This window comes from Dendropsophus ebraccatus, chromosome 1, assembly GCF_027789765.1.
Source record: "Dendropsophus ebraccatus isolate aDenEbr1 chromosome 1, aDenEbr1.pat, whole genome shotgun sequence".
NCBI lineage: Eukaryota > Metazoa > Chordata > Amphibia > Anura > Hylidae > Dendropsophus > Dendropsophus ebraccatus.
This window is the reverse complement of record NC_091454.1, coordinates 2918407-3062585: the sequence shown is the minus strand read 5'-3', so window position 1 is coordinate 3062585 and position 144179 is coordinate 2918407. Positions and strand designations below refer to the sequence as shown.

At 51.4% G+C, this 144179-nt stretch overlaps 1 protein-coding gene across 12 annotated transcripts; it reads left to right on the top strand.

The window, feature by feature from the left end:
- The first annotated feature begins 29929 nt into the window (after positions 1 to 29929).
- On the top strand, positions 29930 to 129058 carry C2CD5 (C2 calcium dependent domain containing 5). 12 transcript variants are annotated; one of them, XM_069963826.1, is made up of 28 exons: positions 29930 to 29948; positions 45603 to 45714; positions 48301 to 48387; positions 48479 to 48650; positions 51538 to 51633; positions 51723 to 51878; positions 51993 to 52191; positions 56910 to 57061; positions 60513 to 60680; positions 64967 to 65052; positions 66496 to 66604; positions 82274 to 82388; positions 82985 to 83185; positions 88744 to 88932; positions 90698 to 90884; positions 91072 to 91236; positions 106505 to 106645; positions 106828 to 106891; positions 108385 to 108446; positions 109525 to 109623; positions 115361 to 115450; positions 115979 to 116069; positions 119888 to 119974; positions 120413 to 120457; positions 120547 to 120648; positions 125313 to 125503; positions 127734 to 127880; positions 128517 to 129058. In XM_069963826.1, the coding sequence occupies exons 2-28, from the start codon at positions 45625 to 45627 to the stop codon at positions 128637 to 128639; spliced, it is 3414 nt and encodes a 1137-aa protein (XP_069819927.1). In that variant the 5' UTR covers positions 29930 to 29948; positions 45603 to 45624; the 3' UTR covers positions 128640 to 129058. The 12 variants fall into 12 exon arrangements, with proteins under 12 accessions (XP_069819927.1, XP_069819912.1, XP_069819944.1 ...); XM_069963811.1 differs by lacking the exon at positions 29930 to 29948 and adding an exon at positions 33778 to 33934; XM_069963843.1 differs by lacking the exon at positions 29930 to 29948 and adding an exon at positions 33778 to 33938 and having other exon boundaries at positions 82985 to 83125.
- The last annotated feature ends 15121 nt before the right edge of the window (positions 129059 to 144179 follow it).

Genomic DNA, 144179 nt, shown 5'->3' with positions numbered 1-144179 from the left:
CCCTACGCTGCACCCACCAGATCCCTACACCGCACTCACCAGATGCCTATGCAGCACTCACCAGATTCCTGCGCAGCACCCACCAGATCCCTACGCTGCACCCACCAGATTCCTGCGCAGCACCCACCAGATGCCTAAGCTGCACCCACCAGATCCCTACGCTGCAAAAAAGTAACAAACAATGGAAGAGAACCACTGGGACCACAAAGCATGGGTTCTGTTCCCAGCACCCCCCTCTCTCCCGGTGACTGCAGGTTCCCAGCACCCCCCTCTCTCCCGGTGACTGCAGGTTCCCAGCACCCCCCTCTCTCCCGGTGACTGCAGGTTCCCAGCACCCCCTCTCTCCCGGCGGCTGCAGGTTCCCAGCACCCCCCTCTCTCCCGGCGGCTGCAGGTTCCCAGCACCCCCCTCTCTCCCGGTGACTGCAGGTTCCCAGCACCCCCCTCTCTCCCGGTGACTGCAGGTTCCCAGCACCCCCCTCTCTCCCGGCGACTGCAGGTTCCCAGCACCCCCCTCTCTCCCGGTGACTGCAGGTTCCCAGCACCCCCCTCTCTCCCGGTGACTGCAGGTTCCCAGCACCCCCTCTCTCCCGGTGACTGCAGGTTCCCAGCACCCCCCTCTCTCCCGGTGACTGCAGGTTCCCAGCACCCCCCTCTCTCCCAGCGGCTGCAGGTTCCCAGCACCCACCTCTCTCCCGGTGACTGCAGGTTCCCAGCACCCCCCTCTCTCCCGGTGACTGCAGGTTCCCAGCACCCCCCTCTCTCCCGGCGACTGCAGGTTCCCAGCACCCCCCTCTCTCCCGGTGACTGCAGGTTCCCAGCACCCCCCTCTCTCCCGGTGACTGCAGGTTCCCAGCACCCCCCTCTCTCCCGGTGACTGCAGGTTCCCAGCACCCCCTCTCTCCCAGCGGCTGCAGGGTCCCAGCACCCCCCTCTCTCCCGGTGACTGCAGGTTCCCAGCACCCCCTCTCTCCCAGCGGCTGCAGGTTCCCAGCACCCCCCTCTCTCCCGGTGACTGCAGGTTCCCAGCACCCCCCTCTCTCCCGGTGACTGCAGGTTCCCAGCACCCCCCTCTCTCCCGGTGACTGCAGGTTCCCAGCACCCCCTCTCTCCCGGTGACTGCAGGTTCCCAGCACCCCCCTCTCTCCCGGCGGCTGCAGGTTCCCAGCACCCCCTCTCTCCCAGCGGCTGCAGGTTCCCAGCACCCCCCTCTCTCCCGGCGGCTGCAGGTTCCCAGCACCCCCCTCTCTCCCGGTGACTGCAGGTTCCCAGCACCCCCCCTCTCCCGGTGACTGCAGGTTCCCAGCACCCCCCTCTCTCCCAGCGGCTGCAGGTTCCCAGCACCCCCCTCTCTCCCGGTGACTGCAGGTTCCCAGCACCCCCTCTCTCCCGGTGACTGCAGGTTCCCAGCACCCCCTCTCTCCCGGCGGCTGCAGGTTCCCAGGACCCCCCTCCTTCCTGGTGGCTGCGGCCTGGGCCCCCTCTCCATGTCACCGCCACTGGGCTGCAGCTTCTCCAGTTACTTATCCTGCAAAAAGCTCCAGATTGGTTGGATGCAATTCTGTGCAGGAAGTGATGAAAAGTGGCAGAATTTCCCCCAAAAGTTGTGACATCTGAGCGGGACCTGAGTGCCTAATCCTGACCTGACCTTAACCTGACCCAACACTGGGTTAGGAGTGTGATCCCTCCGCACTGAAGAGCTTGGATACAGTTGGATACAGATCTTACAACTTTTTAGAGCAATCAATCACTTTTCATCCAATGACTGATCCAACCAAATCTGATCAGAAGAAAATTTCTTGAACCCGCTCTGGTGCCTCCATAACCTGCAGACCGTACTGATGGCCGCGCCCGCACAGAGTCCGTACTGATGGCTGCAGCCCACACAGAGTCCGTACTGATGGCTGCAGCTGTGCAGAGTCCGTACTGATGGCCGCGCCCGCACAGAGTCCGTACTGATGGCCGCAGCTGTGCAGAGTCCGTACTGATGGCCGCGCCCGCACAGAGTCCGTACTGATGGCCGCGCCCGCACAGAGTCCGTACTGATGGCCGCGCCCGCACAGAGTCCGTACTGATGGCTGCAGCTGTGCAGAGTCCGTACTGATGGCCGCGCCCGCACAGAGTCCGTACTGATGGCCGCGCCCGCACAGAGTCCGTACTGATGGCCGTGCCCGCACAGAGTCCGTACTGATGGCTGCAGCCCACACAGAGTCCGTACTGATGGCCGCGCCCGCACAGAGTCCGTACTGATGGCCGCGCCCGCACAGAGTCCGTACTGATGGCTGCAGCCCACACAGAGTCCGTACTGATGGCTGCAGCTGTGCAGAGTCCGTACTGATGGCCGCGCCCGCACAGAGTCCGTACTGATGGGTGCGGCTGTGCAGAGTCCCTACTGATCGCTGTGCAGAGTCCACACTGATGGCTGCGGTTGCGCAGAGTCCACACTGATGGCTGCGGCTGTGCAGAGTCCACAATAATGGCTGCGGCTGTGCAGAGTCCACACTGATGGCTGCGGCTGTGCAGAGTCCACACTGATGGCTGCGGCTGTGCAGAGTCCACACTGATGGCTGTGCAGAGTCCACACTGATGGCTGCGGCTGTGCAGAGTCCACACTGATGGCTGCGGCTGTGCAGAGTCCACACTGATGGCTGCGGCTGTGCAGAGTCCACACTGATGGCTGCGGCTGTGCAGAGTCCACACTGATGGCTGCGGCTGTGCAGAGTCCACACTGATGGCTGCGGCTGTGCAGAGTCCACACTGATGGCTGCGGCTGTGCAGAGTCCACACTGATGGCTGTGCAGAATCCACACTGATGGCTGCGGCTGTGCAGAGTCCACACTGATGGCTGCGGCTGTACAGAATCCACACTGATGGCTGCGGCTGTACAGAGTCCACACTGATGGCTGCGGCTGTACAGAGTCCACACTGATGGCTGCGTCTGTACAGAATCCACACTGATGGCTGCGGCTGTACAGAATCCACACTGATGGCTGCGGCTGTGCAGAGTCCACACTGATGGCTGCGGCTGTGCAGAGTCCACACTGATGGCTGCGGCTGTGCAGAGTCCACACTGATGGCTGCGGCTGTGCAGAGTCCACACTGATGGCTGTGCAGAGTCCACACTGATGGCTGCGGCTGTGCAGAGTCCACACTGATGGCTGCGGCTGTGCAGAGTCCACACTGATGGCTGCGGCTGTGCAGAGTCCACACTGATGGCAGTGCAGAGTCCACACTGATGGCTGGGGCTGCGCAGAGTCCACACTGATGGCTGCGGCTGTGCAGAGTCCACACTGATGGCTGCGTCTGTACAGAATCCACACTGATGGCTGCGGCTGTACAGAATCCACACTGATGGCTGCGGCTGTACAGAATCCACACTGATGGCTGCGGCTGTGCAGAGTCCACACTGATCACTGTGCCCGCACAGAGTCCGGACTGATCCTTGCGGCTATAGACGCCAGCCTTCAGGCTCCTGGGAGCGTGCCAATAACAGTGAAGGCCTGTAACCTGGGAGGGCACTGGCCGCCATTGGCGCTGCCCTTCTGAGACACACAGCAGTCCGGCCACACGTTCCGCTATGTTCCGTATGGCCAAGGCTGCGCCCCCCCATCCCCCGGAGATTACACAGCAGAATCCCTCCAATGCTGAATTATATGACGGACAAAGCCTCAAGTGCTGTAATCACAGGAGTAACGTCCAAAGTCCCTGCTGGCAGATCTCAGGATCACATTACATCGCTAGCCGGTGAGCGGGTGACATCTGACCCCATCACAAGGATTATCCCCTCCTCATCCTCCACGGAATTTAATTAAACTTTCTCAGGTCAGATGAGACATTAAGTCATTGTACAAGGGGAAAAACAACGGTGGCGGCTTCAGCCCTGAGAACCCGACCCCAAACTTCTCACAGCACAGAGGCTGGTGCAATGTATCAACGCTGGACAATCCCCTGTGAGCTAAGCACAGTCTCTATCCTGTCCTGGGAGTGTACTGGACAATCCCCTGTGAGCTAAGCACAGTCTCTATCCTGTCCTGGGAGTGTACTGGACAATCCCCTGTGAGCTAAGCACAGTCTCTATCCTGTCCTGGGAGTGTACTGGACAATCCCCTGTGAGCTAAGCACAGTCTCTATCATGTCCTGGGAGTGTACTGGACAATCCCCTGTGAGCTAAGCACAGTCTCTATCCTGTCCTGGGAGTGTACTGGACAATCCCCTGTGAGCTGAGCACAGTCTCTAGCCTGTCCTGGGAGTGTACTGGACAATCCCCTGTGAGCTGAGCACAGTCTCTATCCTGTCCTGGGAGTGTACTGGACAATCCCCTGTGAGCTGAGCACAGTCTCTATCCTGTCCTGGGAGTGTACTGGACAATCCCCTGTGAGCTGAGCACAGTCTCTATCCTGTCCTGGGAGTGTACTGGACAATCCCCTGTGAGCTGAGCACAGTCTCTATCCTGTCCTGGGAGTGTACTGGACAATCCCCTGTGAGCTGAGCACAGTCTCTATCCTGTCCTGGGAGTGTACTGGACAATCCCCTGTGAGCTGAGCACAGTCTCTATCCTGTCCTGGGAGTGTACTGGACAATCCCCTGTGAGCTGAGCACAGTCTCTATCCTGTCCTGGGAGTGTACTGGACAATCCCCAGTGAGCTGAGCATAGTCTCTATCCTGTCCTGGGAGTGTACTACTGCATATCCAGTCTGGACAATCCCCTGTGGATGACCCCATATATACAGTATATACCCCTGCATCCACTTGTCCTCAAACTGGCTGCTTTCAGATGGAGAACAGCCTGCAGCCGGAGCTGCCCTTTAACTGCGTAGCAACACAAACACCAACATAAACACCAACACCAACACCAACACCAACACCAACACTAACACTAACACCAACACAAACACTAACACTAACACCAACACTAACACCAACACTAACACTAACACCAACACCAACACTAACACTAACACTAACACTAACACCAACACAAACACAAACACTAACACCAACACTAACACTAACACCAACACTAACACCAACACTAACACTAACACTAACACTAACACTAACACCAACACAAACACAAACACTAACACCAACACTAACACTAACACCAACACTAACACTAACACTAACACTAACACCAACACAAACACTAACACCAACACTAACACTAACACCAACACTAACACCAACACTAACACTAACACCAACACCAACACTAACACTAACACTAACACTAACACCAACACTAACACTAACACTAACACTAACACTAACACTAACACTAACACTAACACCAACACTAACACTAACACTAACACTAACACCAACACTAACACTAACACTAACACAAACACCAACACAAACACTAACACTAACACCAACACTAACACTAACACCAACACTAACACTAACACCAACACAAACACTAACACTAACACCAACACTAACACCAACACTAACACTAACACCAACACCAACACTAACACTAACACTAACACCAACACAAACACTAACACCAACACTAACACTAACACCAACACTAACACCAACACTAACACTAACACCAACACCAACACTAACACTAACACTAACACTAACACCAACACTAACACTAACACTAACACTAACACCAACACTAACACTAACACTAACACTAACACCAACACTAACACTAACACTAACACAAACACCAACACAAACACTAACACTAACACCAACACTAACACTAACACCAACACTAACACTAACACCAACACAAACACTAACACTAACACCAACACTAACACTAACACCAACACCAACACTAACACCAACACAAACACTAACACTAACACCAACACTAACACCAACACAAACACTAACACTAACACCAACACTAACACTAACACCAACACAAACACTAACACTAACACCAACACTAACACTAACACCAACACAAACACTAACACTAACACCAACACTAACACCAACACAAACACTAACACTAACACCAACACTAACACTAACACCAACACAAACACTAACACTAACACCAACACTAACACCAACACAAACACTAACACTAACACCAACACTAACACCAACACAAACACTAACACTAACACCAACACTAACACCAACACAAACACCAACACAAACACCAACACCAACACCAACACAAACACTAACACTAACACCAACACTAACACCAACACAAACACCAACACAAACACCAACACCAACACCAACACAAACACCAACATAAACACCAACACCAACACCAACACCAACACAAACACCAACACAAACACCAACATAAACACCAACACCAACACTAACACCAACATAAACACCAACACCAACACTAACACCAACACCAACATAAACACCAACACCAACATAAACACCAACACCAACATAAACACCAACACCAACATAAACACCAACACCAACACAAACACCAACACAAACACAAACACCAACACCAACACTAACACTAACACTAACACTAACACTAACACTAACACTAACACCAACATAAACACCAACACCAACACCAACATAAACACCAACACAAACACCAACATAAACACCAACACAAACACCAACATAAACACCAACATAAACACCAACATAAACACCAACACAAACACCAACATAAACACCAACACCAACACCAACACCAACACCACCAAAGAATCAGGAAGAGATTAGTTATCCGGAGCATTACAGCCTCAACCTCCTCGGCACCTGTTATACAGGGACCTATACGCCTCTTATACGGGGACCTATACGCCTCTTATACAGGGACCTATACGCCTCTTATACAGGGACCTATACGCCTCTTATACAGGGACCTATACGCCTCTTATACAGGAGCCTATACGCCTCTTATACGGGGACCTATACGCCTCTTATACGGGGACCTATACGCCTCTTATACGGGGACCTATACGCCTCTTATACGGGGACCTGTACGCCTCTTATACGGGGACCTGTACGCCTCTTATACGGGGACCTATACGCCTCTTATACGGGGACCTGTACGCCTCTTATACGGGGACCTATACGCCTCTTATACGGGGACCTATACGCCTCTTATACGGGGACCTATACGCCTCTTATACGGGGACCTATACGCCTCTTATACGGGGACCTATACGCCTCTTATACGGGGACCTATACGCCTCTTATACGGGGACCTATACGCCTCTTATACGGGGACCTATACGCCTCTTATACGGGGGCCTATACGCCTCTTATACGGGGGCCTATACGCATCTTATACGGGGACCTATACGCCTCTTATACGGGGACCTATACGCCTCTTATACGGGGACCTATACGCCTCTTATACGGGGACCTATACGCCTCTTATACAGGGACCTATACGCCTCTTATACAGGGACCTATACGCCTCTTATACAGGGACCTATACGCCTCTTATACAGGGACCTGTACGCCTCTTATACAGGGACCTGTACGCCTCTTATACAGGGACCTGTACGCCTCTTATACAGGGACCTATACGCCTCTTATACGGGGGCCTATACGCCTCTTATACGGGGACCTATACGCCTCTTATACGGGGACCTATACGCCTCTTATACGGGACCTATACGCCTCTTATACGGGGACCTATACGCCTCTTATACGGGGACCTATACGCCTCTTATACGGGGACCTATACGCCTCTTATACGGGGACCTATACGCCTCTTATACGGGGACCTATACGCCTCTTATACGGGGGCCTATACGCCTCTTATACGGGGACCTATACGCCTCTTATACGGGGACCTATACGCCTCTTATACGGGGACCTATACGCCTCTTATACGGGGACCTATACGCCTCTTATACGGGGACCTGTACGCCTCTTATACGGGGACCTATACGCCTCTTATACGGGGACCTATACGCCTCTTATACGGGGACCTATACGCCTCTTATACGGGGACCTATACGCCTCTTATACAGGGACCTATACGCCTCTTATACAGGGACCTATACGCCTCTTATACGGGGACCTATACGCCTCTTATACGGGGACCTATACGCCTCTTATACGGGGACCTATACGCCTCTTATACAGGAGCCTATACACCTCTTATACGGGGACCTATACGCCTCTTATACTGGGACCTATACGCCTCTTATACGGGGACCTATACGCCTCTTATACGGGGGCCTATACGCCTCTTATACAGGGACCTATACGCCTCTTACACGGGGACCTATACGCCTCTTACACGGGGACCTATACGCCTCTTATACGGGGACCTATACGCCTCTTATACAGAGACCTATACGCCTCTTATACGGGGACGACCTATACGCCTCTTATACAGGGACCTATACGCCTCTTATACGGGGACCTATACGCCTCTTATACGGGGACCTATACGCCTCTTATACGGGGACCTATACGCCTCTTATACGGGGACCTATACGCCTCTTATACGGGGACCTATACGCCTCTTATACGGGGACCTATACGCCTCTTATACGGGGACCTATACGCCTCTTATACAGGAGCCTATACACCTCTTATACGGGGACCTATACGCCTCTTATACGGGGACCTATACGCCTCTTATACGGGGACCTATACGCCTCTTATACGGGGGCCTATACGCCTCTTATACAGGGACCTATACGCCTCTTACACGGGGACCTATACGCCTCTTATACGGGGACCTATACGCCTCTTATACGGGGACCTATACGCCTCTTATACAGAGACCTATACGCCTCTTATACGGGGACGACCTATACGCCTCTTATACAGGGACCTATACGCCTCTTATACGGGGACCTATACGCCTCTTATACGGGGACCTATACGCCTCTTATACGGGGACCTATACGCCTCTTATACGGGGGCCTATACGCCTCTTATACGGGGACCTATACGCCTCTTATACGGGGACCTATACGCCTCTTATACGGGGACCTATACGCCTCTTATACGGGGGCCTATACGCCTCTTATACGGGGGCCTATACGCCTCTTATACAGGGGCCTATACGCCTCTTATACAGGGACCTATACGCCTCTTATACAGGGACCTATACGCCTCTTATACAGGGACCTATACGCCTCTTATACAGGGGCCTATACGCCTCTTATACAGGGACATATACGCCTCTTATACAGGGACCTATACGCCTCTTATACAGGGACCTATACGCCTCTTATACAGGAGCCTATACGCCTCTTATACAGGGACCTATACGCCTCTTATACAGGGACCTATACGCCTCTTATACGGGGACCTGTACGCCTCTTATACGGGGGCCTATACGCCTCTTATACAGGGACCTATACGCCTCTTATACAGGAGCCTATACGCCTCTTATACGGGGACCTGTACGCCTCTTATACGGGGACCTATACGCCTCTTATACGGGGACCTATACGCCTCTTATACGGGGACCTATACGCCTCTTATACGGGGGCCTATACGCCTCTTATACAGGGACCTATACGCCTCTTATACAGGGACTTGTACGCCTCTTATACAGGGACCTGTACGCCTCTTATACAGGGACCTATACACCTCTTATACAGGGGCCTGTACGCCTCTTATACAGGGGCCTGTACGCCTCTTATACAGGGACATATACGCCTCTTATACAGGGACCTATACGCCTCTTATACAGGGACCTATACGCCTCTTATACAGGAGCCTATACGCCTCTTATACAGGGACCTATACGCCTCTTATACAGGGACCTATACGCCTCTTATACGGGGACCTGTACGCCTCTTATACGGGGGCCTATACGCCTCTTATACAGGGACCTATACGCCTCTTATACAGGAGCCTATACGCCTCTTATACGGGGACCTGTACGCCTCTTATACGGGGACCTATACGCCTCTTATACGGGGACCTATACGCCTCTTATACGGGGACCTATACGCCTCTTATACGGGGGCCTATACGCCTCTTATACAGGGACCTATACGCCTCTTATACAGGGACTTGTACGCCTCTTATACAGGGACCTGTACGCCTCTTATACAGGGACCTATACACCTCTTATACAGGGGCCTGTACGCCTCTTATACAGGGGCCTGTACGCCTCTTATACAGGGGCCTATACGCCTCTTATACAGGGGCCTATACGCCTCTTATACAGGGACCTATACACCTCTTATACGGGGACCTATACGCCTCTTATACAGGGGCCTGTACGCCTCTTATACAGGGGCCTATACGCCTCTTATACGGGGACCTATACGCCTCTTATACAGGGGCCTATACGCCTCTTATACAGGGGCCTATACGCCTCTTATACAGGGACCTATACACCTCTTATACGGGGACCTATACGCCTCTTATACAGGGACTTATACGCCTCTTATACAGGGGCCTATACGCCTTTTATACAGGGACCTATACACCTCTTATACGGGGACCTATACGCCTCTTATACAGGGGCCTGTACGCCTCTTATACAGGGGCCTATACGCCTCTTATACGGGGACCTATACGCCTCTTATACAGGGGCCTATACGCCTCTTATACAGGGGCCTATACGCCTCTTATACAGGGACCTATACGCCTCTTATACAGGGACATATACGCCTCTTATACAGGGGCCTGTACGCCTCTTATACAGGGACCTATACGCCTCTTATACAGGGACCTATACGCCTCTTATACAGGGACCTATACGCCTCTTATACAGGGACCTATACGCCTCCTATACAGGGACCTATACGCCTCTTATACAGAGACCTATACGCCTCTTATACAGGAGCCTATACACCTCTTATACAGGGACCTGTACGCCTCTTATACAGGAGCCTATACACCTCTTATACAGGGACCTATACGCCTCTTATACAGGGACCTATACGCCTCCTATACAGGGACCTATACGCATCTTATACAGAGACCTATACGCCTCTTATACAGGGGCCTATACGCCTCTTATACAGGGACCTATACACCTCTTATACAGGGACCTATACGCCTCTTATACAGGGGCCTATACACCTCTTATATAGGGGCCTGTACGCCTCTTCCACCTCAGCGAGGCTGCCGGGCAGGGAGGACCCGTCCTGGGGGAAGATTCCGCAGATAAAAAAGTTCATAAAAACAATAAATCAAGGACAGAACATAAAAGAAATAACTAGAAGCTTCTACAGTCCCTGCAGGGGCCGACGTCATGCCATGAGAGGACTGTCACCGGGGGCGCTATACCAAACCTGTTATACCCACTGGACCTGATACTGCAGGGGAAGAACAGGAAAAGTAACTTGTGTACACACCAACATAGTGAGCGCAGCTCCGGAGTATAATACAGGGACATAAGGAGCGCAGCTCCAGAGTATAATACAGGGACATAAGGAGCGCAGCTCCAGAGTATAATACAGGGACATAAGGAGCGCAGCTCCAGAGTATAATACAGGGACATAAGGAGTGCAGCTCCGGAGTATAATACAGTGACATAGTGAGTGCAGCTCCGGAGTATAATACAGTGACATAGTGAGTGCAGCTCCGGAGTATAATACAGGAGAAGTAATGTGTGTACAAAGGGACAGAGTGAGCGCAGCTCTGGAGTATAATACAGCAACATAGTGAGCGCAGCTCCGGAGTATAATACAGCGACATAGGGAGCGCAGCTCCAGAGTATAATACAGGGGCATAGAGAGTGCAGCTCTGGAGTATAATACTGGGACAGAATGAGTGCAGCTCGGGATTATAATACAGGGACCTAGTGAGCGCAGCTCCGAAGCATTATACAGGAGAAGTAATGTGTGTACACAGGGGCATAGTGAGCGCAGCTCTGGAGTATAATACAGGAGAAGTAATGTGTGTACAAAGGGACAGAGTGAGCGCAGCTCTGGAGTATAATACAGCAACATAGTGAGCGCAGCTCCGAAGTATAATACAGCGACATAGGGAGCGCAGCTCCAGAGTATAATACAGGGGCATAGTGAGCGCAGCTCTGGAGTATAATACAGGGGAAGTAATGCACTTCTCAATGCGGACAGGAAGCTTTTGACCATAATGGTGTATAATCGACTAGTGCAGTTTGGTCCCCGGCTGCTTCAAGGGGCCCGGCGTCGCTCTCTTCCAGGGACCCGGCGTCGCTCTCTTCCAGGGGCCCGGCGTCGCTCTCTTCCAGGGGCCCGGCGTCGCTCTCTTCCAGGGGCCCGGCGTCGCTCTCTTCCAGGGGCCCGGCGCCGCTCTCTTCCAGGGGCCCGGCGTCGCTCTCTTCCATGCTCAGTGTCCAGGAGGCTGGAGTAGGGTAGAGCAGGTCACTGGAAGGGGTACTTGCTGTCCTTGGATCAGGCCTCAGTGTTTGATGATGGGGTTAGCCACAAGCACCTCTGGTCTGACCTCTGCTGGGGGGGGGGGGGGGGGCACCTTGTATACAGGGGCAGAAAGTTCCCTGCTGGTGAGTGGTTGGATTAGCCGCACTTCTGAGGCTGCATCGAATTCGGTCAAGGAGATTACCCCAAACTATCCTGGGAAAGCAGGCTTAAGATGGCCGCTCAGAAGGTGGATCAGTGGGAGGGTTGGTCTGTGACCCTCAGGGAAAGGGTGACCCTGCTCAGCACCCTCTGAGGAAATTCCTTGACAGTGAGGCCCTGTCGTCCCATTTCTAAAAACCGCTGGCGCTCAAGGATTGCCCAAGCCGGGATCTGGAGGTTGGTTTGGGCCTATTGAATTCTATCAGGATCCCCTTGAAGATTTGGGACTTGGCTTGGCGCTGCTTCCATGGGAAACTGTATGTGAGGATGGGGGATGTCCCCGGGAGGAGCGTGCAGGAGCTGTGAGGATGGGGGATGTCCCCGGGAGGAGCGTGCAGGAGCTGTGAGGATGGGGGATGTCCCCGGGAGGAGTGTGCAGGAGCTGTGAGGATGGGGGATGTCCCCGGGAGGAGCGTGCAGGAGCTGTGAGGATGAGGGATGTCCCCGGGAGGAGCGTGCAGGAGCTGTGAGGATGGGGGATGTCCCCGGGAGGAGCGTGCAGGAGCTGTGAGGATGGGGGATGTCCCCGGGAGGAGCGTGCAGGAGCTGTGGGGATGGGGGATGTCCCCGGGAGGAGCGTGCAGGAGCTGTGAGGATGGGGGATGTCCCCGGGAGGAGATGTCCCCGGGAGGAGTGTGCAGGAGCTGTGAGGATGGGGATGTCCCCGGGAGGAGCGTGCGGGAGCTGTGAGGATGGGGGATGTCCCCGGGAGGAGCGTGCAGGAGCTGTGAGGATGGGGGATGTCCCCGGGAGGAGTGTGCAGGAGCTGTGAGGATTGGGGGGGGGGGGGGATGTCCCCGGGAGGAGCCTGCAGGAGCTGTGAGGATAGAGGATGTCCCCGGGAGGAGTGTGCGGGAGCTGTGAGGATGGGGGATGTCCCCGGGAGGAGCGTGCAGGAGCTGTGAGGATGGGGGATGTCCCCGGGGGGAGTGTGCAGGAGCTGTGAGGATGGGGGATGTCCCCGGGGGGAGTGTGCAGGAGCTGTGAGGATGGGGGATGTCCCCGGGGGGAGTGTGCAGGAGCTCTGAGGATGGGGGATGTCCCCGGGAGGAGTGTGCAGGAGCTGTGAGGATGGGGGATGTCCCCGGGAGGAGTGTGCAGGAGCTGTGAGGATTGGGGGGGGGGGATGTCCCCGGGAGGAGTGTGCAGGAGCTGTGAGGATGGGGGATGTCCCCGGGAGGAGCGTGCAGGAGCTGTGAGGATGGGGGATGTCCCCGGGAGGAGTGTGCAGGAGCTGTGAGGATGGGGGATGTCCCCGGGAGGAGTGTGCAGGAGCTGTGAGGATCGGGGATGTCCCCGGGAGGAGTGTGCAGGAGCTGTGAGGATGGGGGATGTCCCCGGGAGGAGTGTGCGGGAGCTGTGAGGATGAGGGATGTCCCCGGGAGGAGTGTGCGGGAGCTGTGAGGATGAGGGATGTCCCCGGGAGAAGCGTGCAGGAGCTGTGAGGATGGGGGACGTCCCCGGGAGGAGTGTGCGGGAGCTGTGAGGATGAGGGATGTCCCCGGGAGGAGTGTGCGGGAGCTGTGAGGATGAGGGATGTCCCCGGGAGAAGCGTGCAGGAGCTGTGAGGATGGGGGATGTCCACGGGAGAAGCGTGCAGGAGCTGTGAGGATGGGGGATGTCCCCGGGAGGAGTGTGCAGGAGCTGTGAGGATGGGGGATGTCCCCGGGAGGAGTGTGCAGGAGCTGTGAGGATGGGGGATGTCCCCGGGAGGAGTGTGCAGGAGCTGTGAGGATCGGGGATGTCGCCGGAGGAGTGTGCAGGAGCTGTGAGGATGGGGGATGTCCCCGGGAGGAGTGTGCAGGAGCTCTGAGGATCGGGGATGTCGCCGGAGGAGTGTGGAGGCATGCTGGAAAGCAGGAAGCATTTTCTGCTTCATTGTCCCTTTAATACAGAGGTTTACGTCAGGGTGGGCGCTTCCATCGGGTGGCCCAGCGTCTCTCCTATGCGGAATGGGCCTATGGAGCATTCAGAAACCTTGGTGGCTGGGACCAGAGCACTTTATTCCTAGTCAGCATAGTGGTCAGGTACCACATGTGGAGAGCTGGATGAGGTGGTTAGGGGCACAGCGCCCCCTGTGGATGAGGTGGTTAGGGGCACAGCGCCCCCTGTGGATGAGGTGGTTAGGGGCACAGCGCCCCCTGTGGATGAGGTGGTTAGGGGCACAGCGCCCCCTGTGGATGAGGTGGTTAGGGGCACAGCGCCCCCTGTGGATGAGGTGGTTAGGGGCACAGCGCCCCCTGTGGATGAGGTGGTTAGGGGCACAGCGCCCCCTGTGGATGAGGTGGTTAGGGGCACAGCACCCCCTGTGGATGAGGTGGGGGTGCGAGAGGCTGGGGGCTGGTAGGGCCTCTTGTCTTTGGAGGGGCTCTGCCTATAAGCTGCCTTATCCTGCGTCTCCTCTCCTGGTGCCGGCTGATGCTAACACATTAGGCTTTTGATTTGTGCTGTAGATATGCTGGTATTAGGGATGGTATGAACCCGAACCCTCGGTAGTGATTCCCGCTGTCTGCCCATTCCATGCAGCGGGCGGATCCAGCGGGAGGACCGCCTAGAAAACTGGGATACAGCCATAGCCATAGGTTGAATGCCAGTTTTCCAGGCGTTCCTCCCGCTGTATCCGCCCGCTCCACGGAGCGGGCAGACAGCGGGGATCTGCTGCCGAGCGTTCGGGTTCATACGAACCCGAACCTCGGCAGGTTCGGACCATCCCTAGCTGGTATATAGGGCTTGCAGGCGCCGAGCTTGGCCTTTCGGGGCCGGGTGTGCGGCCGAGCTTGGCCTTTCGGGGCCGGGTGTGCGGCCGAGCTTGGCCTTTCGGGGCCGGGTGTGCGGCCGAGCTTGGCCTTTCGGGGCCGGGTGTGCGGCCGAGCTTGGCCTTTCGGGGCCGGGTGTGCGGCCGAGCTTGGCCTTTCGGGGCCGGGGTGTGCGGCCGAGCTTGGCCTTTCGGGGCCGGGTGTGCGGCCGAGCTTGGCCTTTCGGGGCCGGGTGTGCGGCCGAGCTTGGCCTTTCGGGGCCGGGTGTGCGGCCGAGCTTGGCCTCTCGGGGCCGGGTGTGCGGCCGAGCTTGGCCTTTCGGGGCCGGGTGTGCGGCCGAGCTTGGCCTTTCGGGGCCGGGTGTGCGGCCGAGCTTGGCCTTTCGGGGCCGGGTGTGCGGCCGAGCTTGGCCTTTCGGGGCCGGGTGTGCGGCCGAGCTTGGCCTTTCGGGGCCGGGTGTGCGGCCGAGCTTGGCCTTTCGGGGCCGGGTGTGCGGCCGAGCTTGGCCTTTCGGGGCCGGGTGTGCGGCCGAGCTTGGCCTTTCGGGGCCGGGTGTGCGGCCGAGCTTGGCCTTTCGGGGCCGGGTGTGCGGCCGAGCTTGGCCTTTCGGGGCCGGGTGTGCGGCCGAGCTTGGCCTTTCGGGGCCGGGTGTGCGGCCGAGCTTGGCCTTTCGGGGCCGGGTGTGCGGCCGAGCTTGGCCTTTCGGGGCCGGGTGTGCGGCCGAGCTTGGCCTTTCGGGTCGGGTGTGCGGCCGAGTTTGCATTTCGGGGCCAGGTGTGCGGCTGAGCTTGGCCTTTCGGGTCGGGTGTGCGGCCGAGTTTGCATTTCGGGGCCAGGTGTGCGGCTGAGCTTGGCCTTTTGGGGCCGGGTGTGCGGCCGAGCTTGGCCTTTCGGGGCCGGGTGTGCGGCCGAGCTTGGCCTTTCGGGTCGGGTGTGCGGCCGAGCTTGGCCTTTCGGGGCCGGGTGTGCGGCCGAGCTTGGCCTTTCGGGGCCGGGTGTGCGGCCGAGCTTGGCCTTTCGGGGCCGGGTGTGCGGCCGAGCTTGGCCTTTCGGGTCGGGTGTGCGGCCGAGTTTGCATTTCGGGGCCAGGTGTGCGGCTGAGCTTGGCCTTTCGGGCTGTGTGTGGGGATAGGAATCCTCACCATAGTTTACCGTGTAGGTTTGTTACGTCTGCTTTGTTTTGTATATACTATAAGAGTGATCATTTGGATAGTTAGTGCCTATTTGCTTTGTATACACTGGTGTTATTTTTAGTGTTTGTCCTAACACCCGGGGACGGGATGAGTGTTAGGTTGGGTGGAGGGTTATACGGGGGGGGCTGGGCGGAGTGTTAGGTTGGGTGGTTGGTTATACCAGGGGGGAGTGATAGGGTGAGAGGTGGGTTATACGGGGGGGCGGGGGGCTGGGTGGAGTGTTAGGTTGGGTAGTGGGTTATACGAGGGGGAGTGTTAGGTTGGGTGGTGGGTTATATGGGGGGGCTGGGCGGAGTGTTAGGTTGGGTAGTGGGTTATACGAGGGGGAGTGTTAGGTTGGGTGGTGGGTTATATGGGGGGGCTGGGTGGAGTGTTAGGTTGGGTGGTGGGTTATACGAGGGGGAGTGTTAGGTTGGGTGGTGGGTTATAGTTGGGTGTCGGGTTATACGGGTGGGGGGGGGGCTGGGCGGAGTGTTAGCTTGGGTGTTGGGTTATACGGGGGGCTGGGCGGAGTGTTAGGTTGGGTGTTGGGTTATACGGGGGGCTGGGCGGAGTGTTAGCTTGGGTGTTGGGTTATACGGGGGTCTGGGTGGAGTGTTATGTTGGGTGGTTGGTTACACGGGGGGGGGGGGGGGGGCTTCTGTGGAACTTTTATATATTCATGTACTGGGGGCTCAGGATGTGAGAGCGGCTCGGGCGGTATAGTTCTGGTATTCGGTTTGAGCAGTTGATTGATTTGTGTGTTTTGTAGGTGAAAAATGCAACTTGACCAGAAAACCAGATGAGCGAGAACAGGAACAGAGAACACTGACTGTATAATACCCCCCCAAACACTGTATAATACCTCCCACACACTGTATAATACACTGACTGTATAATACCCCCCATGAACTGTATAATACCGCCCCATAATCCAACTGTATAATACCCCCCAAACACTGTATGATACCTCCCACACACTGTATAATACACTGACTGTATAATACCCCCCATGCACTGTATAATACCCCCCATACACTGTATATGCCCCCCCCCATACACCTACTGTATAATACCCCCCAAACACTGTATAATACCTCCCACACACTGTATAATACACTGACTGTATAATACCCCCCATGCACTGTATAATACCCCCCATACACTGTATATGCCCCCCCCATACACCTACTGTATAACACCCCCCAAACACTGTATAATACCTCCCACACACTGTATAATACACTGACTGTATAATACCCCCCATGCACTGTATAATACCCCCCATACACTGTATATGCCCCCCCCATACACCTACTGTATAATACCCCCCACTGTATAATACCTCCCACACACTGTATAATACACTGACTGTATAATACCCCCCATACACTGTATATGCCCCCCCCCATACACCTACTGTATAATACCCCCCAAACACTGTATAATACCTCCCACACACTGTATAATACACTGACTGTATAATACCCCCCATGCACTGTATAATACCCCCCATACACTGTATATGCCCCCCATACACCTACTGTATAATACCCCCCAAACACTGTATAATACCTCCCACACACTGTATAATACACTGATTGTATAATACCCCCCATGAACTGTATAATAACGCCCCATAATACCCCCCATACACTGTATAAAACCTCCTATACACTGACTGTATAATACCCCGTACACTGTATAAAACCTCCTATACACTGACTGTATAATACCCCGTACACTGTATAATAACCCACCATACACCGACTGTATAATACCCACCATACACTGTATAATACCCCCCATACACCGACTGTATAATAACCCCCCCATACACTGTATAATACCCCCTTTACACTGACTTTATAATAGCCCCCCATACACCGACTGTATAATAACCTTCCATACACCGACTGTATAATAACCCCCCATACACTGTATAATACCCTCCTATACAATGACTGTATAATACCCCCTATACACAGTATAATACCCCCCTTTACACCGACTTTATAATAACCCCCATACACTGTATAATACCCCCCATACACTGTATAAAACCTCCTATACACTGACTGTATAATACCCCGTACACTGTATAATAACCCACCATACACCGACTGTATAATACCCCCCATACATTGTATAATAACCCCCATACACCGACTGTATAATACCCCCTATACACTGTATAATACCCCCCCATACACTGTATAATACCCCCCATACACTTTATAATACCCCCTTTACACTGACTTTATAATAGCCCCCCATACACCGACTGTATAATAACCTTCCATACACCGACTGTATAATAACCCCCCATACACTGTATAATACCCTCCTATACAATGACTGTATAATACCCCCTATACACAGTATAATACCCCCCTTTACACCGACTTTATAATAACCCCCATACACTGTATAATACCCCCCATACACTGTATAAAACCTCCTATACACTGACTGTATAATACCCCGTACACTGTATAATAACCCACCATACACCGACTGTATAATACCCCCCATACATTGTATAATAACCCCCATACACCGACTGTATAATACCCCCTATACACTGTATAATACCCCCCATACACTGTATAATACCTCCTATACACTGACTGTATAATACCCCGTACACTGTATAACCCACCATACACCGACTGTATAATACCCCCCATACATTGTATAATAACCCCCATACACCGACTGTATAATAACCCCCATACACTGTATAATACCCCCCATACACTGTATAATACCCCCCATACACTGTATAAAACCTCCTATACACTGACTGTATAATACCCCGTACACTGTATAATAACCCACCATACACCGACTGTATAATACCCCGTACACTGTATAATAACCCCCATACACCGACTGTATAATACCCCCTATACACTGTATAATACCCACCATACACAGAATAATACCCCCATGCAACGACTGCATAATACCCCCCTTTACAATAACCCGCATTCACTGTATAATACCCACCTATACACCGACTGTATAATACCCCCATACACTGTATAATAACCCACCATACATCGACTCTATAATAATAAAGTAATATAATAATTGCCACATATACTGAGTAAGGCTACAAACCCACTTGGCGGGTCTGCAGCGAGTCCCCTCACTGCGTATTTGCAGCGAGACTCCCTGCAGATCCCGGCCCTATACTTTTAATGGCAGACAAACACGCAGCAGGGATGTACATCCCTGCTGCGTGTTTGTCTGCAGCCCGCCCCATTAACCCCTGCCGGAGATGATACTTCACCTGATCCCGGCTCCGGCGGTTCCTGATGTCTTCAGCAAACCAGAGCGGGGACCAGGTGAAGTATATGCTCCAGCCAGCCGCCCGCAGCCCAGGCCACCCGATCGCCCCCCCGCAGCACTGATCGCTCGCACGCCCACCTAATCGCCCCCCCCTGCAGCCCCGGCCGCTCGATTGCCCCGCGGCAGCACCAATCGCCCCATTGCAGCCCCCATCGGGGGAGGGGGGGGGGCGATCGGGCGGCCTGGGCTGCGGGAGGTGTTAAAGGGGCTACGGGCGGCTGGCTGGAGCATACACTTCACCTGGTCCCCGCTCCGGCTTGCTCAAGACATCGGGAACCGCCGGAGCCGGGATCAGGTGAAGTATCATCTCCGGCGACCGGGGGGGGGGTTAATGGGGCGGGCTGCAGACAAACTCCCAGCAGGGATGTACATCCCTGCTGTGTGTTTGTCTGCCATTAAAAGTATAGGGCTGGGATCTGCAGCAAGTCTCGCTGCAAATACGCAGCGAGGGGACTCGCTGCAGACCCGCCAAGTGAGTTTGTAGCCTAATAGGACAATATAACAATAGGTTATTATACTGTATATAATAATGAGGCGCAGTGATTATACAGAGATGAATTACACCAGCACCGACCTCCATACAAGAGTATCTATATATATATATATATATCCCTCCATACAGGAGTATCTATATATCCCTTCATACAGGAGTATCTATATATCCCTCCAGTACAGCAGTAAATATATATCCCTCCAGTACAGCAGTAAATATATATCCCTCCATACAGGAGTATCTATATATCTCTCCATACAGGAGTACATATATATATATATATATATATATATATATATATATATATATATATATACAGCATGCTGTCCCCATCAGCACTAAGACTTGATCACAATCCTGCCAATATGGGCAACTGGTTAAAAACGACCGTTTTTTTCCAAGTGTGCTGCCCCAAGATGCCCAATGTGCTTTTTTACGGAAAAAAGTTCTTTTTTTGTTTCTTATACCACAGGTAGTACTTTTTAAAATTAAAAGTTTTATCAATTGTGCCAGCACATACATAGTGTATCTGGCTGAATATTCATCCTGCCAGGTACAATATGTGGGGTCAACCATGAGGAAACTCAAGGTTGGTTTTGCTGAACACTTGCGTGATATCCGCTCTGCAATCTCCTTCCCTGGAAATAAATCCATGTCTGGCTTGTCCACACATTTCCATCAATGCCATGAGGGTGACACGAGCACCCTCAAAATACGAGCCATTGAAAAAGTTAACAAACCCTAAAAGGGGAGGGGATTGGGTTAAACTTCTCAGAAAGAGGGAAGCTTATTGGATATTACATCTTGCCACACGTGTTCCACAAGGCATGAATCTTAAGACAGATTTATTCTACATCTTTTGATGACTATATAATTTATGTACTCATTTTTCTCTTCTGACGTCATATTTTTCTGATATCACATAGGGTTAATTTTGTACTTACATTGTATCCACCTGTTATGTGGTTCATGTGGTCCCTTGTTTTTTCTCCAGACCCTTAGCGGGAGGGGCGAGTGGGAGGAGGTACATCTCACAAGAAATAAAATGGTCCACTGTTCAATATACTCTTTGCCATGATTAAGGAGAGTTGCCTCCACAACGCGTCGGCGCGGTTTTCGAAGTTTTTATTATTCTGCATGTACCTAATAAAGTTTTTGATACTACTACAAGGAGCTGTGGAACCTTTCATCGTTTTGAATTGCCCATACGGGTGACGGCCCGCATCAATATCCACTTGCTCCGTTTTTCTGGGAACTGTTTCATACACCTACTACTACTTTCTGAGGGGTGAGCTGATTTCTTCTTCTTCTGCAACATTGACATATATATATATATATATATATATATATATCTCCCTCCATACAGGAGTATCTATCTATCTATCAATCCTTCCATACAGGAGTATCTATATATCCCCTCCATACAGGAGTATCTATATATCCCCCTCCATACAGGAGTATCTATATATCCCCCTCCATACAAGAGTGTATACGTATGTATGTATGTGTATATATTTATATCCCCCTCCATACAGGAGTGTATACGTATGTATGTATATATATATATATATATATATATATATATATATATATATATCCCCCTCCATACAGGAGTATCTATATAAACACGCAGTACATCACGCAGCTCCGCACCACACATTCTTGGTCGGTGGAGCGTAGAATGTATCCTCTCCTCTGAGGCTCTCACTGTAGGGGATACATTCTAGCATGTTTAGTATTGAAATGGCTAGAATATATACCCTCTCAGAGGAGAGGATACATTCTGGGTAGGGATGGTCCGAACCGAGTTCGGTTCGGGTTTGTACAAACCCGAACCCTCGGCAATGATTCCCGCTGTCTGCCTGCTCCATGGAGCAGGCGGATCCAGCGGGAGGACCGCCTGGAAAACTGGGATACAGCCATAGGCTGTATCCCAGTTTTCAGGGCGTTACTCCCGCTGGATCCGCCTGCTCCACAGAGCGGGCAGACAGCGGGAATCTGCTGTCCAGCGTTCAGGTTCATACGAACCCGAACCTCGGCAGGTTCGGACCATCCCTAATTCTAGGCATTTCAGTACTGAACATGCTAGAATCTATCCCCTGCAGTGAGAAACTCAGAGGAGAGGATACACTCAGAGGAGAGGATACACTCAGAGGAGAGGATACACTCAGAGGAGAGGATACACTCAGAGGAGAGGATACACTCAGAGGAGAGGATACATTTTAGCATGTTCAGTACTGAAGTGTTAGGTCAGTGCTCGCTTCCCTCTTTCTCCCCGCTCGCTGTCTGTGTTATTACCTGCACAGACAGGGAGCGAGGGAACCCTGGGCAGCTGTGGTAGGGGCAGCCCGGACAATCCTTAGATCGTTCAGTTGCCCATTGTAGACAGCAGCACTATCGTGATCTGGATTTCTCAACCAGTTTGCAGACCATAATGAGCTGATATCATGAATTATTACACCAAATGATTCTGGAAATAGAAGAAAACAGCGCCCGCTGCACATAGTGTATTACCGTAGCATATTGTGTCCAATTAATTCAGATATGGTGTTGCTCACCTTTGGCGGTCGCGCTGCGAGCCCGACACCGCCTGAAACTTTAGCTGTACCAACTTGATGCCCGCTGCCCATCCGAGGGTCTGTAAATTCGGTGAGAAGATCCAAGAAAGTTTCACTCATCTGAGGTACGATGCGAGGAGTCACGAGACGCCAGGCTTCCAGGGACTCCTCGCATCGTACCTCCGATGAGTAATACTTTCTTACACCAAATGATTACACTGGTCAACAGCCAAAAAGGTTCCGACATGAAAACAGTTGAACTTAACTAATTTTGGGGGCTGAGTTTGAAAGTGATGTTCAAATTTTGAAATTGGCTGTAATTTTCAAGTTATAGAAGTACTTACTATACTTCTCACAGCCTGTGATACAATACTAGGAAAAGTTTGCATCATCAGTAAACTGGTATATTGCATCTTAGAATGACCAATAGTCATGGTATAAGGCTAGGTTCACACTGCATTTTTGCCATCCGTGTTTTTCATCCATTTTTTGCAAAGAACGGATGAAAAAAACAGATGCATTTGTGTGCATCCGTTTTGATTTGCTTTTCCATTGACTTCCATTATATATAAAAAAAAAAGGATCCTTTTTTTTAATGGACACAAAAGTAGTGTCAACACTACTTTTGTGTCCATTAAAAAAACATTTTTCGATCCGTTTTTTTAAATAATGGAAGTCAATGGAAAAACGGGTCAAAACGGATGCACACAAATGCATCTGTTTTTAATCCGTTTTTTGCAAAAAAAAAAAAAAAAAAAAAGGATTGCAAAAACCCAGTGTGAACCTAGCCTAAGGTATCAGGGTAAATGGAAGCCATCAATGCTTGCAGATTACTGTTGGACAGTTATCAGAGGCAATCCCATGTATAAAAGACAGGTGTAAATGCACAGAGAAGCCATTGAACAAGGAGGGACATCCCAGAGTTCAATAAACATAATTAACTTGTAAAAATTCTTAGATCTGCCTGTAAATTGTACTTGATTTCAGATAGAACTAAAAGTTTCCTATGAATATATTTCAAAAGTTTACAAACAGTAACCGAGCTTCCTTATGATGCAGAAGAAATACACATGTCGGCTATTATACTGTATTCTATACAATTCACAGAACAGGAACATGAGAACTCTCCCATATCAGAGAAACTAGAGACAATTCACATTTCTCCTGGTGATATTTGAATTCAGCACAGAAAAATCATTAAGAAATGGATCATTTTATTTCTGAACCAAACAATTTTTAAAAATTTGTTGAGCAGACAGAACGGCCAGGAATCATCAGCGTACGGCCAATAGGACCCTTAGCTACACTGGTGTGTGGGGTCTGTATACAGGGAGAGAGGACTGGTGTGTGTGGTCTGTATACAGGGGAGAGGACTGGTGTGTGGTGTATACAGGGGAAAGGACTGGTGTGTGGGGTCTGTATACAGGGGGAGAGGACTGGTGTGTGGGGTCTGTATACAGGGGGAGAGGACTGGTGTGTGTGGGGTCTGTATACAGGGGGAGAGGACTGGTGTGTGGGGTCTGTATACAGGGGGAGAGGACTGGTGTGTGGGGTCTGTATACAGGGGGAGGGGACTAGTGTGTGTGTGGGGGTCTGTATACAGGGAGAGAGGACTGGTGTGTGGGGTCTGTATACAGGGGGAGAGGACTGGTGTGTGGGGTCTGTATACAGGGGAGAGGACTGGTGTGTGTAGTCTGTATACAGGGGGAGAGGACTGGTGTGTGGGGGTCTGTATACAGGGGGAGGACTGGTGTGTGTGGGGGGGTCTGTATACAGGGGAGAGGACTGGTGTGTGGGGTCTGTATACAGGGAGAGGACTGGTGTGTGTGGGGTCTGTATACAGGGGGAGAGGACTGGTGTGTGTGGGGTCTGTATACAGGGGAGAGGACTGGTGTGTGGGGTCTGTATACAGGGGGAGAGGACTGGTGTGTGGGGTCTGTATACAGGGGGAGAGGACTGGTGTGTGTGGGGTCTGTATACAGGGGAAGAGGACTGGTGTGTGGGGGGTCTGTATACAGGGGAGAGGACTGGTGTGTGGGGTCTGTATACAGGGGGAGAGGACTGGTGTGTGGGGTCTGTATACAGGGGGAGAGGACTGGTGTGTGTGGTGTATACAGGGGAGAGGACTGGTGTGTGTGGTCTGTATACAGGGGGAGAGGACTGGTGTGTGGGGTCTGTATACAGGGGGAGAGGACTGGTGTGTGGGGTCTGTATACAGGGGAGAGGACTGGTGTGTGTGGTGTATACAGGGGAAAGGACTGGTGTGTGGGGGGTCTGTATACAGGGGGAGAGGACTGGTGTGTGGGGGGTCTGTATACAGGGGAGAGGACTGGTGTGTGGGGTCTGTATACAGGGGGAGAGGACTGGTGTGTGTGTGGTCTGTATACAGGGGGAGAGGACTGGTGTGTGTGGGCCTGTATACAGGGGGAGAGGACTGGTGTGTGGGGTCTGTATACAGGGGAGAGGACTGGTGTGTGTGGTCTGTATACAGGGGAGAGGACTGGTGTGTGGGGTCTGTATACAGAGGGAGAGGACTGGTGTGTGTGGGGTCTGTATACAGGGGAGAGGACTGGGGTGTGGGGGGGTCTGTATACAGGGGGGAGAGGACTGGTGTGTGGGGTCTGTATACAGGGGGAGAGGACTGGTGTGTGGGGTCTGTATACAGGGGGGAGAGGACTGGTGTGTGGGGTCTGTATACAGGGGGAGAGGACTGGTGTGTGGGGTCTGTATACAGGGGAGAGGACTGGTGTGTGGGGTCTGTATACAGGGGGAGAGGACTGGTGTGTGGGGTCTGTATACAGGGGGAGAGGACTGGTGTGTGGGGTCTGTATACAGGGGGAGAGGACTGGTGTGTGGGGTCTGTATACAGGGGGAGAGGACTGGTGTGTGTGGGGTCTGTATACAGGGGAGAGGACTGGTGTGTGGGGTCTGTATACAGGGGGAGAGGACTGGTGTGTGTGTGGGGTCTGTATACAGGGGGAGAGGACTGGTGTGTGTGGGGTCTGTATACAGGGGGAGAGGACTGGTGTGTGTGTGGTCTGTATACAGGGGGAGAGGACTGGTGTGTGTGGGCCTGTATACAGGGGGAGAGGACTGGTGTGTGGGGTCTGTATACAGGGGAGAGGACTGGTGTGTGTGGTCTGTATACAGGGGAGAGGACTGGTGTGTGGGGTCTATATACAGAGGGAGAGGACTGGTGTGTGTGGGGTCTGTATACAGGGGAGAGGACTGGGGTGTGGGGTCTGTATACAGGGGGGAGAGGACTGGTGTGTGTGGGGTCTGTATACAGGGGGAGAGGACTGGTGTGTGGGGTCTGTATACAGGGGGAGAGGACTGGTGTGTGGGGTCTGTATACAGGGGAAAGGACTGGTGTGTGTGGTCTGTATACAGGGGGAGAGGACTGGTGTGGGGGGTCTGTATACAGGGGGAGAGGACTGGTGTGTGGGGTCTGTATACAGGGGGAGAGGACTGGTGTGTGGGGTCTGTATACAGGGGGAGAGGACTGGTGTGTGCAGGGTCTGTATACAGGGGAGATGACTGGTGTGTGTGGTGTATACAGGGGGAGAGGACTGGTGTGTGGGGGTCTGTATACAGGGGAAAGGACTGGTGTGTGGGGTCTGTATACAGGGGAGAGGACTGGTGTGTGTGGTCTGTATACAGGGGAGAGGACTGGTGTGTGTGGTTTGTATACAGGGGAGAGGACTGGTGTGTGGGGTCTGTATACAGGGGGAAAGGACTGGTGTGGGGTCTGTATACAGGGGAGAGGACTGGTGTGTGGGGTCTGTATACAGGGGAGAGGACTGGTGTGTGGGGTCTGTATACAGGGGGAGAGGACTGGTGTGTGGGGTCTGTATACAGGGGGAGAGGACTGGTGTGTGGGGTCTGTATACAGGGGGAGAGGACTGGTGTGGGGGGTCTGTATACAGGGGGAGAGGACTGGTGTGTGGGGTCTGTATACAGAGGGAGAGGACTGGTGTGTGGGGTCTGTATACAGGGGAGAGGACTGGTGTGTGGGGTCTGTATACAGGGGGAGAGGACTGGTGTGTGTGTGGGGTCTGTATACAGGGGGAGAGGACTGGTGTGTGTGGGGTCTGTATACAGGGGAGAGGACTGGTGTGTGGGGGGTCTGTATACAGGGGGAGAGGACTGGTGTGTGGGGGGTCTGTATACAGGGGAGAGGACTGGTGTGCGGGGTCTGTATACAGGGGAGAGGACTGGTGTGTGGGGTCTGTATACAGGGGAGAGGACTGGTGTGTGGGGTCTGTATACAGGGGGAGAGGACTGGTGTGTGGGGTCTGTATACAGGGGGAGAGGACTGGTGTGTGGGGGGTCTGTATACAGGGGGAGAGGACTGGTGTGTGTGGGGTCTGTATACAGGGGAGAGGACTGGTGTGTGGGGGGGGTCTGTATACAGGGGGAGAGGACTGGTGTGTGGGGTCTGTATACAGGGGGAGAGGACTGGTGTGTGGGGTCTGTATACAGGGGAGAGGACTGGTGTGTGGGGTCTGTATACAGGGGAGAGGACTGGTGTGTGGGGTCTGTATACAGGGGAGAGGACTGGTGTGTGGGGTCTGTATACAGGGGGAGAGGACTGGTGTGTGTGGGGTCTGTATACAGGGGGAGAGGACTGGTGTGTGTGGGGTCTGTATACAGGGGGAGAGGACTGGTGTGTGTGGGGTCTGTATACAGGGGGAGAGGACTGGTGTGTGTGGTGTCTGTATACAGGGGAGAGGACTGGTGTGTGCGGGGTCTGTATACAGGGGAGAGGACTGGTGTGTGTGGGGTCTGTATACAGGGGAGAGGACTGGTGTGTGGGGTCTGTATACAGGGGGAGAGGACTGGTGTGTGTGGTCTGTATACAGGGGGAGAGGACTGGTGTGCAGGGCTCCAGATGGCGACCAAAATGGTCGCCAATGCGACTGACATCTTGCAAATGGCAAATTAATAAATCTGGGCGCCATTTGCGACTGGCCCCGGCAGCGCGCTGTCTCTTTAACGACTTCCGCCTTCCGCACGCTGCGCCGAATCACGTGGCGCCTCTGCGGCCGTCCGTCCAATGAATGACGGACGTGCTGGATGACATGTGCGGGGACATGCTTCTCCAGTGACGTCATCCAGCACGTCCGTCATTCATTGGACGGACGGACGCAGAGGCGCCAAACTCCTCCAGCGCCTCTCTCCCGCCTCTCCTCACCCGGCGGTTCTTCAAGTTCACCCCAGCGGCACCAAGATTAGATAGTGGGTGAGTACAACCGGAGGGACGGCAGGGGTGGTGGCCGGCCAGTAATGTGTGTGGGGGGACCGCGGCCTGGGCGGCTGATTGGTAGTGTCTGTTGTGATGGCGGCCAGGTGCGGTAGTCAGTGCGTGTGGGGTGCGAGGGGTGGGGGGTATGTATAGACTGCACAGTACCACTTCCCTCAGTGTCTGTATGTATAGACTGCACAGTACCACTTCCCTCAGTGTCTGTATGTATATACACTGCACAGTACCACTTCCCTCAGTGTCTGGATGTATATACACTGCACAGTACCACTTCCCTCAGTGTCTGTATGTATATACACTGCACAGTACCACTTCCCTCAGTGTCTGTATGTATATACACTGCACAGTACCACTTCCCTCAGTGTCTGTATGTATAGACTGCACAGTACCACTTCCCTCAGTGTCTGTATGTATACACTGCACAGTACCACTTCCCTCAGTGTCTGTATGTATATACACTGCACAGTACCACTTCCCTCAGTGTCTGTATGTATATACACTGCACAGTACCACTTCCCTCAGTGTCTGTATGTATATATAGACTGCACAGTACCACTTCCCTCAGTGTCTGTATGTATAGACTGCACAGTACCACTTCCCTCAGTGTCTGTATGTATATACACTGCACAGTACCACTTCCCTCAGGGTCTGTATGTATATACACTGCACAGTACCACTTCCCTCAGTGTCTGTATGTATAGACTGCACAGTACTACTTCCCTCAGTGTCTGTATGTATAGACTGCACAGTACCTCTTCCCTCAGTGTCTGTATGTATAGACTGCACAGTACCACTTCCCTCAGTGTCTGTATGTATAGACTGCACAGTACCACTTCCCTCAGTGTCTGTATGTATAGACTGCACAGTACCACTTCCCTCAGTGTCTGTATGTATATACACTGCACAGTACCACTTCCCTCAGTGTCTGTATGTATATACACTGCACAGTACCACTTCCCTCAGTGTCTGTATGTATAGACTGCACAGTACCACTTCCCTCAGTGTCTGTATGTATATACACTGCACAGTACCACTTCCCTCAGTGTCTGTATGTATATACACTGCACAGTACCACTTCCCTCAGTGTCTGTATGTATATACACTGCACAGTACCACTTCCCTCAGTGTCTGTATGTATATACACTGCACAGTACCACTTCCCTCAGTGTCTGTATGTATAGACTGCACAGTACCACTTCCCTCAGTGTCTGTATGTATAGACTGCACAGTACCACTTCCCTCAGTGTCTGTATGTATATACACTGCACAGTACCACTTCCCTCAGTGTGTGTGTATGTATATACACTGCACAGTACCACTTCCCTCAGTGTCTGTATGTATAGACTGCACAGTACCACTTCTCTCAGTGTCTGTATGTATATACACTGCACAGTACCACTTCCCTCAGTGTCTGTATGTATATACACTGCACAGTACCACTTCCCTCAGTGTCTGTATGTATATACACTGCACAGTACCACTTCCCTCAGTGTCTGTATGTATAGACTGCACAGTACCACTTCCCTCAGTGTCTGTATGTATATACACTGCACAGTACCACTTCCCATATACATTGCCACAGGGGCTATATGTCATCGGCTGGCGGGGGCTATATATATATATATATATATATATATATATATATATATATATATATATATATATAGTAGATCATTGCCGGTAATATGGCAGCTGGCTGAGGGAACACACCGGCAGCAGGGGGGTATATGGTTGTCAGACTGTATATGGTTGTCAGACTGTATATGGTTGTCAAGTTGCAAGTTTCCATGTTGAACGTTTTCAAACTAAGAAAAGAAAGAATCTAAAGGAGGAGGAGGAGGAGGAGGAGGAGGAGGAGGCTGCCGCGGCCTCTGCACACAGTAAGTCCCATTTAACATAACATTAATGTAACATGTTTTAAAATGTTGGCGACCAAATATTCTATTTGGCTCCTACATTTTTCAGGTTAGGAGCCAATGGCTCCCAGGTAAATTTTTTAGTCTGGAGCCCTGGTGTGTGTGTGGTGTATACAGGGGGAGAGGACTGGTGTGTGTGGTGTATACAGGGGGAGAGGACTGGTGTGTGGGGTCTGTATACAGGGGGAGAGGACTGGTGTGTGGGGTCTGTATACAGGGGGAGAGGACTGGTGTGTGTGGTCTGTATACAGGGGGAGAGGACTGGTGTGTGTGGTGTATACAGGGGGAGAGGACTGGTGTGTGGGGGATCTATATACAGGGGGAGAGGACTTGTGTGGGGGGGGGGGGGTCTGTATACAGGGGGAGAGGACTGGTGTGTGTGGGGTCTGTATACAGGGGGAGAGGACTGGTGTGTGGGGTCTGTATACAGGGGGAAAAAACTGGTGTGGGGTCTGTATACAGGGGGAGAGGACTGGTGTGTGGGGTCTGTATACAGGGGAGAGGACTGGTGTGTGGGGTCTGTATACAGGGGGAGAGGACTGGTGTGTGGGGTCTGTATACAGGGGAGAGGACTGGTGTGTGTGGGGTCTGTATACAGGGGGAGAGGACTGGTGTGTGGGGTCTGTATACAGGGGGAGAGGACTGGTGTGTGTGGTCTGTATACAGGGGGAGAGGACTGCTGTGTGGAGTCTGTATACAGGGGGAGAGGACTGGTGTGTGTGGTGTATACAGGGGGAGAGGACTGGTGTGTGTGTGGTGTATACAGGGGGAGAGGACTGGTTTGTGTGTCTGTATACAGACCCCCCGCACACCAGTCCTCTCCCCCTGTATACAGACCCCACACACCAGTCCTCTCCCCCTGTATACAGACCCCACACACCAGTCCTCTCCCCCTGTATACAGACCCCACACACCAGTCCTCTCCCCCTGTATACAGACCCCACACACCAGTCCTCTCCCCCTGTATACAGACCCCACACACCAGTCCTCTCCCCTGTATACAGACCCCACACACCAGTCCTCTCCCCCTGTATACAGACCCCACACACCAGTCCTCTCCCCCTGTATACAGACCCCACACCAGTCCTTTCCCCTGTATACAGACCCCACACCAGTCCTTTCCCCCTGTATACAGACCCCACACACCAGTCCTCTCCCCCTGTATACAGACCCCACACACCAGTCCTCTCCCCCTGTATACAGACCCCACACACACCAGTCCTCTCCCCCTGTATACAGACCCCCCCCCACACAAGTCCTCTCCCCCTGTATATAGATCCCCCACACACCAGTCCTCTCCCCCTGTATACAGACCCCCCCACACACACCAGTCCTCTCCCCCTGTATACAGACCCCACACACCAGTCCTCTCCCCTGTATACAGACCACACACACCAGTCCTCTCCCCCTGTATACAGACCCCACACACCAGTCCTCTCCCCTGTATACAGACCCCACACACCAGTCCTCTCCCCTGTATACAGACCCCACACACCAGTCCTCTCCCCTGTATACAGACCACACACACCAGTCCTCTCCCCCTGTATACAGACCCCCACACACCAGTCCTCTCCCCCTGTATACAGACCCCACACACCAGTCCTCTCCCCCTGTATACAGACCCCACACCAGTCCTTTCCCCCTGTATACAGACCCCCCACACACACCAGTCCTCTCCCCCTGTATACAGACCACACACACCAGTCCTCTCCCCTGTATACAGACCACACACACCAGTCCTCTCCCCCTGTATACAGACCCCACACCAGTCCTCTCCCCTGTATACAGACCCCACACACCAGTCCTCTCCCCTGTATACAGACCCCACACACCAGTCCTCTCCCCTGTATACAGACCCCACACACCAGTCCTCTCCCCTGTATACAGACCCCACACACCAGTCCTCTCCCCTGTATACAGACCCCACACACCAGTCCTCTCCCCCTGTATACAGACCCCACACACCAGTCCTCTCCCCTGTATACAGACCCCACACCCCAGTCCTCTCCCCTGTATACAGACCCCACACACCAGTCCTCTCCCCTGTATACAGACCCCACACACCAGTCCTCTCCCCTGTATACAGACCCCACACACCAGTCCTCTCCCCTGTATACAGACCCCACACCAGTCCTCTCCCCTGTATACAGACCCCACACACCAGTCCTCTCCCCCTGTATACAGACCCCACACACCAGTCCTCTCCCCCTGTATACAGACCCCACACACACCAGTCCTCTCCCCTGTATACAGACCACACACACCAGTCCTCTCCCCCTGTATACAGACCCCACACACCAGTCCTTTCCCCTGTATACAGACCCCACACACACCAGTCCTCTCCCCTGTATACAGACCACACACACCAGTCCTCTCTCCCTGTATACAGACCCCACACACCAGTCCTCTCCCCCTGTATACAGACCCCACACACACCAGTCCTCTCCCCTGTATACAGACCACACACACCAGTCCTCTCCCCCTGTATACAGACCCCACACACCAGTCCTCTCCCCCTGTATACAGACCCCACACACACCAGTCCTCTCCCCTGTATACAGACCACACACACCAGTCCTCTCCCCCTGTATACAGACCCCACACACCAGTCCTTTCCCCTGTATACAGACCCCACACACCAGTCCTCTCCCCTGTATACAGACCCCACACACCAGTCCTCTCCCCTGTATACAGACCCCACACACCAGTCCTCTCCCCTGTATACAGACCCCACACACCAGTCCTCTCCCCCTGTATACAGACCACACACACCAGTCCTCTCCCCTGTATACAGACCCCACACACACCAGTCCTCTCCCCTGTATACAGACCACACACACCAGTCCTCTCCCTCTGTATACAGACCCCACGCACCAGTCCTCTCCCCCTGTATACAGACCCCACACACACCAGTCCTCTCCCCTGTATACAGACCCCACACACCAGTCCTCTCCCCCTGTATACAGACCCCACACACCAGTCCTTTCCCCTGTATACAGACCCCACACACCAGTCCTCTCCCCTGTATACAGACCCCACACACCAGTCCTCTCCCCTGTATACAGACCCCACACACCAGTCCTCTCCCCTGTATACAGACCCCACACACCAGTCCTCTCCCCCTGTATACAGACCACACACACCAGTCCTCTCCCCTGTATACAGACCCCACACACACCAGTCCTCTCCCCTGTATACAGACCCCACACACCAGTCCTCTCCCCCTGTATACAGACCACACACACCAGTCCTCTCCCCCTGTATACAGACCACACACACCAGTCCTCTCCCTCTGTATACAGACCCCACGCACCAGTCCTCTCCCCCTGTATACAGACCCCACACACACCAGTCCTCTCCCCTGTATACAGACCACACACACCAGTCCTCTCTCCCTGTATACAGACCCCACACACCAGTCCTCTCTCCCTGTATACAGACCCCACACACCAGTCCTCTCCCCCTGTATACAGACCCCACACACCAGTCCTCTCCCTCTGTATACAGACCCCACACACCAGTCCTCTCCCTCTGTATACAGACCCCACACACCAGTCCTCTCCCTCTGTATACAGACCCCACACACCAGTCCTCTCCCCCTGTATACAGACCCCCTTCCCCCACACACCAGTCCTCTCCCCTGTATACAGACCCCCTTCCCCCACACACCAGTCCTCTCCCCTGTATACAGACCCCCCCCCATGTTACTATGGACACTGCAGCCTCCTTCCCTTTGTTTCTGCGCAGTGAATGGTGCAGCAGCGCACTGTTACCTACTTCCGATCGAGGCCCCGCCCCTCCTGCTGACATCACACTCAAAGGAGAGTACACACTCTAGCATCTACCATTCTTGGTCCCCGCCGGTCGCCGTCCCACCATCACGTGACTGACCGGAAGAGGAAGTAGTAACAGGAGCAGGAGATCGGGTGCTCCGGAGCCCCGTTATTAGCGTGTGTAAGTCATATGACCTCTGAGCGGGAACTGTGTGATGTATTCCAGGGACACGTCACTGCTGTATACTTGGGGGCATATATATATATTTACATACATACATATGAGGTGACTGATATATACAGGAGGATCCCAATATGTATACAGAGTGGAAGAGGAGGAGGAGACCGATATATATACAGAGAGAAGGAGGAGGAGACCGATATATATATATACAGAGAGAAGGAGGAGACTGATATATATACAGAGAGAAGGAGGAGACCGATATATATATATATATATATACAGAGAGAAGGAGAAGACCGATATATATACAGAGAGAAGGAGGAGAGCGATATATATACAGAGAGAAGGAGGAGGAGACCGATATATATATATATATATACAGAGAGAAGGAGGAGACCGATATATATACAGAGAGAAGGAGGAGGAGACCGATATATATACAGAGAGAAGGAGGAGACCGATATATATACAGAGAGAAGGAGGAGACCGATATATATACAGAGAGAGGGAGGAGACCGATATATATATATATATATACAGAGAGAAGGAGGAGACCGATATATATACAGAGAGAAGAAGGAGGAGACCGATATATATACAGAGAGAGGGAGGAGACCGATATATATATATATACAGAGAGAAGAAGGAGGAGACCGATATATATATATATATATATATATATATATATATATATATATATACAGAGAGAAGGAGGAGGAGGAGACCGATATATATACAGAGAGGAGGAGGAGGAGACCGATATATATATATATATATATACAGAGAGAAGGAGGAGACCGATATATATACAGAGAGAAGGAGGAGACCGATATATATATATATACAGAGAGAGGGAGGAGACCGATATATATATATATATATATATATATATATATATATATATATATATATACAGAGAGAAGAAGGAGGAGACCGATATATATACAGAGAGAAGGGGGAGACCGATATATATACAGAGAGAAGGAGGAGGATGAGACCAATATATATACAGAGAGAAGGAGGAGACCGATATATATACAGAGAGAAGGAGGAGACCGATATATATATAAATATACAGAGAGAAGGAGGAGACCGATATATATACAGAGAGAAGGAGGAGACCGATATATATACAGAGAGAAGGAGGAGACCGATATATATACAGAGAGAAGGAGGAGACCGATATATATACAGAGAGAAGGAGGAGGAGACCGATATATATACAGAGAGAAGGAGGAGGAGACCGATATATATAAAGAGAGAAGGGGGAGACCGATATATATACAGAGAGAAGGGGGAGACCGATATATATACAGAGAGAAGGAGGAGGAGACCGATATATATATAGAGAGAAGGAGGAGACCGATATATATACAGAGAGAAGGAGGAGGAGACCGATATATATACAGAGAGAAGGAGGAGACCGATATATATATATATATATATATGTATATACACAGAGAAGGAGGAGACCGATATATATATATATATATATATATATATATATATATATATACACAGAGAGAAGGAGGAGACCGATGTATATATACAGAGAGGAGGAGGAGACCGATATATATACAGAGAGGAGGAGGAGACCGATATATATACAGAGAGGAGGAGACCGATATATATACAGAGAGAAGGAGGAGACCGATATATATACAGAGAGAAGGAGGAGACCGATATATACAGAGAGAAGGAGGAGACCGATATATATACAGAGAGGAGGAGGAGACCGATATATATACAGAGAGAAGGAGGAGACCGATATATATACAGAGAGGAGGAGGAGACTGATATATATACAGAGAGGAGGAGGAGACCGATATATATACAGAGAGGAGGAGGAGACCGATATATATATATAGAGAGAAGGAGGAGACCGATATATATACAGAGAGAAGGAGGAGGAGACCGATATATATACAGAGAGGAGGAGGAGACCAATATATATACAGAGAGAAAGGGGAGACCGATATATATACAGAGAGGAGGAGGAGACCGATATATATACAGAGAGAAGGAGGAGACCGATATATATACAGAGAGAAGGAGGAGGAGACCGATATATATAGAGAGAGAAGGAGGAGACCGATATATATAGAGAGAGAAGGAGGAGACCGATATATATACAGAGAGAAGGAGGAGACCGATATATATATACAGAGAGGAGGAGACCGATATATATACAGAGAGAAGGAGGAGACCGATATATATATATATATATATATATATATATATATACACACAGAGAGAAGGAGGAGACCGATATATATACAGAGAGGAGGAGGAGACCGATATATATACAGAGAGGAGGAGGAGACCGATATATATACAGAGAGGAGGAGACCGATATATATACAGAGAGAAGGAGGAGACCGATATATATACAGAGAGAAGGAGGAGACCGATATATATACAGAGAGAATGAGAAGACCGATTATATATACAGAGAGAAGGGGGAGACCGATATATATACAGAGAGAAGGAGGAGGAGACCGATATATATAGAGAGAGAAGGAGGAGACCGATATATATACAGAGAGAAGGAGGAGGAGACCGATATATATACAGAGAGAAGGAGGAGACCGATATATATACAGAGAGAAGGAGGAGACCGATATATATACAGAGAGGAGGAGGAGACCGATATATATACAGAGAGAAGGAGGAGGAAACCGATATATATACAGAGAGAAGGGGGAGACCGATATATATACAGAGAGAAGGAGGAGGAGACGGATATTTATATATATATATATATATATATATATATATATATATATACAGAGAGAAGGAGGAGACCGATATATATATATATATATATATATATATATATACAGAGAGAAGGAGGAGACCGATATATATATATATATATATATATATATACAGAGAGAAGGAGGAGACCGATATATATATATATATATATATATACAGAGAGAAGGAGGAGACCGATATATATACAGAGAGAAGGAGGAGGAGACCGATATATATACAGAGAGAAGGAGGAGACCGATATATATATATATATATATATATATATATACAGAGAGAAGGAGGAGACCGATATATATATATATATATATATATATACAGAGAGAAGGAGGAGACCGATATATATATATATACAGAGAGAAGGAGGAGACCGATATATATATATACAGAGAGAAGGAGGAGGAGACCGATATATATATATATATATATATATACAGAGAGAAGGAGGAGACCGATATATATATATATATATATATATATACAGAGAGAAGGAGGAGACCGATATATATATATATATATATATATACAGAGAGAAGGAGGAGACCGATATATATATATATACAGAGAGGAGGAGGAGACCGATATATATACAGAGAGGAGGAGACCGATATATATACAGAGAGAAGGAGGAGGAGACCGATATATATATATATATATATATACAGAGAGAAGGAGGAGACCGATATATATATATATATATATATACAGAGAGGAGGAGGAGACCGATATATATATATACAGAGAGTAGGAGGAGACCGATATATATATATATATATATATATATATATATATATATACATACAGAGAGAAGGAGGAGACCGATATATATATATATATATACAGAGAGGAGGAGGAGGAGACCGATAAATATACAGAGAGGAGGAGGAGTAGACCGATATATACAGAGAGAAGGAGGAGACCGATATATACAGAGAGAAGGAGGAGACCGATATATATATATATACAGAGAGAAGGAGGAGACCGATATATATATATATACAGAGAGAAGGAGGAGACCGATATATATATATATACAGAGAGAAGGAGGAGACCGATATATATATATATATATATATATATATATATATATATATATATATATACAGAGAGAAGGAGGAGACCGATATATATATATATATATATATATATATATATATACAGAGAGAAGGAGGAGACCGATATATATACAGAGAGAAGGAGGAGGAGACCGATATATATATATATATACAGAGAGGAGGAGGAGACCGATATATATATATATATATATATATACAGAGAGAAGGAGGAGACCGATATATATATATATATATATATATATACAGAGAGAAGGAGGAGACCGATATATATATATATATATACAGAGAGAAGGAGGAGACCGATATATATATATATATATATATACAGAGAGAAGGAGGAGACCGATATATATACAGAGAGAAGGAGGAGGAGACCGATATATATACAGAGAGAAGGAGGAGGAGACCGATATATATACAGAGAGAAGGAGGAGACCGATATATACAGAGAGAAGGAGGAGACCGATATATATATATATATATATATATATATACACAGAGAGGAGGAGGAGACCGATATATATATATACAGAGAGGAGGAGGAGACCGATATATATATATATATATATATATATATATATATATATATATACATACAGAGAGAAGGAGGAGACCGATATATATATATATATATACAGAGAGGAGGAGGAGGAGACCGATAAATATACAGAGAGGAGGAGGAGTAGACCGATATATATACAGAGAGGAGGAGGAGGAGACCAATATATATACAGAGAGGAGGAGACCGATATATACAGAGAGAAGGAGGAGACCGATATATATATATATATATATATATACAGAGAGGAGGAGGAGAGCGATATATATATATACAGAGAGAAGGAGGAGGAGACCGATATATATATATATATACAAAGAGAAGGAGGAGGAGACCGATATATATACAGAGAGGATGAGGAGGAGACCGATATATATATACACAGAGAGAAGGAGGAGACCGATATATATATATATACAGAGAGAAGGAGGAGACCGATATATATATATATATATATATATATATATATATATATATATATATATATATACAGAGAGAAGGAGGAGACCGATATATATATATATATATATATATATATATATATATATATATACAGAGAGAAGGAGGAGACCGATATATATACAGAGAGAAGGAGGAGGAGACCGATATATATATATATATACAGAGAGGAGGAGGAGACCGATATATATATATATATATATATATATACAGAGAGAAGGAGGAGACCGATATATATATATATATATATACAGAGAGAAGGAGGAGACCGATATATATATATATATATACAGAGAGAAGGAGGAGACCGATATATATATATATATACATACAGAGAGAAGGAGGAGACCGATATATATATATATATATACAGAGAGGAGGAGGAGGAGACCGATAAATATACAGAGAGGAGGAGGAGTAGACCGATATATATACAGAGAGGAGGAGGAGGAGACCAATATATATACAGAGAGGAGGAGACCGATATATACAGAGAGAAGGAGGAGACCGATATATATATATATATATATATATATACAGAGAGGAGGAGGAGAGCGATATATATATATATATACAGAGAGAAGGAGGAGGAGACCGATATATATATATATATACAAAGAGAAGGAGGAGGAGACCGATATATATACAGAGAGGATGAGGAGGAGACCGATATATTTATATACAGAGAGAATGAGGAGAGCGATATATATACAGAGAGGAGGAGGAGGAGACCGATATATATACAGAGACAAGGAGGAGACCGATATATATATACAGAGAGGAGGAGGAGACCGATATATATATATATATATATATATATATATACAGAGAGAAGGAGGAGAGCGATATATATACAGAGAGAAGGAGGAGACTGATATATATACAGAGAGAAGGAGCAGGAGACCGATATATATACAGAGAGGAGGAGGAGACCGATATATATACAGAGAGAAGGAGGAGGAGGAGACCAATATATATACAGAGAGAAGGAGGAGACCGATATATATACAGAGAGAACGAGGAGGAGACTGATATATATACAGAGAGAAGGAGGAGACCGATATATATATATATATATATATATATACAGAGAGAAGGAGGAGACCGATATATATATATATATATATATATATATATATATATATATACAGAGAGAAGGAGGAGACCGATATATATATATATATATATATATACAGAGAGAAGGAGGAGACCGATATATATATATATATATATATACACAGAGAGAAGGAGGAGACCGATATATATACAGAGAGGAGGAGGAGACCGATATATATACAGAGAGGAGGAGGAGACCGATATATATACAGAGAGGAGGAGGAGACCTATATATATATATATATATATATATATATATATATATATATATATATATATATATATACAGAGAGAAGGAGGAGACCGATATATATACAGAGAGGAGGAGGAGACCGATATATATACAGAGAGAAGGAGGAGACCGATATATATAGAGAGAGAAGGAGGAGACCGATATATATACAGAGAGGAGGAGGAGACCGATATATATACAGAGAGGAGGAGGAGACCGATATATATACAGAGAGGAGGAGGAGACCGATATATATACAGAGAGAAGGGGGAGACCGATATATATACAGAGAGGAGGAGGAGACCGATATATATACAGAGAGGAGGAGGAGACCGATATATATACAGAGAGAAGGGGGAGACCGATATATATACAGAGAGGAGGAGGAGACCGATATATATACAGAGAGGAGGAGGAGACCTATATATATATATATATATATATATATATATATATATATATACACACAGAGAGAAGGAGGAGACCGATATATATACAGAGAGTAGGAGGAGGTGGAGACCGATAAATATACAGAGAGGAGGAGGAGGAGACCGATAAATATACAGAGAGGAGGAGGAGGAGACCGATATATATACAGAGAGGAGGAGGAGGAGACCGATATATACAGAGAGAAGGAGGAGACCGATATATATATATATATATATATATATATATATATACACAGAGAGGAGGAGGAGAGCGATATATATATATATATATATATATATATATATATATATATATATATATATATATATATATACACAGAGAGAAGGAGGAGGAGACCGATATATATATATATACAAAGAGAAGGAGGAGGAGACCGATATATATACAGAGAGGAGGAGGAGACCGATATATATACAGAGAGGAGGAGGAGAGCGATATATTTATATACAGAGAGAAGGAGGAGAGCGATATATATACAGAGAGGAGGAGGAGGAGACCGATATATACAGAGAGAAGGAGGAGACTGATATATATATACAGAGAGAAGGAGGAGAGCGATATATATACAGAGAGAAGGCGGAGACCGATATATATACAGAGAGGAGGAGGAGACCGATATATATACAGAGAGGAGGAGGAGGAGACCGATATATACAGAGAGAAGGAGGAGACTGATATATATATACAGAGAGGAGGAGGAGAGCGATATATATATATATATATATATATATATATATATATATATATATATATATACAGAGAGAAGGAGGAGAGCGATATATATACAGAGAGAAGGCGGAGACCGATATATATACAGAGAGGAGGAGGAGACGGATATATATACAGAGAGGAGGAGGAGACCGATATATATACAGAGGGGAGGAGGAGACCGATATATCTATACAGAGAGGAGGAGGAGAGCGATATATATATATAAATATACAGAGAGAAGGAGGAGAGCGATATATATACAGAGAGAAGGAGGAGACTGATATATATACAGAGAGAAGGAGCAGGAGACCGATATATATACAGAGAGAAGGAGGAGACCGATATATATACAGAGAGAAGGAGGAGACCGATATATATACAGAGAGAACGAGGAGGAGACTGATATATATACAGAGAGAAGGAGGAGACCGATATATATATATATATTTATATATACAGAGAGAAGGAGGAGGAGACCGATATATATATATATATACAGAGAGAAGGAGGAGGAGACCGATATATATATATATATACAGAGAGAAGGAGGAGACCGATATATATATATACAGAGAGAAGGAGGAGGAGACCGATATATATATATATACAGAGAGAAGGAGGAGACCGATATATATATATATCTGTGGAGTCGGGGGTCGACTGCCAAGGACGTGCACCTATCGGCTGGAAGCCATTTGACTTTAAGTCTGCACAGTGCCGTTCAACCCAATCATTTTCTATATATATATATGTACAGAGAGAAGGAGGAGACCGATATATATATATATATATATATATATATATACAGAGAGAAGGAGGAGACTGATATATATACAGAGAGGAGGAGGAGACCGATATATATACAGAGAGGAGGAGGAGACCGATATATATACAGAGAGGAGGAGGAGGAGACCGATATATATACAGAGAGAAGGAGGAGACCGATATATATACAGAGAGAAGGCGGAGACCGATATATATATACAGAGAGGAGGAGGAGACCGATATATATACAGAGAGGAGGAGGAGACCGATATATATACAGAGGGGAGGAGGAGACCGATATATATACAGAGAAGGAGGAGGAGGAGAGCAATATATATATATACAGAGAGAAGGAGGAGACTGATATATATACAGAGAGAAGGAGGAGACCGATATATATATATACAGAGAGAAGGAGGAGACCGATATATATACAGAGAGGAGGAGGAGACTGATATATATATATATATATATATATATACAGAGAGAAGGAGGAGACCGATATATATATATATATATATATATACAGAGAGAAGGAGGAGACCGATATATATATATACAGAGAGAAGGAGGAGACCGATATATATATATATACAGAGAGAAGGAGGAGGAGACCGATATATATATATATATATATATACAGAGAGAAGGAGGAGACCGATATATATACAGAGAGGAGGAGACCGATATATATACAGAGAGGAGGAGACCAATATATGTACAGAGAGAAGGAGGAGACCGATATATATATATATATATACACACTCACCGGCCACTTTATTAGGTACACCTGTCCAACTGCACGTTACCACTTAATTTCTAATCAGCCAATCACATGGCGGCGACTCAGTGCATTTAGGCATGTACACATGGTCAAGACAATCTCCTGCAGTTCAAACCGAGCATCAGTATGGGGAAGAAAGGTGATTTGAGGCCTTTGAACGTGGCATGGTTGTTGGTGCCAGAAGGGCTGGTCTGAGTATTTCAGAAACTGCTGATCTACTGGGATTTTCACGCACAACCATCTCTAGGGTTTACAGAGAATGGTCCGAAAAAGAAAAACCATCCAGTGAGCGGCCGTTCTGTGGGCGGAAATGCCTTGTTGATGCCAGAGGTCAGAGGAGAATGGGCAGACTGGTTCCAGCTGATAGAAAGGCAACAGTGACTCAAATAGCCAACCGTTACAGCCAAGGTAGGCAGAAGAGCATCTCTGACCGCACAGTACGGCCAACTCTGAGGCAGATGGGCTACAGCAGCAGAAGACCACACCGGGGGCCACTCCGCTCAGCTAAGAACAGGAAACTGAGGCTACAATTTGCACAAGCTCATCGAAATTGGACAGTAGAAGATTGGAAAAACGTTGCCTGGTCTGATGAGTCTTGATTTCTGCTGCGACATTCGGATGGTAGGGTCAGAATTTGGCGTCAACAACATGAAAGCATGGATCCATCCTGCCTTGTATCAACGGTTCAGGCTGGTGGTGGTGGTGTCATGGTGTGGGGAATATTTTCTTGGCACTCTTTGGGCCCCTTGGTACCAATTGAGCATGGTTGCAACGCCACAGCCTACCTGAGTATTGTTGCTGACCATGTCCATCCCTTTATGACCACAATGGACCCAACATCTGATGGCGACTTTCAGCAGGATAATGCGCCATGTCATAAAGCTAGAATCATCTCAGACTGGTTTCTTGAACATGACAATGAGGTCACTGTACTCCAATGGCCTCCACAGTCACCAGATCTCAATCCAATAGAGCATCTTTGTGGTGGAACGGGAGATTGGCATCATGGATGTGCAGCCGACAAATCTGCGGCAACTGTGTGATGTCATCATGTCACTATGGACCAAAATCTCTGAGGAAGCTTCCAGCACCTTGTTGTATCTATGCCACCAAGAATTGGGGCAGTTCTGAAGGCAAAAGGGGGTCCAACCCGTTACTAGCATGGTGTACCTAATAAAGTGGCCGGTGAGTGTATATATATATATATATATATATATATATATATATATATATATATATATATATATATATATATATATATATATATATATATACAGAGAGAAGGAGAAGACCGATATATATACAGAGAGGAGGAGGAGACCGATATATATACAGAGAGGAGGAGGAGACCGATATATATACAGAGAGGAGGAGGAGACCGATATATATACAGAGAGAAGGAGGAGACCGATATATATACAGAGAGAAGAAGGAGGAGACCGATATATATACAGAGAGAATGAGAAGACCGATATATATACAGAGAGGAGGAGGAGACCGATATATATACAGAGAGGAGGAGGAGACCGATATATATACAGAGAGGAGGAGGAGACCGATATATATACAGAGAGAAGGGGGAGACCGATATATATACAGAGAGAAGGAGGAGACCGATATATATACAGAGAGGAGGAGGAGACCGATATATATACAGAGAGGAGGAGGAGACCGATATATATATACAGAGAGAAGGGGGAGACCGATATATATATACAGAGAGGAGGAGGAGACCGATATATATACAGAGAGAAGGGGGAGACCGATATATATACAGAGAGGAGGAGGAGACCGATATATATACAGAGAGAAGGGGGAGACCGATATATATACAGAGAGAAGGGGGAGACCGATATATATACAGAGAGGAGGAGGAGACCGATATATATACAGAGAGAAGGAGGAGACCGATATATATACAGAGAGGAGGAGACCGATATATATACAGAGAGAAGGAGGAGACCGATATATACAGAGAGGAGGAGGAGACTGATATATATACAGAGAGAAGGAGGAGACCGATATATATACAGAGAGGAGGAGGAGACTGATATATATACAGAGAGGAGGAGGAGACCGATATATATACAGAGAGGAGGAGGAGACCGATATATATACAGAGAGAAGGGGGAGACCGATATATATACAGAGAGGAGGAGGAGACCGATATATATACAGAGAGAAGGAGGAGACCGATATATACACAGAGAGAATGAGAAGACCGATTATATATACAGAGAGAAGGGGGAGACCGATATATACAGAGAGGAGGAGGAGACCGATATATATATACAGAGAGGAGGAGGAGACCGATATATATACAGAGAGGAGGAGGAGGAGACCGATATATATATGTATATACACACACACAGAGAGGAGGAGACCAATATATATACACAAAGTGGGATATATATACAGAGAGAATAGGAGACCGATATATATATATATATATATATATATACATATATACAGAGAGGTGGAGGAGAGCGATATATATACACACACAGGAGGAGACCAGTATAGTTAATAGATATATACATTGGTGGGCAGTATAAGCAGGAGATGAGATTATATATATACAGTTGTGTAGTATAGACTGGAGGTTGTATGTGTTTGTGTATATGTGATATATATATATATATATATATATATATATAAGTTTTGGCGGTCACATATATGACCTGTATAAATTAGGCATCCTTACTTACTATGTTGTCTCCTCCCCCTCCTGCAGATGACTCCTCCCCCTGTCCGCCATGCCAGGGAAGCTGAAGGTGAAGATTGTGGCCGGACGGCACCTGCCGGTGATGGACCGCGCCAGTGACCTGACCGACGCCTTTGTGGAGGTGCCGCCTAGCTTCCTGTATATTATGTAATGTAGATTATAGGCTCCACCCCCTGTGAGAGGGGCCCCATATCTGGTCACCCAGCCTCCCCCCACACCCACAGTGGTTTTATCCTCTCCCCCTTCCCGGCTTTGTGCCAATATTCACTGTTGCTGGTGAAGCAGGAGGCTCTGGATGTGCGCAGGTTCCCGGCCGCCCTCGGCTCCTTTATCACTGCTCTTTCTTTGGTTCTTGTTCTGTGACATTAACGGTCAGATCTCTGCACATCGTATCCGGCCATGTGGTGGTGTGCCCCCCCCCCCCCCATGGACGTCACCACCACGTCCTCTGCAGGACGCATACATTGTAACAGGATGGCAGAGAGCGCCCAGACCTGATACATTATACCAGGACGGGAGAGAGCGCCCAGACCTGATATATTATACCAGGACGGGAGAGAGCGCCCAGACCTGATACATTATACCAGGACGGGAGAGAGCGCCCAGACCTGATACATTATACCAGGACGGGAGAGAGCGCCCAGACCTGATACATTATACCAGGACGGGAGAGAGCGCCCAGACCTGATACATTATACCAGGACGGGAGAGAGCACCCAGACCTGATACATTATACCAGGACGGGAGAGAGCGCCCAGACCTGATACATTATACCAGGACGGCAGAGAGCACCCAGACCTGATACATTATACCAGGACGGGAGAGAGCGCCCAGACCTGATATATTATACCAGGACGGCAGAGAGCGCCCAGACCTGATACATTATACCAGGGCGGGAGAGAGCACCCAGACCTGATACATTATACCAGGAAGGCAGAGAGCGCCCAGACCTGATACATTATACCAGGATGGCAGAGAGCGCCCAGACCTGATACATTATACCAGGACAGCAGAGAGCACCCAGACCTGATACATTATACCAGGACGGCAGAGAGCACCCAGACCTGATACATTGTAACAGGATGGCAGAGAGCGCCCAGACCTGATACATTATACCAGGACGGGAGAGAGCGCCCAGACCTGATATATTATACCAGGACGGGAGAGAGCGCCCAGACCTGATACATTATACCAGGACGGGAGAGAGCGCCCAGACCTGATACATTATACCAGGACGGGAGAGAGCGCCCAGACCTGATATATTATACCAGGACGGGAGAGAGCGCCCAGACCTGATACATTATACCAGGACGGGAGAGAGCGCCCAGACCTGATACATTATACCAGGACGGGAGAGAGCGCCCAGACCTGATACATTATACCAGGACAGCAGAGAGCACCCAGACCTGATACATTATACCAGGACGGGAGAGAGCGCCCAGACCTGATACATTATACCAGGAAGGCAGAGAGCGCCCAGACCTGATACATTATACCAGGACGGCAGAGAGCACCCAGACCTGATACATTATACCAGGACGGGAGAGAGCACCCAGACCTGATACATTATAACAGGACGGGAGAGAGCGCCCAGACCTGATATATTATACCAGGACGGCAGAGAGCACCCAGACCTGATACATTATACCAGGACAGCAGAGAGCACCCAGACCTGATACATTATACCAGGACGGGAGAGAGCGCCCAGACCTGATATATTATACCAGGACGGCAGAGAGCACCCAGACCTGATACATTATACCAGGACGGGAGAGAGCGCCCAGACCTGATACATTATACCAGGAAGGCAGAGAGCGCCCAGACCTGATACATTATACCAGGACGGCAGAGAGCACCCAGACCTGATACATTATACCAGGACGGGAGAGAGCACCCAGACCTGATACATTATACCAGGACGGGAGAGAGCGCCCAGACCTGATATATTATACCAGGACGGCAGAGAGCGCCCAGACCTGATACATTATACCAGGACGGCAGAGAGCGCCCAGACCTGATACATTATACCAGGACGGGAGAGAGCGCCCAGACCTGATACATTATACCAGGACGGGAGAGAGCGCCCAGACCTGATACATTATACCAGGACGGCAGAGAGCGCCCAGACCTGATACATTATACCAGGACGGGAGAGAGCGCCCAGACCTGATACATTATACCAGGACGGGAGAGAGCGCCCAGACCTGATACATTATACCAGGACGACAGAGAGCGCCCAGACCTGATACATTATACCAGGACGGGAGAGAGCGCCCAGACCTGATACATTATACCAGGACGGCAGAGAGCGCCCAGACCTGATACATTATACCAGGACGGGAGAGAGCACCCAGACCTGATACATTATACCAGGACGGCAGAGAGCGCCCAGACCTGATACATTATACCAGGACGGGAGAGAGCGCCCAGACCTGATACATTATACCAGGACGGGAGAGAGCGCCCAGACCTGATACATTATACCAGGACGGCAGAGAGCACCCAGACCTGATACATTATACCAGGACGGGAGAGAGCGCCCAGACCTGATACATTATACCAGGACGGCAGAGAGCGCCCAGACCTGATACATTATACCAGGACGGCAGAATCCGCTTCTGCTTTGAGAATCATCTGGAACCTTCTTGAACTTCAGGTGATACACTGTATCTATGTCACATGGTCTTTAACCCTTTCCTGCTTACAGGTGAAGTTTGCCAACACCACGTTTAAGACCGACGTGTACCCCAAGTCTCTGAACCCGCAGTGGAACTCGGAATGGTTCAAGTTTGAGGTGATGGTTGACCCCCCACTTCTCCAGCTTCTGTTGGGAGTGTAGATACCTTGCGGTACATTAACTCTTTGCTCCCTGTTCTGTGCTGCAGGTTGATGATGAGGATTTACAGGATGAGCCATTACAGATCACAGTCCTGGACCACGACACGTACAGCGCCAATGACGCCATCGGGAAGGTGTACATAGATATTGACCCCTTACTGTATACAGAGGCTGCCACCGTCATCTCCGGGTGGTTTCCCATTTACGACACCATACACGGTAAGAGCTGTCACCCCACTGGATATCTGTGACACTATATACAGTAATGGCCGTCACTATATACAGTAATATCCGTCACTACACTGGATATCTGTTACACTGTATACAGTAATAGCTGTCACTATATACAGTAATGGCCGTCACTATATACAGTAATAGCCGTCACTATATACAGTAATATCCGTCTCTACACTGGATATGTGACGCTATATACAGTAATATCTGTCTCTACACTGGATTTCTGTGACACTATATACAGTAATGGTCGACAATATATACAGTATAAGCATTAGCCGTCACTATATACAGTAATATCCGTCACTACACTGGATATCTGTGACACTATATACAGTAATGGTCGACAATATATACAGTAATAGCCGTCACTATATACAGTAATAGCCGTCACTATATACAGTAATGGCCGTCACTACACTGGATATCTGTGACACTATATACAGTAATGGCCGTCACTATATACAGTAATGGCCGTCACTATATACAGTAATAGCCGACACTACACTGGATATCTGTGACACTATATATAGTAATAGCCGTCACTATATACAGTAATAGCCAACACTACACTGGATATCTGTGACACTATATACAGTAATAGCTGTCACTATATACAGTAATGGCCGTCACTACACTGGATATCTGTGACACTATATACAGTAATGGCCGTCACTATATACAGTAATGGCTGTCACTATATACAGTAATAGCCGTCACTACACTGGATATCTGTGACACTATATACAGTAATGGCCGTCACTATATACAGTAATGGCCGTCACTATATACAGTAATAGCCGGCACTACACTGGATATCTGTGACACTATATACAGTAATAGCTGTCACTATATACAGTAATGGCCGTCACTACCCTGAATATCTGTGACGCTATATACAGTAATGGCCGTCACTATGTACAGTAATATCCTTCACTACACTGGATATCTGTGACGCTATATACAGTAATAGCTGTCACTATATACAGTAATGGCCGTCACTATATACAGTAATAGCCGTCACTATATACAGTAATGGGCGTCACTACACTGGATATCTGTGACACTATATACAGTAATGGCCGTCACTATGTACAGTAATGGCCGTCACTATATACGGTAATGGCCGGCACTACACTGGATATCTGCGACACTATATAAAGTAATGGCCATCACTATATACAGTAATAGCCGTCACTATATACAGTAATAGCCGGCACTACACTGGATATCTGCGTCACTATATACAGTAATGGCCGTCACTATATACAGTAATAGCCGTCACTACACTGGATATCTGTGACACTATATACAGTAATAGCTGTCACTATATACAGTAATAGCCGGCACTATATACAGTAATAGCTGTCACTATATACAGTAATAGCCGGCACTACACTGGATATCTGTGACACTATATACAGTAATAGCCGTCACTATATACAGTAATAGCCGGCACTACACTGGATATCTGTGACACTATATACAGTAATAGCCGTCACTATATACAGTAATAGCCGGCACTACACTGGATATCTGTGACACTATATACAGTAATAGCCGTCACTATATACAGTAATAGCCGGCACTACACTGGATATCTGTGACACTATATACAGTAATAGCTGTCACTATATACAGTAATGGCCGTCACTATATACAGTAATAGCCGGCACTACACTGGATATCTGTGACACTATATACAGTAATAGCTGTCACTATATACAGTAATAGCCGGCACTACACTGGATATCTGTGACACTATATACAGTAATGGCCATCACTATGTACAGTAATGGCTGTCACTATATACAGTAATAGCCGACACTACACTGGATATCTGCGTCACTATATACAGTAATAGCTGTCACTATATACAGTAATAGCCGGCACTACACTGGATATATGTGACACTATATACAGTAATAGCTGTCACTATATACAGTAATAGCCGGCACTACACTGGATATCTGTGACACTATATACAGTAATAGCCGTCACTATGTACAGTAATGGCCGTCACTATATACAGTAATAGCCGGCACTACACTGGATATCTGTGACACTATATACAGTAATAGCTGTCACTATGTACAGTAATGGCCGTCACTATATACAGTAATGGCCGTCACTAAACTTGATATGACACTCGCACCCTCCTGCTCTTTAGCTCCTCACATCTTCTCATTCTGTAGCTCCTCCCACTTTCCTGTTCTGTAGCTTCTCTGACTTTGCTCTTTTGTTTGGTAGCTCCTCCCATTATGTTCTGTGGCTCCTCCCATCTTGTTCTGTGACTCCTCCCATCTTGTTCTGTGACTCCTCCCATTGTGTTCTGTGGTCCCTCCCGTCTTGTTCTGTGACTCCTCCCATTGTGTTCTGTGGTCCCTCACGTCTTGTTCTGTGACTCCTCCGATTGTGTTCTGTGGTCCCTCCTATATTGTTCTGTGACTCCTCCCATTGTTTTCTTTGACTCCTCCTAGTGTGTTCTGTGGTCCCTCCCATCTTGTTCTGTGACTCCTCCCATTGTGTTCTGTGCTCCCTCCCATTGGGTTCTGTAGCCCCTCCCATCTTGTTTTGTAGCTCCTCCCATCTTGTGCTGTAGCTCATCCCATTGGGTTCTGTAGCCCCTCCCATCTTGTTCTGTGGCTCCTCCCATTGGGTTCTGTGGTCCCTCCTGTATTTTCTAAAGCTCCTCCTATCTTGTTCTGTAGCCCCTCCCATCTTGTTCAGTGGCTCCTCCCATTGTGTTCTGTGGTCCCTCACATATTTTTCTGTGACTCCTCCCATCTTGTTATGTAGCCCCTCCCATCTTGTTCTGTGGCTCCTCCCATCATATATATCTGTTGTATTGACGCCTCCTCCCCTCCTGCAGGGATTCGCGGGGAGATTAATGTGGTGGTGAAGGTCGATCTCTTCAATGACCTCAACCGTTTCCGCCAGTCGTCGTGCGGAGTGAAGTTCTTCTGCAGTGAGTGATGGGCATCTGATGGGAGTAGTAGTCCTTAGTACCTGGAGAAGGGGGGCCCTGTAGCCTGATCCTGTGTCTTTACCTTCCAGCCACGTCCATCCCCAAGTCGTACCGGGCGGTGGTCATCCACGGCTTTGTGGAAGAACTGGTGGTGAACGAGGATCCCGAATATCAGTGGATCGACCGGATCCGGACCCCAAGGGCCTCCAATGAGGCGCGGCAACGGCTGATCTCTCTGATGTCAGGTGAGGGGGCGCTCTGCTCGTACTGTCATCTCTATGACATCATACTGCTGATGACATCACTGGGGGCAGTGATCCAGCATAGTAACTGAATAGAGGAACTCTCCCTGTCCACAGGTGAGCTCCAGAGGAAGATCGGCCTGAAGGTGCTGGAGATGAGAGGCAACGCCGTGGTGGGCTACCTGCAGTGCTTCGATCTGGAGGGCGAGTCCGGCCTGGTGGTCCGAGCCATCGGGACCGCCTGTACACTGGACAAGCTTACCAACCCAGCCCCATTCCCTCCCGCCTGCCACTCACCATGCAAAGAGCTGAAGGAGTAAGTATACAGCCATATACCACAGCGTAGTGTCCCCACCAGCAGAAGAGTGAGTGCAGCTCCGGAGTATAATACAGGGTGTAACAGCAGAATAGTGAGTGCCGCTCCGGAGTATAATACAGGATGTAACAGCAGAATAGTGAGTGCAGCTCCGGAGTATAATACAGGATGTAACAGCAGAAGAGTGAGTGCAGCTCTGTAGTATAATACAGGATGTAACTCAGGATCAGTAATGTAATGTATGTACACAGTGACCTCACCAGCAGAATAGTGAGCGCAGCTCTGGGGTATAATACAGGATGTAACTCAGGATCAGTAATGTAATGTATGTACACAGTGACCCCACCAGCAGAATAGTGAGTGCAGCTCTGGGGTATAATACAGGATGTAACTCAGGATCAGTAATGTAATGTATGTACACAGTGACCTCACCAGCAGAATAGTGAGCGCAGCTCTGGGGTATAATACAGGATGTAACTCAGGATCAGTAATGTAATGTATGTACACAGTGACCCCACCAGCAGAATAGTGAGTGCAGCTCTGGAGTATAATACAGGATGTAACTCCAGATCAGTAATGTATGTACACAGTGACCCCACCAGCAGAATAGTGAGTGCAGCTCTGGGGTATAATACAGGATGTAACTCAGAATCAGTAATGTATGTACACAGTGACCCCACCAGCAGAATAGTGAGTACAGCTCTGGGGTATAATACAGGATGTAACTCAGGATCAGTAATGTATGTACACAGTGACCCCACCAGCAGAATAGTGAGTGCAGCTCTGGAGGATAATACAGGATGTAACAGCAGAATAGTGAGTGCCGCTCCGGAGTATAACACAGGATGTAACAGCAGAATAGTGAGTGCAGCTCCGGAGTATAATACAGGATGTAACAGCAGAAGAGTGAGTGCCGCTCCGGAGTATAATACAGGATGTAACAGCAGAATAGTGAGTGCAGCTCCGGAGTATAATACAGGATGTAACTCAGGATCAGTAATGTAATGTATGTACACAGTGACCCCACCAGCAGAATAGTGAGTGCAGCTCTGGAGTATAATACAGGATGTAACTCAGGATCAGTAATGTATGTACACAGTGACCCCACCAGCAGAATAGTGAGTGCAGCTCTGGGGTATAATACAGGATGTAACTCAGGATCAGTAATGTAATGTATGTACACAGTGACCCCACCAGCAGAATAGTGAGTGCAGCTCTGGGGTATAATACAGGATGTAACTCAGGATCAGTAATGTAATGTATGTACACAGTGACCCCACCAGCAGAATAGTGAGTGCAGCTCTGGGGTATAATACAGGATGTAACTCAGGATCAGTAATGTAATGTATGTACACAGTGACCCCACCAGCAGAATAGTGAGTGCAGCTCTGGGGTATAATACAGGATGTAACTCAGGATCAGTAATGTAATGTATGTACACAGTGACCCCACCCCCAGAATAGTGAGTGTAGGGGGAGAAGTTGTCCCGGTGTATAGCTGGAGTTGTGCAGGTAACCTGTCTCTTGTCCCCTGTAGTTCCCTGCGGTGGGGGGCAGTGAGTGTATTGGGCTGTGCTCGGGGGTCTCCTCATCTCGGGGGTCTGCAGGGTGGGACGCTCTCTCTTCTTGCATGCCTCTAGGGTGGCTTCTTCCACTAACCATTTCTCCTTCAGATCTTTCTTAACCTGTAGACCTTGTGTGTCCTGTTCTCTTTTCTTCCACCTCTTGCTGCCACCCCTCCCAGGTCTCCGCTGGTCCAGCCACCAAGTCATGGATATCGCTCGACTCACAACAGCCCTATTCACACTGCTACTGGCTCACGACTCACTCAGAACTTCTCTGTGTCTGTCCCCACTCTCATCTACACTGGTACGAGTCTGCTCACCCCCAGGAGTGGGGAGAGGCAGGCGGGCAGGGCAGGCTGGTACTGCCACTCACTACCCAGGGATAGGTGCTCAGGTGTGTGCAGAGCCCCCTCCACTCACCCTCCTCTCCGTCCTCTTACATTCTGCCGCACATTGAATTACACAGTGTCTTATCCTCCAGAGCGGCACTCACTATTCTGCTGTTACATCATGTCTCATCCTCCAGAGCTGCACTCACTATTCTTCTGTTGCATCCTGTCTCATCCTCCAGAGCTGCACTCACTATTTTTCTGTTACATCATGTCTCATCTTCAAGAGCTGCACTCACTATTCTGTATGGTCGGTGTGCGGCTCTGGAGGGGCGCCCTCGGTGTGCGGCTCTGGAGGGGCACCCTCGGTGTGCGGCTCTGGAGGGGCGCCCTCGGTGTGCGGCTCTGGGGGGACACCCTCGGTGTGCGGCTCTGGAGGGGCACCCTCGGTGTGCGGCTCTGGAGGGGCGCCCTCGGTGTGCGGCTCTGGAGGGGCGCCCTCGGTGTGCGGCTCTGGAGGGGCGCCCTCGGTGTGCGGCTCTGGAGGGGCGCCCTCGGTGTGCGGCTCTGGAGGGGCGCCCTCGGTGTGCGGCTCTGGAGGGGCGCCCTCGGTGTGCGGCTCTGGAGGGGCGCCCTCGGTGTGCGGCTCTGGAGGGGTATGGTCTGTGTGTGGCTCTGGAGGGGCACCCTTCGTGTGCGGCTCTGGAGGGGCGCCCTCGGTGTGTGGCTCTGGAGGGGCACCCTCGGTGTGCGGCTCTGGAGGGGCAACCTCGGTGTGCGGCTCTGGAGGGGCGCCCTCGGTGTGCGGCTCTGGAGGGGCACCCTCGGTGTGCGGCTCTGAAGGGGCACCCTCGGTGTGCGGCTCTGGGGGCGGCACCCTCGGTGTGCGGCTCTGGAGGGGTATGGTCTGTGTGTGGCTCTGGAGGGGCACCCTTCGTGTGCGGCTCTGGAGGGGCGCCCTCGGTGTGTGGCTCTGGGGGGCACCCTCGGTGTGTGGCTCTGGAGGGGCAACCTCGGTGTGCGGCTCTGGAGGGGCGCCCTCGGTGTGCGGCTCTGGAGGGGCACCCTCGGTGTGCGGCTCTGAAGGGGCACCCTCGGTGTGCGGCTCTGGGGGCGGCACCCTCGGTGTGCGGCTCTGGAGGGGTATGGTCTGTGTGTGGCTCTGGAGGGGCACCCTCGGTGTGCGGCTCTGGAGGGGCACCCTCGGTGTGTGGCTCTGAAGGGGCACCCTCGGTGTGCGGCTCTGAAGGGGCACCCTCGGTGTGCGGCTCTGGAGGGGCGCCCTCGGTGTGCGGCTCTGGAGGGGCGCCCTCGGTGTGCGGCTCTGGGGGGGCACCCTCGGTGTGCGGCTCTGGGGGGGCACCCTCGGTGTGCGGCTCTGGAGGGGTATGGTCTGTGTGTGGCTCTGGAGGGGCACCCTCGGTGTGCGGCTCTGGAGGGGTATGGTCTGTGAGTGGCTCTGGAGGGGCACCCTCGGTGTGCGGCTCTGGGGGGGCACCCTCGGTGTGCGGCTCTAGAGGGGCACCCTCGGTGTGCGGCTCTGGAGGGGTATGGTCTGTGTGTGGCTCTGGAGGGGCACCCTCGGTGTGTGGCTCTGGAGGGGTATGGTCTGTGTGTGGCTCTGGAGGGGCACCCTCGGTGTGCGGCTCTGAAGGGGCACCCTCGGTGTGTGGCTCTGGTGGGGGCACCCTCGGTGTGCGGCTCTGGAGGGGCGCCCTCGGTGTGCGGCTCTGGGGGGGCACCCTCGGTGTGCGGCTCTGGAGGGGTATGGTCTGTGTGTGGCTCTGGAGGGGCACCCTCGGTGTGCGGCTCTGGAGGGGTATGGTCTGTGAGTGGCTCTGGAGGGGCACCCTCGGTGTGCGGCTCTGGGGGGGCACCCTCGGTGTGCGGCTCTAGAGGGGCACCCTCGGTGTGCGGCTCTGGAGGGGTATGGTCTGTGTGTGGCTCTGGAGGGGCACCCTCGGTGTGTGGCTCTGGAGGGGTATGGTCTGTGTGTGGCTCTGGAGGGGCACCCTCGGTGTGCGGCTCTGAAGGGGCACCCTCGGTGTGTGGCTCTGGTGGGGGCACCCTCGGTGTGCGGCTCTGGGGGGGCACCCTCGGTGTGTGGCTCTGGAGGGGCACCCTCGGTGTGCGGCTCTGGAGGGGTATGGTCTGTGCGGCTCTGGAGGGGCGCCTTCGGTGTGCGGCTCTGGAGGGGCGCCTTCGGTGTGCGGCTCTGGAGGGGCACCCTCGGTGTGCGGCTCTGGAGGGGTATGGTCTGTGTGTGGCTCTGGAGGGGCACCCTCGGTGTGCGGCTCTGGAGGGGTATGGTCTGTGTGTGGCTCTGAAGGGGCACCCTCGGTGTGCGGCTCTGGAGGGGCGCCCTCGGTGTGCGGCTCTGGAGGGGTATGGTCTGTGTGTGGCTCTGGAGGGGCACCCTTCGTGTGCGGCTCTGGAGGGGCACCCTCGGTGTGCGGCTCTGGAGGGGCACCCTCGGTGTGTGGCACAGTGTGGGGGTTCGGAGGCTGGCGGGCAGTGGAGGGGCAGCAGGTAAGTGACCCCAGCTTAGCGGTGGCCCCTGTAGCTGATGCATGATAGTGAAGGATAAGGAAACATGTGGGGGCCCCGGGCAGCCAGGAGGACGCCTCCATCTTTGTGTGGCTGCCCCCTCAGGCCGATCCCGTCTTCTGGGAGATTTTTTGCTTCTTTTGTCTGATTTTTTGTGCTGATTTCTGTGTGGGGCTGAGGTGCTGCGCGGACATAAGGAGGCACCCCACCGGGGCCGTCCCCATCATCCCTCCCCTCCCCCGTGTGATACTTAATATATCTCCACCTTCTTCTGACAGGACCCCCTTCAATGAGGAGCTTATCCCCAATACTCACTCATCCGGACCCTCCACCCCTCTGAAAAACCAAACCTATTCCTTTTCACCTTCCAAGTCCTACAGCCGACAGTCCTCCTCTTCAGACACAGATTTGAGTTTGACACCTAAGACTGGTAAGACGCCTCCGACCCCCCACTCCTCATTACTCTTTATGTTTCTTCATTTCTCCGCTTTTCTTTCCTTCGCTTTAGTTTTCAATTATTTCCAACATTGTTACAAGTTATCAAAACCGTGTGTGAGACGTCAGAACCCCCCCCCCCCACAGTACAGTCCTGCCTCCCATGTCCCCCCCCCACAGTACAGTCCTGCCTCCCATGTCCCCCCCCCACAGTACAGTCCTGCCTCCCATGTCCCCCCCCACAGTACAGTCCTGCCTCCCATGTCCCCCCCCACAGTACAGTCCTGCCTCCCATGTCCCCCCCCACAGTACAGTCCTGCCTCCCATGTCCCCCCCCACAATACAGTCCTGCCTCCCATGTCCCCCCCCCCACAGTACAGTCCTGCCTCCCATGTCCCCCCCCCCCACAGTACAGTCCTGCCTCCCATGTCCCCCCCCACAGTACAGTCCTGCCTCCCATGTCCCCCCCCACAGTACAGTCCTGCCTCCCATGTCCCCCCCCACAGTACAGTCCTGCCTCCCATGTTCCCCCCCACAGTACAGTCCTGCCTCCCATGTCCCCCCCCCCCCCACAGTACAGTCCTGCCTCCCATGTCCCCCCCCCCCACAGTACAGTCCTGCCTCCCATGTCCCCCCCCCCACAGTACAGTCCTGCCTCCCATGTCCCCCCGCCCCCCACAGTACAGTCCTGCCTCCCATGTCCCCCCCCCACAGTACAGTCCTGCCTCCCATGTCCCCCCCCACAGTACAGTCCTGCCTCCCATGTCCCCCCCCCACAGTACAGTCCTGCCTCCCATGTCCCCCCGCCCCCCACAGTACAGTCCTGCCTCCCATGTCCCCCCCCACAGTACAGTCCTGCCTCCCATGTCCCCCCCCCACAGTACAGTCCTGCCTCCCATGTCCCCCCCCCACAGTACAGTCCTGCCTCCCATGTCCCCCTCCCACAGTACAGTCCTGCCTCCCATGTCCCCCCCCCACAGTACAGTTCTTCCCCCCATATCCCCGCCCACAGTACAGTTCTTCCCCCCATATCCCCCCACAGTACAGTTCATCCCCCCCATATCCCCCCACAGTACAGTTCTTCCCCCCATATCCCCCCCCACAGTACAGTCCTGCCTCCCATGTCCCCCCCCCCACAGTACAGTTCTTCCCCCCATATCCCCGCCCACAGTACAGTTCTTCCCCCCATATCCCACCCACAGTACAGTTCATCCCCCCCATATCCCCCCACAGTACAGTTCTTCCCCCATATCCCCGCCCACAGTACAGTTCTTCCCCCCATATCCCCGCCCACAGTACAGTTCTTCCCCCCCCATATCCCCCCCACAGTACAGTTCTTCCCCCCCCCATATCCCCGCCCACAGTACTGTTCTTCCCCCCCCATATCCCCCCCACAGTACAGTTCTTCCCCCCATATCCCCGCCCACAGTACAGTTCTTCCCCCCATATCCCCCCCACAGTACAGTTCTTCCCCCCCATATCCCCGCCCACAGTACAGTTCTTCCCCCCCATATCCCCACCACAGTACAGTTCTTTCCCCCATGCCCCTCCCACAGTACAGTTCTGTCTCCCATGTCCCTCCACAGTACAATTCTCCCTTCCATATTCCCCGCCACAGTACAGTTCTGTCTCCCATGTCCCCCCACAGTACAGTTCTGTCTCCCATGTCCCCCCACAGTACAGTTCTGTCTCCCATGTCCCCCCACAGTACAGTTCTGTCTCCCATGTCCCCCCACAGTACAGTTCTGTCTCCCATGTCCCCCCACAGTACAGTTCTGTCTCCCATGTCCCCCCACAGTACAGTTCTGTCTCCCATGTCCCCCACAGTACAGTTCTGTCTCCCATGTCCCCCCACAGTACAGTTCTGTCTCCCATGTCCCCCCACAGTACAGTTCTGTCTCCCATGTCCCCCCACAGTACAGTTCTGTCTCCCATGTCCCCCCACAGTACAGTTCTGTCTCCCATGTCCCCCCACAGTACAGTTCTGTCTCCCATGTCCCCCCACAGTACAGTTCTGTCTCCCATGTCCCCCCCACAGTACAGTTCTGTCTCCCATGTCCCCCCACAGTACAGTTCTGTCTCCCATGTCCCCCCACAGTACAGTTCTGTCTCCCATGTCCCCCCACAGTACAGTTCTGTCTCCCATGTCCCCCCACAGTACAGTTCTGCCTCCCATGTCCCCCTCCACAGTACAGTTTTGCCTTCCATATCCCCCTCCACAGTACAGTCCTGCCTCACCTGTCCCCCCCCCCCCCCTTCCCACGCACACACAGTACAGTCCAGCCTCCCATGTTTTTTATGTCACTCTTAAGGTGGCTGAAGGACGACACATAATGTAACAGCAGAATAGTGAGTGCAGCTCTGGAGGATGAGACAGGATGTAACAGCAGAATAGTGAGTGCAGCTCTGGGGGATGAGACATGATGTAACAGCAGAATAGTGAGTGCAGCTCTGAAGGAGGAGACATAATGTAACAGCAGAATAGTAATTGCAGCTCTGGGGGATGAGACAGGATGTAACAGCAGGATAGTGAGTGCAGCTCTGGAGGATGAGACATGATGTAACAGCAGAATAGTGAGTGCAGCTCTGGAGGATGAGACGTGATGTAACAGCAGAATAGTGAGTGCAGCTCTGGAGGATGAGACATGATGTAACAGCAGAATAGTGAGTGCAGCTCTGGAGGATGAGACGTGATGTAACAGCAGAATAGTGAGTGCAGCTCTGGAGGATGAGACGGGATGTAACAGCAGAATAGTGAGTGCAGCTCTGGAGGAAGAGACAGGATGCAACAGCAGAATAGTGAGCGCAGCTCTGGAGGATGAGACAGGATGTAACAGCAGAATAGTGAGTGCAGCTCTGGAGGATGAGACAGGATGTAACAGCAGAATAGTGAGTGCAGCTCTGGAGGATGAGACGTGATGTAACAGCAGAATAGTGAGTGCAGCTCTGGAGGATGAGACAGGATGTAACAGCACGATAGTGAGTGCAGCTCTGGGGGAGGAGACATGGTGTAACAGCAGAATAGTGAGTGCAGCTCTGGAGGATGAGACATGATGTAACAGCAGAATAGTGAGTGCAGCTCTGGAGGATGAGACATGATGTAACAGCAGAATAGTGAGTGCAGCTCTGGAGGATGAGACGTGATGTAACAGCAGAATAGTGAGCGCAGCTCTGGAGGATGAGACGGGATGTAACAGCAGAATAGTGAGTGCAGCTCTGGAGGTGACTGTGCTATAAGGTGTGATGGAAGCAGAGTGCCCCTATATGAGCTCCAGTACTGTGCCCCGGGGTGGGAGTATTCCCCATTGCTCATGTCGCCCTCTGGTGGTGTGGCGTGGTTAGTCTCAGTCACGGTGTTGATAGCGCCCCCCTATCTGTTTTCCTCTATAATTTTGTATCACTTTTGTTGCTTTCTTCCTTCTCTCCATCCTCTCTCCGCCCTCCAGCTCTCATTCCAAAGGCTCCTCGGTATTCTGTCTCCCCGAGCTCCCCCGGCCTCACACAGTCCTATAGCCTCCTCCTGGCCTCTAGCGTCTCCCCTCCTCACACTAGTGGTAGCCGCCCGCGGCTGAGGAAATCCATATCGCTCAGTGACGAGCTGATGCTGTCCGCCGGTAGGATGGCCGCCGCACGACATCATGTGTGTGACCTCACCAACAACTAACGTCTGATGTGAGTGACACTAACACCCCAGGGAGCCATACCATGTCTGCACCGCTGATCTCTAGTGATGTCACCGCTGATCTCTAGTGATGTCACCGCTGATCTCTAGTGATGGATAGGCTGTATTCTCAGTGATGTCACTGCTGATCTCTAGTGATGGATAGGCTGTATTCTCAGTGATGTCACTGCTGATCTCTAGTGATGGATAGGCTGTATTCTCAGTGATGTCACCGCTGATCTTTAGTGATGGATAGGCTGTATTCTCAGTGATGTCACAGCTGATCTCTAGTGATGGATAGGCTGTATTCTCAGTGATGTCACCGCTGATCTCTAGTGATGGATAGGCTGTATTCTCAGTGATGTCACTGATCTCTAGTGATGGATAGGCTGTATTCTCAGTGATGTCACCGCTGATCTTTAGTGATGGATACGCTGTATTCTCAGTGATGTCACTGCTGATCTCTAGTGATGGATAGGCTGTATTCTCAGTGATGTCACTGATCTCTAGTGATGGATAGGCTGTATTCTCAGTGATGTCACTGCTGATCTCTAGTGATGGATAGGCTATATTCTCAGTGATGTCACCGCTGATCTTTAGTGATGGATACGCTGTATTCTCAGTGATGTCACTGCTGATCTCTAGTGATGGATAGGCTGTATTCTCAGTGATGTCACTGATCTCTAGTGATGGATAGGCTGTATTCTCAGTGATGTCACTGCTGATCTCTAGTGATGGATAGGCTGTATTCTCAGTGATGTCACTGCTGATCTCTAGTGATGGATAGGCTGTATTCTCAGTGATGTCACCGCTGATCTTTAGTGATGGATAGGCTGTATTCTCAGTGATGTCACCGCTGATCTCTAGTGATGGATAGGCTGTATTCTCAGTGATGTCACCACTGATCTCTAGTGATGGATAGGCTGTATTCCCAGTGATGTCACTGATCTCTAGTAATGGATAGGCTGTATTCTCAGTGATGTCACTGATCTCTAGTGATGGATAGGCTATATTCTCAGTGATGTCACCGCTGATCTCTAGTGATGGATAGGCTGTATTGTCAGTGATGTCACTGCTGATCTCTAGTGATGGATAGGCTGTATTGTCAGTGATGTCACTGATCTCTAGTGATGGATAGGCTGTATTCTCAGTGATGTCACCGCTGATCTCTAGTGATGGATAGGCTGTATTCTCAGTGATGTCACCGCTGATCTCTAGTGATGGATAGGCTGTATTCTCAGTGATGTCACTGATCTCTAGTGATGGATAGGCTGTATTCTCAGTGATGTCACTGATCTCTAGTGATGGATAGGCTGTATTCTCAGTGATGTCACCGCTGATCTCTAGTGATGGATAGGCTGTATTCTCAGTGATGTCACTGATCTCTAGTGATGGATAGGCTGTATTGTCAGTGATGTCACCGCTGATCTCTAGTGATGGAAAGGCTGTATTCTCAGTGATGTCACTGATCTCTAGTGATGGATAGGCTGTATTCTCAGTGATGTCACCGCTGATCTCTAGTGATGGATAGGCTGTATTCTCAGTGATGTCACCGCTGATCTCTAGTGATGGATAGGCTGTATTCTCAGTGATGTCACCACTGATCTTTAGTGATGGATAGGCTGTATTCTCAGTGATGTCACTGATCTCTAGTGATGGATAGGCTGTATTCTCAGTGATGTCACCGCTGATCTCTAGTGATGGATAGGCTGTATTTTCTGTGAGGTCACTGCTGATCTCTAGTGATGGATAGGCTGTATTCTCAGTGATGTCACTGCTGATCTCTAGTGATGGATAGGCTGTATTCTCAGTGATGTCACTGATCTCTAGTGATGGATAGGCTGTATTCTCAGTGATGTCACTGCTGATCTCTAGTGATGGATAGGCTGTATTCTCAGTGATGTCACTGATCTCCAGTGATGGATAGGCTGTATTCTCAGTGATGTCACTGCTGATCTCTAGTGATGGATAGGCTGTATTCTCAGTGATGTCACTGCTGATCTCTAGTGATGGATAGGCTGTATTCTCAGTGATGTCACCGCTGATCTCTAGTGATGGATAGGCTGTATTCTCAGTGATGTCACTGCTGATCTCTAGTGATGGGTTGGTGCATTCTTGGTATCCCTCCCTTCTAATCCTCTGGGTTCCGTCTTGCGCTTGCACTGGGGCCCTATAGCATGCCCGGGGCCACTTGTTCTCTTCTGTGTACACTGCAGACCTCCCGGTATAAGATACATGATATAAAACGGTCCCTCTGTAATACAGGGGGAGGGCCACTATTCCTCTATATAATGATATATGAGGGGATTGAGATTGTGATGTAATCTGGAGAACGATGATATCATCACACCAACACTGAATACATGATCAGGGTGCCATAAAGTATGTACCCCCTCCCTCCTATCCTGCCATCTCCATCACCTTACACATTGGGCGTTGTGTCTCTGTCCGCTATGACCTCTGACCTCTCCTGTATATATATATATATATTGTGGTGTCTGTGGTTACACGTGGTGTGTTTGCCGCCCGGCATCATCCAGGACTCTGTGTTTCCTTATCTGTCACAGCTGCGGTGGTTTAGTGCCTGGGGATTCCCGATTTGGGGGGGGGGGGGAGGTTATAATACCGTATTTACCCCACTCCCACTAATATCCTTAATACCCCCTCACCCCCACCCCCCCACATTCTTAAAGGCTCGATGTCCAGTCTTACGTCCAAAGAAAAGTTTTTCAGCAGAATCTCAAAACTTTTCTTTCAAACAATTTAAAAGATTAAAGGGGAACGCCTTTTTCTTTCCAATCAGCTGGTGTCAGAAAGTTATTCAAAAGTATAAATTACTTCTATTTAAAAATCCCCAGTCTTCCAGTACTTATCAGCTGCTTTTTGTCCTGCAGGACGTGGTGTATTCTCTCCAGTCTCCCAATACTTATCAGCTGCTGTATGTCCTGCAGGAAGTGGTGTATTCTCTCCAGTGTGACACAGTGCTCTCTGCTGCCACCTCTGTCCATGTCAGGAACTGTCCAGAGCAGCAGCAAATCCCCATAGAAAACCTCTCCTGCTCTGGACAGTTCCTGACATGGACAGAGGTGGCAGCAGAGAGCACTGTGTCAGACTGGAGAGAATACACCACTTCCTGCATGACATACAGCAGCTGATAAGTACTGGAAGACTGGAGAGAATACACCACTTCCTGCAAGACATACAGCAGCTGGAGATTACTAAACAGAAGTAAATTATGAGAGTAGGTTCACACTACGGAATCTGGGTGGAGAAGTTCCGTCGGATTCCATGGCTTGTACCTGTTCACGCCGGCGAGCATATCCGCCCGTGCTGCAGACACCATTCTGTGGCCAATTCCGCATTCTGCCAAAAAAATAGACATGTCAGTTCTTTTGGCGGAATCGGCCCGGCCATAGAATGGTGTCTATAGCACGGGCGGATATGCTCGCCGGTGTGAACAGGTACAAGCCATGGAATCCGACGGAACTTCTCCACCCAGATTCCGTAGTGTGAACCTACCCAAATCTATATAACTTTGATTTAAAAGAAATTTTTTTTTTTCCCCGGATTACCCCTTTAAGTTTCTGTTTAAGATTGGATGCAGCCTTGTCTCTTCTCTGAGGAAAAATGGCTCTAGGGGCGTTTGTGACATCCCAGGTGTGATGATGATGATGGTGATGATGATGGTTGTCTGAGAAAACCAGACAGGGGGGGGGGGGGGCGGGTGACACACACACGTATATATAAGTATGGTACATCTTATCCTGGGGTCAGTATCAGGGTCACCTGGCCGGACATGTGACTCCCCTGGGTTATTGATATGGTACATCTTATCCTGGGGTCAGTATCAGGGTCACCTGGCCGGACATGTGACCCCCCCTGGGTTATTGATATGGTACATCTTATTTGTGGGGTCAGTATCGGGGTCACCTGGCTGGACATGTGACCCCCCCTGGTTTATTAATATGGTACATCTTATTTGTGGGGTCAGTATCGGGGTCACCTGGCTGGACATGTGACCCCCCTGGTTTATTAATATGGTACATCTTATCCTGGGGTCAGTATCAGGGTCACCGGGCCGGACGTGTGACCCCCCTGGCCATTCCCTCGGCTGTCATTCCTCGCCCCCAGACGCCATCTTTCCTCCGCAGTGCGGCAGTAGTGATAGTATCTGCTTATGGAGAGCCCGCCGCCGCTGCCGCCTCACACCAGGAGGGTGACTCTGACCTTTCTCCTCAGGGATGGGAAGTGGAAGCGCCGGAAGAGATGGCGGCCCCTTTAAGGCCCTCCTGAGGCAGCAGACGCAGTCAGCACTGGAGCAGCGGGTAAGCAGGGGGCGCTGTGTTATGGCTCACCCCCAGCCATTGGATGTTATGGAGGGGGGGGGGGGGGGGTGTTATGGAGGGAGGGATGTTATGGAGGGGGGATGTTATGGAGGGGGGGGTGTTATGGAGAGGGATGTTATGGAGGGGGGGTGTTATGGAGGGGGGGTGTTATGGAGAGGGATGTTATGGAGGGAGGGATGTTATGGAGGGGGGATGTTATGGAGGGAGGGATGTTATGGAGGGGGGGTGTTATGGAGGGGGGGATGTTATGGAGGGGGGATGTTATGGAGGGAGGGATGTTATGGAGGGGGGGATGTTATGGAGGGAGGGGGATGTTATGGAGGGAGGGGGATGTTATGGAGGGAGGGATGTTATGGAGAGGGATGTTATGGAGGGGGGTGTTATGGAGGGGGGGATGTTATGGAGGGGGGGTTATGGAGGGGGGATGTTATGGAGGGGGGATGTTATGGAGGGAGGGATGTTATGGAGGGGGGGATGTTATGGAGGGAGGGGGATGTTATGGAGGGGGGGATGTTATGGAGGGGGGGAGTTATGGAGGGGGGGATGTTATGGAGGGAGGGATGTTATGGAGGGAGGAATGTTATGGAGGGGGGATGTTATGGAGGGGGGATGTTATGGAGGGGGGATGTTATAAAGGGAGGGATGTTATGGAGGGGGAGATGTAATGGAGGGGGGAGGTTATGGAGGGGGGGTTATGGAGGGAGGGATGTTATGGAGGGGGGGATGTTATGGAGGGGGGATGTTATGGAGGGTGATGGTATGGAGGGGTGAGGTTATGGAGGGGGGGATGTTATGGAGTGGGGGTGTTATGGAGGGAGGGATGTTATGGAGGGGGGGATGTTATAGAGGGGGGGATGTTATGGAGGGGGGATGTTATGGAGGGGGATGGTATGGAGGGGTGAGGTTATGGAGGGGGGGATGTTATGGAGTTGGGGTGTTATGGAGGAGGGATGTTATGGAGGGAGGGATGTTATGGAGGGAGGGGGATGTTATGGAGGGGGGGATGTTATAGAGGGGGGGATGTTATGGAGGGGGGATGTTATGGAGGGAGGGATGGTATGGAGGGAGGGATGGTATGGAGGGAGGGATGGTATGGAGGGGTGAGGTTATGGAGGGGGGGTTATGGAGGGAGGGATGTTATGGAGGGGGAGATGTAATGGAGGGGGATGTTATGGAGGGAGGGGTGTAATGAAGGGGGATGGTATGGAGGGGGAGGTTATGGAGGGGGGATGGTATGAAGGGTGGATATTGGAGGGGGAATGTTATGGAGGGGGGTGTTATGGTGGGGTTGTTTTGGAGGGGGGATATTATGGAGGGGAATGTTGTGGGGGGGATATTGGGATTATGGAGGGGGATGTTATGGGGGGATGTCCTCCCCCCCTCCCTCCATGTGTAATCACTGTCCCCCACCTCTCCCCGCAGGAGTTCCCTTTCTTCACCCTGACAGTGTTTCCCGTCGGCTTCCTCATCCATGTTGGTGGAGTGGTCAGCGCCCGATCAGTGAAGCTTCTGGATCGGATACACAATCCGGGTACGTCCTGCCTGACTTGAATGGGCTCGGGGGGGGTCTCATGGGCTCGGGGGGGGGGGGGGTCTCCCCTTTACACTTTGGGGGCCTCATTAATTGATTTTTTCCAGTCTTCCCTAAAGTCTCCATCCTGGACTCCATGATGACACATTGTAACGCATCCTCCGCTGTGTGAGCATGGCGTCCATCCACTGACCAGTCTCAGGGTTGTAGACACAGAGGAGACGTACTACTGGTCTAGTCTTATCCTCCAGTCACATCCAGAGCTGCCCCTTATTCTCCAGTCACATCCAGAGCTGCTGCTTATTTTCCAGTCACATCCAGAGCTGCTGCTTATTTTCCAGTCACATCCAGAGTTGCCGCTTATTCTCCAGTCACATCCAGAGCTGATGCTTATCCTCCAGTCACATCCAGAGCTGATGCTTATTCTTCAGTCACATCCTGAGCTGCGGCTTATTCTCCAGTCACATCCAGAGCTGCGGCTTATTCTCCAGTCACATCCAGAGCTGACGCTTATTCTCCAGTCACATCCAGAGCTGACGCTTATCCTCCAGTTACATCCAGAGCTGACGCTTATCCTCCAGTCACATCCAGAGCTGACGCTTATCCTCCAGTTACATCCAGAGCTGATGCTTATTCTCCAGTCACATCCAGAGCTGACGCTTATCCTCCAGTTACATCCAGAGCTGATGCTTATTCTTCAGTCACATCCAGAGCTGCTGCTTATTCTCCAGTCACATCCTGAGCTGCCACTTATTCTCCAGTCATATCCTGAGCTGATGCTTATTCTCCAGTCACATCCAGAGCTGCTGCTTATTCTCCAGTCATATCCTGAGCTGATGCTTATTCTCCAGTCACATCCAGAGCTGATGCTTATTCTCCAGTCACATCCAGAGCTGACGCTTATTCTCCAGTCACATCCAGAGCTGCCACTTATTCTCCAGTCACATCCAGAGCTGACGCTTATTCTCCAGTCACATCCAAAGCTGTCGCTTATTCGTCAGTCACATCCAGAGCTGACGCTTATTCTCCAGTCACATCCAGAGCTGACGCTTATCCTCCAGTCACATCCAGAGCTGACGCTTATCCTCCAGTCACATCCAGAGCTGATGCTTATCCTCCAGTCACATTCAGAGCTGACGCTTATCCTCCAGTCACATCCAGAGCTGACGCTTATTCTCCAGTCACATCCAGAGCTGACGCTTATCCTCCAGTCACATCCAGAGCTGACGCTTATCCTCCAGTCACATTCAGAGCTGACGCTTATCCTCCAGTCACATCCAGAGCTGACGCTTATTCTCCAGTCACATCCAGAGCTGACGCTTATCCTCCAGTCACATTCAGAGCTGACGCTTATCCTCCAGTCACATCCAGAGCTGACGCTTATTCTCCAGTCACATCCAGAGCTGCGGCTTATTCTCCAGTCACATCCAGAGCTGCGGCTTATCCTCCAGTCACATCCAGAGCTGACACTTATCCTCCAGTCACATCCAGAGCTGACGCTTATCCTCCAGTCACATCCAGAGCTGACGCTTATTCTCCAGTCACATCCAGAGCTGCGGCATTGTCTGATACACCATCGGAACCCTATGATGTTGCGTTGCATTGTTGGCCTTGTAGTGTTTCCCACATTACACCGGTTATAGTGTCAGCAGGACTGTTCTCTCCTCATACACATGAAGAGTCGGAGCCTGCTCATCCCTCCCACAGCAATAGTGCAAAGAGTCGGGAGCCCACCATAAACCTCAGACAGTCACAGCCACCCAAGACTTGTGAGATCTCTATAGTAGTAGTATAGTGAGTGCAGCTCTGGAGGATGAGACATGATTTAACAGCAGAATAGTGAGTGCAGCTCTGGAGGATGAGACATGATGTAACAGCAGAATAGTGAGTGCAGCTCTGGAGGATGAGACATGATGTAACAGCAGAATAGTGAGTGCAGCTCTGGAGGATGAGACCTGATGTAACATCAGAATAGTGAGTGCAGCTCTGGAGGATGAGACATGATGTAACAGCAGAATAGTGAGTGCAGCTCTGGAGGATGAGACAGGATATAACAGCAGAATAGTGAGTGCAGCTCTGGAGGATGAGACATGATGTAACAGCAGAATAGTGAGTGCAGCTCTGGAGGATGAGACAGGATATAACAGCAGAATAGTGAGTGCAGCTCTGGAGGATGAGACATGATGTAACAGCAGAATAGTGAGTGCAGCTCTGGAGGATGAGACAGGATATAACAGCAAAATAGTGAGTGCAGCTCTGGAGGATGAGACAGGATATAACAGCAGAATAGTGAGTGCAGCTCTGGAGGATGAGACATGATGTAACAGCAGAATAGTGAGTGCAGCTCTGGAGGATGAGACATGAGGTAACAGCAGAATAGTGAGTGCAGCTCTGGAGGATGAGACATGAGGTAACAGCAGAATAGTGAGTGCAGCTCTGGAGGATGAGACATGAGGTAACAGCAGAATAGTGAGTGCAGCTCTGGAGGATGAGACATGATGTAACTGCAGAATAGTGAGTGCAGCTCTGGAGGATGAGACATGAGGTAACAGCAGAATAGTGAGTGCAGCTCTGGAGGATGAGACGTGATGTAACAGCAGAATAGTGAGTGCAGCTCTGGAGGTGAGTGGAGGATAAGACAAGTACAATAATGTAATGTATGGACAGTTACTGTGGGGTTGGGGTCCAGTAATACTACGATATAAGTGCATGCTTGTTGCTGGGGGTTGTAGTCCTTTTACGCTGCTATGGACAGGTGGAGTAATGATAGGATCAGGTCTGCCGCCCCCCCCCCCGCCCCGCCCTGGCTTCAGGGAATGGAGTGAGACACTCTAGGTTATAGTCTTCCACATGATTTATTCCTTCTGGGATTAGTAGTCCGCCTCGGTGCCTTGCTATGGTAGTGCCCCCGCCTTCAAGTCCCCTGGTAATTGGAGGGTTTTTTCTGCCACACAATGTTGTTTCTGCTTTTTTACCCCCGTTCTCTGCCCCGCGCCGCCCTAGATGCTGCCCATGACTCCGCATGACAGCTCCCTGTGTGTGTCCTGAAGTGTTCTCTGTTCTAGAGCAGAAGGATTGTAAGGGCGGCTCCACTATGGGCATCCCTGTCCTGCTGTATACAGGTACTGATCCACTGCTGCCCCCTGCTGGCTTACACCAGTACAGACACTACACCTGTATAGAGCAGCAGAGGGAGGTCACAGCCGGAGCTTTATATACAGGTACTGATCCACTGCTGCCCCCTGCTGGCTTACACCAGTACAGACACTACACCTGTACAGAGCAGCAGAGGGAGATCACAGCCAGAGCTGTATACAGGTACTGATCCACTGCTGCCCCCTGCTGGCTTACACCAGTACAGACACTACACCTGTACAGAGCAGCAGAGGGAGGTCACAGCCAGAGCTGTATACAGGTACTGATACACTACTGCCCCCTGCTGGCTTACACCAGTACAGACACTACACCTGTACAGAGCAGCAGAGGAAGGTCACAGCCAGAGCTGTATACAGGTACTGATCCACTGCTGCCCCCTGCTGGCTTACACCAGTACAGACACTACACCTGTACAGAGCAGCAGAGGGAGGTCACAGCCAGAGCTGTATACAGGTACTGATACACTACTGCCCCCTGCTGGCTTACACCAGTACAGACACTACACCTGTACAGAGCAGCAGAGGGAGGTCACAGCCAGAGCTGTATACAGGTACTGATACACTACTGCCCCTGCTGGCTTACACCAGTACAGACACTACACCTGTACAGAGCAGCAGAGGGAGATCACAGCCAGAGCTTTATATACTGGTACTGATCCACTGCTGCCCCCTGCTGGCTTACACCAGTACAGACACTACACCTGTACAGAGCAGCAGAGGGAGGTCACAGCCAGAGCTGTATACAGGTACTGATACACTACTGCCCCTGCTGGCTTACACCAGTACAGACACTACACCTGTACAGAGCAGCAGAGGGAGATCACAGCCAGAGCTTTATATACTGGTACTGATCCACTGCTGCCCCCTGCTGGCTTACACCAGTACAGACACTACACCTGTACAGAGCAGCAGAGGAAGGTCACAGCCAGAGCTGTATACAGGTACTGATACACTACTGCCCCCTGCTGGCTTACACCAGTACAGACACTACACCTGTACAGAGCAGCAGAGGGAGGTCACAGCCAGAGCTTTATATACTGGTACTGATCCACTGCTGCCCCCTGCTGGCTTACACCAGTACAGACACTACACCTGTACAGAGCAGCAGAGGGAGGTCACAGCCAGAGCTGTATACAGGTACTGATACACTACTGCCCCCTGCTGGCTTACACCAGTACAGACACTACACCAGCCCAGAGCAGCAGAGGGAGGTCACAGCCAGAGCTGTATACAGGTACTGATACACTACTGCCCCCTGCTGGCTTACACCAGTACAGACACTACACCTGTACAGAGCAGCAGAGGGAGGTCACAGCCAGAGCTTTATATACTGGTACTGATACACTACTGCCCCCTGCTGGCTTACACCAGTACAGACACTACACCAGCCCAGAGCAGCAGAGGGAGGTCACAGCCAGAGCTGTATACAGGTACTGATACACTACTGCCCCCTGCTGGCTTACACCAGTACAGACACTACACCAGCCCAGAGCAGCAGAGGGAGGTCACTGGAAGCCAGCAGGGATTTGGATGCAGCCCTAGATGTGACTGGAGTAGGTGACATGATGACACCTATGTGGAGCCGCCCCTTCACTTATGTCATGAGATTTGTGTGTGCAGAATAAAACCTATCGCCTAGAACCCCCCCCCCCTCCTGTGACCCCAGACTTGTATTAACTGTGCTGTGTATCGTTTCAGTGTGTGTAGTGACGTGACTTCTGTGCCGATGCTTCTCTAACTCACCTGATTTGCTGTTTTAAACTCAGCCTGTGTCGGGATAATGGGTAACACCAGATCTCACAAACTGCTAGACTGGAGTAGTTACAATGCAGGTATATCCCCTCCATCGGTCCTTCCATGACACCTGATACACGGCGACAAAAATTATGGCTGCTCAGTGATGTTCTAGCCCCTCTGATACATGACTGCCAAGGGGCTGTGACCAAGGGGGGAGGAGGAGGGAGACCATCAGTCAGATCTATTTATATAGGGTAGAAAGGACCTGATCTGCCCATTAAACAGATTTATCGCCATAGGGTAGGAGGGGTCTTATCTGCCCATCAACAAGATTGGAGTAGGGTGCCATCTGCCCATCATTCAGATCTATGGCTATAGGGTAGGAGGGGTCCCATCTGCCCATCAACAAGATTGGAGTAGGGTCCCATCTGCCCATCATTCAGATCTATGGCTGTAGGGTAGGAGGGGTCCCATCTGCCCATCAACAAGATTAGAGTAGGGTCCCATCTGCCCATCATTCAGATCTATGGCTATAGGGTAGGAGGGGTCCCATCTGCCCATCAACAAGATTGGAGTAGGGTCCCATCTGCCCATCATTCAGATCTATGGCTGTAGGGTAGGAGGGGTCCCATCTGCCCATCAACAAGATTAGAGTAGGGTCCCATCTGCCCATCATTCAGATCTATGGCTGTAGCGTAGGTGGGGTCCCATCTGCCCATCAACAAGATTGGAGTAGGGTCCCATCTGCCCATCAGTCAGCTCTATGTCTATAGGGTAGGAGGGGACCTATCTGCCCATCAGTTAGGTCCCCTCCTACCCTATAGACATAGAGCTAACTGATGGGCAGATAGGTCCCCTCCTACCCTATAGACATAGAGCTGACTGATGGGCAGATAGGTCCCCTCCTACCCTATAGACATAGAGCTGACTGATGGGCAGATAGGTCCCATCCTACCCTATAGACATAGAGCTAACTGATGGGCAGATAGGTCCCCTCCTATACTATAGACATAGAGATGACTGATGGGCAGATAGGTCCCCTCCTACCCTATGGACATAGAGCTAACTGATAGGTCCCCTCCTACCCTATAGACATAGAGCTGACTGATGGGCAGATAGCTCTATGTCTATAGGGTAGGAGGGGACCTATCTGCCCATCAGTCAGCTCTATGTCTATAGGGTAGGAGGGGACCTATCTGCCCATCAGTCAGCTCTATGTCTATAGTATAGGAGGGGACCTATCTGCCCATCAGTTAGCTCTATGTCTTTAGGGTAGGAGGGGACCTATCTGCCCATCAGTCAGCTCTATGTCCATAGGGTAGGAGGGGACCTATCTGCCCATCAGTCAGCTCTATGTCTATAGGGTAGGAGGGGACCTATCTGCCCATCAGTCAGCTCTATGTCCATAGGGTAGGAGGGGACCTATCTGCCCATCAGTCAGCTCTATGTCCATAGGGTAGGAGGGGACCTATCTGCCCATCAGTCAGCTCTATGTCTATAGGGTAGGAGGGGACCTATCTGCCCATCAGTCAGCTCTATGTCCATAGGGTAGGAGGGGACCTATCTGCCCATCAGTCATCTCTATGTCCATAGGGTAGGAGGGGACCTATCTGCCCATCAGTCAGCTCTATGTCCATAGGGTAGGAGGGGACCTATCTGCCCATCAGTCAGCTCTATGTCTATAGGGTAGGAGGGGACCTATCTGCCCATCAGTCAGCTCTATGTCCATAGGGTAGGAGGGGACCTATCTGCCCATCAGTCAGCTCTATGTCCATAGGGTAGGAGGGGACCTATCTGCCCATCAGTCATCTCTATGTCCATAGGGTAGGAGGGGACCTATCTGCCCATCAGTCAGCTCTATGTCCATAGGGTAGGAGGGGACCTATCTGCCCATCAGTCAGCTCTATGTCTATAGGGTAGGAGGGGACCTATCTGCCCATCAGTCAGCTCTATGTCCATAGGGTAGGAGGGGACCTATCTGCCCATCAGTCAGCTCTATGTCCATAGGGTAGGAGGGGACCTATCTGCCCATCAGTCAGCTCTATGTCCATAGGGTAGGAGGGGACCTATCTGCCCATCAGTCAGCTCTATGTCCATAGGGTAGGAGGGGACCTATCTGCCCATCAGTCAGCTCTATGTCCATAGGGTAGGAGGGGACCCTTTTGGTCAGTTATGCCGGTTCTAGCATAAGACCTGTAGTGTGTCAGGACTGGAAATGTGTAAAAGTGATATGATGGCGCCAGAAATTGCTTAGATCCTGTATGATGGCGCCAGAAATTGCTTAGATCCTGTATGATGGCGCCAGAAATTGCTTAGATCCTGTATGATGGCGCCAGAAATTGCTTAGAACCTGTATGATGGCGCCAGAAATTGCTTAGATCCTGTATGATGGCGCCAGAAATTGCTTAGATCCTGTATGATGGCGCCAGAAATTGCTTAGATCCTGTATGATGGTGCGGCTGGCGTCCAGGGCCGCGTGATGTCAATCTGCTGTCATGGCGTTTGGCGTTTTCTTTTATCGCCCCACATTAGCTGTCGCCCACCGTCACCTGTGTTATGTTAAAGTGGCGGGATGTAGCCTGACCTCCCCCATAACAATATGGCGTCCGTTGCTGGCTCGGACAATCCCCCCAGGTTATTTGTATTAATGTTAGCGGAAATTTCCACACATTGTAGAATTGGCGCGGCGTCCGTGTTTATCCACTGTCCTTCATGGGTGAGAAGAGCGGTGAATGGGATGAGAAGCTCCATAAATGCCATGCTATTGTGGGTAATCCCAGCCGGACAATGCCAGGGGCCGGGATGTATGAGCGCGGCGGCCCCCGGGGGCCGGATAGAGCAGAGCTGAGTGAGCGGATGATAGCCGGGATTAGTGCCCCTATTCTGCCTCCAGCTGCTGCCGAGCTCTTAATTCCCCCCCATTCAGTGACATGATCCCCCCCCCGCGTCCGGCTCCAGGGGCAGCTGGGAGAAACGGGGTGAGGAAGTCAACAAGGCCGCAAGGCTATTACGTCTTATACTCAACAGTTACCCAGAGCTGCGCTCACAATTCTGCAGTTATGTATTAAGCTGGACGTACTCCTCAGAGCCAACGGCCATCTCTATTCTCTCCAAAACACTCACATGGTTGTACGTGTCGGGAGAGGAATAAACTGCTGCCACTCTACATCCTTTTCCCTCCTCCAGGCTCCTCTCTCTCTCTCTGTCCCCTCCTCCTCCAGGCTCCTCTCTCTCTCTCTGTCCCCTCCTCCTCCAGGCCCCTCTCTCTCTGTCCCTTCCTCCTCCAGACTCCTCTCTCTCTGTCCCCTCCTCCTCCAGGCTCCTCTCTCTCTCTCTCTCTGTCCCCTCCTCCTCCAGGCTCCTCTCTCTCTCTCTGTCCCCTCCTCCTCCAGGCTCCTCTCTCTCTCTCTGTCCTCTCCTCCTCCAGGCTCCTCTCTCTCTCCCCTCCTCCTCCAGACTCCTCTCTCTCTCTGTCCCTTCCTCCTCCAGACTCCTCTCTCTCTGTCCCCTCCTCCTCCAGGCTCCTCTCTCTCTCTCTATCCCCTCCTCCTCCAGGCTCCTCTCTCTCTCTCTGTCCCCTTCTCCTCCAGGCTCCTCTCTCTCTCTGTCCCCTCCTCCTCCAGACTCCTCTCTCTCTCTGTCCCCTCCTCCTCCAGGCTCCTCTCTCTCTCTCTGTCCCCTCCTCCTCCAGGCTCCTCTCTCTCTCTCTCTCTCTCTCTCTCTCCCCTCTTCCTCCAGACTCATCTCTCTCTCTGTCCCTTCCTCCTCCAGACTCCTCTCACTGTCCCCTCCTCCTCCAGACTCCTCTCTCTCTCTCTCTGTCCCCTCCTCCTCCAAGCTCCTCTCTCTCTCTGTCCCCTCCTCCTCCAGGCTCCTCTCTCTGTCCCCTCCTCCTCCAGGCTCCTCTCTCTCTCTCTGTCCCCTCCTCCTCCAGGCTCCTCTCTCTCTGTCCCTTCCTCCTCCAGGCTCCTCTCTCTCTGTCCCCTCCTCCTCCAGGCTCCTCTCTCTCTCTCTGTGTCCTCTCCTCCTCCAGGCTCCTCTCTCTCTCTGTCCCTTCCTCCTCCAGGCTCCTGTCTCTCTGTCCCCTCCTCCTCCAGGCTCCTCTCTCTCTCTGTCCTCTCCTCCCACAGGCTCCTCTCTCTCTCTCTCTCTCTCTCTGTCCCCTCCTCCCCCAGGCTCCTCTCTCTCTGTCCCCTCCTCCTCCAGGCTCCTCTCTCTCTGTTCCCTCCTCCTCCAGGCTCCTCTCTCTCTGTTCCCTTCTCCTCCAGGCTCCTCTCTCTCTCTCTCTCTCTCTCTCTCTCTCTCTGTCCCCTCCTCCCCCAGGCTCCTCTCTCTCTGTCCCCTCCTCCTCCAGGCTCCTCTCTCTCTGTCCTCTCCTCCCCTAGGCTCCTCTCTCTCTCTCTCTCTCTCTCTCTCTCTCTGTCCCCTCCTCCTCCAGGCTCCTCTCTCTCTCTGTCCCCTCCTCCTCCAGGCTCCTCTCTCTCTCTCTCTGTCCTCTCCTCCTCCAGGCTCCTCTGTCTTTCTCTGTCCCCTTCTCCTCCTCCAGGCTCCTCTCTCTGTCCCTTCCTCCTCCAGGCTCCTCTCTCTCTGTCCTCTCCTCTTCCAGGCTCCTCTCTCTCTCTGTCCCTTCCTCCCCCAGGCTCCTCTCTCTCTCTCTGTCCCTTCCTCCTCCAGGCTCCTCTCTCTCTCTCTCTCTCTCTGTCCCTTCCTCCTCCAGGCTCCTCTCTCTCTCTCTCTCTCTCTCTCTCTCTCCCCTCCTTCTCCAGACTCCTCTCTCTTTCCCCTCCTCCTTCAGGCTCCTCTCTCTGCCCCCTCCTCCTCCAGGCTCCTCTCTCTCTCTCTGTCCCCTCCTCCTCCAGGCTCCTCTCTCTCTCTGTCCCTTTCTCTTCCAGGCTCCTCTCTCTCTGTCCTCTCCTCCCCCAGGCTCCTCTCTCTCTGTCCCTTCCTCCTCCAGGCTCCTCTCTCTCTGTCCCTTCCTCCTCCAGACTCCTCTCTCTCTGTCCCCTCCTCCTCCAGGCTCCTCTCTCTCTCTCTCTGTCCTCTCCTCCCCCAAGCTCCTCTCTCTCTCTGTCCGCTCCTCCTCCAGGCTCCTCTCTCTGTCCCTTTCTCCTCCAGGCTCCTCTCTCTCTCTGTCCTCTCCTCCCCCAGGCTCCTCTCTCTCTCTCTCTCTCTCTCTCTGTCCTCTCCTCCTCCAGGCTCCTCTCTCTCTCTGTCCTCTCCTCCTCCAGGCTCCTCTCTCTCTCTCTCTGTCCTCTCCTCCTCCAGGCTCCTCTCTCTCTCTCTCCCCTCCTCCTCCAGGCTCCTCTCTCTCTCTCTCTGTCCTCTCCTCCTCCAGGCTCCTCTGTCTTTCTCTGTCCCCTCCTCCTCCAGGCTCCTCTCCCTCTCTGTCCCCTCCTCCTCCAGGCTCCTCTCTCTGTCCCTTCCTCCTCCAGGCTCCTCTCTCTCTGTCCCTTCCTCCTCCAGGCTCCTCTCTCTCTCTGTCCCTTCCTCCTCCAGGCTCTTCTCTCTCTCTGTCCTCTCCTCCCCCAGGCTCCTCTCTCTCTCTCTCTCTCTCTCTGTCCTCTCCTCCTCCAGGCTCCTCTCTCTCTGTCCTCTCCTCCTCCAGGCTCCTCTTTCTCTGTCCTCTCCTCCTCCAGGCTCCTCTCTCTCTCTCTGTCCTCTCTTCCTCCAGGCTCCTCTTTCTCTGTCCTCTCCTCCTCCAGGCTCCTCTCTCTCTCTCTGTCCTCTCCTCCTCCAGGCTCCTCTCTCTCTCTCTGTCCCCTCCTCCTCCAGGCTCCTCTCTCTCTCTCTGTCCTCTCCTCCTCCAGGCTCCTCTCTCTCTCTCTGTCCTCTCCTCCTCCAGGCTCCTCTCTCTGTCCCTTCCTCCTCCAGGCTCCTCTCTTTCTCTGTCCTCTCCTCCCCCAGGCTCCTCTCTCTCTCTCTGTCCTCTCCTCCTCCAGGCTCCTCTTTCTCTGTCCTCTCCTCCCCCAGGCTCCTCTCTCTCTGTCCTCTCCTCCTCCAGGCTCCTCTCTCTGTCCTCTCCTCCTCCAGGCTCTTCTCTCTCTGTGTCCTCTCCTCCCCCAGGCTCCTCTCTCTCTCTGTCCACTCCTCCCCCAGGCTCCTCTCTCTTTCTGTCCTCTCCTCCCCCAGGCTCCTCTCTCTCTCTGTCCTCTCCTCCCCCAGGCTCCTCCCTCTCTCTGTCCTCTCCTCCTCCAGGCTCCTCTCTCTGTCTCTGTCCCCTCCTCCTCCAGGCTCCTCTCTCTCTCTCTCTCTGTCTCTCTCTGTCCCCTCCTCCTCCAGGCCCCTCTCTCTCTGTCCCTTCCTCCTCCAGGCTCCTCTCTCTCTCTGTCCCCTCCTCCTCCTCCAGGCTCCTCTCTCTCTCTGTCCCCTCCTCCTCCAGGCTCCTCTCTCTCTCTCTGTCCGCTCCTCCTCCAGGCTCCTCTCTCTCTCTCTCCCCTCCTCCTCCAGGCTCCTCTCTCTCGCCCCTCCTCCTCCAGGCTCCTCTCTCTCGCCCCTCCTCCTCCAGGCTCCTCTCTCTCTCTCTGTCCCCTCCTCCTCCAGGCTCCTCTCTCTCTCTGTCCCCTCCTCCTCCAGGCTCCTCTCTCTCTCTCTGTCCCCTCCTCCTCCAGGCTCCTCTCTCTCTCTCTCTGTCCACTCCTCCTCCAGGCTCCTCTCTCTCTCTGTCCTCTCCTCCTCCAGGCTCCTCTCTCTCTCTCTGTCCTCTCCTCCTCCAGGCTCCTCTCTCTCTCTCTGTCCACTCCTCCTCCAGGCTCCTCTCTCTCTCTGTCCCCTCCTCCTCCAGGCTCCTCTCTCTCTCTCTGTCCACTCCTCCTCCAGGCTCCTCTCTCTCTCTGTCCTCTCCTCCTCCAGGCTCCTCTCTCTCTCTCTCTCTGTCCTCTCCTCCTCCAGGCTCCTCTCTCTCTCTCTCTCTCTGTCCTCTCCTCCTCCAGGCTCCTCTCTCTCTCTGTCCTCTCCTCCTCCAGGCTCCTCTCTCTCTCTGTCCTCTCCTCCTCCAGGCTCCTCTCTCTCTCTGTCCTCTCCTCCTCCAGGCTCCTCTCTCTCTCTGTCCTCTCCTCCTCCAGGCTCCTCTCTCTCGCCCCTCCTCCCCCAGGCTCCTCTCTCTCTCTCTCCCCCCCTCCTCCTCCAGGCACCTCTCTCTCTGTCCTCTCCTCCTCCAGGCTCCTCTCTCTCGCCCCTCCTCCCCCAGGCTCCTCTCTCTCTCTCTCTCCCCCCCTCCTCCTCCAGGCACCTCTCTCTCTGTCCTCTCCTCCTCCAGGCTCCTCTCTCTCGCCCCTCCTCCCCCAGGCTCCTCTCTCTCTCTCTCCCCCCCTCCTCCTCCAGGCTCCTCTCTCTCTCTGTCCACTCCTCCTCCAGGCTCCTCTCTCTCTCTCTCCCCCCTCCTCCTCCAGGCTCCTCTCTCTCTCTGTCCACTCCTCCTCCAGGCTCCTCTCTCTCTCTCTCCCCCCCTCCTCCTCCAGGCTCCTCTCTCTCTCTGTCCACTCCTCCTCCAGGCTCCTCTCTCTCTCTCTCTCTCTCCCCCAGGCTCCTCTCTCTCTCTCTCTCCCCCCCCCCCCCCCCTCCTCCACAAGGCTCCTCTCTCTCTCTGTCCTCTCCTCCTCCAGGCTCCTTTCTCTCTGTCCCCTCCCCCCCTTCCTCAGCATACTCCTGTTCCCTGTCCAGACCCCTCCGTTTTAGTCAGCAGTCAGTTAACCCTTTATGAGCCTCTTGTCACACTAAAAACTCAGAAATGGGAGCAGTCCTGCCTAAGGAGATGCAGAGCTGAGTGTATGGAGGGGTGTCAGGGCGTTGGGGTGCAGGCAGGGCCGTTACTCTGCGGGGACATCTCACTGAGCGGCCATAGTTTCTGTTCTGTCACCAGCTCCGAGCATGCTCCGATCTCCCCATCTATGGCTACTGTCTGCTGGTTCTGCCTTGCCAATCTCCGGCTCACTAAAGCTTCTGCTGCTGCCGAGAGGAGAGGGCCCCCATGTAGTCGGCTGAGCACCCCCTCTCCTGCTTCCACCCTCCCCGGCCCCCAGTCTCTAGTGTCTCTGTAAATTCTTAGTGGTAAATGCTACAATGATGCCCCCTTGTGGATTGTGCAGCTCCTGTCACCTTGTTTACATTCAGCTGCTTGTGCCCATGTGACACACATGACCCCTGCCCCCCACATTCATTGGGTACTAGGCCGCACTAATGACTTGACAGGTAAGTAAGTGACCCCCCTCCCCCTCAGTACTTGTGCAGTGGGTCGTACTGAACTTATACAGGAAATTACCCAGAGTTATTATATTGGGAAGAGGTGGCTGATTATAGTGTATCACCACTGACATCTAGTGGTGGAGTACAGCTCTGCAGGGAGGAGACACTGACATCTAGTGGTGGAGTACAGCTCTGCAGGGAGGAGACACTGACATCTAGTGGTGGAGTACAGCTCTGCAGGGAGGAGACACTGACATCTAGTGGTGGAGTACAGCTCTGCAGGGGAGGAGACACTGACATCTAGTGGTGGAGTACAGCTCTGCAGGGAGGAGACACTGACATCTAGTGGTGGAGTACAGCTCTGCAGGGAGGAGACACTGACATCTAGTGGTGGAGTACAGCTCTGCAGGGAGGAGACACTGACATCTAGTGGTGGAGTACAGCTCTGCAGGGAGGAGACACTGACATCTAGTGGTGGAGTACAGCTCTGCAGGGGAGGAGACACTGACATCTAGTGGTGGAGTACAGCTCTGCAGGGAGGAGACACTGACATCTAGTGGTGGAGTACAGCTCTGCAGGGAGGAGACACTGACATCTAGTGGTGGAGTACAGCTCTGCAGGGAGGAGACACTGACATCTAGTGGTGGAGTACAGCTCTGCAGGGAGGAGACACTGACATCTAGTGGTGGAGTACAGCTCTGCAGGGAGGAGACACTGACATCTAGTGGTGGAGTACAGCTCTGCAGGGGAGGAGACACTGACATCTAGTGGTGGAGTACAGCTCTGCAGGGAGGAGACACTGACATCTAGTGGTGGAGTACAGCTCTGCAGGGTGGAGACACTGACATCTAGTGGTGGAGTACAGCTCTGCAGGGGAGGAGACACTGACATCTAGTGGTGGAGTACAGCTCTGCAGGGAGGAGACACTGACATCTAGTGGTGGAGTACAGCTCTGCAGGGGAGGAGACACTGACATCTAGTGGTGGAGTACAGCTCTGCAGGGAGGAGACACTGACATCTAGTGGTGGAGTACAGCTCTGCAGGGAGGAGACACTGACATCTAGTGGTGGAGTACAGCTCTGCAGGGTGGAGACACTGACATCTAGTGGTGGAGTACAGCTCTGCAGGGAGGAGACACTGACATCTAGTGGTGGAGTACAGCTCTGCAGGGAGGAGACACTGACATCTAGTGGTGGAGTACAGCTCTGCAGGGTGGAGACACTGACATCTAGTGGTGGAGTACAGCTCTGCAGGGAGGAGACACTGACATCTAGTGGTGGAGTACAGCTCTGCAGGGGAGGAGACACTGACATCTAGTGGTGGAGTACAGCTCTGCAGGGAGGAGACACTGACATCTAGTGGTGGAGTACAGCTCTGCAGGGGAGGAGACACTGACATCTAGTGGTGGAGTACAGCTCTGCAGGGAGGAGACACTGACATCTAGTGGTGGAGTACAGCTCTGCAGGGAGGAGACACTGACATCTAGTGGTGGAGTACAGCTCTGCAGGGAGGAGACACTGACATCTAGTGGTGGAGTACAGCTCTGCAGGGTGGAGACACTGACATCTAGTGGTGGAGTACAGCTCTGCAGGGAGGAGACACTGACATCTAGTGGTGGAGTACAGCTCTGCAGGGGAGGAGACACTGACATCTAGTGGTGGAGTACAGCTCTGCAAGGAGGAGACACTGACATCTAGTGGTGGAGTACAGCTCTGCAGGGAGGAGACACTGACATCTAGTGGTGGAGTACAGCTCTGCAGGGGAGGAGACACTGACATCTAGTGGTGGAGTACAGCTCTGCAGGGAGGAGACACTGACATCTAGTGGTGGAGTACAGCTCTGCAGGGAGGAGACACTGACATCTAGTGGTGGAGTACAGCTCTGCAGGGAGGAGACAGTGACATCTAGTGGTGGAGTACAGCTCTGCAGGGTGGAGACACTGACATCTAGTGGTGGAGTACAGCTCTGCAGGGAGGAGACACTGACATTATTGGTGGAGTACAGCTCTGCAGGGAGGAGACACTGACATCTAGTGGTGGAGTACAGCTCTGCAGGGAGGAGACACTGACATCTAGTGGTGGAGTACAGCTCTGCAGGGGAGGAGACACTGACATCTAGTGGTGGAGTACAGCTCTGCAGGGAGGAGACACTGACATCTAGTGGTGGAGTACAGCTCTGCAGGGATGAGTGCAGCTCTCTTCAGATGTCCTTGTGGAGACCGCTGACGTCTGGATGAGTGGCTTGGGATCTGGGGAAGGTGCCGCCTGCAGAGCATGGCTCGGACGCGCTGTATTGCTGCTGCAGGGAACTGCTGGTGTTATGCTGCGGAGCAATCTGCAGCTCCTGGCATGATGTACCATCTAGGGGCTGCCAGCGCATGCTGGGAGTTGTAGTTCTGCTGTGTGTTATGTAGCATGTTAGGGGATGTGATTGGCTCCTTTCCTGGTAAGTTCTGCCCTGCGGGGGGCGCTGCATCTCTTCTCGGATGATACTTCCCTGCAGAATCTAGAGCGCCGCCCTTGTCAGGACGCCTTGCGGCAGTGCAGCTCCCTGCGGGCCGGGGATCCCATTCAGCTTCTCCTTACTGTCCCCCCAGATGAGCCGGAGACCAGAGACGCCTGGTGGGCCGAGATTCGGCAGGAGATCAAGTCTCACGCCAAGGCGCTGGGCTGCCACGCTGTGGTGGGCTACAGCGAGTCCACCAGCATCTGGTGAGTAGTGGTGATCTCATCATCCTGTGGCCGTGCTCCCCCTCTCTGTGGGCGGGGCCGTGACTCCCCCTCTCTGTGGGCGGGGCCGTGACTCCCCCTCTCTGTGGGCGGGGCCGTGACTCCCCCTCTCTGTGGGCGGGGCCGTGACTCCCCCTCTCTGTGGGCGGGGCCGTGACTCCCCCATCCCCCCTGTGGGCGGGGCCGTGACTCCCCCCCATCCCCCCTGTGGGCGGGGCCGTGACTCCCCCCCATCCCCCCTGTGGGCGGGGCCGTGACCCCCCCATCCCCCCTGTGGGCGTGGCCGTGACCCCCAATCCCCCTTTTGGGCGGGGCCGTGACTCCCCCATCCCCCCTGTGGGCGGGGCCGTGACTCCCCCCCCCCCATCCCCCCTGTGGGCGGGGCCGTGACTTCCCCCCCCCCATCCCCCTGTGGGCGGGGCCGTGACTCCCCCATCCCCCCTGTGGGCGGGGCCATGACTCCCCCATCCCCCCTGTGGGCGGGGCCGTGACTCCCCCATCCCCCCTGTGGGCGGGACCGTGACTCCCCCATCCCCCCTGTGGGCGGGGCCGTGACTACCTGTGTCTTCCTCCTGCAGTGCTGAAGTCTGCATCCTCTCGGCCTCGGGCACGGCCGCCGTCTTGAATCCCCGGTTCCTGCAGGAAGCGTCCGGTGAATGCTGCCTGGAGCAAAGGTGGTCGTCCCTGCAGCAGCCGCAGCCGCTCGGCTTCTATATAGGGTCAGAGAAGGGAGAGGTTGATTGTCTCCTTCAGAACAAGGATAGTGGCGGCCGTCTGGGGTAGGTCCTGGCTGTGCGGGGTCCGGATCAGCACCCCAATAACTAACACCACCCCAGGTAACCGCAGGGCACATTTAAAGGGGCAGTCTCCCAGCCAGAGCCCAGCGTCTCACCGCCCCACAGTGACATCACTGGGGGTGGGAAGTGGGCTCCATAGTGACATCACTGGGGGTGGGAAGTGGGCTCCATAGTGACGTCATCACTGGGGGGGAAGTGGGCTCCATAGTGACATCACTGGGGGGGGGGGGGGGAGTGGGCTCCATAGTGACATCACTGGGGGGGGGGAGTGGGCTCCATAGTGACATCACTGGGGGGGGGGAGTGGGCTCCATAGTGACATCACTGGGGGGGGGGGAGTGGGCTCCATAGTGACATCACTGGGGGGGGGAGTGGGCTCCATAGTGACATCACTGGGGGGGGGGGAGTGGGCTCCATAGTGACATCACTGGGGGGGGGGGGGAGTGGGCTCCATAGTGACATCACTGGGGGGGGGGAGTGGCTCCATAGTGACATAACTGGGGGGGGGGGGGAATGGGCTCCATAGTGACATCACTGGGGGGGGGGGGAGTGGGCTCCATAGTGACATCACTGGGGGGGGGGGGAGTGGGCTCCATAGTGACATCACTGGGGGGGGGGAGTGGGCTCCATAGTGACATCACTGGGGGGGGGGGAGTGGGCTCCATAGTGACATCACTGGGGGGGGGGGAGTGGGCTCCATAGTGACATCACTGGGGGGGGGAGTGGGCTCCATAGTGACATCACTGGGGGGGGGGGGAGTGGGCTCCATAGTAACATCACTGGGGGGGGGGGGGAGTGGGGCTCCATAGTGACATCACTGGGGGGGGGGAGTGGCTCCATAGTGACATCACTGGGGGGGGGGGGAGTGGGCTCCATAGTGACATCACTGGGGGGGGGGGGGAGTGGGCTCCATAGTGACATCACTGGGGGGGGAGTGGGCTCTATAGTAACATCACTGGGGGGGGGGGGGGAGTGGGCTCCATAGTGACATCACTGGGGGGGGGGGAGTGGGCTCTATAGTAACATCACTGGGGGGGGGGGGAGTGGGCTCCATAGTGACATCACTGGGGGGGGGAGTGGGCTCTATAGTAACATCACTGGGGGGGGAGTGGGCTCTATAGTAACATCACTGGGGGGGGGGGAGTGGGCTCCATAGTAACATCACTGGGGGGGGGGGGGGAGTGGCTCCATAGTGACATCACTGGGGGGGGGGGGGAGTGGGCTCCATAGAGACATCACTGGGGGGGGGGGAGTGGGCTCCATAGTGACATCACTGGGGGGGGGGGAGTGGGCTCTATAGTAACATCACTGGGGGGGGGGAGTGGGCTCTATAGTAACATCACTGGGGGGGGGGAGTGGGCTCCATAGTAACATCACTGGGGGGGGGGGGAGTGGGCTCTATAGTAACATCACTGGGGGGGGGGAGTGGGCTCTATAGTAACATCACTGGGGGGGGGAGTGGGCTCCATAGTAACATCACTGGGGGGGGGGAGTGGGCTCTATAGTAACATCACTGGGGGGGGGGGAGTGGGCTCCATAGTAACATCACTGGGTGGGGGGGGAGTGGGCTCCATAGTAACATCACTGGGGGGGGGGGAGTGGGCTCCATAGTAACATCACTGGGGGGGGGGGAGTGGGCTCCATAGTAACATCACTGGGGGGGGGGGAGTGGGCTCCATAGTAACATCACTGGGGGGGGGGGGAGTGGGCTCCATAGTGACATCACTGGGGGGGGGGGAGTGGGCTCTATAGTAACATCACTGGGGGGGGGGGAGTGGGCTCCATAGTAACATCACTGGGGGGGGGGGAGTGGGCTCCATAGTAACATCACTGGGGGGGGGGGGGAGTGGGCTCCATAGTAACATCACTGGGGGGGAGTGGGCTCTATAGTAACATCACTGGGGGGGGGGGGAGTGGGCTCCATAGTAACATCACTGGGGGGGGGGGAGTGGGCTCCATAGTAACATCACTGGGGGGGGGGGGGAGTGGGCTCCATAGTAACATCACTGGGGGGGGGGGGAGTGGGCACCATAGTAACATCACTGGGGGGGGAGTGGGCTCTATAGTAACATCACTGGGGGGGGGGGGAGTGGGCTCCATAGTAACATCACTGGGGGGGGGGGGAGTGGGCTCCATAGTAACATCACTGGGGGGGGGGGGAGTGGGCTCCATAGTAACATCACTGGGGGGGGGGGGGAGTGGGCTCCATAGTGACATCATCACTGGGGGGGGGGGAGTGGGCTCCATAGTGACATCACTGGTGGGGGGGGGAGTGGGCTCCATAGTGACATCACTGGGGGGGGGGGGAGTGGGCTCTATAGTGACATCACTGGGGGGGGGAGTGGGCTCCATAGTGACATCACTGGGGGGGGGGGGAGTGGGCTCTATAGTAACATCACTGGGGGGGGGGGAGTGGGCTCCATAGTAACATCACTGGGGGGGGAGTGGGCTCTATAGTAACATCACTGTGGGGGGGGGGTGGGCTCCATAGTAACATCACTGGGGGGGGGGGGTGGGCTCCATAGTAACATCACTGGGGGGGGGGGGGGGAGTGGGCTCCATAGTGACATCACTGGGGGCGGGGGGGAATGGGCTCTATAGTAACATCACTGGGGGCGGGGGGGAATGGGCTCTATAGTGACATCATCACTGGGGGGACTGCTCTGTGTAATTTTGCCCCCACATGGTAAGTTATGTCATTGGTGACTGCAGATGTGGGTACACTGCCCCTTTAAATTTTGCAGCACGGGAAACAATACACTAACCCACAGGAACGGCTGCTATATAATGTGACTGGAGGAGGACAGCAGAATAGTGAGTGCAGCTCTGTAGGATGAGACATAATGTAACAGCAGAGTAGTGAGTGCAGCTCTGGAGGATGAGACAGGATGTAGGAGCAGAATAGTGAGTGCAGCTCTGGGGGATGAGACATGATGTAACAGCAGAATAGTGAGTGCAGCTCTGGAGGATGAGACATAATGTAACAGCAGAGTAGTGAGTGCAGCTCTGGAGGATGAGACAGGATGTAACAGCAGAATAGTGAGTGCAGCTCCAGAGGATGAGACCTGATGTAACAGCAGAATAGTGAGTGCAGCTCTGGAGGATGAGACATGATGTAACAGCAGAATAGTGAGTGCAGCTCTGGAGGATGAGACATGATGTAACAGCAGAGTAGTGAGTGCAGCTCTGGAGGGTGAGAAATGATGTAACAGCAGAATAGTGAGTGCAGCTCCAGAGGATGAGACCTGATGTAACAGCAGAATAGTGAGTGCAGCTCTGGAGGATGAGACATGATGTAACAGCAGAATAGTGAGTGCAGCTCTGGAGGATGAGACAGGATGTAACAGCAGAATAGTGAGTGCAGCTCTGGAGGATAAGACATGATGTAACAGCAGAATAGTGAGTGCAGCTCCAGAGGATGAGACCTAATGTAACAGCAGAATAGTGAGTGCAGCTCCAGAGGATGAGACATGATGTAACAACAGAATAGTGAGTGCAGCTCTGGAGGATGGGACGTGATGTAACAGCAGAATAGTGAGTGCAGCTCTGGGGGATGAGGCAGGATGTAACAGCAGAATAGTGAGTGCAGCTCTGGAGGATGAGACATGATGTAACAGCAGAATAGTGAGTGCAGCTCTGGAGGATGAGACATGATGTAACAGCAGAATAGTGAGTGCAGCTCCAGAGGATGAGACCTAATGTAACAGCAGAATAGTGAGTGCAGCTCCAGAGGATGAGGCATGATGTAACAGCATAATAGTGAGTGCAGCTCTGGAGGATGAGACGTGATGTAACAGCGGAAAAGTGAGTGCAGCTCTGGAGGATGAGACCTGATGTAACAGCCGAATAGTGAGTGCAGCTCCAGAGGATGAGACCTGATGTAACAGCAGAATAGTGAGTGCAGCTCTGGAGGATGAGACATGATGTCACAGCAGAATAGTGAGTGCAGCTCTGGAGGATGAGACATGATGTAAGAGCAGAGTAGTGAGTGCAGCTCTGGAGGATGAGACCTAATGTAACAGCAGAATAGTGAGTGCAGCTCCAGAGGATGAGGCAGGATGTAACAGCAGAATAGTGAGTGCAGCTCTGGAGGATGAGACATGATGTAACAGCATAATAGTGAGTGCAGCTCTGGAGGATGAGACGTGATGTAACAGCGGAAAAGTGAGTGCAGCTCTGGAGGATGAGACCTGATGTAACAGCAGAATAGTGAGTGCAGCTCTGGAGGATGAGACCTGATGTAACAGCAGAATAGTGAATGCAGCTCTGGAGGATGAGACATGATGTAAGAGCAGAGTAGTGAGTGCAGCTCTGGAGGATGAGACAGGATGTAACAGCAGAATAGTGAGTGAAGCTCCAGAGGATGAGACCTGATGTAACAGCAGAATAGTGAGTGCAGCTCCAGAGGATGAGACATGATGTAACAGCAGAATAGTGAGTGCAGCTGTGGAGGATGAGACATGATGTAACAGCAGAATAGTAAGTGCAGTTCTGGAGGGGTGACACAGGATGTAACAGCAGAATAGTGAGTGCAGCTCTGGGGGATGAGACATGATGTAACAGCAGAATAGTGAGTGCAGCTCTGGAGAATAAGAAATGATGTAACAGCAGAATAGTGAGTGCAGCTCTGGAGGATGAGACATAATAGCAGAATAGTGAGTGCAGCTCTGGAGGATGAGACATGATGTAACCGGAAAATAGTGAGTGCAGCTCTGGACGAGGAGAGAGGATGGAACAGCAGAATAGTGAGTGCAGCTCTGGAGGATGAGACATGATGTAGCAGCAGAATAGTGAGTGCAGCTCTGGAGGATGAGACATGATGTAGCAGCAGAATAGTGAGTGCAGCTCCAGAGGATGAGGCAGGATGTAACAGCAGAATAGTGAGTGCAGCTCTGGAGGATGAGACATGATGTAACAGCAGAATAGTGAGTGCAGCTCTGGAGGATGAGACGTGATGTAACAGCGGAAAAGTGAGTGCAGCTCTGGAGAATGAGACATAACAGCAGAATAGTGAGTGCAGCTCTGGAGGATGAGACATAACAGCAGAATAGTGAGTGCAGCTCTGGAGGATGATACATAATGTAACAGCAAAATAGTGAGTGCAGCTCTGAAGGATGATACATGATGTAAAAGCAGAATAGTGAGTGCAGCTCTGGGGGATGGGGCATGATGTAACAGCAGAATAGTGAGTGCAGCTCTGGAGGATGAGATATGATGTAACAGCAGAATAGTGAGTGCAGCTCTGGAGGATGAGACAGGATGTAACAGCAGAATAGTGAGTGCAGCTCTGGAGGATGAGACAGGATGTAACAGCAGAATAGTGAGTGCAGCTCTGGAGGATGAGACATGATGTAACAGCAGAATAGTGAGTGCAGCTCTGGAGGATGAGACATGATGTTAGAGCAGAATAGTGAGTGCAGCTCTGGAGGATGAGACAGGATGTAACAGCAGAATAGTGAGTGCAGCTCTGGAGGTGATGTATAATATGTGATGCAACTGGGGGTGGTCCGGTGTGGTGACATCTCTTTTCCCCCTGTACAGGACAGAGGAGTCTCCGCCCCCGTGCGGTTTCTGTCACATCCCGTATGACGAGCTGAACATGCCGTTTCCCGCTCACCTCACCTTCTGTTACAGCTGCAGGAAGCAGAAGGTTCCGGACGTTCTCTTCACCACCATTGATCTGCCGACGGACACTCCAGTGGTGGGGAAGGGCTGTCTGATCCAGGCCAGGTACTGACCTCAGTGCCTCTGGGGTTTCTCCCCTTTGTCTTCAGTAACCAATCGTACCTCTGTGCCCCTGAAGCTCCGCCCCCTTGTCTTCAATAAGCAATCAGACCTCTCTGCCTCTGGGGCTTCGCCTTCTTGACCTTAGTAACCATTAGAGCTGCTGAGGCTCCGCCTCTTTGTCCTCTGTAAGCGTTCAGACCTCTCTGCCCCTGGGCTCTACCTCCTTGTCCTCAGTATTTGATCAGACCTCTCTTCTCCTGGGCTCCTCCCCCTAGCCCTCAGTAACCATTTATGCTCCTGGGGCTCTGCCTCCTTGTCCTCAGTAGCCATTCAGACCTTTCTCCTCTTGGGCTCCGCCTCCTTGTCTTCAGTAATTCATCAGACCTCTCTTCTCCTGGGCTCCTCCCCCTAGCCCTCAGTAACCATTTATGCTCCTGGGGCTCTGCCTCCTTGTCCTCAGTAACCATTCAGACCTTTCTCCTCTTGGGCTCCGCCTCGTTGTCTTCAGTAACCATTCAGACTTTTCTCCTCTTGGGCTCCGCCTCCTTGTCCTCAGTAGTTTATCAGACCTCTCTTCACCTGGGCTCCGCCTCCTTGTCCTCAGTAATTCATCAGACCTTTCTCCTCTTGGGCTCTGCCTCCTTGTCCTCAGTAACCTTTCAGACCTTTCTCCTTTTGGGCTCCGCCTCCTTGTCCTCAGCAATTCATCAGACCTTTCTCCTCTTGGGCTCCGCCTTCTTGTCCTCAGTAATTCATCAGACCTCTCTTCTCCTGGGCTCGGCCTCCTTGTCCTCAGTATTTTATGAGACCTCTCTTCTCCTTGGCTCTTCCCCCTTGCCCTCAGTAACCATTCATGCTCCTGGGGCTCCGCCTCCTTGTCCTCAGTAATTCATCAGACCTCTCCACCTGGGCTCCGCCTCCTTGTCCTCAGTAATTCATCAGACCTCTCTTCACCTGGGCTCCGCCTCCTTGTCCTCAGTAATTCATCAGACCTCTCTTCACCTGGGCTCTGCCTCCTTGTCCTCATTAATTCATCAGACCTCTCTTCTCCTGGGCTCCGCCTCCTTGTCCTCAGTAATTCATCAGACCTCTCTTCTCCTGGGCTCCGCCTCCTTTTCCTCAGTAATTCATCAGACCTCTCTTCACCTGGGCTCCGCCTCCTTGTCCTCAGTAATTCATCAGACCTCTCTTCACCTGGGCTCCGCCTCCTTGTCCTCTGTAATTTCTCAGACCTCTCTTCACCTGGGCTCTGCCTCCTTGTCCTCTGTAATTTCTCAGACCTCTCTTCACCTGGGCTCCGCCTCCTTGTCCTCAGTAATTCATCAGACCTCTCTTCACCTGGGCTCTGCCTCCTTGTCCTCAGTAATTCATCAGACCTCTCTTCACCTGGGCTCCGCCTCCTTGTCCTCAGTAATTCATCAGACCTCTCTTCCCCTGGGCTCTGCCTCCTTGTCCTCAGTAATTTCTCAGACCTCTCTTCACCTGGGCTCCGCCTCCTTGTCCTCAGTAATTCATCAGACCTCTGTTCTCCTGGGCTCCGCCTCCTTGTCCTCAGTAATTCATCAGACCTCTCTTCACCTGGGCTCCGCCTCCTTGTCCTCAGTAATTCATCAGACCTCTCTTCACCTGGGCTCCGCCTCCTTGTCCTCAGTAATTTCTCAGACCTCTCTTCACCTGGGCTCCGCCTCCTTGTCCTCAGTAATTTCTCAGACCTCTTTTCCTTGGCTCCGCCCCCTTGCCCTCCTCACCCTGCTGTGTCCCCCTATAGGCTGTGCCGGCTGAAGAAGAAGGCTCAGGCGGAGGCCAACGCCACGTCCATCAGTAACCTGCTGCCCTTCATGGAGTACGAGCTGCACACCCAGCTGATGAACAAGCTCAAGCTGAAGGGGATGAACGCCCTGTTCGGGCTCCGCATCCAGATCACCGTGGGCGAGAACCTGCTGCTGGGACTGGCGGTGAGTGGGGCCCCTGCTGGGGGAGGGCGGGAGACCCCCTTATATATAGCTAACATGTGGCCCCTGCTGGGGGAGGGCGGGAGACCCCCTTATATATAGCTAACATGTGGCCCCTGCTGGGGGAGGGCGGGAGACCCCGTCAGCTGTCTACCCCCTCATCCTGGCCCTTCCAATGCTTTCCTTATAGTCGGCGACAGGCGTGTACCTGGCGTCACTCCCCACTCCCGGCGGCATACAGATCTCCGGCAAGACCCCCAGCGACGGCCCCTATGAGCAGCACATTTCCCACATGCAGAAGAAGATCAACGAGACCATCGCCAAGAACAAGGAGCTGTACGAGATCAACCCCCCGGTGAGTGATGGGGATGGCGGTGTGTTCTGTATGACAGATGGCGGTGTGTTCTGTATGACAGATGGCGGTGTGTTCTGTATGAGTGATGGCGGTGTGTCCTGTATGAGTGATGGCGGTGTGTTCTGTATGACAGATGGCGGTGTGTCCTGTATGAGTGATGGCGGTGTGTTCTGTATGACAGGTGGCGGTGTGTCCTGTATGACAGATGGCGGTGTGTTCTGTATGAGTGATGGCGGTGTGTTCTGTATGACAGATGGCGGTGTGTTCTGTATGACAGATGGCGGTGTGTTCTGTATGAGTGATGGCGGTGTGTTCTGTATGAGTGATGGCGGTGTGTTCTGTATGAGTGATGGCGGTGTGTTCTGTATGACAGATGGCTGTGTGTTCTGTATGACAGATGGCGGTGTGTTCTGTATGACAGATGGCTGTGTGTTCTGTATGACAGATGGCGGTGTGTCCTGTATGACAGATGGCGGTGTGTTCTGTATGACAGCTGGCGGTGTGTTCTGTATGAGTGATGGCGGTGTGTTCTGTATGACAGATGGCGGTGTGTTCTGTATAACAGCTGGCGGTGTGTTCTTTATGACAGATGGCGGTGTGTTCTGTATGACAGATGGCGGTGTGTTCTGTATGAGTAATGGCGGTGTGTTCTGTATGACAGATGGCGGTGTGTTCTGTATGACAGATGGCGGTGTGTTCTGTATGACAGATGGCGGTGTGTCCTGTATGGCAGATGGCGGTGTGTTCTGTATGACAGATGGCGGTGTGTTCTGTATGACAGATGGCGGTGTGTTCTGTATGAGTGATGGCGGTGTGTTCTGTATGAGTGATGGCGGTGTGTTCTGTATGACAGATGGCGGTGTGTTCTGTATGACAGATGGCTGTGTGTTCTGTATGACAGATGGCGGTGTGTTCTGTATGACAGATGGCTGTGTGTTCTGTATGACAGATGGCGGTGTGTCCTGTATGACAGATGGCGGTGTGTTCTGTATGACAGCTGGCGGTGTGTTCTGTATGAGTGATGGCGGTGTGTTCTGTATGACAGATGGCGGTGTGTTCTGTATAACAGCTGGCGGTGTGTTCTGTATGACAGATGGCGGTGTGTTCTGTATGACAGATGGCGGTGTGTTCTGTATGAGTAATGGCGGTGTGTTCTGTATGACAGATGGCGGTGTGTTCTGTATGACAGATGGCGGTGTGTTCTGTATGGCAGATGGCGGTGTGTCCTGTATGGCAGATGGCGGTGTGTTCTGTATGACAGATGGCGGTGTGTTCTGTATGACAGATGGCGGTGTGTTCTGTATGAGTGATGGCGGTGTGTTCTGTATGAGTGATGGCGGTGTGTTCTGTATGACAGATGGCGGTGTGTTCTGTATGAGTGATGGCGGTGTGTTCTGTATGACAGATGGCGGTGTGTTCTGTATGACAGATGGCGGTGTGTACTGTATGAGTGATGGCGGTGTGTTCTGTATGAGTGATGGCGGTATGTTCTGTATGAGTGATGGCGGTGTGTTCAGTATGACAGATGGCGGTGTGTTCTGTATGAGTGATGGCGGTGTGTACTGTATGAGTGATGGCGGTATGTTCTGTATGAGTGATGGCGGTGTGTTCTGTATGAGTGATGGCGGTATGTTCTGTATGAGTGATGGCGGTGTGTTCTGTATGACAGATGGCGGTGTGTACTGTATGAGTGATGGCGGTGTGTTCTGTATGAGTGATGGCGGTGTGTTCTGTATGAGTGATGGCGGTGTGTTCTGTATGAGTGATGGCGGTGTGTTCTGTATGACAGCTGGCGGTGTGTTCTGTATGAGTAATGGCGGTGTGTTCTGTATGACAAATGGCGGTGTGTTCTGTATGACAGATGGCGGTGTGTTCTGTATGGCAGATGGCGGTGTGTTCTGTATGACAGATGGCGGTGTGTTCTGTATGGCAGATGGCGGTGTGTTCTGTATGAGTGATGGCGGTGTGTTCTGTATGACAGATGGCGGTGTGTTCTGTATGAGTGATGGCGGTGTGTTCTGTATGACAGATGGCGGTGTGTTCTGTATGAGTGATGGCGGTGTGTTCTGTATGACAGATGGCGGTGTGTTCTGTATGAGTGATGGCGGTGTGTTCTGTATGACAGATGGCGGTGTGTTCTGTATGAGTGATGGCGGGTGTCTGTATGATGTGATGGCGGTGTGTTCTGTATGAGTGATGGCGGTGTGTCCTGTATGACAGATGGCGGTGTGTTCTGTATGACAGATGGCGGTGTGTTCTGTATGACAGATGGCGGTGTGTTCTGTATGAGTGATGGCGGTGTGTTCTGTATGACAGATGGCGGTGTGTTCTGTATGAGTGATGGCGGTGTGTTCTGTATGACAGATGGCGGTGTGTTCTGTATGAGTGATGGCGGTGTGTTCTGTATGACAGATGGCGGTGTGTTCTGTATGACAGATGGCGGTGTGTTCTGTATGACAGATGGCGGTGTAATCTGTATGACAGATGGCGGTGTGTTCTGTATGAGTTATGGCGGTGTGTTCTGTATGACAGATGGCGGTGTGTTCTGTATGACAGATGGCGGTGTGTTCTGTATGACAGATGGCGGTGTGTTCTGAATGACAGATGGCGGTGTGTTCTGTATGAGTGATGGCGGTGTGTTCTGTATGACAGATGGCGGTGTGTTCTGTATGACAGATGGCGGTGTGTTCTGTATGACAGATGGCGGTGTGTTCTGTATGACAGCTGGCGGTGTGTTCTGTATGAGTGATGGCGGTGTGTTCTGTATGACAGATGGCGGTGTGTTCTGTAAGAGTGATGGCGGTGTGTTCTGTATGACAGATGGCGGTGTGTTCTGTATGACAGATGGCGGTGTGTTCTGTATGACAGATGGCGGTGTGTTCTGTATGACAGATGGCGGTGTGTTCTGTATGAGTGATGGCGGTGTGTTCTGTATGACAGATGGCGGTGTGTTCTGTATGACAGATGGCGGTGTGTTCTGTATGACAGATGGCGGTGTGTTCTGTATGAGTTATGGCGGTGTGTTCTGTATGACAGATGGCGGTGTGTTCTGTATGAGTGATGGCGGTGTGTTCTGTATGACAGATGGCGGTGTGTTCTGTATGACAGATGGCGGTGTGTTCTGTATGACAGCTGGCGGTGTGTTCTGTATGACAGATGGCGGTGTGTTCTGTATGACAGATGGCGGTGTGTTCTGTATGACAGATGGCGGTGTGTTCTGTATGAGTGATGGCGGTGTGTTCTGTATGACAGATGGCTGTGTGTTCTGTATGAGTGATGGCGGTGTGTTCTGTATGACAGATGGCGGTGTGTTCTGTATGACAGATGGCGGTGTGTTCTGTATGAGTGATGGCGGTGTGTTCTGTATGACAGATGGCGGTGTGTTCTGTATGAGTGATGGCGGTGTGTTCTGTATGACAGATGGCTGTGTGTTCTGTATGAGTGATGGCGGTGTGTTCTGTATGACAGATGGCGGTGTGTTCGGTATGACAGATGGCGGTGTGTTCTGTATGAGTGATGGCGGTGTGTTCTGTATGACAGATGGCGGTGTGTTCTGTATGAGTGATGGCGGTGTGTTCTGTATGAGTGATGGCGGTGTGTTCTGTATGAGTGATGGCGGTGTGTACTGTATGAGAGATGGAGGTGTGTTCTGTATGAGTGATGGCGGTGTGTTCTGTATGAGTGATGGCGGTGTGTTCTGTATGACAGATGGCGGTGTGTTCTGTATGGCAGATGGCGGTGTGTTCTGTATGACAGATGGCGGTGTGTACTGTATGAGTGATGGCGGTGTGTACTGTATGAGTGATGGCGGTGTGTACTGTATGAGTGATGGCGGTGTGTTCTGTATGACAGATGGCGGTGTGTCCTGTATGAGTGATGGCGGTGTGTTCTGTATGACAGGTGGCGGTGTGTTCTGTATGACAGATGGCGGTGTGTTCTGTATGACAGATGGCGGTGTGTACTGTATGACAGATGGCGGTGTGTTCTGTATGACAGATGGCGGTGTGTCCTGTATGAGTGATGGCGGTGTGTTCTGTATGACAGATGGCGGTGTGTCCTGTATGAGTGATGGCGGTGTGTTCTGTATGACAGGTGGCGGTGTGTTCTGTATGACAGGTGGCGGTGTGTTCTGTATGACAGATGGCGGTGTGTCCTGTATGAGTGATGGCGGTGTGTTCTGTATGAGTGATGGCGGTGTGTTCTGTATGACAGATGGCGGTGTGTTCTGTATGACAGATGGCGGTGTGTTCTGTATGACAGATGGCGGTGTGTTCTGTATGACAGATGGCGGTGTGTTCTGTATGACAGATGGCGGTGTGTTCTGTATGACAGATGGCGGTGTGTCCTGTATGACAGATGGCGGTGTGTTCTGTATGACAGATGGCGGTGTGTTCTGTATGACAGATGGCGGTGTGTTCTGTATGAGTGATGGCGGTGTGTTCTGTATGAGTGATGGCGGTGTGTTCTGTATGAGTGATGGCGGTGTGTTCTGTATGAGTGATGGCGGTGTGTTCTGTATGAGTGATGGCGGTGTGTTCTGTATGAGTGATGGCGGTGTGTTCTGTATGACAGATGGCGGTGTGTTCTGTATGACAGATGGCGGTGTGTTCTGTATGACAGATGGCTGTGTGTTCTGTATGACAGATGGCGGTGTGTTCTGTATGACAGATGGCGGTGTGTTCTGTATGACAGATGGCGGTGTGTTCTGTATGACAGATGGCGGTGTTGTGCTGTATGACAGATGGCGGTGTTCTGTATGCAGATGGCGGGCTGTGTTCTGTATGAGTGACTGGCGGTGTGTTCTGTATGAGTTGATGGCGGTGTGTGTTCTGTATGACAGATGGCGGTGTGTTCTGTATGACAGATGGCGGTGTGTTCTGTATGACAGATGGCGGTGTGTTCTGTATAAGTGATGGCGGTGTGTTCTGTATGACAGATGGCGGTGTGTTCTGTATGAGTGATGGCGGTGTGTTCTGTATGACAGATGGCGGTGTGTTCTGTATGACAGATGGCGGTGTGTTCTGTATGACAGATGGTGGTATGTTCTGTATGACAGATAGCGGTGTGTTGTGTATGAGAGATGGCGGTGTGTTGTGTATGAGAGATGGCGGTGTGTTCTGTATGAGTTATGGCGGTGTGTTCTGTATGAGTGATGGCGGTGTGTACTGTATGAGTTATGGCGGTGTGTTCTGTATGAGTGATGGCGGTGTGTTCTGTATGACAGATGGCGGTGTGTTCTGTATGACAGATGGCGGTGTGTTCTGTATGAGTGATGGCGGTGTGTTCTGTATGAGTGATGGCGGTGTGTTCTGTATGGCAGATGGCGGTGTGTTCTGTATGACAGATGGCGGTGTGTACTGTATGACAGCTGGCGGTGTGTTCTGTATGACAGATGGCGGTGTGTTCTGTATGACAGATGGCGGTGTGTTCTGTATGAGTGATGGCGGTGTGTTCTGTATGAGTGATGGCGGTGTGTTCTGTATGACAGATGGCGGTGTGTTCTGTATGAGTGATGGCGGTGTGTTCTGTATGAGTGATGGCGGTGTGTTCTGTATGACAGATGGCGGTGTGTTCTGTATGACAGATGGCGGTGTGTTCTGTATGACAGATGGCGGTGTGTTCTGTATGACAGATGGCGGTGTGTTCTGTATGACAGATGGCGGTGTGTTCTGTATGACAGATGGCGGTGTGTTCTGTATGAGTGATGGCGGTGTGTTCTGTATGACAGATGGCGGTGTGTTCTGTATGACAGATGGCGGTGTGTTCTGTATGACAGATGGCGGTGTGTTCTGTATGACAGATGGCTGTGTGTTCTGTATGACAGATGGCGGTGTGTTCTGTATGACAGATGGCGGTGTGTTCTGTATGACAGATGGCGGTGTGTTCTGTATGACAGATGGCGGTGTGTTCTGTATGAGTGATGGCGGTGTGTTCTGTATGACAGATGGCGGTGTGTTCTGTATGAGTGATGGCGGTGTGTTCTGTATGACAGATGGCGGTGTGTTCTGTATGACAGATGGCGGTATGTTCTGTATGACAGATGGCGGTGTGTTCTGTATGACAGATGGCTGTGTGTTCTGTATGACAGATGGCGGTGTGTTCTGTATGAGTTATGGCGGTGTGTTCTGTATGACAGATGGCGGTGTGTTCTGTATGAGTGATGGCGGTGTGTTCTGTATGACAGATGGCGGTGTGTTCTGTATGACAGATGGCGGTGTGTTCTGTATGACAGCTGGCGGTGTGTTCTGTATGAGTGATGGCGGTGTGTTCTGTATGACAGATGGCGGTGTGTTCTGTGTGAGTGATGGCGGTGTGTTCTGTATGACAGATGGCGGTGTGTTCTGTATGACAGATGGCGGTGTGTTCTGTATGACAGATGGCGGTGTGTTCTGTATGACAGATGGCGGTGTGTTCTGTATGAGTGATGGCGGTGTGTTCTGTATGAGTGATGGCGGTGTGTTCTGTATGACAGATGGCGGTGTGTTCTGTATGACAGATGGCGGTGTGTTCTGTATGACAGATGGCGGTGTGTTCTGTATGAGTTATGGCGGTGTGTTCTGTATGACAGATGGCGGTGTGTTCTGTATGAGTGATGGCGGTGTGTTCTGTATGACAGATGGCGGTGTGTTCTGTATGACAGATGGCGGTGTGTTCTGTATGACAGCTGGCGGTGTGTTCTGTATGACAGATGGCGGTGTGTTCTGTATGACAGATGGCGGTGTGTTCTGTATGACAGATGGCGGTGTGTTCTGTATGAGTGATGGCGGTGTGTTCTGTATGACAGATGGCGGTGTGTTCTGTATGACAGATGGCGGTGTGTTCTGTATGACAGATGGCGGTGTGTACTGTATGAGTGATGGCGGTGTGTACTGTATGAGTGATGGCGGTGTGTTCTGTATGACAGATGGCGGTGTGTTCTGTATGAGTGATGGCGGTGTGTTCTGTATGACAGGTGGCGGTGTGTTCTGTATGACAGGTGGCGGTGTGTTCTGTATGACAGATGGCGGTGTGTACTGTATGACAGATGGCGGTGTGTTCTGTATGGCAGATGGCGGTGTGTACTGTATGAGTGATGGCGGTGTGTACTGTATGAGTGATGGCGGTGTGTTCTGTATGACAGATGGCGGTGTGTCCTGTATGAGTGATGGCGGTGTGTTCTGTATGACAGGTGGCGGTGTGTTCTGTATGACAGGTGGCGGTGTGTTCTGTATGACAGATGGCGGTGTGTACTGTATGACAGATGGCGGTGTGTTCTGTATGGCAGATGGCGGTGTGTACTGTATGAGTGATGGCGGTGTGTTCTGTATGAGTGATGGCGGTGTGTACTGTATGAGTAATGGCGGTGTGTTCTGTATGACAGATGGCGGTGTGTTCTGTATGACAGATGGCGGTGTGTTCTGTATGAGTGATGGCGGTATGTTCTGTATGACAGATGGCGGTGTGTTCTGTATGACAGATGGCGGTGTGTTCTGTATGAGTGATGGCGGTGTGTTCTGTATGAGTGATGGCGGTGTGTTCTGTATGACAGATGGCGGTGTGTTCTGTATGAGTGATGGCGGTGTGTTCTGTATGAGTGATGGCGGTGTGTTCTGTATGAGTTATGGCGGTGTGTTCTGTATGAGTTATGGCGGTGTGTTCTGTATGACAGATTGCGGTGTGTTCTGTATGACAGATGGCGGTGTGTTCTGTATGAGTGATGGCGGTGTGCTCTGTATGAGTGATGGCGGTGTGTTCTGTATGAGTGATGGCGGTGTGTTCTGTATGACAGATGGCTGTGTGTTCTGTATGACAGATGGCGGTGTGTTCTGTATGACAGATGGCGGTGTGTTCTGTATGACAGATGGCGGTGTGTTCTGTATGAGTGACGGCGGTGTGTTCTGTATGACAGATGGCGGTGTGTTCTGTATGAGTGATGGCGGTGTGTTCTGTATGACAGATGGCGGTGTGTTCTGTATGACAGATGGCGGTGTGTTCTGTATGACAGATGGCGGTGTGTTCTGTATGACAGATGGCGGTATGTTCTGTATGACAGATGGCGGTGTGTTGTGTATGAGAGATGGCGGTGTGTTGTGTATGAGAGATGGCGGTGTGTACTGTATGAGTTATGGCGGTGTGTTCTGTATGAGTGATGGCGGTGTGTTCTGTATGAGTGATGGCGGTGTGTTCTGTATGAGTGATGGCGGTGTGTACTGTATGAGTTATGGCGGTGTGTTCTGTATGAGTGATGGCGGTGTGTTCTGTATGACAGATGGCGGTGTGTTCTGTATGACAGATGGCGGTGTGTTCTGTATGAGTGATGGCGGTGTGTTCTGTATGAGTGATGGCGGTGTGTTCTGTATGGCAGATGGCGGTGTGTTCTGTATGACAGATGGCGGTGTGTACTGTATGACAGCTGGCGGTGTGTACTGTATGACAGCTGGCGGTGTGTTCTGTATGACAGATGGCGGTGTGTTCTGTATGACAGATGGCGGTGTGTTCTGTATGACAGATGGCGGTGTGTTCTGTATGAGTGATGGCGGTGTGTTCTGTATGAGTGATGGCGGTGTGTTCTGTATGGCAGATGGCGGTGTGTTCTGTATGACAGATGGCGGTGTGTACTGTATGACAGCTGGCGGTGTGTTCTGTATGACAGATGGCGGTGTGTTCTGTATGACAGATGGCGGTGTGTTCTGTATGAGTGATGGCGGTGTGTTCTGTATGAGTGATGGCGGTGTGTTCTGTATGACAGATGGCGGTGTGTTCTGTATGAGTGATGGCGGTGTGTTCTGTATGAGTGATGGCGGTGTGTTCTGTATGACAGATGGCGGTGTGTTCTGTATGACAGATGGCGGTGTGTTCTGTATGACAGATGGCGGTGTGTTCTGTATGACAGATGGCGGTGTGTTCTGTATGACAGATGGCGGTGTGTTCTGTATGAGTGATGGCGGTGTGTTCTGTATGACAGATGGCGGTGTGTTCTGTATGACAGATGGCGGTGTGTTCTGTATGACAGATGGCGGTGTGTTCTGTATGACAGATGGCTGTGTGTTCTGTATGACAGATGGCGGTGTGTTCTGTATGACAGATGGCGGTGTGTTCTGTATGACAGATGGCGGTGTGTTCTGTATGACAGATGGCGGTGTGTTCTGTATGAGTGATGGCGGTGTGTTCTGTATGACAGATGGCGGTGTGTTCTGTATGAGTGATGGCGGTGTGTTCTGTATGACAGATGGCGGTGTGTTCTGTATGACAGATGGCGGTATGTTCTGTATGACAGATGGCGGTGTGTTCTGTATGACAGATGGCTGTGTGTTCTGTATGACAGATGGCGGTGTGTTCTGTATGAGTTATGGCGGTGTGTTCTGTATGACAGATGGCGGTGTGTTCTGTATGAGTGATGGCGGTGTGTTCTGTATGACAGATGGCGGTGTGTTCTGTATGACAGATGGCGGTGTGTTCTGTATGACAGATGGCGGTGTGTTCTGTATGAGTGATGGCGGTGTGTTCTGTATGACAGATGGCGGTGTGTTCTGTGTGAGTGATGGCGGTGTGTTCTGTATGACAGATGGCGGTGTGTTCTGTATGACAGATGGCGGTGTGTTCTGTATGACAGATGGCGGTGTGTTCTGTATGACAGATGGCGGTGTGTTCTGTATGAGTGATGGCGGTGTGTTCTGTATGAGTGATGGCGGTGTGTTCTGTATGACAGATGGCGGTGTGTTCTGTATGACAGATGGCGGTGTGTTCTGTATGACAGATGGCGGTGTGTTCTGTATGAGTTATGGCGGTGTGTTCTGTATGACAGATGGCGGTGTGTTCTGTATGAGTGATGGCGGTGTGTTCTGTATGACAGATGGCGGTGTGTTCTGTATGACAGATGGCGGTGTGTTCTGTATGACAGCTGGCGGTGTGTTCTGTATGACAGATGGCGGTGTGTTCTGTATGACAGATGGCGGTGTGTTCTGTATGAGTGATGGCGGTGTGTTCTGTATGACAGATGGCGGTGTGTTCTGTATGGCAGATGGCGGTGTGTTCTGTATGACAGATGGCGGTGTGTACTGTATGAGTGATGGCGGTGTGTACTGTATGAGTGATGGCGGTGTGTTCTGTATGACAGATGGCGGTGTGTCCTGTATGAGTGATGGCGGTGTGTTCTGTATGACAGGTGGCGGTGTGTTCTGTATGACAGGTGGCGGTGTGTTCTGTATGACAGATGGCGGTGTGTACTGTATGACAGATGGCGGTGTGTTCTGTATGGCAGATGGCGGTGTGTACTGTATGAGTGATGGCGGTGTGTACTGTATGAGTGATGGCGGTGTGTTCTGTATGACAGATGGCGGTGTGTCCTGTATGAGTGATGGCGGTGTGTTCTGTATGACAGGTGGCGGTGTGTTCTGTATGACAGGTGGCGGTGTGTTCTGTATGACAGATGGCGGTGTGTACTGTATGACAGATGGCGGTGTGTTCTGTATGACAGATGGCGGTGTGTTCTGTATGAGTGATGGCGGTGTGTTCTGTATGAGTGATGGCGGTGTGTACTGTATGAGTGATGGCGGTGTGTTCTGTATGACAGATGGCGGTGTGTTCTGTATGACAGATGGCGGTGTGTTCTGTATGAGTGATGGCGGTGTGTTCTGTATGACAGATGGCGGTGTGTTCTGTATGACAGATGGCGGTGTGTTCTGTATGAGTGATGGCGGTGTGTTCTGTATGAGTGATGGCGGTGTGTTCTGTATGACAGGATGGCGGTGTGTTCTGTATGACTAGATGGCGGTGTGTTCTGTATGAGTGTATGGCGGTGTGTTCTGTATGAGTGTATGGCGGTGTGTTCTGTATGAGTTATGGCGGTGTGTTCTGTATGAGTTATGGCGGTGTGTTCTGTATGACAGATTGCGGTGTGTTCTGTATGACAGATGGCGGTGTGTTCTGTATGAGTGATGGCGGTGTGCTCTGTATGAGTGATGGCGGTGTGTTCTGTATGAGTGATGGCGGTGTGTTCTGTATGACAGATGGCTGTGTGTTCTGTATGACAGATGGCGGTGTGTTCTGTATGACAGATGGCGGTGTGTTCTGTATGACAGATGGCGGTGTGTTCTGTATGAGTGACGGCGGTGTGTTCTGTATGACAGATGGCGGTGTGTTCTGTATGATGATGGCGGTGTGTTCTGTATGACAGATGGCGGTGTGTTCTGTATGACAGATGGCGGTGGTGTTCTGTATGACAGATGGCGGTGTGTTTCTGTATGACAGATGGCGGTATGTTCTGTATGACAGATGGCGGTGTGTTGTGTATGAGAGATGGCGGTGTGTTCTGTATGAGAGATGGCGGTGTGTACTGTATGAGTTATGGCGGTGTGTTCTGTATGAGTGATGGCGGTGTGTTCTGTATGAGTGATGGCGGTGTGTTCTGTATGAGTGATGGCGGTGTGTACTGTATGAGTTATGGCGGTGTGTTCTGTATGAGTGATGGCGGTGTGTTCTGTATGACAGATGGCGGTGTGTTCTGTATGACAGATGGCGGTGTGTTCTGTATGATGTTGCGGTGTGTTCTGTATGAGTGATGGCGGTGTGTTCTGTATGGCAGATGGCGGTGTGTTCTGTATGACAGATGGCGGTGTGTACTGTATGACAGCTGGCGGTGTGTACTGTATGACAGCTGGCGGTGTGTTCTGTATGAGTGATGGCGGTGTGTTCTGTATGACAGATGGCGGTGTGTTCTGTATGAGTGATGGCGGTGTGTTCTGTATGACAGATGGCGGTGTGTTCTGTATGACAGATGGCGGTATGTTCTGTATGACAGATGGCGGTGTGTTCTGTATGACAGATGGCTGTGTGTTCTGTATGACAGATGGCGGTGTGTTCCTGTATGAGTGAGTTGGCGGTGTGTTCTGTATGACAGATGGCGGTATGTTCTGTATGACAGATGGCGGTGTGTTGTGTATGAGTGATGGCGGTGTGTTCTGTATGACAGATGGCGGTGTGTTTTCTGTAGGACAGATGGCGGTGTGTTCTGTATGACAGCTGGCGGTGTGTTCTGTATGATGATGGCGGTGTGTTCTGTATGACAGATGGCGGTGTGGTTTGCTGTGAGTGGATGGCGGTGTGTTCTGTATGACAGATGGCGGTGTGTTCTGTGTGAGTGATGGCGGTGTGTTCTGTATGACAGATGCGGTGTGTTCTGTATGACAGGATGGCGGTGTGTTCTGTATGACAGATGGCGGTGTCGTTCTGTATGACAGATGGCGGTGTGTTCTGTATGAATGATGGCGGTGTGTTCTGTGTGAGTGATGGCGGTGTGTTCTTGTATGACAGATGGCGGTGTTGTTCTGTATGACAGATGGCGGTGTGTTCTGTATGACAGATGGCGGTGTGTTCTGTATGACAGATGGCGGTGTGTTCTGTATGAGTGATGGCGGTGTGTTCTGTATGAGTGATGGCGGTGTGTTTTGTATGACAGATGGCGGTGTGTTCTGTATGACAGATGGCGGTGTGTTCTGTATGACAGATTGCGGTGTGTTCTGTATGAGTTATGGCGGTGTGTTCTGTATGACAGATGGCGGTGTGTTCTGTATGAGTGATGGCGGTGTGTTCTGTATGACAGATGGCGGTGTGTTCTGTATGACAGATGGCGGTGTGTTCTGTATGACAGATGGCGGTGTGTTCTGTATGACAGATGGCGGTGTGTTCTGTATGACAGATGGCGGTGTGTTCTGTATGACAGATGGCGGTGTGTTCTGTATGAGTGATGGCGGTGTGTTCTGTATGACAGATGGCGGTGTGTTCTGTATGGCAGATGGCGGTGTGTTCTGTATGACAGATGGCGGTGTGTACTGTATGAGTGATGGCGGTGTGTACTGTATGAGTGATGGCGGTGTGTTCTGTATGACAGATGGCGGTGTGTCCTGTATGAGTGATGGCGGTGTGTTCTGTATGACAGGTGGCGGTGTGTTCTGTATGACAGGTGGCGGTGTGTTCTGTATGACAGATGGCGGTGTGTACTGTATGACAGATGGCGGTGTGTTCTGTATGGCAGATGGCGGTGTGTACTGTATGAGTGATGGCGGTGTGTACTGTATGAGTGATGGCGGTGTGTTCTGTATGACAGATGGCGGTGTGTCCTGTATGAGTGATGGCGGTGTGTTCTGTATGACAGGTGGCGGTGTGTTCTGTATGACAGATGGCGGTGTGTTCTGTATGACAGATGGCGGTGTGTACTGTATGACAGATGGCGGTGTGTTCTGTATGGCAGATGGCGGTGTGTACTGTATGAGTGATGGCGGTGTGTTCTGTATGAGTGATGGCGGTGTGTACTGTATGAGTAATGGCGGTGTGTTCTGTATGACAGATGGCGGTGTGTTCTGTATGACAGATGGCGGTGTGTTCTGTATGAGTGATGGCGGTATGTTCTGTATGACAGATGGCGGTGTGTTCTGTATGACAGATGGCGGTGTGTTCTGTATGAGTGATGGCGGTGTGTTCTGTATGAGTGATGGCGGTGTGTTCTGTATGACAGATGGCGGTGTGTTCTGTATGACAGATGGCGGTGTGTTCTGTATGAGTGATGGCGGTGTGTTCTGTATGAGTGATGGCGGTGTGTTCTGTATGAGTTATGGCGGTGTGTTCTGTATGAGTTATGGCGGTGTGTTCTGTATGACAGATTGCGGTGTGTTCTGTATGACAGATGGCGGTGTGTTCTGTATGAGTGATGGCGGTGTGCTCTGTATGAGTGATGGCGGTGTGTTCTGTATGAGTGATGGCGGTGTGTTCTGTATGACAGATGGCTGTGTGTTCTGTATGACAGATGGCGGTGTGTTCTGTATGACAGATGGCGGTGTGTTCTGTATGACAGATGGCGGTGTGTTCTGTATGAGTGACGGCGGTGTGTTCTGTATGACAGATGGCGGTGTGTTCTGTATGAGTGATGGCGGTGTGTTCTGTATGACAGATGGCGGTGTGTTCTGTATGACAGATGGCGGTATGTTCTGTATGACAGATGGCGGTGTGTTCTGTATGACAGATGGCGGTATGTTCTGTATGACAGATGGCGGTGTGTTGTGTATGAGAGATGGCGGTGTGTTGTGTATGAGAGATGGCGGTGTGTACTGTATGAGTTATGGCGGTGTGTTCTGTATGAGTGATGGCGGTGTGTTCTGTATGAGTGATGGCGGTGTGTTCTGTATGAGTGATGGCGGTGTGTACTGTATGAGTTATGGCGGTGTGTTCTGTATGAGTGATGGCGGTGTGTTCTGTATGACAGATGGCGGTGTGTTCTGTATGACAGATGGCGGTGTGTTCTGTATGAGTGATGGCGGTGTGTTCTGTATGAGTGATGGCGGTGTGTTCTGTATGGCAGATGGCGGTGTGTTCTGTATGACAGATGGCGGTGTGTACTGTATGACAGCTGGCGGTGTGTACTGTATGACAGCTGGCGGTGTGTTCTGTATGACAGATGGCGGTGTGTTCTGTATGACAGATGGCGGTGTGTTCTGTATGAGTGATGGCGGTGTGTTCTGTATGAGTGATGGCGGTGTGTTCTGTATGACAGATGGCGGTGTGTTCTGTATGAGTGATGGCGGTGTGTTCTGTATGAGTGATGGCGGTGTGTTCTGTATGACAGATGGCGGTGTGTTCTGTATGACAGATGGCGGTGTGTTCTGTATGACAGATGGCGGTGTGTTCTGTATGAGTGATGGCGGTGTGTTCTGTATGACAGATGGCGGTGTGTTCTGTATGACAGATGGCGGTGTGTTCTGTATGACAGATGGCGGTGTGTTCTGTATGAGTGATGGCGGTGTGTTCTGTATGAGTGATGGCGGTGTGTTCTGTATGGCAGATGGCGGTGTGTTCTGCATGAGTGATGGCGGTGTGTTCTGTATGTGTGATGGCGGTGTGTTCTGTATGACAGATGGCGGTGTGTCCTGTATGACAGATGGCGGTGTGTTCTGTATGACAGATGGCGGTGTGTACTGTATGAGTGATGGCGGTGTGTTCTGTATGACAGATGGCGGTGTGTCCTGTATGACAGATGGCGGTGTGTTCTGTATGGCAGATGGCGGTGTGTTCTGTATGTGTGATGGCGGTGTGTTCTGTATGACAGATGGCGGTGTGTTCTGTATGAGTGATGGCGGTGTGTTCTGTATGAGTGATGGGGTGTGTTCTGTATGGCAGATGGCGGTGTGTTCTGTATGACAGATGGCGGTGTGTTCTGTATGACAGATGGCGGTGTGTCCTGTATGAGTTATGGCGGTGTGTTTTGTATGAGTTATGGCGGTTATTATTATCTCTATAGGAGATACTGGAGGAGACCATCGGATCGCCCATTCCGGAGCCGCGCCAGAGGACACGTCTGCTCCGCTCCCAGTCCGAGAGCTCCGATGAGGTGGTGGAACTGGACCTGTCTCATGGGAAAAAGGACGCCTTCGTCCTGGAGGTAAGAAATGGGGTGTTCAGTGCCCCATGACCTTTGACCCCATCAGCCACCCCATCTCCCCCAGACTATAAAGGGGCGCTCACAGGAATCTCACTGACATTATCCTTGATTCTAACCTGTCCTTGTGTTCAGTGGAGACATTGTAGCAGATCCTCCGCTCTGTAACGTCTCCTTACTTACAGATCGATGACACCGACGCCGTGGAAGACGTTCACTCCCTTCTGACCGACGTCCCTCCCCCTCCAGGTGACAACCAAATACTGTAATGTGATCAGCAGAGCCTATTATACTCCAGAGCTGCACTCACTATTCTTCCACCTCCCTACACTTTAGTTTTTCCCATATCAGGTGACGTCCGGGTCCAGGTGTAACATCAGTGTTTGTGAGTCTTCACAGGTGCTGATATATGTGTTACACACTCACAGATCAGCGACGCTACCCTGTATCACAGGTGCTGATATAGGTGTTACACACTCACAGATCAGCGATGCTACCTTTGTATTACAGGTGCTGATATAGGTGTTACACACTCACAGATCAGCGACGCTACCCTGTATCACAGGTGCTGATATAGGTGTTACACACTCACAGATCAACGATGCTACCCTGTATTACAGGTGCTGATATAGGTGTTACACACTCACAGATCAGCGACGCTACCTTTGTATCACAGGTGCTGATATAGGTGTTACACACTCACAGATCAGCGACGCTACCTTTGTATCATAGGTGCTGATATAGGTGTTACACACTCACAGATCAGCGACGCTACCCTGTATCACAGGTGCTGATATAGGTGTTACACGCTCACCGATCGGCTCCGCTACCCTGTATCACAGGTGCTGATATAGGTGTTACACGCTCACCGATCGGCTCTGCTACCCTGTATCACAGGTGCTGATATCTGTGTTACACACTCACAGATCGGCTCCGCAATGCTGTATCACAGGTGCTGATATAAGTGTTACACACTTACAGATCGGCTCCACCATGCTGTATCACAGGTGCTGATATTAGTGTTACACACTCACAGATCAGCTTCACCGCGCTGTATCACTAGTGCTAATATTAGTGTTACACACTCACAGATCAGCTCCACCATGCTGTATCACAAGTGCTCATATTAGTGTTACACACTCTGATTCCACCGGTCATTAAGAGATCTGCTGCCCGGTTCCGGAGATATCTTAGTTTTTCAGTATATGGTAATAACAGGTCTGCAGGAAATCCGGCTTACCGCTCCATCCAAGACCTTACTGCACGGCTCACACTCCAATCTGTGCAAAGTCCAGCTTTCCGTCATCCAATTAGAAAGCTTTATTTCTGACGCCAGGTTCTGTGCATACTGTGCGGTATTCCCCCAACAAATGCCATACCGCACTGCGTGCACAGAACCGGGTGACATAAATGAAGCTTTCTAATTGGATGGCCAAACGCTGGAGTCAAATTTTGTTCTGGCGCACAGGAGGCGGGCCCAGTGATGGGCGGAGAGATCGGTGCACTAGGAACGCTGGGCCCGCCTCCTGAGCACCAGACCTGCTTATTAGCATATACAGGAAATCTGAGATATCTCGGGAACACGGCGGCAGCGATCAGGAAGTGAAGAAATGGTCAACAGAGCAGACCCAGGACAGTCAGGGACTTTAGCTGTGAAGCTGCAGCATTGTGAGTGCAGCTCTGGAGTACCATACATAATGTTGATAAGTCATGTGACTATTGTTCTATTTTGTCTTGTTCAGGATTCTTCAGCTGTAACACAGAGATGATGCCTGGCATAAACAACTGGACATCGGATATACAGGTGAGTGTTTGTTACAGTGTGTCATGTGTCCCCCCTCACTGCTGACCTCCTGACACTCTGACCTCCTGACACTGACCTCCTGACAATGACCTCCTGACTTTCTGACCTCCTGACTTTCTGACCTCCTGACTGTCTGACCTCCTGACTCTCCGACCTCCTGACACTCTGACCTCCTGACTCTCCGGCCTCCTGACTCTCCGACCTTCTGACCTCCTGACTCTCCGACCTTCTGACCTCCTGACTCTCCGGCCTCCTGACTGTCTGACCTCCTGACACTCTGACCTCCTGACTCTCTGACCTCCTGACACTCTGACCTCCTGACACTGACCTCCTGACTTTCTGACCTCCTGACACTGACCTCCTGACTTTCTGACCTCCTGACTTTCTGACCTCCTGACTGTCTGACCTCCTGACTGTCTGACCTCCTGACTGTTTGACCTCCTGACTGTCTGACCTCCTGACTGTCTGACCTCCTGACTGTCTGACCTCCTGACTGTCTGACCTCCTGACTGTCTGACCTCCTGACTGTCTGACCTCCTGACTCTCCAACCTCCTGACTCTCCGGCCTCCTGACTCTCTGACCTCCTGACACTCTGGCTTCCTGACTCTCTGACCTCCTGACTCTCCCCGACCTCCTGACTCTCCCCGACCTCCTGACTCTCCGACCTCCTGACTCTCCGACCTCCTGACTCTCCGGCCTCCTGACTCTCCGGCCTCCTGACTCTCCGACCTCCTGATCTCCTGACTCTCCGACCTCCTGATCTCCTGACTCTCCGACCTCCTGATCTCCTGACTCTCCGACCTCCTGATCTCCTGACTCTCCGACCTCCTGATCTCCTGACTCTCCAACCTCCTGATCTCCTGACTCTCCGACCTCCTGATCTCCTGACTCTCCGACCTCCTGATCTCCTGACTCTCCGACCTCCTGATCTCCTTACTCTCTGACCTTCTGATCTCTTGACTCTCCGACCTCCTGACACTCCGACCTCCTGACACTCCGACCTCCTGACACTCCGACCTCCTGACACTCTGACCTCCTGACACTCTGGTTTCCTGACTCTCTGATCTCTCTCTTTAGATGTTCACCTCCGTCCGCGCTGTTCGTCTCTCCAGCGTAAACCTGACCAACCCGACCTTGAACAAGAACTTTAACGACATGTGCGAGAACCTGCTGAAGGTGCGAGTGTGGGGGGTCAGTAGTGATTTGGGGTGATCAGTAAGGAGTGTGGGGGGTCAGTAGTGATTTGGGGGGATCAGTAATAGGTGTGGGGGGTCAGTAGTGATTTGGGGGGATCAGTAATGGGTGTGGGGGGTCAGTAGTGATTTGGGGTGATCAGTAAGGAGTGTGGGGGGTCAGTAGTGATTTGGAGGGATCAGTAATGGGTGTGGGGATCAGTAGTGATTTGGGGTGATCAGTAATGGGTGTGGGGGGTCAGTAGTGATTTGGGGTGATCAGTAAGGAGTGTGGGGGGTCAGTAGTGATTTGGAGGGATCAGTAATGGGTGTGGGGGTCATTAGTGATTTGGGGTGATCAGTAAGGGGTGTGGGGGGTCAGTAGTGATTTGGGGTGATCAGTAATGGGTGTGGGGGGTCAGTAGTGATTTGGAGGGATCAGTAATGGGTGTGGGGGTCAGTAGTGATTTGGGGTGATCAGTAATGGGTGTGGGGATCAGTAGTGATTTGGGGTGATCAGTAATGGGTGTGGGGGGTCAGTAGTGATTTGGGGTGATCAGTAATGGGTGTGGGGATCAGTAGTGATTTGGGGTGATCAGTAATGGGTGTGGGGATCAGTAGTGATTTGGGGTGATCAGTAATGGGTGTGGGGATCAGTAGTGATTTGGGGTGATCAGTAATGGGTGTGGGGGGTCAGTAGTGATTTGGGGGTATCAGTAATGGGTGTGGGGGTCAGTAGTGATTTGGGGGATCAGTAATGGGTGTGGGGGGTCAGAAGTGATTTGGGGGGATCAGTAATGGGTGTGGGGGGTCAGTAGTGTTTTGGGGTGATCAGTAATGGGTGTGGGGGGTCAGTAGTGATTTGGGGTGATCAGTAATGGGTGTGGGGGGTCAGTAGTGATTTGGGGGGATCAGTAATGGGTGTGGGGGGTCAGTAGTGATTTGGGGGGATCAGTAATGGGTGTGGGGATCAGTAGTGATTTGGGGGGATCAGTAATGGGTGTGGGGATCAGTAGTGATTTGGGGTGATCAGTAATAGGTGTGGGGGGTCAGTAGTGATTTGGGGGGATCAGTAATGGGTGTGGGGATCAGTAGTGATTTGGGGTGATCAGTAAGGAGTGTGGGGGGTCAGTAGTGATTTGGAGGGATCAGTAATGGGTGTGGGGGTCATTAGTGATTTGGGGTGATCAGTAAGGGGTGTGGGGGGTCAGTAGTGATTTGGGGTGATCAGTAATGGGTGTGGGGGGTCAGTAGTGATTTGGAGGGATCAGTAATGGGTGTGGGGGTCAGTAGTGATTTGGGGTGATCAGTAATGGGTGTGGGGATCAGTAGTGATTTGGGGTGATCAGTAATGGGTGTGGGGGGTCAGTAGTGATTTGGGGTGATCAGTAATGGGTGTGGGGATCAGTAGTGATTTGGGGTGATCAGTAATGGGTGTGGGGATCAGTAGTGATTTGGGGTGATCAGTAATGGGTGTGGGGATCAGTAGTGATTTGGGGTGATCAGTAATGGGTGTGGGGGGTCAGTAGTGATTTGGGGGGATCAGTAATGGGTGTGGGGGGTCAGTAGTGATTTGGGGGATCAGTAATGGGTGTGGGGGGTCAGAAGTGATTTGGGGGGATCAGTAATGGGTGTGGGGGGTCAGTAGTGTTTTGGGGTGATCAGTAATGGGTGTGGGGGGTCAGTAGTGATTTGGGGTGATCAGTAATGGGTGTGGGGGGTCAGTAGTGATTTGGGGGGATCAGTAATGGGTGTGGGGGGTCAGTAGTGATTTGGGGGGATCAGTAATGGGTGTGGGGATCAGTAGTGATTTGGGGGGATCAGTAATGGGTGTGGGGATCAGTAGTGATTTGGGGTGATCAGTAATGGGTGTGGGGATCAGTAGTGATTTGGGGTGATCAGTAATGGGTGTGGGGATCAGTAGTGATTTGGGGTGATCAATAATGGGTGTGGGGGGTCAGTAGTGATTTGGGGTGATCAGTAAGGAGTGTGGGGGGTCAGTAGTGATTTGGAGGGATCAGTAATGGGTGTAGGGGGGTCAGTAGTGATTTGGGGGGATCAGTAATGGGTGTGGGGGGTCAGTAGTGATTTGGGGTGATCAGTAATGGGTGTGGGGGGTCAGTAGTGATTTGGGGTGATCAGTAATGGGTGTGGGGGGTCAGTAGTGATTTGGGGTGATCAGTAATGGGTGTGGGGGGGTCAGTAGTGATTTGGGGGGATAAGTAATGGGTGTGGGGGGTCAGTAGTGATTTGGGGGGATCAGTAATGGGTGTGGGGATCAGTAGTGATTTGGGGGTATCAGTAATGGGTGTGGGGGGTCAGTAGTGATTTGGGGGGATCAGTAATGGGTGTGGGGGGTCAGAAGTGATTTGGGGGGATCAGTAATGGGTGTAGGGGGGTCAGTAGTGATTTGGGGGGATCAGTAATGGGTGTGGGGGGTCAGTAGTGATTTGGGGTGATCAGTAATGGGTGTGGGGGGTCAGTAGTGATTTGGGGTGATCAGTAATGGGTGTGGGGGGTCAGTAGTGATTTGGGGTGATCAGTAATGGGTGTGGGGATCAGTAGTGATTTGGGGTGATCAGTAATGGGTGTGGGGGGTCAGTAGTGATTTGGGGTGATCAGTAATGGGTGTGGGGATCAGTAGTGATTAGGGGGGATCAGTAATGGGTGTGGGGATCAGTAGTGATTTGGGGGGGATCAGTAATGGGTGTGGGGGGTCAGTAGTGATTTGGGGTGATCAGTAATGGGTGTGGGGGGGTCAGTAGTGATTTGGGGTGATCAGTAATGGGTGTGGGGGGTCAGTAGTGATTTGGAGGGATCAGTAATGGGTGTGGGGGGGTCAGTAGTGATTTGGGGTGATCAGTAAGGAGTGTGGGGGGTCAGTAGTGATTTGGAGGGATCAGTAATGGGTGTGGGGGGTCAGTAGTGATTTGGGGGGATCAGTAATGGGTGTGGGGATCAGTAGTGATTTGGAGGGATCAGTAATGGGTGTGGGGGGTCAGTAGTGATTTGGGGGGATAAGTAATGGGTGTGGGGGGTCAGTAGTGATTTGGGGGGATCAGTAATGGGTGTGGGGATCAGTAGTGATTTGGGGGGATCAGTAATGGGTGTGGGGGTTAGTAGTGATTTGGGGTGATCAGTAATGGGTGTGGGGGGTCAGTAGTGATTTGGGGGGATCAGTAATGGGTGTGGGGATCAGTAGTGATTTGGAGGGATCAGTAATGGGTGTAGGGGGGTCAGTAGTGATTTGGGGGGATCAGTAATGGGTGTGGGGGGTCAGTAGTGATTTGGGGTGATCAGTAATGGGTGTGGGGGGTCAGTAGTGATTTGGGGTGATCAGTAATGGGTGTGGGGGGTCAGTAGTGATTTGGGGGGATAAGTAATGGGTGTGGGGGGTCAGTAGTGATTTGGGGGGATCAGTAATGGGTGTGGGGGGTCAGAAGTGATTTGGGGGGATCAGTAATGGGTGTAGGGGGGTCAGTAGTGATTTGGGGGGATCAGTAATGGGTGTGGGGGGTCAGTAGTGATTTGGGGTGATCAGTAATGGGTGTGGGGGGTCAGTAGTGATTTGGGGTGATCAGTAATGGGTGTGGGGGGTCAGTAGTGATTTGGGGTGATCAGTAATGGGTGTGGGGATCAGTAGTGATTTGGGGTGATCAGTAATGGGTGTGGGGGATCAGTAGTGATTTGGGGTGATCAGTAATGGGTGTGGGGGGTCAGTAGTGATTTGGGGTGATCAGTAATGGGTGTGGGGATCAGTAGTGATTAGGGGGGATCAGTAATGGGTGTGGGGATCAGTAGTGATTTGGGGGGATCAGTAATGGGTGTGGGGGGTCAGTAGTGATTTGGGGTGATCAGTAATGGGTGTGGGGGGGGTCAGTAGTGATTTGGGGTGATCAGTAATGGGTGTGGGGGGTCAGTAGTGATTTGGAGGGATCAGTAATGGGTGTGGGGGGGGTCAGTAGTGATTTGGGGTGATCAGTAAGGAGTGTGGGGGGTCAGTAGTGATTTGGAGGGATCAGTAATGGGTGTAGGGGGGTCAGTAGTGATTTGGGGGGATCAGTAATGGGTGTGGGGGGTCAGTAGTGATTTGGGGTGATCAGTAATGGGTGTGGGGGGTCAGTAGTGATTTGGGGTGATCAGTAATGGGTGTGGGGATCAGTAGTGATTGGGGGGATCAGTAATGGGTGTGGGGGGTCAGTAGTGATTTGGGGGGATCAGTAATGGGTGTGGGGGGTCAGTAGTGATTTGGGGGGATCAGTAATGGGTGTGGGGGGTCAGTAGTGATTTGGGGGGATCAGTAATGGGTGTGGGGGGTCAGAAGTGATTTGGGGTGATCAGTAATGGGTGTGGGGATCAGTAGTGATTTGGGGGGATCAGTAATGGGTGTGGGGGGTCAGTAGTGATTTGGAGGGATCAGTAATGGGTGTGGGGGGTCAGTAGTGATTTGGGGGGATCAGTAATGGGTGTGGGGGATCAGTAGTGATTTGGGGTGATCAGTAATGGGTGTGGGGGGTCAGTAGTGATTTGGGGGGATCAGTAATGGGTGTGGGGATCAGTAGTGATTTGGGGGGATCAGTAATGGGTGTGGGGGGTCAATAGTGATTTGGGGTGATCAGTAATGGGTGTGGGGGGTCAATAGTGATTTGGGGTGATCAGTAAGGGGTGTGGGGGGTCAGTAGTGATTTGGGGTGATCAGTAATGGGTGTGGGGATCAGTAGTGATTTGGGGTGATCAGTAATGGGTGTGGGGGGTCAGTAGTGATTTGGGGGGATCAGTAATGGGTGTGGGGGGTCAGTAGTGATTTGGGGTGATCAGTAATGGGTGTGGGGGTCAGTAGTGATTTGGAGGGATCAGTAATGGGTGTGGGGATCAGTAGTGATTTGGGGGGATCAGTAATGGGTGTGGGGATCAGTAGTGATTTGGGGTGATCAGTAATGGGTGTGGGGGGTCAATAGTGATTTGGGGTGATCAGTAATGGGTGTGGGGATCAGTAGTGATTTGGGGGGATCAGTAATGGGTGTGGGGGGTCAGTAGTGATTTGGGGTGATCAGTAATGGGTGTGGGGATCAGTAGTGATTTGGAGGGATCAGTAATGGGTGTGGGGGGTCAGTAGTGATTTGGGGTGATCAGTAATGGGTGTGGGGATCAGTAGTGATTTGGAGGGATCAGTAATGGGTGTGGGGGGTCAGTAGTGATTTGGGGGGATCAGTAATGGGTGTGGGGGGTCAGTAGTGATTTGGAGGGATCAGTAATGGGTGTGGGGGGTCGGTAGTGATTTGGGGTGATCAGTAATGGGTGGGGGGGTCGGTAGTGATTTGGGGTGATCAGTAAGGGGTGAGGGGGGGTCAGTAGTGATTTGGGGGGATCAGTAATGGGTGTAGGGGGGTCAGTAGTGATTTGGGGTGATCAGTAATGGGTGTGGGGGGTCAGTAGTGATTTGGAGGGATTAGTAATGGGTGTGGGGGGTCAGTAGTGATTTGGGGTGATCAGTAATGGGTGTGTGGGGTCAGTAGTGATTTGGAGGGATTAGTAATGGGTGTGGGGGGTCAGTAGTGATTTGGGGTGATCAGTAATGGGTGGGGGGGTCGGTAGTGATTTGGCATGATCAGTAAGGGGTGAGGGGGGGTCAGTAATGGGTGGGGGGGTCGGTAGTGATTTGGGGTGATCAGTAAGGGGTGTGGGGGGTCAGTAGTGATTTGGGGGATCAGTAACTGGTCAGTTGTCTCTTTTTCCCGCAGAGTCTGTACTTTAAGCTGCGCTCTATGGTGCCGTGCTGTCTCTGTCATGTTAACTTCACGGTGGCAGTCCCGGAGGACGAGTCCATACAGGTGATTGGGGGGGGGGACGAGAGACCCTTCCTCCTCTACCTCATCCCCTTCCTCTTCTTCCTTCTCCTCCTCTTCTTCCTCCTCCTCCTCTTCTTCCTCCTCATCAGCTCCTTCCCCTTCTGTTCCTCTCCTTCTTCTTCCTCCTCCTCTTCTTCAGCTCCTCCTCCCCCCTCCTCCTCCTCTTCTTCAGCTCCTCCTCCCCCTCCTCCTCCTCCCCTTTCTCCTGCTCTTCCTATTCTTCCTTCTCATCTTCCTCCTCTTCCCCCTGCTCCCCTCCTCCTCCTGCTCCCCTCCTCCTCCTGCTCCCCTCTCTTCTATTCTTCCTTCTCCTCTTCCTCCCTTCTTCCCCTCCTCCCCTCCTCCCCTTTAGCTCCTCCCTCCTCCCCTTTAGCTCCTCCCTCCTCCCCCCCCCTCCCCTTTAGCTCCTCCCTCCTCCCCTTTAGCTCCTTCCTCCTCCCCTCCCCTTTAGCTCCTCCTCAGCTCCTCACTGCATTGGACCGTGGCGGTAACCCTGGCTTCTCATTCCAGGTCGCGGTCACGGCGGTGGCGATTACCTTCGACAAGCAGGACGCCTCACAGAGCGCTCAATGCAAAACCGCAGAACGAGCACAGCCGAGAGGTGAGAAAACCATTGTGTGCCGAGTCTGGTGACAATGTAGAGGCGGCTCCTCCTCTCCCTGACCGGCTGCCTCCTCTCCCTGACCTGACCCAGGATAACAGTCCAGCTGCCTCCTCTCCCTGACCTGACCCAGTGTTATAGTCCGGCTGCCTCCTCTCCCTGACCTGACCCAGTGTAACAGTCCGGCTGCCTCCTCTCCCTGACCTGACCCAGTGTAACAGTCCGGCTGCCTCCTCTCCCTGACCTGATCCAGTGTAACAGTCCGGCTGCCTCCTCTCCCTGGCCTGATCCAGTGTAACAGTCCGGCTGCCTCCTCTCCCTGACCTGACCCAGTGTTATAGTCCGGCTGCCTCCTCTCCCTGACCTGACCCAGTGTTATAGTCCGGCTGCCTCCTCTCCCTGACCTGACCCAGTGTAACAGTCCGGCTGCCTCCTCTCCCTGACCTGATCCAGTGTAACAGTCCGGCTGCCTCCTCTCCCTGACCTGATCCAGTGTAACAGTCCGGCTGCCTCCTCTCCCTGACCTGACCCAGTGTTATAGTCCGGCTGCCTCCTCTCCCTGACCTGACCCAGTGTTATAGTCCGGCTGCCTCCTCTCCCTGACCTGATCCAGTGTAACAGTCCGGCTGCCTCCTCTCCCTGACCTGACCCAGTGTAACAGTCCGGCTGCCTCCTCTCCCTGACCCAGTGTTATAGTCCGGCTGCCTCCTCTCCCTGACCTGACCCAGTGTAACAGTCCGGCTGCCTCCTCTCCCTGACCTGACCCAGTGTAACAGTCCGGCTGCCTCCTCTCCCTGACCTGATCCAGTGTAACAGTCCGGCTGCCTCCTCTCCCTGACCTGACCCAGTGTTATAGTCCGGCTGCCTCCTCTCCCTGACCTGACCCAGTGTAACAGTCCGGCTGCCTCCTCTCCCTGACCTGATCCAGTGTAACAGTCCGGCTGCCTCCTCTCCCTGACCTGACCCAGTGTAACAGTCCGGCTGCCTCCTCTCCCTGACCTGACCCAGTGTAACAGTCCGGCTGCCTCCTCTCCCTGACCTGACCCAGTGTTATAGTCCGGCTGCCTCCTCTCCCTGACCTGACCCAGTGTAACAGTCCGGCTGCCTCCTCTCCCTGACCTGACCCAGTGTAACAGTCCGGCTGCCTCCTCTCCCTGACCTGACCCAGTGTAACAGTCCGGCTGCCTCCTCTCCCTGACCTGACCCAGTGTAACAGTCCGGCTGCCTCCTCTTCCTGACCTGACCCAGTGTTATAGTCCGGCTGCCTCCTCTCCCTGACCTGACCCAGTGTTATAGTCCGGCTGCCTCCTCTCCCTGACCTGACCCAGTGTAACAGTCCGGCTGCCTCCTCTCCCTGACCTGACCCAGTGTTATAGTCCGGCTGCCTCCTCTCCCTGACCTGACCCAGTGTTATAGTCCGGCTGCCTCCTCTCCCTGACCCAGTGTTATAGTCCGGCTGCCTCCTCTCCCTGATCTGACCCAGTGTAACAGTCCGGCTGCCTCCTCTCCCTGACCTGACCCAGTGTAACAGACCGGCTGCCTCCTCTCCCTGACCTGACCCAGTGTTATAGTCCGGCTGCCTCCTCTCCCTGACCGGCTGCCTCCTCTCCCTGACCTGACCCAGTGTAACAGTCCGGCTGCCTCCTCTTCCTGACCTGACCCAGTGTTATAGTCCGGCTGCCTCCTCTCCCTGACCTGACCCAGTGTTATAGTCCGGCTGCCTCCTCTCCCTGACCTGACCCAGTGTAACAGTCCGGCTGCCTCCTCTTCCTGACCTGACCCAGTGTTATAGTCCGGCTGCCTCCTCTCCCTGACCTGACCCAGTGTTATAGTCCGGCTGCCTCCTCTCCCTGACCTGACCCAGTGTAAGTCCGGCTGCCTCCTCTCCCTGACCTGACCCAGTGTTATAGTCCGGCTGCCTCCTCTCCCTGACCTGACCCAGTGTAACAGTCCGGCTGCCTCCTCTCCCTGACCTGACCCAGTGTTATAGTCCGGCTGCCTCCTCTCCCTGACCTGACCCAGTGTAACAGTCCGGCTGCCTCCTCTCCCTGACCTGACCCAGTGTTATAGTCCGGCTGTCTCCTCTCCCTGACCTGACCCAGTGTTATAGTCCGGCTGCCTCCTCTCCCTGACCCAGTGTAACAGTCCGGCTGCCTCCTCTCCCTGACCTGACCCAGTGTTATAGTCCGGCTGCCTCCTCTCCCTGACCTGACCCAGTGTAACAGTCCGGCTGCCTCCTCTCCCTGACCTGACCCAGTGTTATAGTCCGGCTGCCTCCTCTCCCTGACCTGACCCAGTGTTATAGTCCGGCTGCCTCCTCTCCCTGACCTGACCCAGTGTTATAGTCCGGCTGCCTCCTCTCCCTGACCTGACCCAGTGTTATAGTCCGGCTGCCTCCTCTCCCTGACCTGACCCAGTGTTATAGTCCGGCTGCCTCCTCTCCCTGACCTGACCCAGTGTTATAGTCCGGCTGCCTCCTCTCCCTGACCTGACCCAGTGCAACAGTCCGGCTGCCTCCTCTCCCTGACCTGACCCAGTGTTATAGTCCGGCTGCCTCCTCTCCCTGACCCAGTGTAACAGTCCGGCTGCCTCCTCTCCCTGACCCAGTGTAACAGTCCGGCTGCCTCCTCTCCCTGACCCAGTGTAACAGTCCGGCTGCCTCCTCTCCCTGACCCAGTGTTATAGTCCGGCTGCCTCCTCTCCCTGACCCAGTGTAACAGTCCGGCTGCCTCCTCTCCCTGACCTGACCCAGTGTAACAGTCCGGCTGCCTCCTCTCCCTGACCTGACCCAGTGTAACAGTCCGGCTGCCTCCTCTCCCTGACCCAGTGTAACAGTCCGGCTGCCTCCTCTCCCTGACCCAGTGTAACAGTCCGGCTGCCTCCTCTCCCTGACCTGACCCAGTGTTATAGTCCGGCTGCCTCCTCTCCCTGACCCAGTGTTATAGTCCGGCTGCCTCCTCTCCCTGACCTGACCCAGTGTTATAGTCCGGCTGCCTCCTCTCCCTGACCTGACCCAGTGTTATAGTCCGGCTGCCTCCTCTCCCTGACCTGACCCAGTGTTATAGTCCGGCTGCCTCCTCTCCCTGACCTGACCCAGTGTTATAATCCGGCTGCCTCCTCTCCCTGACCTGACCCAGTGTAACAGTCCGGCTGCCTCCTCTCCCTGACCTGACCCAGTGTTATAGTCCGGCTGCCTCCTCTTCCTGACCTGACCCAGTGTTATAGTCCGGCTGCCTTCTCTCCCTGACCCAGTGTAACAGTCCGGCTGCCTCCTCTCCCTGACCCAGTGTAACAGTCCGGCTGCCTCCTCTTCCTGACCTGACCCAGTGTTATAGTCCGGCTGCCTCCTCTCCCTGACCCAGTGTTATAGTCCGGCTGCCTCCTCTCCCTGACCTGACCCAGTGTAACAGTCCGGCTGCCTCCTCTCCCTGACCTGACCCAGTGTAACAGTCCGGCTGCCTCCTCTCCCTGACCTGACCCAGTGTAACAGTCCGGCTGCCTCCTCTCCCTGACCTGACCCAGTGTTATAGTCCGGCTGCCTCCTCTCCCTGACCTGACCCAGTGTTATAGTCCGGCTGCCTCCTCTCCCTGACCTGACCCAGTGTTATAATCCGGCTGCCTCCTCTCCCTGACCTGACCCAGTGTAACAGTCCGGCTGCCTCCTCTCCCTGACCTGACCCAGTGTTATAGTCCGGCTGCCTCCTCTCCCTGACCTGACCCAGTGTAACAGTCCGGCTGCCTCCTCTCCCTGACCTGACCCAGTGTAACAGTCCGGCTGCCTCCTCTGACCTCTCTGACTCTTCTCTGCTGTCTTTCAGTCTCTGCAGACACCGAGGAGCTGCTCCAGTTCCCTCTAGAGTTATCTTCCGACTCCCCCGGACTGCAGCCCTTCTCTCCTGCCAAAGGTGCGTCCAATAGTGATTTCACATAGGGGGCGGGGCTGTGATCACATATTAGTGATGTCACCTAGGGGGCGGGGCTGTGATCCCGTATCAGTGATGTCACACAGGGGGCAGGGCTGTGATCACATATCAGTGACGTCACACGGGACAGGCCTGTGATATCAGTGATGTCACACGTGGGCGGGGCTGTGATCACATATTAGTGATATCACACAGGGGGTGTTGCTGTGATCACATATTAGTGATATCACACATGGGGCGGGGCTGTGATCACATGTCAGTGATGTCACACGGGGCGGGGCAGACATCACAGTGATGTCACACAGGTGGCGGGGCTGTGATCTCAGTGATGTCACACAAGGGGTGGGGCTGTGATCACAGTGACGTCACACAGGGGGCGGGGCTGGGTTCTGTACAGTCACACGTCTTGTCTCCCCGCAGAGCTGGCGGACAGGACGGCCTCCCCCTCTGGCGCCCCCCTGAGAGGTAAGCTGGTGGTGCGGGCGGTGCGGTGGGATTGGCAGTGGGAGCCGTCATCCATCTTTTTTCTTTGTCTTCCTGTCTCTGGTCTCCAGCCTCTGCCGCTGACTACAGTTCCTTTGCAGACAGATGCAGCAGCTGGATAGAACACATTAAAATGAGGGCTCAGACCATAAGACGCGGATCAGTAAAGACAAGTAGGAAGAAGCCGCCGCCACCGCTGCTGCCACCACTGCTGTGTGTCTCCTCATTGTGCTGATTCTTCCAGGCGGACATGTGATCCACGCTGGGGGCGGGGCTACAGACCAGAGCATTGTATGTGGAGAGCCAGGGGCGGGGCTACAGACCAGAGCATTGTATGTGGAGAGCCAGGGGCAGGGCTACAGACCAGAGCATTGTATGTAGAGGGGCGGGGCTACAGACCATAGCATTGTATGTAGAGAGCTGGGGGCGGGGCTACAGACCAGAGCATTGTATGTAGAGAGCTGGGGGTGGGACTACAGACCAGAGCATTGTATGTAGAGAGCTGGGGGTGGGACTACAGACCAGAGCATTGTATGTAGAGAGCTGGGGGCGGGACTACAGACCAGAGCATTGTATGTAGAGAGCTGGGGGCGGGACTACAGACCAGAGCATTGTATATAGCGAGCTGGGGGCGGGGCTACAGAGCATAGAGTGGCAGAGGCCTCCACATCCTAGAGAGAGGGTCATGTGACCCGGCAATGTAATCTGCAGAGCTACAATCATTCCTCTTCTCACTGCTGCCCCCTGCTGCTCCAGTGCATGCACAGAGCGGGCTCTGCAGGGCGGCATTATAGCAGTGTTACTCCTCCCACCTTACACTTCATCTCCCACAATGCAATGCAGCAGAGCCAGCCACAAAGTTATCAGCCTCACTCAGTATTCTACAGCTTCAGAGCTGAAATCTCCCAGCATTGAATGCTAGTTTAATTTCTGCACAGTGCAAACATTCCAGGTGGTGTCAGCGCCTTAATACCAAATAGTGAGTGCAGCTCTGGAGTATAATACAGGATGTAACTTAGAATCAGTACAGGATCAGTAATGTAATGTACACAGTGACCCCACCAGCAGCAGAATAGTGAGTGCAGCTCTGGGGGATATTCTAGCATGATCAGTGTAGGGATGACAGATGAGCGGGTTGACTTGGTTCTCTCAGGTTAGGTTCTAGGGTGATGTTTTGGTTCTCTCGGGTTAGGCTCCGGGGTCACGTGTTGGTGGTCTCGGGTTAGGCTTCAGGGTGACGTGTTGGTGGTCTCTGGTTAGTGTCCGGGGTGACGTGTTGGTGTTCTCGGGTTAGGCTCCGGGGTCACATGTTGACGGTCTCTGGTTAGGCTCCCTGGTCACGAGTTGACGGTCTCGGGTTAGGCTCCGGAGTGACTTGTTGACGGTCTCGGGTTAGGCTCTGGAGTGACATGTTGGTGGTCTCGGGTTAGGCTCCGGAGTGACGTGTTGGTGGTCTTGGGTTAGTCTCCGGGGTGACGTGTTGGTGGTCTCGGGTTAGGCTCCGGAGTGACGTGTTGGTGGTCTTGGGTTAGTCTCCGGGGTGACGTGTTGGTGTTCTTGGGTTAGGCTCCGGGGTCACATGTTGACGGTCTTGGGTTAGGCTCCGGAGTGACGTGTTGACGGTCTCGGGTTAGGCTCCGGAGTGACGTGTTGGTGGTCTCGGGTTAGGCTCCGGAGTGACGTGTTGGGGGTCTCGGGTTAGGCTCCGGGGTGACGTGTTGGTGTTCTTGGGTTAGGCTCCGGAGTGACGTGTTGACGGTCTCCGGTTAGGCCTTGGAGTGACGTGTTGGTGGTCTCGGGTTAGGCTCCGGGTTGACGTGTTGGTGGTCTCGGGTTAGGCTCCGGGGTGACGTGTTGGTGGTCTTGGGTTAGTCTCCGGGGTGACGTGTTGGTGTTCTTGGGTTAGGCTCCGGGGTCACATGTTGACGGTCTTGGGTTAGGCTCCGGAGTGACGTGTTGACGGTCTCGGGTTAGGCTCCGGAGTGACGTGTTGGTGGTCTCGGGTTAGGCTCCGGAGTGACGTGTTGGGGGTCTCGGGTTAGGCTCCGGGGTGACGTGTTGGTGTTCTTGGGTTAGGCTCCGGAGTGACGTGTTGACGGTCTCCGGTTAGGCCTTGGAGTGACGTGTTGGTGGTCTCGGGTTAGGCTCCGGGGTGACGTGTTGGTGGTCTCGGGTTAGGCTCCGGGGTCACATGTTGACGGTCTCGGGTTAGGCTCCGGAGTGACGTGTTGACGGTCTCCGGTTAGGCCTTGGAGTGACGTGTTGGTGGTCTCGGGTTAGGCTCCGGGGTGACGTGTTGGTGGTCTCGGGTTAGGCTCCGGGGTGACGTGTTGGTGGTCTCGGGTTGGTCTCTGGGGTGACGTGTTGGCGGTCTCGGGTTAGGCTCCTGGGTGACGTCTTGATGTTCTCGCGTTAGCCTCTAAGGTCACATATTGAGGGTCTCGGGTTAGGCTCCGGGGTGACGTGTTGGCGGTCTCGGGTTAGGCTCCGGGCTGATGTGTTGGTGGTCTCGAGTTAGGCTCCGGGGTGACGTGTTGGTGGTCTCGGGTTAGGCTCCGGGGTGACGTGTTGACTGTCTCGTGTTAGGCTCCGGGGTGACGTTTTGGTGGTCTCGGGTTGGTCTCTGGGGTGACGTGTTGGCGGTCTCGGGTTAGGCTCCTGGGTGACGTCTTGATGTTCTCGTGTTAGCCTCTGGGGTCACATATTGACGGTCTTGGGCTAGGCTCCTGGGTGACGTGTTGGTGGTCTCGGGTTAGGCTCTGGGGTGACGTGTTGGCGGTCTCGGGTTAGGCTCCCTCGTCACGAGTTGACGGTCTCGGGTTAGGCTCCGGGGTGACGTGTTGACGGTCTCGGGTTAGGCTCCGGGGTGACGTGTTGGTGGTCTCGGGTTGGGCTCTGGCATGTGGGTTGGCGGTCTTGGGTTGGGCTCTGGCATGTGGGTTGGCGGTCTCGGGTTAGGCTCAAGGGTCACGTGTTGGCGGTCTCGGGTTAGGCTCCAGGGTCACGTGTTGGTGGTCTCGGGTTAGGCTCCGGGGTGACGTGTTGGCGGTCTTGGGTAAGCCCCCGGGGTTACGTGTTGGTGGTCTCGGGTTAGGCTCCGGGGTAACGTGTTGGTGGTCTCAAGTTAGGCGCCAGGGTCACATATTGACGGTCTCGGGTTAGGCTCCGGGGTGACGTGTTGGTGGTCTCGAGTTAGGGTCCTATTCCACGGGCCCGATCAACGATGTAAACGAGCGCCTATCTGCTAGATCGCTGCTCGTTTTCTGGGCCTATTCCGCGGCCCGATGATCGTTGAGCGAGGGCTGCAGGGACATTGTTACCGATGTCCTTGCAGCCCTTGCAGCATACATTACCTGTCAGGTCTTCTGCTCCGCTCTGTCTTCCTCCCCCGGTCCCGCGCGCTCTAGCTTCAGAATAGCCAGTCAGCTGACAGGCCACTTAGCCAATCACAGGCCGCGGGGGTCCCGGCCTGTGACTGGCTGAGCGCTCCATCAGCTGACAGGCCATTCTGAAGCTAGAGCGCGCGGGACCCAGGGAGGAAAACAGAGCGAAGCAGAAGACCTGACAGGTAATGTATGACGTGGTGGGGGAACAATGATTTTAGGTCTGACCCTAAATGAACGATCAGCCGATGACACGATCATCGGCTGATCGTTCTATTTCACTGAACGATAATCGGCCAAATTGGGCTGAATGGGGCCGATTCGGCCGATTATCGTTACTGTGGAATAGGGCCCTTAGGCTCCGGGGTGATGTGCTGGTGGTCTCGGGTTAGGCTCTGAGGTGACGTGTTGGTGGTCTCGGGTTAGGCTCCGGGGTGACGTGTTGGTGGTCTTGGGTTAGGCTCCGGGGTGACGCGTTGGTGGTCTCGGGTTAGGCTCCGGGTGACGCATTGATGGTCTCAGGTTAGGCTCCGGGGTGACGTGCTGGTGGTCTCGAGTTAGGCTCCGGGGTGACGCGTTGGTGGTCTCGGGTTAGGCTCCGGGGTGACGGGTTGGTGGTCTCGGGTTAGGCTCCGGGGTGACGCGTTGGTGGTCTCGGGTTAGGCTCCGGGCTGACGTGTTGGTGGTCTCGGGTTAGGCTCCGGGCTGACGTGTTGGTGGTCTCGGGTTAGGCTCCGGGGTGACGTGTTGGTGGTCTTGGGTTAGGCTCCGGGGTGACGTGTTGGTGGTCTCGGGTTAGGCTCCGGGGTGACGTGTTGGTGGTCTTGGGTTAGGCTCCGAGGTGACATGGTGGTGGTCTCGGGTTAGGCTCCGGGGTGACGTGTTGGTGGTCTTGGGTTAGGCTCCGGGGTGACGTGTTGGTGGTCTTGGGTTAAGCTCCGGGGTGACGTGTTGGTGGTCTCTGGTTAGGCTCTGGGTTGACTTGTTTGGTCTTGGGTTAGGCTCCGGGGTGATGCGTTGGTGGTCTCTGGTTATGCTCCGGCGTGACGTGTTGGTGGTCTCGGGTTAGGCTCCAGGGTCAGTAGCAGGGGACCCCCCCACGTTGGAGAATATGCACAGCACAATCTACGTGTCCAGTGATTCCTCTTTTCTCTCCACTTACGATGAATCATTTTGAGATTTGCGCTCCTCGCTTCCTCCATCTTTTCTTCCTCTTTTTTTTGTCAGCTTTCCGTTCTTTGGTGATTCTTTAGCAGGAATGTCCCATCACTCCACCTCGCTGGCATGATCTGCATGAGCGTCCGCCATCGATCCCTCCTCCCCCATCACCTCTGCCTGACGCCACGAGGCCGAGCTTCACCAATATGGTGTCTGTCTGCCAGTGAGACCTTCTGTTGTCTCCAAATGGTCCCCGGCTGCTCTCCTTCCCACAATCCTTCTCTCTTCTCTTACAGTCACTTCTCTGGAGAAGGCCAGTCCATTGGGTGAGGGTCACCTGAGGAGCCGGCCAGGACCCGCCTTTGGTAGCCCAACCGTCACCGTAGTCAAGATGACTCCTCTCTCCTTCATCCCCGGGGCCAAAATAACCAAATATCTGGGTATTATCAACATGTTCTTCATACGGGAGACGACATCACTGCGTGAGGTGAGTCCGGGAGGCAGACGTGAATTCTTCAGTGAATGCAGTGATCCTGAGATCAATTTATGTTCCTAGCAGGGGGAGGATGGGGGCTGTAGTCATGTAACACACACACACTAGCTAGCAGGGGGAGGATGGGGGCTGTAGTCATGTAACACACACACTAGCTAGCAGGGGGATGATGGGGGCTGTAGTCATGTAACACTAGCTAGCAGGGGGATGATGGGGGCTGTAGTCATGTAACACACACACACTAGCTAGCAGGGGGAGGATGGGGGCTGTAGTCATGTAACACACACACACTAGCTAGCAGGGGGATGATGGGGGCTGTAGTCATGTAACACACACTAGCTAGCAGGGGGACGATGGGGGCTGTATTCATGTAACACACACACTAGCTGGCAGGGGGAGGATGGGGGCTGTAGTCATGTAACACACACACACACCAGCTAGCAGGGGGATGATGGGGGCTGTAGTCATGTAACACACACACACTAGCTAGCAGGGGGAGGATGGGGGCTGTAGTCATGTAACACACACACTAGCTAGCAGGGGGATGATGGGGGCTGTAGTCATGTAACACACACACACCAGCTAGCAGGGGGTTGATGGGGGCTGTAGTCATGTAACACACACACACACTAGCTAGCAGGGGGAGGATGGGGGCTGTAGTCATGTAACACACACACTAGCTAGCAGGGGGATGATGGGGGCTGTAGTCATGTAACACACACACACCAGCTAGCAGGGGGATGATGGGGGCTGTAGTCATGTAACACACACACACACACCAGCTAGCAGGGGGATGATGGGGGCTGTAGTCATGTAACACACACACACCAGCTAGCAGGGGGATGATGGGGGCTGTAGTCATGTAACACACACACACACCAGCTAGCAGGGGGATGATGGGGGCTGTAGTCATGTAACACACACACACCAGCTAGCAGGGGGATGATGGGGGCTGTATTTGCACTATTCCTGCTGTCATGGCATGGTGACCACTGACTCAGCAGGGTGACTTTGATTGGGCAGCAGGGTAATCTGCAAGCTGCAGCCCCCCTCCCCCCTTCCCAGTGAGAGCCATGCTGACCCCCTCTTCACCCCCTACATTGCTGATGTCTGTCCTGGGAGAGGCCTGGCCTGCCCCCCACCCATCTCACAGTCCTCTTCAGCCAGATGTAGTGGCCGCATCTCCTCCTGCCTCCCCCATCTCCAGCCTTTTCGCCCGGTCTCCTCTTCAGGCCGCTCTCCCTCTGCAGCCGCCGACCCTGCTCTGACCTTTGCACTAAAAGGCTAAATGACTGCCGGCCCGCGGGATCGCTGGCCGCAGTCATTAGTAGCGGGGGTCTTCTACACACAGTAGCCGACACCTGCTGCATAGGGAGCAGGTTAGGAGGGGAGTAATGCCGCTGTCAGTGTGACAGCGGCAGCTATACAGTTACACAGCCGGCACATGCGATAGCTGTGTGCCGGCTATTTGTAACTAGCGCCGCAGTAGCGAAGAGAGGGAGAGCGGGCACCAGGGGGGATACGCAGAGGACATGACAGGCAATCAGCTCACTGCCTGTCATGTCTCCTGTCAGCGTGGCTTATCATAAAGTATCGAATACCAGGAAATCCTGGTATCGAACTGAAAATATGCCCCGAAAATCGATAGTAGAATCGATTTTTTTATGGTGCATCGTGCATCCCTAGTCTGGATAATGCTTCAGTAATTGCAGTGATCCTGAGATAGGACGGATAATTCTTTAGTGATTGCAGTGATCCTGAGATAGTCCGGAGAATGCTTCAGTGATTCCTGTGATCCTCTGATATTACGGATAATTCTTTAGTGATTGCAGTGATCCTGAGATAGTACGGATAATTCTTTAGTGATTGCAGTGATCCTGAGATAGTCCGGATAATTCTTTAGTGATTGCAGTGTTCCTGAGATAGTCTGGAGAATGCTTCAGTGATCCTGAGATAGTATGGATAATTCTTTAGTGATTGCAGTGATCCTGAGATAGTACGGATAATTCTTTAGTAAATGCAGTGATCCTGAGGTAGTCTGCATAATGTTTCAGTGATTCCTGTGATCCTCTGATATTACGGATAATGCTTTAGTGATTGCTGTGATCCTGAGAGAGTCCGCATAATGCTTCAGTGATTGCAGTGATCCTGAGATAGTCCGGAAGTGGATGGAAGTTGCTAGAGCCGTGCATTGTCCCTGAGCTCTGTTGCTGTGTTCTCTCAGGAAGGAGGAGTGAGCGGCTTCCTCAACACCTTCATATGTGAAGTCTTTGCCATGGTTCGCGCCCACGTCGCTGCTCTCGGGGGGAACGCGGTGGTCTCCTACATTATGAAGCAATGCGTCTTTATGGAGTACACCAATAAGAACCAGGTGAGTGGATGGTTGCTCTAGTACATGTAGTAGGAGCATGTGGGCAACGCCATGGGGGTCCTACCCGCCCAATTATGGGAGGGGCATAATGTATGACGGCCGGACCCCTCTAGTCACTATGAGGGAGAAGGCACAGATTCAGCTCTTCTCCCTGGCTTATGTCGGCTATTTCTCCTCACCTCATTGGGCAGGCAGGGAAAAATCTGCAGTCTTCCAGTACTTATCAGCTGCTGTATGTCCTGCAGGAAGTGGTGTATTCTCTCCAATGTGACACAGTGCTCTCTGCTGCCACCTCTGTCCATGTCACTGTCCAGAGCAGGAGAGGTTTTCTACGGGGATTTTTTGCTGCTCTGGACAGTTTCTGACATGGACAGAGGTGGCAGCAGAGAGCACTGTGTCAGACTGGAGAGAATACACCACTTCCTGCAGGACATACAGCAGCTGATTAGTATCAGAAGACTGGAGAGTTTTATATAGAAGTAAATTACAAGTCTGTATAACTTTCTGATACCAGGTGATTTGAAAGAAAAAAATTTCTGCTGAACTCCCCCTTTAAGAGCAGGGTCCGATTTGGCCGTTCTCATAAATTCCCCTCAGAGTCCTGAGTCCTTCTACCTTTCTGTCCTCCCCTTTTAGGCGCAGTGTCTCATTAACGTCAGTGGAGACGCTGTCATCTTCACTCGGGAGTTGGAGACGGATGTGACAACCCCTGCACCGCAGCAGCAGACTGGTCAGACGACGGCCGGAGAAGGGACGTGAAGGCTCCTCCCCGGGTGTCATGGATGATGCCGCACCGTTTATCATTCGCTGGTTCTTTAAATGTTGTTCGTTGCGTTATCTGGATAATTCCACAGACTGGTGTAGAATGTGCGCTAGGTCCATCAAAAGCCTGCGAGATCCGTCATCAGCTGCAGCTGAGCTCCGTCACCTGCTGAAATCCATCTGCCATGTTTCCATGTTGGATCTGTGTGGCCATTATTCGTATGGAGGGGCCTAGATATTGGCACATCTTATAGAAGGACATAACCACAACAGAGGTGCAAGCATGACCACAACTGGGGTGCGAGCATGACCACAACTGGGGTGCAAGCATGGCCACATCTGGGGTGCAAGCATGACCGCATCTGGGGTGCGAGCATGACCGCATCTGGGGTGCAAGCATGACCACAACTGAGGTGTAAGCATGACCACAACTGGGGTGCAAGCATGACCACAACTGGGGTGCAAGCATGACCACAACTAAGATTCAAGCATGACCACAACTAAGGTTCAAGCATGACCACAACTGAGGTCCAAGCACGACCACAACTGATGTGGGAGCATGACCACAACTGAGGTGCAAGCATGAGCACAACTGGGCTGCAAGCATGAGCACAACTGGGGTGCAAGCATGACCACAACTAAGGTGCAAGCATGACCACAACTGATGTGGGAGCATGACCACAACTGGGGTGCAAGCATGAACACAACTGAGGCGGGAGCATGACAACAGCTGAGGTGCAAACATTGTCATACTTGCACCCCAGTTCTCATGCTCCCACATCAGTTGTGATCATGCTTGCACCCCAGTTGTGGTCATGCTCCCACATCAGTTGTGGTCGTGCTTGGACCTCAGTTGTGGTCCTGCTTGCACCTCAGTTGTGGTCATGCTCCGGCATCAGCTGTGGTCATGCTTACACCCCAGTTGTGGTCATGCTTGCACCTCAGTTGTGGTCATGCTCCCGCATCAGTTGTGGTCATGCTTGCACCTCATTTGTTGTCATGCTTGCACCCCAGTTGTGGTCATGCTTGCACCCCAGTTGTGGTCATGCTTGCACCCCAGTTGTGGTCATGCTTGCACCCCAGTTGTGGTCATGGTCTCGCATCAGTGGTGGTCATGCTCCCGCATCAGTTGTGGTCATGCTTGCACCCCAGTTGTGGTCATGCTCCCGCATCTGTTGTGTTCATGCTTGCACCTCAGTTGTGGTCATGCTCATTCACATATTGTAGATATCTTCGGCTTCTCTGTGGGGTCTAGCGGTCCCAACATGCTTCTGGGTCTCATAACCTCTCCCGCCTCCTGCACGAGATTAAGGCTGGGTTCACACTGCTTTTTTTTTCATGCATTTTTGAGACGAATTTGTGTGCCTCCATTTTGACCCGTTTTTCTATTATACAAACATGGTCGTTTTTCTGTATATAAAAAAACGGGTGCACGTTGATCTGTTTTTGTTTTTTTTTATAATGGAAGCCAATGGAAAAACGGATTTAAAAAAAAAAGTGTAGTGTGAACCCAGCCTTCTAGATTGGTCTGCTAGGATGAAGCCGCCTGCAACGACCAATCAGATCCCACCCTGGCACACAGCCACACCTCCTGGTTACAGATGCGACTGATTGCAGTCTTCTCACCCCCTGCCGTGTTATTACGTCCCTGGGCCGAGTACACGGGTTACATGACCTAGCATTGCAGGAGGACTGCGGGGGGCGCCACCCGAGCCCAGCAGCCCTGGACCCCCACTAGAGTCCTGGACAATGGATCTGGACATCACATCAATATATTTTTGAAACTTTATTGAACTTATTAAATGTTCCAACTGACTTCCAACTTGGTGGTGGTGGGGGGGGGGGGGTCAGGGGTCATCGACGGCCACACGGGGGCGGGGCACAAATCTCACAGTGGATAAAACTTGAATGTAAATATGTAACTTGTTCCGGACATTTCTAGTGGAATAAAGGTCTCCTGAGAGTTGCGGATGAGCAGGTGTGAGGCCGAGGTACCCTGGGGGGGAGTGACCGGAAACCGACTGCATATACCTGTACTATGGGTCTATATACCTGTACTATGGGTCTATATACCTGTACTATGGGTCTATATACCTGTAATATGGGTCTATATAGCTGTACTATGGGTCTATATAGCTGTACTATGGGTCTATATAGCTGTACTATGGGTCTATATAGCTGTACTATGGGTCTATATACCTGCAGTATGGGTCTATATACCTGTACTATGGGACTATATACCTGTACTATGGGTCTATATACCTGTACTATGGGTCTATATACCTGTACTATGGGTCTATATACCTGTAATATGGGTCTATATAGCTGTACTATGGGTCTATATACCTGCAGTATGGGTCTATATAGCTGTACTATGGGACTATATACCTGTACTATGGATCTATATACCTGTACTATGGATCTATATACCTGTACTATGGATCTATATACCTGTACTATTGGACTATATACCTGTACTATGGATCTATATACCTGTACTATGGATCTATATACCTGTACTATGGGTCTATATACCTGTAATATGGGTCTATATAGCTGTACTATGGGTCTATATAGCTGTACTATGGGTCTATATAGCTGTACTATGGGTCTATATAGCTGTACTATGGGTCTATATAGCTGTACTATGGGTCTATATACCTGCAGTATGGGTCTATATACCTGTACTATGGATCTATATACCTGTACTATGGATCTTTATACCTGTACTATTGGACTATATACCTGTACTATGGATCTATATACCTGTACTATGGATCTATATACCTGTACTATGGATCTATATACCTGTACTATGGGTCTATATACCTTTACTATGGATCTTTATACCTGTACTATGGATCTATATATCTGTACTATGGGTCTATATACCTGTACTATGGATCTATATACCTGTACTATGGGTCTATATACCTTTACTATGGATCTTTATACCTGTACTATGGATCTATATACCTGTACTATGGGTCTATATACCTGTACTATAAATTTATATACCTGTACTATGGGTCTATATACCTGTACTATGGGTCTATATACCTGCAGTATGGGTCTATATACCTGTACTATGGGACTATATACCTGTACTATAAATTTATATACCTGTACTATGGGTCTATATACCTGTACTATGGGTCTATATACCTGCAGTATGGGTCTATATACCTGTACTATGGGACTATATACCTGTACTATGGGTCTATATACCTGTACTATAAATTTATATACCTGTACTATGGGTCTATATACCTGTACTATGGGTCTATATACCTGCAGTATGGGTCTATATACCTGTACTATGGGACTATATACCTGTACTATGGCTCTATATACCTGCACTATGGATCTATATATCTGCACTATGGCTCTATATACCTGCAGTATGGGTCTATATACCTGCACTATGGGTATACAGTCATAGCCAAAAGTTTTGAGAATGACACAAATCTTCTATTTTCCCATGATCCTCTGCCCTCTGGTGTTTCTGTGTGTTTGTCAGATGTTTTTATCACATACAGAAATATAATTCCAATCATATTATGAGTAACAGAATCTTATACTGACAGGTAGATGAGTTACTGCAGCAAGTCACTATTTGCAGTGTTGCGGCTTCTTCTTCAGGACTCTGCAATTCTCCCCGGCTGCTCTCACACAACTTCTGGACCAAATCCTGACTGATAGCCGTCCATTCTTGTACAATCACTGCTCGCATTTTGTCAGAACTTGTTGGTTTTTGTTTGTCCACCCGTCTCTTGATGATTGACCACAAGTTCTCAATGGGATTAAGATCTGGGGAGTTTCCAGGCCATGGACCCAAATCTCTATGTTTTCTTCCCTGAGCCATTTAGTTATCACCTTTGCTTTATGGCAATGTGCTCCATCATGCTGGAAAAGGCATTGTTGATGGCCAAACTGCTCTCGGACGGTTGGGAGAAGTTGCTCTTGGAGACATTCTGGTCCCATTCTTTATTCATGGCCGTGTTTTTAGGCTGTGAGACTGTGAGAGAGCCGATTCCCTTGGCTGAGAAGCAACCCCACACATGAATGGTATCAGGATGCCGGTTACAGTCGGCATGAGACAAGACTGGTGGTAGCGCTCACCTCGTCTTCTCCCAATAAGCTGTTTTCCAGATGTCCCAAACAATCGGAAAGGGGATTCATCAGAGACAATGACTTTCCCCCAGTCCTCAGCAGTCCGCTCCCTGGACCTTTCCCCCAGTCCTCAGCAGTCCACTCCCTGGACCTTTCCCCCAGTCCTCAGCGGTCCACTCCCTGGACCTTTCCCCCAGTCCTCAGCGGTCCAATCCCTGGACCTTTCCTCCAGTCCTCAGCAGTCCACTCCCTGGACCTTTCCCCCAGTCCTCAGCAGTCCACTCCCTGGACCTTTCCCCCAGTCCTCAGCGGTCCACTCCCTGGACCTTTCCCCCAGTCCTGAGCGGTCCACTCCCTGGACCTTTCCCCCAGTCCTCAGCGGTCCACTCCCTGGACCTTTCCCCCAGTCCTCAGCAGTCCTCTCCCTGGACCTTTCCCCCAGTCCTCAGCAGTCCTCTCCCTGGACCTTTCCCCCAGTCCTCAGCAGTCCGCTCCCTGAACCTTTCCCCCAGTCCTTAGCAGTCCGCTCCCTGGACCTTTCCTCCAGTCCTCAGCAGTCCACTCCCTGGACCTTTCCCCCAGTCCTCAGCAGTCCGCTCCCTGGACCTTTCCCCCAGTCCTCAGCGGTCCACTCCCTGGACCTTTCCCCCAGTCCTCAGCGGTCCAATCCCTGGACCTTTCCTCCAGTCCTCAGCAGTCCACTCCCTGGACCTTTCCCCCAGTCCTCAGCAGTCCACTCCCTGGACCTTTCCCCCAGTCCTCAGCGGTCCACTCCCTGGACCTTTCCCCCAGTCCTGAGCGGTCCACTCCCTGGACCTTTCCCCCAGTCCTCAGCGGTCCACTCCCTGGACCTTTCCCCCAGTCCTCAGCAGTCCACTCCCTGGACCTTTCCCCCAGTCCTCAGCAGTCCTCTCCCTGGACCTTTCCCCCAGTCCTCAGCAGTCCTCTCCCTGGACCTTTCCCCCAGTCCTCAGCAGTCCACTCCCTGGACCTTTCCCCCAGTCCTCAGCAGTCCTCTCCCTGGACCTTTCCCCCAGTCCTCAGCAGTCCTCTCCCTGGACCTTTCCCCCAGTCCTCAGTCCGCTCCCTGGACCTTTCCCCCAGTCCTCAGCAGTCCACTCCCTGGACCTTTCCACGTGATGACTGCACGTGTTTCTTTAGAGATAACCATGGTAACAGAAGAGAAACAATGATGCCAAGCACCAGCCTCCTTTTAAAGTGTCCAGTGGTGTCATTCTTAATCATGACAATTTGATCTCCAGCCCTGTCCTTATCAACACCCACACCTGTGTTACTGGAGCGATCACTGAAACAATGTTAGCTGCTCCCTGTAAGGCCGGGCTGCAATGATGCTGAAATGTGTTTTGGGGATAAAGTCCATTTTCTAGGCAAATATTGACTGTGCAAGTAATTGCTCTTAGGGTACAAACACACACACCGTATACGCAGCGTATTTATTGCTGCGATACGCAGTAAAAACGCAGCAGATACGCAGCAGATTAGATCTAAATAACTGGACACAGCATCAAGTCTTCACCATCATATCTGCTGCGTATACGGCGTGTGGGTTTGTCCCCTTAAGCTGATCACTCTTTATAAGATGGCCCCTATGTTTCTCTATAAGAAGCTCCGCCTCCTCTGGATTACCTGCACCTGTGTCATCTCATTACCGGTATAACAATCACCTGTCCGCACACTCATCACACTCCCACCCTCCACCAAGGCCAAGACCACAGCGCTGACTGAGCAGTATCCAGAATGTTCTATAGATTCTGTCTCTCACATGTGAAGTTACCGACCAGAAGTATTACACCCCACCAAATAGGTATACAGCAGTGTATTATATACTTATTATCCTCCTCCTGTATGAGTGTGTATATATCTCTCCATTCTGTGTAGGTATACAGCAGTGTATTATATACTTATTATCCTCCTCCTGCATGAGTGTGTATATATCTCTCCATTCTGTGTAGGTATACAGCAGTGTATTATATACTTATTATCCTCCTGTATGAGTGTGTGTATATATCTCTCCATTCTGTGTAGGTATACAGCAGTGTATTATATACTTATTATCCTCCTGTATGAGTGTGTATATATCTCTCCATTCTGTGTAGGTATACAGCAGTGTATTATATACTTATTATCCCCCTCCTGTATGAGTGTGTATATCTCTCCATTCTGTGTAGGTATACAGCAGTGTATTATATACTTATTATCCTCCTGTATGAGTGTGTATATATCTCTCCATTCTGTGTAGGTATATAGCAGTGTATTATATACTTATTATCCTCCTGTATGAGTGTGTATATATCTTTCCATTCTGTGTAGGTATACAGCAGTGTATTATATACTTATTATCCTCCTGTATGAGTGTGTATATCCCCATTCTGTGTAGGTATACAGCAGTGTATTATATACTTATTATCCTCCTCCTGCATGAGTGTGTATATATCTCTCCATTCTGTGTAGGTATACAGCAGTGTATTATATACTTATTATCCTCCTGTATGAGTGTGTGTATATATCTCTCCATTCTGTGTAGGTATACAGCAGTGTATTATATACTTATTATCCTCCTGTATGAGTGTGTATGTCTCTCTCCATTCTGTGTAGGTATACAGCAGTGTATTATCTACTTATTATCCTCCTGTATGAGTGTGTATATATCTCTCCATTCTGTGTAGGTATACAGCAGTGTATTATATACTTATTATCCCCCTCCTGTATGAGTGTGTATATATCTCTCCATTCTGTGTAGGTATACAGCAGTGTATTATATACTTATTATCCTCCTGTATGAGTGTGTATATATCTCTCCATTCTGTGTAGGTATATAGCAGTGTATTATATACTTATTATCCTCCTGTATGAGTGTGTATATATCTCTCCATTCTGTGTAGGTATACAGCAGTGTATTATATACTTAATATCCTCCTGTATGAGTGTGTATATCCCCATTCTGTGTAGGTATACAACAGTGTATTATATACTTATTATCCTCCTGTATGAGTGTGTATATATCTCTCCATTCTGTGTAGGTATACAGCAGTGTATTATATACTTATTATCCTCCTCCTGCATGAGTGTGTATATATCTCCCCATTCTGTGTAGGTATACAGCAGTGTATTATATACTTATTATCCTCCTGTATGAGTGTGTGTATATATATCTCTCCATTCTGTGTAGGTATACAGCAGTGTATTATATACTTATTATCCTCCTGTATGAGTGTGTATATCCCCATTCTGTGTAGGTATACAGCAGTGTATTATATACTTATTATCCTCCTGTATGAGTGTGTATATATCTCTCCATTCTGTGTAGGTATACAGCAGTGTATTATATACTTATTATCCTCCTCCTGCATGAATGTGTATATCTCTCTCCATTCTGTGTAGGTATACAGCAGTGTATTATATACTTATTATCCTCCTCCTGCATGAGTGTGTATATATCTCTCCATTCTGTGTAGGTATACAGCAGTGTATTATATACTTATTATCCTCCTGTATGAGTGTGTGTATATATCTCTCCATTCTGTGTAGGTATACAGCAGTGTATTATATACTTATTATCCTCCTGTATGAGTGTGTGTATATATATCTCTCCATTCTGTGTAGGTATACAGCAGTGTATTATATACTTATTATCCTCCTGTATGAGTGTGTATATCCCCATTCTGTGTAGGTATACAGCAGTGTATTATATACTTATTATCCTCCTGTATGAGTGTGTATATATCTCTCCATTCTGTGTAGGTATACAGCAGTGTATTATATACTTATTATCCTCCTCCTGCATGAATGTGTATATCTCTCTCCATTCTGTGTAGGTATACAGCAGTGTATTATATACTTATTATCCTCCTCCTGCATGAGTGTGTATATATCTCTCCATTCTGTGTAGGTATACAGCAGTGTATTATATACTTATTATCCTCCTGTATGAGTGTGTGTATATATCTCTCCATTCTGTGTAGGTATACAGCAGTGTATTATATACTTATTATCCTCCTGTATGAGTGTGTGTATATATCTCTCCATTCTGTGTAGGTATACAGCAGTGTATTATATACTTATTATCCTCCTGTATGAGTGTGTATATCTCTCTCCATTCTGTGTAGGTATACAGCAGTGTATTATCTACTTATTATCCTCCTGTATGAGTGTGTATATATCTCTCCATTCTGTGTAGGTATACAGCAGTGTATTATATACTTATTATCCCCCTCCTGTATGAGTGTGTATATATCTCTCCATTCTGTGTAGGTATACAGCAGTGTATTATATACTTATTATCCCCCTCCTGTATGAGTGTGTATATATCTCTCCATTCTGTGTAGGTATACAGCAGTGTATTATATACTTATTATCCTCCTGTATGAGTGTGTATATATCTCTCCATTCTGTGTAGGTATATAGCAGTGTATTATATACTTATTATCCTCCTGTATGAGTGTGTATATATCTCTCCATTCTGTGTAGGTATACAGCAGTGTATTATATACTTAATATCCTCCTGTATGAGTGTGTATATCCCCATTCTGTGTAGGTATACAACAGTGTATTATATACTTATTATCCTCCTGTATGAGTGTGTATATATCTCTCCATTCTGTGTAGGTATACAGCAGTGTATTATATACTTATTATCCTCCTCCTGCATGAGTGTGTATATATCTCCCCATTCTGTGTAGGTATACAGGAGTGTATTATATACTTATTATCCTCCTGTATGAGTGTGTATATATCTCTCCATTCTGTGTAGGTATACAGCAGTGTATTATATACTTGTTATCCTCCTGTATGAGTGTGTATATCCCCATTCTGTGTAGGTATACAGCAGTGTATTATATACTTATTATCCTCCTGTATGAGTGTGTATATATCTCTCCATTCTGTGTAGGTATACAGCAGTGTATTATATACTTATTATCCTCCTCCTGCATGAGTGTGTATATCTCTCTCCATTCTGTGTAGGTATACAGCAGTGTATTATATACTTATTATCCTCCTCCTGCATGAGTGTGTATATATCTCTCCATTCTGTGTAGGTATACAGCAGTGTATTATATACTTATTATCCTCCTGTATGAGTGTGTGTATATATCTCTCCATTCTGTGTAGGTATACAGCAGTGTATTATATACTTATTATCCTCCTGTATGAGTGTGTATATATCTCTCCATTCTGTGTAGGTATACAGCAGTGTATTATATACTTATTATCCTCCTGTATGAGTGTGTGTATATATCTCTCCATTCTGTGTAGGTATACAGCAGTGTATTATATACTTATTATCCTCCTGTATGAGTGTGTATGTCTCTCTCCATTCTGTGTAGGTATACAGCAGTGTATTATCTACTTATTATCCTCCTGTATGAGTGTGTATATATCTCTCCATTCTGTGTAGGTATACAGCAGTGTATTATATACTTATTATCCCCCTCCTGTATGAGTGTGTATATATCTCTCCATTCTGTGTAGGTATACAGCAGTGTATTATATACTTATTATCCTCCTGTATGAGTGTGTATATATCTCTCCATTCTGTGTAGGTATACAGCAGTGTATTATATACTTATTATCCTCCTGTATGAGTGTGTATATATCTCTCCATTCTGTGTAGGTATACAGCAGTGTATTATATACTTATTATCCTCCTGTATGAGTGTGTATATCCCCATTCTGTGTAGGTATACAGCAGTGTATTATATACTTATTATCCTCCTGTATGAGTGTGTATATATCTCTCCATTCTGTGTAGGTATACAGCAGTGTATTATATACTTATTATCCTCCTCCTGCATGAGTGTGTATATATCTCCCCATTCTGTGTAGGTATACAGCAGTGTATTATATACTTATTATCCTCCTGTATGAGTGTGTGTATATATCTCTCCATTCTGTGTAGGTATACAGCAGTGTATTATATACTTATTATCCTCCTGTATGAGTGTGTATATATCTCTCCATTCTGTGTAGGTATACAGCAGTGTATTATATACTTATTATCCTCCTGTATGAGTGTGTATATCCCCATTCTGTGTAGGTATACAGCAGTGTATTATATACTTATTATCCTCCTGTATGAGTGTGTATATATCTCTCCATTCTGTGTAGGTATACAGCAGTGTATTATATACTTATTATCCTCCTCCTGCATGAGTGTGTATATCTCTCTCCATTCTGTGTAGGTATACAGCAGTGTATTATATACTTATTATCCTCCTCCTGCATGAGTGTGTATATATCTCTCCATTCTGTGTAGGTATACAGCAGTGTATTATATACTTATTATCCTCCTGTATGAGTGTGTGTATATATCTCTCCATTCTGTGTAGGTATACAGCAGTGTATTATATACTTATTATCCTCCTGTATGAGTGTGTATATATCTCCCCATTCTGTGTAGGTATACAGCAGTGTATTATATACTTATTATCCTCCTGTATGAGTGTGTATATCTTTCTCCATTCTGTGTAGGTATACAGCAGTGTATTATCTACTTATTATCCTCCTTTATGAGTGTGTATATATCTCTCCATTCTGTGTAGGTATACAGCAGTGTATTATATACTTATTATCCCCCTCCTGTATGAGTGTGTATATATCTCTCCATTCTGTGTAGGTATACAGCAGTGTATTATATACTTATTATCCTCCTGTATGAGTGTGTATATATCTCTCCATTCTGTGTAGGTATATAGCAGTGTATTATATACTTATTATCCTCCTGTATGAGTGTGTATATATCTCTCCATTCTGTGTAGGTATACAGCAGTGTATTATATACTTATTATCCTCCTGTATGAGTGTGTATATCCCCATTCTGTGTAGGTATACAGCAGTGTATTATATACTTATTATCCTCCTGTATGAGTGTGTATATCTCTCTCCATTCTGTGTAGGTATACAGCAGTGTATTATATACTTATTATCCCCCTCCTGTATGAGTGTGTATATATCTCTCCATTCTGTGTAGGTATACAGCAGTGTATTATATACTTATTATCCTCCTGTATGAGTGTGTATATATCTCTCCATTCTGTGTAGGTATATAGCAGTGTATTATATACTTATTATCCTCCTGTATGAGTGTGTATATATCTCTCCATTCTGTGTAGGTATACAGCAGTGTATTATATACTTATTATCCTCCTGTATGAGTGTGTATATCCCCATTCTGTGTAGGTATACAGCAGTGTATTATATACTTATTATCCTCCTCCTGTATGAGTGTGTATATATCTCTCCATTCTGTGTAGGTATACAGCAGTGTATTATATACTTATTATCCTCCTCCTGCATGAGTGTGTATATATCTCCCCATTCTGTGTAGGTATACAGCAGTGTATTATATACTTATTATCCTCCTGTATGAGTGTGTATATATCTCTCCATTCTGTGTAGGTATACAGCAGTGTATTATATACTTATTATCCTCCTGTATGAGTGTGTATATATATCTCCATTTGATACACTGCCCCCTGCTGGTGCGACGATATTAGGAAATCCCTTGTAATAAATTCATTAATGTTCGTAAACTTGTGGTAGCGTTGCGGCAGGCCTGAGGGGGAAAGGTTTGGCCTCCCTGCCAGGTCAGCTGGTATGGGGTGTGGTGGCTGAGTGGGTGTAGGGCCACCTGGGCAGTTGTCACGGAAGCCTGAAGTGGTGTAGGACCCACTCCGCACAGTTGGCACCACAGCAACACAGAACAAATTCGGGTGTCCGTGTGTGTGCGTGTGCGTGCGTTTGTGTGTGTGTGCGCGCGCAGGCCAGAGTGCAATGCTTGGAATAAAAATAGAACAGTTTACTTGGAAGAACATAGAGCAATAAAACAGGACGGTGACAGGAGTACAGGTCAGTGCGACGCAACAGGACGGTGACAGGAGTACAGGTCAATGCGACGCAACAGGACAGTGACAGGAGTACAGGTCAGTGCGACGCAACAGAACGGTGACAGGAGTACAGGTCAGTGCGACGCAACAGGACGGTGACAGGAGTACAGGTCAGTGCGACGCAACAGGACGGTGACAGGAGTACAGGTCAGTGCGACGCAACAGGACGGTGACAGGAGTACAGGTCAGTGCGACGCAACAGGACGGTGACATGAGTACAGGTCAGTGGGACGCAACAGGACGGTGACAGGAGTACAGGTCAGTGCGACGCAACAGGACGGTGACAGGAGTACAGGTCAGTGCGACGCAACAGGACGGTGACAGGAGTACAGGTCAGTGCGACGCAACAGGACGGTGACAGGAGTACAGGTCAGTGCGACGCAACAGGACGGTGACAGGAGTACAGGTCAGTGCGACTGTCAGGGCTGCGGCGGCGTCCCGTGCTCCAGGCCGCCGCTGCACTCCCTCCTCGTGTTCAGCAGCCGCCAGTGTCCAGGCGCAGGGACCCGCCGCTGCGACTAGTTCGGCCCCCGGGGTCGTCTTACCTTGCCCCGCTCCTGTCTCCGTCTGTCCCGGACGCCGTGCGTATCCCCGCCTCCTAGGGCACACGCGCGCCGGCTGTCACAGATTTAAAGGGCCAGTCTGCCCCTAATTGGTAGTTGCACAGAATCACTCCCTATAAATCCCAGCATGCCCTGTCCCTCATGTTGGAGCCTCTATATGCTTCCCATAGCATTTTGGCCCAGCTGCCCATTGTTCCTGTCCGCTGCCCTTGTCCGTTGTTCCTGTCCGCTGCCCTTGTCCGTTGTTCCTGTCCATTGCCTCTGCCACCTGCGGTCTCGCCTAAGACCACTGTCTGCACGTTCTCCTGCCTATTGCTCCTGCTCACCTCGCCTGCCGTCACTAGCAAACCAAACCAGGGGTAGCGACCTGGGGGTCGCCTGCCGCAGCAAGCCCATCCCGCCTTGCGGCAGGCTCTGGTGAAAACCAGCGGCCGCTTAGACTCCGCTCCCTGGTGCGGTTTATGCCATCGCTGGTGACGGTACAGAGGATCCACGACTCCAGTCGTTACAGCGACGTGACAGGAGTACAGGTCTGTGCGACGCAACAGGACAGTGACAGGAGTACAGGTCAATGCGACGCAACAGGACGGTGACAGGAGTACAGGTCAATGCGACGCAACAGGACAGTGACAGGAGTACAGGTCAATGTGACGCAACAGGACGGTGACAGGAGTATAGGTCAATGCGATGCAACAGGACGGTGACAGGAGTACAGGTCAATGCGACGCAACAGGACGGTGACAGGAGTATAGGTCAATGCGACGCAACAGAACGGTGACAGGAGAACAGGTCAATGCGACGCAACAGGACAGTGACAGAACAGGTCAATGTGATGCAACAGGACGGTGACAGGAGTACAGGTCAATGCGACGCAACAGGACAGTGACAGGAGTACAGGTCAATGCGACGCAACAGGACGGTGACAGGAGTACAGGTCAGTACGATGCAACAAGACAGTGACAGGAGTACAGGTCAATGCGACGCAACAGGACGGTGACAGGAGAACAGGACAGTGACAGGAGTACAGGTCAATGCGACGCAACAGGACGGTGACAGGAGAACAGGACGGTGACAGGAGTACAGGTCAGTGCGACGCAACAGGACAGTGACAGGAGTACAGGTCAGTGCGACGCAACAGGACGGTGACAGGAGTACAGGTCAATGCGACGCAACAGGATGGTGACAGGAGAACAGGACAGTGACAGGAGTACAAGTCAGTGCGACGCAACAGGACAGTGAAAGGAGTACAGGTCAATGCGACGCAACAGGACAGTGACAGGAGTACAGGTCAGTGCAACGCAACAGGACAGTGACAGGAGTACAGGTCAGTGCGACGCAACAGTATAATCTTGTGAGTTACTTCGCCGCTTGTAGTTGAGGTAAAGTATCCTGTATAGTGGGGGTGTATCCTGTATAGTGGGGGTGTATCCTGTATAGTGGCGGTGTATCCTGTATAGTAAGGATGTATAGTGGGGGTGTATCCTGTATAGTGGGGGTGTATCCTGTATAGTGGCGGTGTATCCTGTATAGTAAGGATGTATAGTGGGGGTGTATCCTGTATAGTGGGGGTGTATCCTGTATAGTGGCGGTGTATCCTGTATAGTAAGGATGTATAGTGGCGGTGTATCCTGTATAGTAAGGATGTATAGTGGGGGTGTATCCTGTATAGTGAGGGTGTATCCTGTATAGTGGGGGTGTATCCTGTATAGTGGGGGTGTATCCTGTATAGTGGGGGTGTATTCTGTATATTGGGGGTGTATCCTGTATAGTGAGGGTGTATCCTGTATAGTGGGGGTGTATCCTGTATAGTGGCGGTGTATCCTGTATAATGGCAGTGTATCCTGTATAGTGAGGGTGTATCCTGTATAGTGGGGGTGTATCCTGTATAGTGGGGGTGTATCCTGTATAATGGCAGTGTATCCTGTATAGTGGGGGTGTATCCTGTATAGTGGGGGTATATCCTGTATAGTGGCGGTGTATCCTGTATAGTGGCGGTGTATCCTGAATAGTGGGGGTGTATTCTGTATAGTGGGGGTGTATCCTGTATAGTGGCAGTGTATCCTGTATAGTGAGGGTGTATCCTGTATAATGGCGGTGTATCCTGTATAGTGGCGGTGTATCCTGTATAGTGGCGGTGTATCCTGTATAGTGGCGGTGTATTCTGTATAGTGGCGGTGTATCCTGTATAGTGGCGGTGTATCCTGAATAGTGGGGGTGTATTCTGTATAGTGGCGGTGTATCCTGTATAGTGGCGGTGTATCCTGTATAGTGGGGGTGTATCCTGTATAGTGGCGGTGTATCCTGTATAGTAAGGATGTATAGTGGGGGTGTATCCTGTATAGTGGGGGTGTATCCTGTATAGTGGCGGTGTATCCTGTATAGTAAGGATGTATAGTGGGGGTGTATCCTGTATAGTGGGGGTGTATCCTGTATAGTGTTGGTGTATCCTGTATAGTGGGGGTGTATCCTGTATAGTGGGGGTGTATCCTGTATAATGGCGGTGTATCCTGTATAATGGCAGTGTATCCTGTATAGTGGGGGTGTATCCTGTATAGTGGCGGTGTATCCTGTATAGTGGGGGTGTATCCTGTATAGTGAGGGTGTATCTTGTATAGTGGGGGTGTATCCTGTATAGTGGGGGTGTATCCTGTATAGTGGGGGTGTATCCTGTATAGTGGGGGTGTATCCTGTATAATGGCAGTGTATCCTGTATAGTAAGGATGTATAGTGGGGGTGTATCCTGTATAGTGGCGGTGTATCCTGTATAGTAAGGATGTATAGTGGGGGTGTATCCTGTATAGTGGGGGTGTATCCTGTATAGTGAGGGTGTATCCTGTATAGTGAGGGTGTATCTTGTATAGTGGTGGTGTATCCTGTATAGTGGGGGTGTATCCTGTATAGTGGGGGTATATCCTGTATAGTGGGGGTGTATCCTGTATAGTGGGGGTGTATCCTGT

What these genes read in the sequence shown, in the direction of transcription:
- C2CD5 (XM_069963826.1), top strand. Translation starts at nt 45,625, where the DNA reads ATGCCAGGGAAGCTGAAGGTGAAGATTGTGGCCGGACGGCACCTGCCG. An exon ending in CGACGTCCCTCCCCCTCCAG is followed by an intron (nt 106,892 to 108,384) that starts GTGACAACCAAA and finishes TGTCTTGTTCAG; the next exon opens with GATTCTTCAGCTGTAACACA. An exon ending in AGACGACATCACTGCGTGAG is followed by an intron (nt 125,504 to 127,733) that starts GTGAGTCCGGGA and finishes GTGTTCTCTCAG; the next exon opens with GAAGGAGGAGTGAGCGGCTT.